At 39.1% G+C, this 144179-nt stretch overlaps 2 protein-coding genes across 2 annotated transcripts; one reads left to right on the top strand and one right to left on the bottom strand.

Moving 5' to 3' along the window:
* The first annotated feature begins 11385 nt into the window (after positions 1-11385).
* Positions 11386-12919, top strand: tnfa (tumor necrosis factor a (TNF superfamily, member 2)). Its single transcript, XM_053335013.1, has 4 exons — positions 11386-11559; positions 11687-11717; positions 12072-12128; positions 12447-12919. The coding sequence occupies exons 1-4, from the start codon at positions 11386-11388 to the stop codon at positions 12917-12919; spliced, it is 735 nt and encodes a 244-aa protein (XP_053190988.1).
* Positions 12920-27270: 14351 nt separating this feature from the next.
* Positions 27271-133052, bottom strand: gabbr1b (gamma-aminobutyric acid (GABA) B receptor, 1b). Its single transcript, XM_053335008.1, has 18 exons — positions 132912-133052; positions 122096-122230; positions 110195-110365; positions 108158-108259; positions 103733-103798; positions 95801-95992; positions 80773-81018; positions 80604-80667; positions 67696-67773; positions 54189-54339; positions 52169-52301; positions 50775-50891; positions 45544-45651; positions 44581-44674; positions 43284-43411; positions 32371-32499; positions 27901-28044; positions 27271-27558 (listed from the first exon to the last, which is right to left on the bottom strand). Exons 1-18 carry the CDS (start codon positions 133035-133037, stop codon positions 27271-27273), a joined length of 2472 nt encoding a protein of 823 aa, XP_053190983.1. The 5' UTR covers positions 133038-133052.
* Between the last annotated feature and the right edge of the window lie 11127 nt (positions 133053-144179).

Below are 144179 nucleotides of genomic sequence, written 5' to 3'. Positions count from 1 at the left end.
GCAAAAACAGTCAGAGTATGTCAGACAACCAGGCAAGAGTGGGAGGGGTCTTCACAGCCAACGCATACTGATAAAATAACTAAGCTCTTATCAACTGCTGATTTATGTCTTTAACTGCCAACTGACGAGTGCCGCAAAAGTAACCTACTAATACAATATTATCCCTGTGTCAGCAATTAAAGTAAAAAAACACAATCAGGGGGTCCACATGTCCACTACAGAGGACACTGACTATAGCAAAGTTTAAAGTGCAGTGCCTATCATTGGCAAACTGCTAATTCACTAGTTACAGGAGCACGACCACAGCCAGGATTTCAGAAATACTGAGTGGGGAAATGTTTCTTTTCTTTCTTTTCTTTTCTTTTTTGGTCTAGTTTAAATACTTCTATATATTACCAAATATATTTATATATAAACAGGCCAAATCTCCCTATACCATCATCTCCACAGTGTCTTCCTGCCTGTGTTGCTGGGCAGGTAGTATACTTTCAGGTAATACAGCCTCCTCACTGAAAACAGCTGCCTGTTGCTAATATGGTGATGGAGTAGAATCTGTGGACCATAAAAAACATGTAATAGAGCACAATGTCATAGGTATGTAACCATTTTCTGCAGGTTTGTCATTACAAGCACCATCTTTCACATTACACATGGTAATTTAAGTCATTGTTACTGTAATTAATTGGTTTGATTAGTTGGTTGATTACAGCTTTAAGATGCACACAGTAACATTCAGTGTTTCATATCTGACACCATAAACTCTTGTATCCTTGTTTAATTGAATGGAATTTTGGCACTACTTTTCAAGGTGGACCCCCCCCCCCCCCCCCCCCCCCCCCCAGCTATCAGCTATATTATTATTTGTATTATTGGAAGCAGCGGTGGTTGTCAGAAGTAGCCTACTTTTACTCGTACTCTTTCTCGTTTGCTTTTACTCATATTACAGTAGCTTGGGTTTTAGTTCCAATTTTCCAGAGGACTATCTTATTTAATTCCAAAATACACTTTTGAAGTTTTTTGATTGGGAATGGACAAATTCTAGTATAAACAACTATTCATGCAAAATGCTTACAGCTGCTGCCCAAAAATTCTATAGCAGACCAAATAAATGACTGTTATACAGCTCCTACATAGCTGTAGAAAATGGTTGCAATAACCTTGACAACAGGGGAACTCATGTAACAGCTCAGTGGTTTACTACTACAGAGGAGTCAACAAACCACAGGTTTCATAGAGATTATATCTACATGGTTTCATATACCTTCTTCAAAACTACAGACTACCCACTGGCATTACTCACATACAGAAAGTTGAGTCATTCAGCTGCTTCCATAATTATGGTGTTCCCCCACCTGGTGTTACCAGGATACAAAATAAATGGCATAATTCATTTCTCATTTTCTGTATGTATTTTCATTTCCTCGTTGAAAAGAGGTCAAGTTAAAGTTGGGGGGGGGGGGGGGGGGGGGGGGGGGGGGGGGGTTTAAGAAGGTGCTTTTCACTTGGTTCATTGAAGTGTAGGCAGACCTGCTCCCAACCCAGCTCAACTACTTTTGACCAACAGGTGTGTGATTTAAAATGTCAGCTTGACTGGAATTAAGGTGGATTTTAATGCCTTAACAATGATATTTTGTGCTTTTAGCTTTCTGCCTGTTTGTGGCTCTCACTGGTGTGGAACAACTTGACTGGCTGATGCTCATGCGTCTGGATGGGATTAAAATCCAGCAACCAGGTTCAACATCTGCTGGAAAGCTTAAAACCAAAATGGTGTGGAGGCTGTTCACATACTTATGGCCACATAGTATAGATAAGTACATAGTTGCTGTGTTTGTATAGGTTATGTAAATACTCAGATGACATAAAGACTGGCTTTTTGATTTTATTTGAAAGTAAATGGCATAGAGACTGAGGAAACAGTGAGAGAGAGAGAGAGGAGCATGACCTGCAGCATATGTAGCATATGTGGTAACCAATTGGCTATGATGGCGCTTCACAGTCGTTAATTACTTGATCTACCAAGAAGGGAAGATTTAGTTTTCCCCATGCTGTCCTCAAATAACCTCCCCTACCTTCACTGAATCATCGATCTGAAACCCACACTACCATTTCCCCTTGGTCTGTCTGACTTTGAATGATTTGCATGAATGATGCACTGTTCCTTGCCCCTAACACTGAGGGTGTGTGTGACAATAAACTACTAAGATTAATAACCAATAAGATGTAATGTAATTGGCCATATTTTTAGCACATATACTTCCTGTATACGAGGAGGGCAACAAAATTGGAAGTGTGTTAGACTGTAGATAAAAAAGTGCCGCTCATGTATAGATAGATAGATTGAAAAAAGAAAAGGCCAGGTTTCAGAAAGGAAGTTAGCCAACGTGTGCAATGCACAATGTCACTACACACAGGAAAACCAAATTCTAAGAAGGTTCAGAGTATGACCTATATGTATGCACATAATTCCCCCCTACAGAGGCCTTTACAACATTGTCTGTATTATTCCCACTGCTACAAAATTACAAGACTATGAAATAAAAGTTAATAGATAGATAGATAGATAGATAGATAGATAGATAGATAGATAGATAGATAGATAGATAGATATATAGATAGATAGATATATAGATAGATAGATATAGTATTATAGTGCAATATCAAAGTTTAAAGTGACTGAATTTAGTCAAGGTTGTTTAACCAGTAAACATTGTGATTATTGAGGTAGAACAGTGAGGTACCGGACAGTGGCACAGAGGGTGGAGATTAAACAGAGATGTCTATCTCTTTTCCTTTTAATGCCAGATTATACAGTTGTACAGCCCTGGGGGTATAGTCTGGATACATGAATTACTCTGTCTGTAAGTTTTGCATGACAGTGAGTGTAGTATTGTATTGGCTAATCATTATGGCAATGGCAATGTAGGCAATGTAGTTTATATATTCTTTTAGAATGAATGCTCAACTGGACACTGAAAGTTTGTATACTTTTATTTTTTAACACTACTTAAACAATAACTAACTTTTAAAACTACTTTAAAACGTGTTTGTTTTATCCAATTAATGTCAAAGATGGGAGAAACAAAAGACAGAGCTCACACAAACCAGTGAAGTACATTGGTCAGTGTAAGATTTTTTACTTGTACTCATTTACACCTCACATTAATTTCATATTCTGTGTGTTGCCGTATTGGCTGGAGGCCAAGCTGGCCCATTGCAATTTGGGGTTAAGTATCTTGCCCAAGGACACATTGACATGTGGACTGGAGGAGCTGGGAATGGTACTGCCACCCTTTTTTGATTAGTGGACAGTCCATGACTAGAGAACTTGGTTAATAACAAGAACCCCTGGGATTCAGATCAGGAAAGCAGCTTATTTCAATCATTTCCCTTTAATTTACTTCATTTATGCCCATTGATCCAAGATGAGTGTACTGAACTGCTGCTTTGTGCAAAGACACAGACAACAGTCTGAACCTTCTCTTACCATGAACAACAGCAACAGAGTCTGACTGTTCCCTATAGATTCAGGCTGTAATATGTAAATGTAAATGTAATTTCATAATGAGGCATGCATCCACACCATAGACCCCTGATCATTCAAATCTGGCTGCCTGTTGTGCCTTATGATATTTCATTGTCCTTAGATTCAGATTTAAGAGGAGCTAAATCAAACTTAGTGAGCCAGTTTCCCTAAAAATATGACATGTTACAATATTACTAATGTAATAAAGTTGTAGTCATGTGAAAACAGCCACAATCTCTCTGCCCTCTCTTAGATGTAGGAGTTTTTGCTCTAACATCTGTCTCAACTTGAGCTGATGATCTACCAGAGACAACCCACACTTCATTCCACTACAACTGTAGGGAAAATATCAAGTCTTTTTGTAGATGAAATAAATTTGTTTCTTGTGTCAGCTTTAGAAATGAGAACAGGAAGATGTAACATGAGGGGGATTTTTCTCAATAAAATTAGATATGAAAAAGTTATAAATGTGTGAAATTGAGACCACAACCACACAATGGACAATTTCTGAGGAAATACATTTTTTCAAATCTTTTCTGCTTTGATGCTGAGGGGGAGTATAACTTAAGTAGGAGGAATACAACCCTCCAATTTTGGAAGAGCAGGTTTAGTCATTCTCACTATATGAGATATCAAGTGATACTTAACAGGATCATAAAAGTGTTTGTAGTCAACGCTGTAATTTCCCTCTTCCCTCTTGTTTTTTCTTGTTTATATTGGTTGCTTTTCTGAACTGCAATGCCTTCATGGTAATCAAATTCATTGTCATGGTGACCATGTGATGATTTCCCCAGAACTGTTGTCAGTACTATATGGGAAATGTCTCTTGTATTCTCTTGTATAGAAGTCCCATGTGAAGCTACCTTGCCCTCAGGTTGAACTATACTCAGAGAATCCAGTTATTGCAGTACAAAATTAGATTAGATTATTTCAGTGAGATGGCAAACTGACTCACTTCATTTTGTTCATTAGATTTTCTTCTTTTGGAAATAACATTAGTGTAATTGAAGGCCTACAGATGCCATAACACAGCTGTCAGCAGACATTTTAGAGGTTTGTGATCAACATTGGCCAACTGAGTTTCTACAATAAATGTGTAACTGCGAGTATACAAAATATTTTGTGCTGCTTTCAGGTAACTCTTAAATAGTATTTGAATTGTATGCTTTTTAATTAGCAAATTGAGCATCTGATGAACTAACTTTCAGTATCTTGTGAACACACCCAATTTGCAGTGTAGAAAACCTACATTATCTAGTAGAGGATAGTGTGAATGGAAAGTGTCCGCATGATAACATGTATCAGCTGTTACAGAGCTCATCCCATGACCTGATTGGGAATTTCAGCAATATTACTACTGCAAATGTTCTGCCAAGGTCACATGGTATGTTTTAGCTGTTAAGACTGCACACAATTTGGACTTCCGGTTGAGCATGTGAGTGAGCAAGACGCAGGTGGAGAGGGCTCCCGGGTGTTGCTACCAAATTTTCATATTTAATACTTTTCACACGTAGTTACACTCCCGTATTATTATTTTTGAGGTTTTATAACATTTTTATTTTTTGCTGGAATGGAGAAGCAACGTCGGAACAGGATTACTACCGCAGCTATGCCTACTACTGCTAAGAACTCTGACCATGCTAACGTGTCTGCTAGTGCCGATGGCGCCTCCCCTGTTAAGCTACCTGTGGACTTGGACAATCTTCGTGCTGCTTTAATGTCTGATCTAACCTCTGCCATTACTGATCAACTTAAACGGGCGATCGACGCGGCTCTTGCACCCATTGCTGCTGCGATTGAGGGATTTACAGCGAGGATTGATTCTCAAGACCGCCGTATTGTTGATTTAGAGCAACACCTCTCCTCTTACAGTGACCGGGTTGTGTCGCTAGAAAGGGCGGTCGAGCATCTTTCCACGGCTAACAAGCAGCTAACGGACAAAATGGAAGACCTAGAATCCCGCTCCCGCCGCTGCAATCTTCGAGTAGTTGGCATACCTGAGGGGGCAGAAGGCGCTGATCCAGTGGCATACATGTCCAATTTTTTCGCAGATGTTCTTGGGGCAGATGTATTCCAATCACCTCCGCTTCTGGACCGTGCTCATCGCATTGGCCCTAAACCATCGAACCCCAACGCCGGAGGGCTAAAGCCGAGGGTCTTTATCGTTCGGTTCCACTATTATCAGGACAAGGAGCGAGCCTGGCGCTGGGGGATTGTCAACAAGAAGCAGCTCACTCATGACGGTCGGAACATTTACATCTTCCCGGACTTCAACGCCAGCGTCGCTAAGAAGAGGGCTGCATTCACCAATATGAGGCGTTGTCTGAAGGAGAAAGGAGTGCAGTTCTCCCTGCGTTTTCCTGCCCAACTTCGCATCGACCATGGCGACGAAAAACTCCACTTCAATTCGCCCATGGATGCACAGAGCTGGTTTGACAGTAAATTTCCTTCAGGGTGAACTAGCCTAAGGTTTGGGCCTTCTAAATATGTGACCAAGTATATTGTTTACTTCAAGTGCACTTATGGTTTAGCCATCGATGTTATTTAGCTTACTTATTAATTGCACTAAGTTGCTGGCAAGCTGGAGCTCATTAGCAGCCATTAGCAGCTAGTAGCTAGCGCCATTACAGATTCATATTTTTTGGTAACGTTAGCCTGCAAGCTAGCTTCTGGAGCTAATTACCCTGTACATGTTTTTGTTTGTTTTTCTTGACTATGGCGTGAGATTTGCGGTTGGGTCATTTATAGGTGTTTTGAAATGCACTTGACAAATTTTACTTGCCCCCAACTAAACTGAGTTTGCAGTGTGTTTAGAGAATGAGAATTCCAAGCTAAATTTATGCTGTGTTCTATGTTTAGCCAATGCGTTACCGACCTGCTTTTCGCAGGGCTGTTTTGATATAATAATTTAGTTAAAATACGGGACTGTGTGTATTTTCACCGGGGAGCCTCTCTGTTCAGAAGAGGAGACTTGTTTGTTTAGATGCATCGGAATCAGTTTACGAGTTTTCCCGCGATCTCTCTCGATTGGGGATGGAGATTTAGGGACTGGGGGAGGGGAGGGAGGGGGGGATACTTGTGTGAGTATGTGACTTTGTGTCATTTTGTGTATGTGTTTATTTCTTTATTTATGTGTTTTGATTTAATTTGGTTAACGTTACAGTTGTTTGATCATATGGTGGTTGCTCTAACATTACCTCTCCTAGCTGAGGTTCTTTGGCTTCTGTTAGGTGTAAGCATATGTGCTGTATTTCCAGCCTACTTCTCATACCCATTTTGCTTTTTTATTTACTCTGATTTAAGGTATGGGTGATCATGTTAAAAATGATCTATCCTTGAGATTCTTGAGCTGGAATGTGAAAGGGATGAATAGGCCTGTGAAGAGATCTAGAGTGTTTTCTCACTTAAAACAATTGAGGGTAGATATAGCTTTTCTTCAGGAGACTCACCTGCGTGTTAAGGACCAACTTAGAGTAAAACCCCCTTGGGCTCAGTTTTATTTTCATTCTAATTTTGACTCCAGGGCCAGAGGTGTTGCCATTTTAATCCACAAAAATGTACAATTTTCTCAAACTAAGGTTATAGTTGATACAAATGGTAGATATTTAATCATAGTGGGCTCTATCAACCACACATCTGTTATTTTGGTGAATGTATATGCCCCTAATTTTGATAATTTGGAATTTGCTAATAACCTTTTAATGCAGATTCCAAACCTAAACACCCATTTATTAATATTTGGTGGAGACTTAAACTGTGTTGTCAACCCTGTGCTGGACCGATCCAGTGCTCGAACCAGTGTTCCATCGGCTATGTCCAAGGCCTTTTGTGAATTCATGTCGCAGCATAAATATAGTGACCCTTGGAGAATTAATAATCCTCTAACAAGGGAATACTCGTTCTTTTCTCATGTCCACCATACATTTTCTCGCATAGACTACTTCTTTGTTGATGGCTCTCTACTCCCAAAGGTTACAAACACAAAGTATTTACCTATTGTTATTTCAGATCATGCTCCCTTGCTTCTTGATATTAACTTGAATTCCCACCATGCGAACCGACCCCCTGGAGACTGAACTCTTTACTTTTATCTGACCCCTCTTTCTGTGAGAGAATTTCTACATCCATTGACACTTTTCTTGCGATAAACAAAACTCCGGACACATCTTACTCTCTACTCTGGGATACCCTCAAAGCTTACCTTAGAGGATACATTATATCACATACGTCACACCAAAATAAAATTAGGAGAGCTAAACAGACAGACCTTTCCAATGCCATTCTTGACATTGATCGTCAGTATGCACTGAACCCATCTCCTGAGCTTTATAAACAGCGCCTTGACCTTCAGGCGGAGTTTGACCTCCTGTCAACAGGGGTATCAGAGAGGTTATTGCTGAAGTCCCGTGGTTCTTACTATGAATATGGCGATAAGGCCAGTCGCCTTCTAGCACATCAGCTAAAGCGCCAGGCAGCAGGGCGCACTATTCCACAGATAAAAAATCTGTCCGGTACAGTAACTATCGACCCTGTTGAGATAAACACTGCTTTTAAGTCTTACTATTCTTCTCTTTACTCTTCTGAGTTCCCACCTGACTCTGATAACATGATCCATTTTCTTAATAACTTGGATATCCCTAATATAGATTCCACTCTAGCTGATCAACTTGATGGCCCTATAACTTTGGATGAGGTTGTGTGTTCTATCATGTCATTGCAATCAGGCAAAGCCCCTGGTCCAGATGGCTTCCCTCCTGAATTCTTTAAGAAATTTCATATTCAGTTGGCCCCGTTACTTCTTTCGGTGTTTAAGGAATCTCTAGAGAAAGGTTCACTCCCCCCCACTCTAAGACAGGCTTCAATTTCTCTTCTGTTAAAGGACGGGAAAGACCCTGATCTATGTGGCTCTTATAGGCCCCTGAGTCTCCTCAATGCTGATGTTAAGGTCTTAGCTAAGCTGCTAGCTACCCGCATTGAAAATGTCCTTCCCTGTATAATATCTGAAGAGCAGACTGGTTTCATAAAAGGCAGACATTCATTTTTCAATATTAGAACCCTGTTTAATATTATCTATTCCAAAGACACGTGTGAACTCCCTGAAGTAGTCATCTCCCTGGATGCTGAAAAGGCGTTTGACAGAGTTGAGTGGGAATACCTTTTCACTGTTCTGAGGAAGTTTGGTTTTGGGGAGACACTAATATCCTGGATACGCCTCCTGTACACCTCGCCCCTCGCCTCTGTCAACACCAATAATACAAGGTCTGAATATTTCAACTTATTTCGTGGTACCCGTCAGGGTTGTCCACTTTCTCCCTTGCTTTTCGCCATTGCTATAGAACCCCTCTCCATAGCTGTCAGGAGGTCAACCTCATTCTTGGGGATAACCCGCAGGGGCGTTGAACACAGGCTTGCGTTGTATGCGGATGATTTACTTTTATACATTACTGATCCTCTTTCTCAACTACCCAACATTCTGTCGTTATTACAAAACTTTGGCTCCTTTTCTGGATATAAGCTCAATCTACAAAAGAGTGAATGTCTCCCCATAAACTCAAAGGCTCTCTTGCTTTCTCTGTCTGATCTACCATTTAGACTGAATACCTGTAGCATCAAGTACTTGGGAGTAACTGTTACTCGTACACTGTCTGCTTTATTAGATGCCAATTTTACCCCCCTACTCAGCTACATAAGGTCTGCTTTTCAGAGATGGTGTAATCTGCCCCTGTCAATGCTCGGCAAAATTAATGCAGTTAAGATGAACATTCTTCCAAAATTTCTATATCTTTTTCAATGTATCCCTCTATTTTTGCCAAAATCATATTTTAAATCTATTGATCAAGCGGTCATTTCCTTCATATGGAGTGGAAAGACTCCTAGGATTAGGAAGTCCCTCTTGCAGCAGTGCTCACTTAGTGGAGGACTGTCTTTGCCAAATTTTATGTATTATTACTGGGCAGCAAATATCCATAAACTTCTGTTTTGGGTACGTAACCCCCAACCCCAGTGGTGCCAACTTGAGTTAATGTCATGTGTGTCATCCTCTCTCCCGGCTCTTCTCTTCTCATCACTTCCGACATCTCCCTCTCGTTACACAGACAACCAAATTGTCTGTAACTCCTTGAAAATTTGGTATCAATTCAGGCGCCATTTTAAGTCATACTCCCCCTCGACTCTTATGCCAATAACCCGCAACCATCTTTTTCCACCTTCTTTTCTAGACGCTGCATTTCAGCTGTGGGAGAGAAATGGTGTACAGACGCTCAATGACTTATACATAGGCGGAGTTTTAGGTAGCTTCACAGACCTATCTGCTTCACATGACTTGCCTAAGGCACATTTATTTAGATACTTTCAAATTAGACACTGTGTCTTAAAAACGTTTCCTAACTTCCCCACTCTACCCTCTAAGCAGCCATGGGAAGACCTCTTTAAACTCCAACCCAATCAGAGGTCACTTGTTTCCCACATTTATCGGGCTCTTCTGTCTTTTAACACAGAGCAGTGCTCAAAAAGTGCTGCTGCCTGGGAGCAGGAGCTGGGTGTGGAATTTGAGGAAGATTTTTGAGATTCTTCACAGCTCTGACTTGATCCCTGACTAACTCTCCCACACAAACTCCTGTCTGTTAATAGGCATGAAACATCCACACTCATTCTTACTCATCTAAGTTGTTACTGCTAGTTATGATTGATCTGTGGAAATGATCTAATCCAATTTTAGTCAGATGTGGAATATAACTCTTGACTTCCGATATAATGTAAATATCTATTTATGTTTAATTTATTATTTAATTTTCATTTACATTTGAGTGTTATGGACTGAAGTGCAAGTTGTCCCTTTTATATTGTAATCATTATTTTCTACAATCACCACATGATAATTATGAGAATTATGGTTGAGGATTTCCATGGTGGCCTTTAAAATGCTCATAAATAAACTTCAGTGTCATTCCCCATCACTTTCTCTCTACATTTTCTGACATCTCTTTACTATCAGCTCTGTAATAAAAGCATTAAATCTCCAAAAAAGAAACTCAAGAACTCCTGCTCATGAAAAAAAAGAAGACCTACAATTTCATGAAAGCTGGACAAACTCTGCTGGTGTTTGGTTGAAAGCTCCTGAAAAGCAACTAAATGTGTTTTATCGTAAGATTGTTTTGTCAGCTATGAAAATGATTTACACCAATACATTGAACCAAGGCCCTGCTTTACCATCTGTCTATTTTACACACAAGGAAAGTGACATAATGTAATGTAGATAGTTGAAGTTACTTTTTACTCCAGGCTATAGTACACAACAGACGTTAATCACAACTTAGTGTGATTACATTTTGGCAATGCTGGTGAATACAGCTTGATGAACAACTGAATGATGTATCTGTAGCTTATGACTTTGCATTTAACCTTGTTTCAATATATTGGCCAGCACGCCACAACATATATAGACACTCATTTGATGTGGATCAGAAATTGAAAATTGTGGACTAGGTGTGTTTTGTAATTTGTTTTGTTTATTGTCTTTAGTTTTTGAGTGTTTAGATATGCAGGTGTAGGGTAGAATGTGAGATATTCATCTTTCACAGTGTGTATTAGAGTGTGAGTGTAGTGTTTGTGTGCGCACATACTGAGGTTTCTACATACACATACATTCCGTCTGTAGGAGTGTGCTGGTTTTGGGTTCTCTCTTCCGCATCAAATCTCCATTCACTCACAATGCTGAGTCACTGGACTTCCCCCCCCCCCGAGGATGGGTTAGGGTTAGGATATTTAAAAGCTGCTTGCAGCAGCAGTAGAGGATAAGAATCACTCTCAATAAGGTTGCTAAGACTGTAATTTAAAGTGACAGAAGGAACTCATTCAGAACAATGAAAGGTGAATACAAGATATCGCTGGATGCTGCTGTTGACACAGAAACCAGGAAACAAACAATGCAGAGTGTTAACCCCTGCTCAAAGCTAACCAGAGTCCTGCTAGCGTTCATATTCTGCCTCACTGCTGTGGCTGCTACTGCTGTCCTCATTCTCAACCAGCACACCAAGGTGGGACATCAGATTTGGAATAGTCTCTGAATTATATAAGGGCCCATATGCATTTCAGAGTGAGTGGCCTTTCTTACCTGAATCCAGCTGTTCTAACAATGTATTTCTCTTTCTCTTCTTGAAACAGGGGTCAAGACAGATAGATGAAGACAATTCTGGTGAGAACTCTTCCCTTAATTCTCTCAAATGTTCAAGACTGTACTTTTTCTATTAATGGCTTTGTACCTAATAGCTGATCATTTGTGCTGAAATGTAATCTTAATATTAATATTTAAAATGCATTAGACCTTAAATCAGTTATTGAACTTAGACCATAGAGCAAGTGAATGAATACTTCAAGTTAACAAAGAAAAGAACATCTCAGTAGATGTACCTGACTGTGCCTCTGCAGCTAATGTCCAACCAACAGATAAAACTTACTCTAGTCTTATTCTGATATTAATTGCACCAGAAGAAGTCACATCAAGAAATGTAGCCCATTTTCTAAATCTCTATCTTCTTTCCTTTTACAGATATTCATCACACACTAAGGCATCTTTCCAAAGTAAGAGCCGCCATTCATCTAGAAGGTAAAGACACAAAATATATCTGCATTGAAGTATATATGACTGAATCAATATGGTTCACATTTAAACTGATGAGAAGCTCACAGTTCTTCAAGGTAGTTGTCCTGGATATTTTAGTAGGGTTAGGGTTTATGGTCCTTGAAGAAGTTCTAGGACTTCCTGTAGAGGTCCTTTTGAGGAAGATCTTTGGGTTCTTGAAGAAGTTCCAGGGATTTTGAAAAAGGTTTCAAGGCTTACTGAAGTAATTCTAGGGGTCGCTTGACTCAATGTGACAGAAATTCAAGATAATCTCCTTTACCATCTCTTTCTACTCTTTAACAGGTGAATACAACCCTGACTACAATGAGAAGACTGCAGTGGAATGGAAAACTCAGGTGGATCAGTCCCACTCTCAAGGAGGGCTGGAACTTGAAAACAATGAGATTGTGATCCCTCAAGATGGCCTTTACTTTGTGTACAGTCAGGCATCTTTCCGGGTCAGTTGTAGCAGCGATGATGCCAACTCACAGTCCATGGTCCATCTGAGCCACTCTGTGAGGCGCTCGTCCCGCTCCTATGGGAATAATGATGCCACAACGCCTTACAAGACCATCCTGCACTCTGTCCGCACTGCCTGCCAAAAGACAGTCAGCAGTGATTCAGATGGAGAGGGGAGCTGGTACTCTGCTGTGTACATGGGAGCTGTGTTCAGCCTGAACGAACAGGACAGGTTAAAGACAGTGACAGAGGAGAAGATCTTGCTCGATCTAGAGGACGAGCCAGGGAAGACATTCTTTGGTGTGTTTGCCTTGTAAACAGAGATGGTAAAAGTACTCACATTATGTACTTAAGTACAAGGACAGATACTTGTGTAAAAAAAGAAGTGGAAGTACTAATTACATTCATTTACTCAAGTAAAAGTAGGAAAGTACAGGCTCTGAAATGTACTTAAGTACAAAAGTAAAAAATGAATTTTTCTGTCAATGATACATAAAAAAAAGTCTAGTTTTGCTGTAGGCCAAATTTATATATATATATATATATATATATAAACATTAAAGCTGTCGGCGTTACTGCGTTAATCATGGTCAGATTAAGGGCCAAGCATTAGGGGGCTCTGACAGGATAGACAAACCAAAGAAGTGGGGGCAGGCCTTAGTGGGCTTCTTTGCCCACTAAGGCAAAGAAAAATAAATACTCAAGTAAAGTACAGATAGATGGTAAATGGTAAATGGACTGTACTTATATAGCGCCTTTCTAGTCTTTACGACCACTCAAAGCACTTTACATTACATGTTATTCACCCATTCACACACATTCATACACTGATGGCAGGAGCTACCACACAGGATGCCAACCTGCTCATCGGCAGCAATATATATATCTAGTAATATCTTTAAATACCTCTCTATACTGTAACATATTAGGTGCTTTCAGGTTCACATCGTTGATACAACCTTGTTTTAAAGGTTACAAGGTTCCATCCAAACCTGATCAGAAACCTCTATAATATAATGTATTTATTACTTACTTACTTTTAGTATTTATTACTTTTAATGTATTGTTTTTTATTATTAATTTATTAATGTAAACATTTTGTATTTATATTAATGTATTTTATAAATTATTTATTATATTATTTATTTTTGTAAACAAATATGTGATTTCTTTTTATAAAGAAAGCCTTCAAAATGGTCTGCGTGCAAGAGTTGTGTTGAAGTATTTAAGACTACAATGTGAAATAAATAATAAATTGATAATATCAAGAATGGAAGAAACTGTCAACTAGTGCTGGTGGGGGAGGGAGGAAGTTGCGGTGTGTAATGAATGCATGTGGTTAACAACTGCATGGTACCAGTGTTCTATGCCCTCTTTTACTGTGTGTTGTGTGTACTATGGTGTCAGTCTGGGGTGGGGGGGGGGGGTTGCGATCGGTGCTGGTCTGGGTGGGGGTGCAATCGGTCTAATAAGCGGCAACTCAGAGCTATAAAGACGCTTTGCTCTCACAAGCGTATGGAGTTTATTCCCTATCTTAATTCAAGAGCATATTAAATGGATTTGAGAGCACTATTTATTGATTTCATGCTCAGATTTTGTGATATTTTCTCTCAAAACTCAAACTCACAGTGTGTCCTCGCACTCGGTTACAACACTGCTCGCACAGATTTCCTGCGCTCAAACTCAAGTTCTTCCTCTCGTGCTCAGGGAACTTGTGCTCGCGGATCTCTGCTCTGCTCTCGGATTTTTTGTGGATCAAAGCTGTCAACCAATAGAAGGCCGGCTAGTATTGACCAATCAGACTGTCCCTGTTTGTTTACGGGTGCGTAAACACTGCATTTATAGTCACTTGTGCAATGCTGACTGATAGACGTCTTCTGCCTCCATTTATCTGTTCACTACAATGTGTTGGATTCATGTTAATGTGTATTTAAAGACATTTCAATTTGTGGAAAAAATTGCGAGGGGGACTATTAAAAAAAAGTCTAATCAACCAAAGACCCCCCTGCAGTACCTCCGTGGACCCCCTAGGGGTCGCAGACCCCCTGTTGAAGACCTCTGATTTAGTTCATTTTCTGTTATCAGCACACATTCATCAAAACTAAAAACAAAATAAACAATGCACTTTGTACTAAATGCATTATCAATATGATCGGTACATTTACAATAGCTAGTGCAGTGCCCGTGCTAAATCTGTTTTTACATGTGTTTTTACTACAAAGTAGCCTGGGCTATTCAAAGTGTTTTCAGTTTCATCCATTGTTTTGAGGGTCTGAAGTGTATTTCACATGTTAGCTGCCTCTGCTGCCTTATAGCCTAACTCTGGTCCTGTCTCTCTGTATGTATGTATGTATGTATACTGTCCACACAATGTATTGTGTTTTTGTGTAATGTATGGAAAATTTAAATAAAATGATGAAGGGGGAAAAAAAGACACATACAGGGCAAAACCTCCTGATTAAATGTTGAATAATATACTGTAACGTTTATGTTTTTAAAGTAATAATATTTGTGGATTACTGGATTTCAATCAACAGATTAAATGTAGGCACTATGCCGTGAGACTTGGTTGTGCAGGCGCACTGCTCCCTCGTGTTACTCAATCAATCAATCAATCTTTATTTGTATAGCGCCAAATCACAACAAAGTTATCTCAAGGCACTTTACTCATACTACACGTATTTAAATTTGTATGATCATACGAAAAGTAGTGCACAATTTTACATAGGATATCATACGAACAGAGGATGAGAACAGCCTGAACATCCACAGCCTGGATGTCAAGGCTCATTAAACCAGCAGGAATGACTTGCTTGTTTAAATCATTAAATTCCTTGATTAATTTCATTTTAATCAGAATAAAAACATAATTTAAAGACTGTGTAAAGTGAATTCAGACATCTTCTAAACACATTAAATAGGTCATCAATGTATTTCTAAAAAGCATTTCAACCATTTAGATTTGAATTGTGGAGCTAGGCTTCACAAACTGTGTTTCAACATTTCTGTGTTCAGGATTTAGTAGGCGGGTCTGAAAATCACCACTGCGTTACCCTGCTGCTGTAGAGGTATAAATACATTTGTCGCTACCTGATGTGAGTCTGACATGCGCAATAGCGTCTCCCATCGTCGGCCATCTTGGACAGCTACTTACGGCAAACCACTTGGACAAACTACTGTTATATGTTTGATAGATGTATTTCAAAGATGTTTCAACAGTTGGATGCAAGTCTGCACAAACTATAGAAACAACAGAAGTTCAACACAAGTTTGTACATCTGTATGTAACAGGGAAAGTATTAATACACAAGTCGTTTTTCGCGCATGAACAGTGTCACTACCCAATCTGAGTCCGACCAAGTGGCCAATGTGAGTCGCGCATGCACAGTGTTCATTAGTTTGTTTAAATGTAAACTTTATTGATGCATCCTGATCTGAGTTAGCGGCTGATGTGACTGAGACTTTTTTCTTTTTACTTAGACTTTATATATATATATATATATATATACACACAGACATATATATATGTCTGTGTTGTCATGACATATGTTGAATGTTGTTTGACTGACAAGTGTCAACACAACACAATCAGCTTTAGCAGTTATTGCTCATTCACTGATACTACTTAGTCATCTAACATTAGCTCTTCAGAATGAAGGCTGTTTGCCTAAATTTAGATTCCTAGCTGCAGTAACTATGGTGTATAGCTTCAATTATGACATTTCCTACCTCCACAATAAAATTACACAAATGTATTTCCAATGATTTCACACACATTTGTGACAACTGCTTTGTATTTACTCATGAAATGAAAGGTGGAATGTTTTAGCACTATTTTCATGCACAACGTCATCAGCATCCTGTGGTCTCATCAACAGTGACAGTAGATAATTATAGGCTCTGTATTACATAACATAGCATGACTTGCCTTTGCTGTCACTCTATGTACATTCATTATCAGTGCCGTTCTTACCCTGCTGAATGTATTGAGGAAGTTTCCAGTGAAGTAGCTCTTGAACAGCTACATAGAGTGGAAGGGAGTAGGGGAACTCCCTGGTAGTCTGGTAATTCCCCTACTTCCTCTTAATGCAGCCTACAAGCTGCAACACGCACCAGCAGTGGAGAGTATTCATCAAAGGTTAGGAATATCCTGGGCTTTTTTTTAAAAACTACATTTTCAAATCAAGAAAAAAAAAAGACAGATTTTTTTTCCCCACAGTGGCCCTAATTCTCTTGGTGAATGCCGGTGCCGGTAAAAATATATTAAATGTTATAAAAAGTGTCAAGTGCCATGCTACTGCATCTATGGCCAATAGCATGGCCATAGATGTTTCTGGATGTGACAATGTAGTAAGCTCCTTTTTAAAATTAGTTTTTGTTTATTTTACAGGGGCCATGTACAACACAACCATTGTGCCACAGTTGGCTGTATTAGCTAATTAACATATGTGGTCCCTGTGAAGGAAAATATTAAAGATAATACAGTACAATACAAAAAATTTAAAACAATACAATTAGTAAATCCTACAAGCGGTATATCACATATAAACAACACAGTCTCATGTTATGTACCTACCAGAACACTGTGCACGGGGCGGAGGGAGGCTACCCTCTCGTCTACCGGGGTAAACTCCAACATACAGGCACCAAGCCGGTGGGCAATAAGTATTGCCACCCCTGCCCGGCACCTCTCACCAGTGGCAACTCCAGAGTGGACGAGAGTCCAACCCCTCTCGAGGAGACTGGTTCCAGAGCCCTTGCTGTGTGTCGAGGTGAGGCCGACTATATCTAGTCGGAACTTCTCAACCTCACGCACCAGCTCAGGCTCCTTCCCCACCAGAGAGGTGACGTTCCACATCCCTAGAAAAACCCCAGGAGCTCAGTTGTCAGGGGCTGTTATGCCCTTGGTAGGGTCTCCCATGGCAGGGTCACCAGCCCCCCCCCCCCCCGCCGGAGCCAGGCCTGGGGGTTAGGCTTGGGGGCGAGCGCCTAGTGGCCTGGCCTTCGCCCATGGGGCCCGGCCGGGCACAGCCCGAAGAAGGGACATGGAACCGCGCTCCCACAGACCCACCACAAGTGAGAGGGGCCAAAGGGGTCGGGTGCAATGTGAGTTGGGCAGCAACCGAAGGTGGGGACCTTGGTGGTCCGACCCTCGGCTGCAGAAGCGAGTTAAAAACACAAAGACATTAAGGAAAACACAACAATATTAACAAAAACAGGAGGAGGAGTGTTAGGGAATTTTCCATCATTAATATGCACTGGGTCAAACTAGGCTGTGCGGTCATCGCAAGGCCTCACCAAATGATAGGGTTTAGACACTGTCTCTTCTTGAGATAGTATAAGCAGTGTGTCTGCTCCTTTTGGGGAAAACAGGAGCCACTCTGATAGGGTTGCTATAGCAGCCGAGGTCAGATATGTGTTTGACTGTTTTCCCTGAATGGGGTTCGAGGCAGCTGGAGTCAGAAGTTTGATATAGTGCTGGATGTAGGACAAAGGTCCTGAGTGAGGTCTAAGCAATGTTTTGTCTATAGACCAGTACACTAAATTCTGTATATTGTAGATGTGTTGGATCTGTCCATATTTGGGCATGGCTCAACCTTGGGCATTATCTGTGTGGTTTAAAGTCTATACCCGGAGGAGAGAAACTTCAGAATTGAAGGAAGCATCAGGGCATGTAATGTGTACTGATCATTCGCTCGTTTCTCCTCCATGGAATAAATAAACCTTTTCAATACAAGACATCCTGGACTCCTGTCTACTCTCTCCATTGATGTATGGGCTGCATAATTAAAATCACTATCAAGGAGGAGGACAAGGTTGAAGAGGCCATGCACGGACCCCTATTTCTGATGATATAAGAGCAACTTTGGTGGACCATGCCTGACTATGAGGGATGCTGGGCAGAGAGTCCACACACATCTAAGCCGCTTCACAGTGGCATCTGTAATAAGAACATTCTGACTGGAAAACAGGTATGTCTTCACCTCTCTACCTTCTACTCTACTCATATGTATTTACAGCACTGTACTACAGTATATCACATTACCACATCACGTGTACAGGGTATTGCAGGGTGCTAATGCTAGTTTTTGTGAAACATACCATGATTACTTATATTGAGATGTTTCAGTACAGTGGATGATACAGTATATACAGTAAAGTACTGTAAGAAAAAGAAGACAACCAATGACAATTTGTGGTTGTATTCCTCTAGAACGACTAGAAGACCTTCAGGGGGAGGACGCCAACGCCTGTTCACACAACAGCAGGAACTTGCCGTTATGGACCTAGTGAGGGCAGACAATGCCATCCGTCTCCACTAGCTACGACAGAAAATACTTGCAGACAGGCAAGTGTTCAACAACATAAATCATGTGAGCATCACCACCATCAGACGCATCTTGGGAAAACACAATATCACCATGAAGCAGGTCTACAGGGTCCCATTTGAGAGGAACAGTGTCAAGGTCAAAGGACTTCGACGTGAATATGTACGGTGTTCTCTGTTGCATCTAGCGTGACACTTGCATGAAACTGTTCTCTCTGCTTGTCCATTGACTTCCTCATGTCAACGGGTAAGTGTAACTGTCCTTTACATTTACAATACAGTATTGGTGAAATCCAGTAGCAGCTGAATATGTACCACATGATCCATTCGGAGAGCTACACAGGTACCTGTGTGATGGGGTGGGGGTTCTGTATGTGTAGCACTGTAGTAATTTGTTTTTTTTGTTACAGAGAATCTTGGCCATGGATGGAGCTGCACAGCCTCATGAATTCATTTTCATTGATGAAGCTGGATTCGACCTGAGCAAAACAAGACGACGGGGTCGTAATGTAATTGGCCAAAGGGCAAATGTGCACGTCCCGGGGCAGCGTGGGGGAAATATCACATTGTCTGCATCATCATGCAAAACTAGGTCCATACAATAGCCAACATATACTCACATTTCCAGATGCTCTCCATAATATAGTTGTACAGAACAGACCAGATCAGCCCAGGTTTGTGGTGGTATGGGATAATGTCAGTTTCCATCAGGCTGCTCTGGTCCAAGCCTGGTTCACCAACCACAATCAATTTGAAGTGGTATACTTGCCCCCTTACTCACCATTTTTAAACCCTATAGAGGAATTCTTTTCGGCTTGGAGATGGCGTGTATATGACCGCCAACCACATGCCCGCATGCCTCTTCTGCAGGCAATGGAAGAGGCCTGCGGCGACATTCAGGTGACAGCAATCCATGGATGGTTTCGACATGCAAGGGGACATTTTCCCCGGTGCCTAGCGGGAGAAGACATTGCTTGCGATGTCGATGAGGTCCTGTGGCCAGACCCCAACAAACGGCGGGATCTATGAGCTCACATATGCACAATTGCCATGATTTTCTGTGTTTACAGTATAGTGTTTTTTTCTATTATTATTATTATTTTTTTTTTTTTGCTTTATCTAAATTCATGTTACTGCAATGTACAATATTGAGTAGGCCTATTTGCTTTTTTTGGTTGTTTGAAAATGTGCCTCCTGAATAAACAGTGAAAATCAACTGCAGTGTTTTATATAAAGTAGACTAGTGTGTTCCCCCTGATCTTAAAGTGTATGCATATGATGCAAGTATGTGTCATTTTGTCATCATAGTTAAATTTTGACAAAGGATTGTTAGGTTTTGATAGCAGAGTTTAGGTTTTGATAGTAGAGTTTCAATTTGACACAGATGTGAATGGTATATTCCCCAGTGTTGTCATGTTTACTTGTGTGTAGAGTTTTGGCACAATGAGCGAAGTTTTGCAAAATGTGTTCAAGCAACAGGCAAAAACTGTAACAAAAACACAACGAGATTAACAAAAACACAACGACAAAAAGGAAAACAACAACATTAACTCCTAACGGGACCTGCTATGACGAGGATCATTGCTGATTGGACAAAAGCACGTCTGCCTTTTTAACAGGTGGGAAAGGCTGCTTGACGCTGTACCTGAGGGCTGTTGCTCTCTCTCTCTCTCTCTCTCTCTCTCTCTCTCTCTCTCCGTGAATGAATGAATAACTTAGAGGGCGTGGCCAGGGAAGGTGTTGAAGACCGACACCAGTGATTTCAAGAGCCTACTCAATCAGAATACCTTTATTCAGATTTTCAGCATATGTAACAGAATATAAGAAACTTAGTTAGGGAATTTTGATGTGGGGCGTATATGGGGCGTAAAGCAGCCTTTCCCACCAATCAATATTCCCATTCACGTGTTCCTTTCTTCACAACGGTGTGCCCTTGTTTGGATGTTAACAGCTTAGATGAAGAAGCTTTAATACTGAGAGGAGCTTTCTGTGCAGACTGCTGGGTCCCAAAGTTTCACAGGGAGAGAGAGAGAGAGAGAGAGAGAGAGAGAGAGAGAGAGAGAGAGAGAGAGAGAGAGAGAGAGAGAGAGAGAGAGAGACAGCAGCAGAGAGCAACAGCCCTCAGGTACAGCGTCAAGCAGCCTTTCCTACCTGTTAAAAAGATAGACGTGCTTTTGTCCAATCAGCAAGGATTCTTGTTGTGTTTTCCTTTTTGCTGTTGTGGTTTTGTTAATGTTGTTGTGCTTTTCTTTTTGTTGTTGTCGTTTGCCCTTCAGGGCCACCGTAGGTGTAGGTGTACTTCCCAGCACTGGAAGAAATGATGAGAACGATTCCAGTGTCCACTGCTGCCCTTTTCTTACTTTGAGCCCCTGCCCCTCTATAATCATGTGCACGTCCCTGGTGTGACGATACACTCAGCTCATGAGACGAGATGAGATATTAACTATATTTTTAAGAACATTTCAATGAGGAAATATATGACTGATCTGGAAATAATGCAGATGCATTTTGAAATGTTTTAACTAATCATCTTGAATGAATCACTTTAGTTCTACTTTCTAAATATATAATATAATATAATATATATAATATAAAGCACTGTAAAAGGTTTCTCCATATAGGTATTTTATAGATGGATAATTTTGGTATTTATAGAAATAACAACCATAAATACAAAAGTTAGATACAATCACAAACACTAAAAGGTAAATTATAAAGAGTAGAAACAATTCTAATATATAAATATAAATTAAATAAAGAATCCAATTATCACAAATTATAACATATTAGCTAAAAAAACACAGAAATAAAAGTAATAAGTAGTAATGTAGTAATGTATCACATAAATACACAAGTAGAATAACATATAAATTGTGTTATAATTTGGTAGTGTGACTCATTTTACTTTTTGCATCATTAGGCTTCCATAGCTGCTCCTCCTACCTCAGGCTCAGTGTAGAGACCTGAGGCCTGTACTATGAAGCTGGACTTTCTCTTAACTTCAGGGTTAACCCTGGGTTTTCCGTCCTACGTAGCTGGTTCACTTCTTACCGGGGTAAATCACCATGGTAACTTATGCTGAACGGCTAACCTGCTCCAGAGCAGGTTATGTTCTGGATAGAAGGTAGAAGCTGTAACAAGGTTAATGATCCACACGTGACTTTATAAAAAGAAGACATGACGTGCAAATGAGCGATAGAAAACCAATCGTCTTTTTTGTTTATAGCTTCGGGATACAACATTCACTTCGACGAGAAATATCGTTATGTTTTAGTCTCGCGAGATCTCGTTACACCCCTATAAATCAATGTATGGCTTGAGATGACGGTAATATTAGTGTTCTCTGAAAAGCAACCAAACCATAGAGCACCACAGTTATTAATGAATATACAACAATGTCATCCAGAGATAGACACAGCACAGCTAATTGTAGATTTCAAAATAAGAGTCACTAAGTGAGCTAACCAACTTCTCACACTGCAAAAGCCAAGATATAATGCACAAATCAACTCCCACACATGTGCTATAGGCCTATAGCAGCATTACATCACAGTGATGCAAAACCAGTTAAGAAAATAGCTTATCAAATAAACTCATCCACAATATTTATATATGTATATATTACATTATCTGATCACCCAGTCACAACAGATACAGTAATACTACTAAATTCACACACAGAATAATGGTTCTGACCATCAGAGGTTCTTCTTTCTTGCCTTTTCAAAGATCAGGTGCTAAAAGTCCAGTTCCTTCACAAACTCAAACTCAAGGCATCAAAGAGAGCGCTCAAAGATTATTCTGTGAAAAACAACAAACTTTATTTTTCATTCTTGCAACTTAAATAATCAGATATTACAGCAAATAGAAATATATTTTGAATACTGTGCCACTTGATATACAGCTTTTATATGCAAAGTAAAACATGATCATTATTTACATCATTATTTACAGTCAGTGTGCATATCCTCGTGTATCAACTTCACTTACAGCGTCACTGCTTTACAGACGATACAATTAAAATACATTATTACAGACAGACACACAGCGGATATTTACACATGGTCACTTTCCACACAATTTTCTAATAGTTTATACATCTGTGTCTCATACTGTAGTTAATAGTCAACTTGAAAGTGCAGGACAACTCAAATGACCCACGTTAACCAGTGGGGCTACCACACACGAAGAAAACATGAGACTAAACTGGAAGATGATGTTAAACCTCGGCTGGATATCACACAAGCATAGATATAGTTGTCCTAAGTTTATGGAAGTCAAAAAGGTGCCTAGGAGTGTGTATTGTACACAAAGAAACAAACAAAAAAATTAGTAGCTGCACACAGTAGAAATAATAGAGACAAACAATACATGGCACTGTGAATGAATCACAGTGAGAGTTATGTACACAAGTTGTGTAACAGTCCCATTGGACATATTGACCTATTTGTTGTGTGGAAAGGTGACATCATCATATTCTAACAACTGTCACTTTGAAAACATTAGTTTCAAAAGAAAATTCAAGCGATGTCCACATAATAAACTCACTATTTAACCAGAGTAAGGCCAGGTGATGTGGTTGAATGCTCAGAGAAAAGCTTGTAAGCAAACCTTAGGCTTTGTCAAATTATTTCATAGGCTCCATTTCTTCAGTTGGAAATAGATCCAATGATGATCTCAGTGTGTTCTGTGGATTATCCAGAGTAACAGGGACACTGCTTCTGGAAGATGTTGCTACAAATTTTATGATTAATGTTATATTCAATTATTATTTTTCAATGCTGTGAGCACAGTAAGCAAGTTAGGCTAGTTCAGACATGTTAGGGTAAGGTTAAGGCAGTCATCGTCAAATAAGAGATGTGGGGTTTTTTTTTTTTTTTTAGATTTGTTGTATGGTAATTAGATTAGTTTAGGAATACGTTCCATATCAGCATAACCCTGATAAAGTGAAGGTCATAAATCACCAAAACTCTTCATAGAAGGCCTCAAGATCGAGGAAACATTTAAGGCCCCCATTATGTTAGCTCATACTGTGACCCTAAGGCCCTGGAGGGTGGCCTGCTTTCACCTGTTGGTAGTCCAGCATTGGTATTACCTCATCCATCCTGTGAAGTACTATAGTGATCAGGTTGGGCTATCAATGCAATCAAAAATAATAATACATTGATATGCTGTATATACTGTAAGTGTCCTATTCAAAATTTGATGGATCCTTTCAAATTACATCTAATCATGTTTCCTTTTATGGCTATAGCCTCATATGATCAGACTATATATCACAAACTAAATATCCACTACTGTTGTAGAGACTGTAAAAAGACAAACTTGTGATTTAAATTGACTAAAGATTGAACCACAATAGATCAACCGGCCACCTTTGTGAAACTCTTAGCCTTGTTAACTATATAGTAGATAATGGAGCCTGGTTCTAATGTATGTACTACATCCAACATTACAATCAGACACAAGATCAATGACATGACAGCCCAACACATGTCACATGTAGAGGGGCTTTATGTTGACACACAATGTTGACACAAACTGACTACACACCTGAGCATATCACTAAAATGTAAAATGAATCATTCAAATAAAGTGGCTTCATTCTTCTTAGCTTTAGTCTAAAAACATATTAAAAGTGTATCAAATGGAAAGAATTTGGAATTAATTAAAATTTTAGGTGAAATGGACAAGAGGTATGCTGTTTTGTAAGAGATGATGTAATATAGTACCTTTTTTAAAATGCCTTATGTCTAATTCTCCAGAAGCCTTACCACCAGTGGCGGTTTTTGCTATGGGCAATGTGGGCAACCGCCCAGGGTGCAATCTACTTGGGGGCGCACAAGCGTCCGTCCTCAAAAAAAAAAAAAAAAAAAAAAATTGCCAGTTTTCTAGACTAATACCGCTCATTTCCACATCAACTTGGTGCAGTGGGCGATGAGGCGCCCCTACTATCACGACAACTTGCTGCTGAGAGTCACGTATACAGGTTGTGTGAGTCAGAAGAAAAGGCAAAGGGCGGCGGGGGGGGGATCAACTTGCGACTGCAGAGGCTGTGAGCAGGTTGTGTGTGAGTCTCACTCTCAGAGGAAAAGCAAGGGTGGGAGGGCACACAACACAAACTGCTGCTTCCGAATAAATAGTAATACATTTATAAAATTAATACAGACTCGTTATAGCTACATGTAAGTTATTGGGTTATGTGAAAATGCAATAAATAAATAAATAAAATGCCCAACAAAAAAAAAAAGAAGTTTTGCATACTATATTTAATTTAATCATCTTATTTTTGTGTGGTGAAGGATTTGTGCAATTTACATTGGTGTTAACATACTACATTTATTTATCTTGATTTCTTTCTCTACTCTTGTTAATTTTTGTATTTAATAACATATGTAATATAGTTCAATATTGTGCATGTGTGTGTGTGTGGAGGCGGGTGGGTTGATGGTCGGTCCGCCCAGGGCGCAAAACTAGCCAGGACCGCCTCTGCTTACCACAGTAGTTTCACTTGAGAAAGCAAAACTGTAGTTACTCAATCCCACAACTTCCTAATACTAATGCCTGAATGTGCCAGAATGATCTATTATAAAATAAAGACAAAAAAATCAGTCAATCAGATGAAACAGAAGAATTGAAATGCTTTTAGCCTCATGTAATGCTCCTTCAGCTCTTGAGTGTGGCATTCATAACACTTACATAAAGTAAAGAGTAAATATCTGACAGATGAGATGAGAGCTCTGTCATCAGCTTTTCTTGGATCAGGAGTTCATCCATAGTGACGGGGGTTTGGCATGAACACACACAACTATGCACAATAACACAGCAGTCTCTTTAAACAGAGACCAATAAAAATGTAAAAAACATCTCCAAACATTTAACAAAAGGAGCTAAAAGTATTTTTTTATGGTATGGATACAACCGATTACTTTACAAGGCTGACATGACTTATCATGAAGCCTGTACTTTTGTCCACAGTACTAGCATAGTACTATCTAAAGACATTAAGAGACATCATGGTAAGGTACAGATATGATAAATGCTTTGTCATAATAACTGCAACTGTGACCACTCACTCGCTCTAGTAAGAGTGATACCTTGTATATAAAGTTTATAGTATCTGCTCTAACACAAGCTGCAAACATTAGCATCCTTACTAGCTTACAACCCACAGTAGTAATCTAACTTTGGCCAAGATCATCACTACATTATTTGGAGGTGTTACAGGTTACTTGAGGAAAAGCTCAATTTCGGACCGACACATTCAATACATGAGAGCTGATCCTGGGTGACACTTTATCAGAGTTTAGGCTAATGGTAACAGCACATACTCTTTTTGGGATTCAGGGAAGTTTACACTCCCCAGCCAAATGTGTCCTCTTCTCCAAACCTTTTTAAATGTATTGTTTGAAAGAATGAGCATTAAAACAAAACTCTATCCTCTGCGTTGCTTCCTCAAGTATGTTTTTTGCATTGTCTGTTCTGAAGTTTTTATTTGTTTTCTGTACCTATTGTAGGTCTAACTACCATGAAAAATAATACCAGTTTACTCCTTTATATCCATCATCTTCTACATAAATCATCAACTGGCAATGATGCTAACCCTCTGCATGTTAACTTTAACCTCAGTGTCATCATATATGTATCCATTAACTGCATATTTCAGAACTTTTTATAGAGACATTTTACAATGAGTCAGCTGAAGACCGCCAGATTTGCTCAACTGCCAGATTTGCTGAGGTTTGCAAGTTAGCTCGCTGTCTGATTTTGCCTGCAAAATCTGACATTTAAACAACAAAAATGGACGTCGCTGACTAGAAAGGTGAAGCCAACTTTGTTTATCTCAGAAATCCACAATTGAAATTAAGGATCCATTAATCTAGTCATAAAAAATGCTATTAAATCTGCCACCATTATTATTTTAATCTGCATATGTACTGTGCTACAATGGAAAGGTTAGCAGATTTAACTATAGTTTAAGGGACTGGGCTTAGTGAATGGTCAATTTTGAGCATTTTGTTTCTCAAACCCTATTTGGCACATTATAAATCACTGGTAGATGACAGATGCAAAATTGTGTAATTAACAAAATGTATGTACATCTTTTATCTCTGGGAGAAAATAAAAGCATTTAGCTTGGAAATAGTGGAAAAGGGGGGAAATGTTGATCCTCACTGAAGAATTTTACATATTAGCCTTTCCACTGGTTGTCCTCAGGTGATCTGTGTGACAACAGATACTGATTTATTACTGAAACACATGTTCATACTTGATTCTCTCTACTTCTATGTAGCTATGGATTTCATGAGAGTCTTCTTCCCTCCTTTGCCCACCTCCACCTCACTTGTAAAGCAGCTGCAGTCGACTGGTGTGGCAGTTATTGCGGCTGATCTTGCTGTCCGGCTGGTAGAGGCTGGATGAGTTGGCAAAGGACGGAGGAACAGGGTGGAGGTCAGAGGTGGGGGCTGGGTACCCTGGAGGAGGGGCCAGGGATCTGGGGTCACTCTGGGGGATGGTGAGTGGGGGAGAGCTGTGGTTCTGATTAGTAATGGTGGATGCTCTTCTCCTTGATCGCAGGGCCTGTCGCTCAGAGAGCTGGTTCCTCAGCTCTGACACACGTTCTTCTTTCTGATGACATAAATAGTAACAAAGACTCAACAATCTCCTCTAGTAAGAACTCCTGGAAGATTGTTTTCTGGTGTGCTTTAACTTAAATGATGCTCACAAGGAGTTATGAGGAGGTGATGAAGGTCCTAGGCAGTTTTCAGCTGACCGCTTTATTTTCATGTACCCAAGTCTTAATCAGTCAGACTCTAAGATTCTGCCTCCACTTAGAACAGTAGAGGTGAAAATAATTTATCTGTGCTGCTTAAATGAAGTGTAACAGTTAATTCTTGACATTTACATTTTAAATGTGAAGGAAAGAAAAGAATGAAGAATAGTGTGAAGAACAAGAAGGGCTTGGCTGACCTCTTGGATGATCTTCTGTAACTCTTTGTTCTCTCTCTCCAGCTGTCTGGATTTCTCCTCATCGTTGTTGTTGGTGGACGAGCCGGTCTTCATGGTCTCCTGCGCGTCTGATTGCCATTCACCTCGTGTGATCAGGCGCCGCATCTGCAAATGATGCACATTACATGTCACATTCACCCATTCACACACTGATGACAGCAGCTGCCATGCAGGGTGCCAACCTGCTCATTAGGGAGTAACGCACACACTGTTGGCAGAGCCATTGGGACATGCAGAAACGAGGAGCTGGGAATGGAACCTCCGTTTTACTGATTGGTAGATGACTGCTCTACCTCCAGAGCTACAGCCGCCCATTTTGTTGCATTTGTTTGTACTTCTGTCAGAAACATATAGTTTATTTATGCTCTTATGTAGAAATGATATGTCATATTGACTCCAGAGTCCTGTACATTGGTGCTGAGTTAGGCACTCCTGATGGGTAGTAGGAATATTCAGCTGATACAACAAATAACCTGTGTTTGGAGATTCCCCTGGGAGAGAAACACAGATGGAGTCTACAGGACAGGCTGTTTTACTATAGTCACTATAACATCATGATGATGCCAGGGCTGATCCCTTCCTAATCTTAAGTAAACTAAAATCTAGAACCACCTGGCTTTATTATCCTCTATTTAACTTTTGGTCTTGGGAGTCTGGGACATCACTAGATACAGTTTTCCAACAGAAAAGGCCACATGTGCCCATTAAACCCACTTAGTTTATTATTACTGTATCTTACCCACACAGTAGTGAAGAGTTGCATTATTAAATTACCATATCAACCAATTTCCTATTCCTAAAATGAAAATAAAAAATAAAAAATGGGCCTTTTAAAATTTTATAATCAATGTTTGTAACAATGTTGTAAAAACCGAACTATAGCTGTTTTCCATTTAATTTTGTCCTGACAATTAAAATGTTGTGTTGTTTCCGTATTAGATTTTCATATCATGACTTAATCCATCAATCAATCTTTATTTATACAGTATAGCGCCAAATCACAACAATAGTCATCTCAAGGCACTTTACTCATAGAGCAGATCTACAACACTCTTTCGTTTAAATTAAAGAGACCTAACATTCCCACATGAGCAGCACTTAGTGACAGTGGCAAGAAAAAACTCCCTTTTAACAGGAAGAAAACTCAGAGTTAAACACTAAATATCCAGTTTACAGTACTAAAAAATGCAAAATTGGGGCAATTTTAAATGATCTTATCAAAAGGTGAACATGAAGCATTTATCAACTAGAGTAGGCTATGGTTAAGACAGGATATTCATGCACCCATGTAGCTGAAGGCTATTTATCTTGATATACAACAGTAAAAAAGCATGTCAGAAAATGGATCTGCTCTATATATTTAATTCAAGACTAAATGCAAGTTAGGAAGGAGATGATGCACACTCAGTTTGAACTCACAGAGCTTTGCCTTTGTGTGTGCACCATGTAAATGGACTGTACTTATTTAGTGTTTTTCTAGTCTTCCAACCACTCAACACACTTTTACATTACAAGTCACATTTACATATTGTTGGTGTAGCCATTGGGAGCAATTTGGAGTTCAGTATCGAAAGGACATTTCGACATCTGATTAGTGGTTAACACACTCTGCGCCCATGAAGCAGACGATCTTTATGGTCTGTAAGGCACACTGAAAGGCACTGAAGGTTATGCCTAATATCCTCACAATGAAAGTTGCACATCAATGCCTTCACTGCTCTCTATGCATGAGCATGTATTTACCACTGTCAAGATGACTAAAGGTGACTGCAGACTGCAAAAAAAGCGTTTGTGTCTAACAGCGTTCAGTGGCTTTGGCTTTTTAGTGCACACTTTGAAAGGGCATGATAGCATTCTTCTCTGCTCTGTATGCCTGTAAACCAGATATTGCACTGTCATCATGGCAGTACATTTCTTAGCCAGCCTCCAAGGTACCTGAAGGATAATAGTTTAGCTGAAGTTAGTTCATAAAAAGTTGAGTTCATATACTATTTGTCAGAATGGGGAAAAATTTAAGAAACTTTTTTTCTGTTGAAAATGGTATATTGTTTGTTTAAGTTGAAACAAGTCAACAGCTCAAATAACTATTTTAAAAGATTGCTAATCTATCAAAAAGGAATGAAAAGAAAATGTTCATAAAGACGTTTATTTCACTGCAGAGTATAGTACAGCACACAGAAAGGGGAATGTAGTGTATTTGTGTTATGGTACATCACTGCCACCTTGTGGACACATACGGATAGTATCCTGTTTAAAATAAAAGTTGAAGAGTGTGGCCCTGAACTCTCACTTCTGCACTCCTTTCTTGTCACCCTAACATAAAACTAGGATACATCATAAGCGATTTACTTATTCTATGGTCAGGGAGTGATATTTTTAATGGTTGGACCTTTCCGTTTTGGATGATATGTCTCATGTGATTAAATCAGCTATTAGCATGGAGCGATTAGGCTACTGTAGGCAACTATTGGGTGTTGAGAGGATCTGTGGTCATGTGAGAACATATATGATACTTAGTTAATTTTTCCAAAACAGCTGCTTGGGTTTTCACTTCTTTCTGGTTGTCTTTCTGGTTTCTGGTTTCTGGCTCTGCTTTCTGGTCTTACAGGTAATCTGGGCCCGTAGACGTCCGGATGACGGATTCCAGTCCCGGACCATCTGGCTCCATTGTTGATTTTCACTGTGCCTCTCTCCTCTATCCTTCCTTTCTCTCCTCTCAACCCCAACCGGTCGAGGCAGATGTCCGCCCACTTCTGAGTCTGGTTCTGCCTGAGGTTTCTTCCTGTTAAAAGGGAGTTTTTTCTTGCCACTGTTGTTCATGTGGGAATGTTGGGTCTCTTTAAAGTTAAAACCTGAAGAGTTCGGTTTAGAACCTGCTCTATGTGTAAAGTGCCTTGAGATAACTTTGTTATGATTTGGCGCTATACAAATAAAGATTGATTGATTGATTGATTGACTTCTTGAAATTCTTCCACCTGAAAAGATCATTACTTGTTAGCAACTTCAATCAGTAACCATATTTTCAACCAAATAATCAATAACAGACTGTACATAGCCAGACATTTTCCACACTTCTGTTATTGTACTGTAAGAGTGGAAAAATCTCTCTTGTAGAATTTCAAGCCAAAACAGAGAGTAGAGTCCTCTAGATGTGCTGTTGTTGGTCATCCACCATTCTGAGGGCCGATGGTTTGATTCTTGTCTTCTTCAGTCCACATGTCCATGTGTCCTTGGGCAAGATACTTAACACTGAATCGCTCGCGGTATGCGCCAACGGTGAATGGATGTGTGTGAATGGTTAGTCCCATCTGATGAGCGCCCTGTGTGGTAGCCCCTCTCATCAGTATATGTAGTGTATGAATGTGTGTGAATGTGACATGTAATGTAAAAGCACTTTGAAAAGTGTTATATAAGTACAGTCTATTTACCATTACCAGTTACCTAAGTACATTATGGAAGGTAAACATTTATACAAGATGGAACTAAGCTAAATATAATTAATAGCTGAGCACTTCACATCTTTCTAAGATGTTTCTCATTTTTTCTAATATCTTTCTTACATTTCATTTTTGTATTAAATGTATTTGTATTTTTTATTTCACTTGTTCAGTCCATTGCACTCCTGCTCTGCCTTCCTCAGCATGTGTTTATCTTATCTATGATTCTTCTGTAATACTGGGTTAAAATAAAGATACTATACCTCACTTAAGCATGACTATAAATACAGCACATTGTCACCTACTATAGATAGCCAAAATGCAGAAGAGTGGAGGCTGTTGTAGTTACAGATTAATAATCATGGTTTGGAATGTTTAATGGTCACATACAAGTGACATTTTGTAGTATTGACATACTTTTGGCAATATAGTGTGTGACCAAGAAATGGACTTTTCTTTAAAAAGTGGAGAGCAGCCAAACTGTCTTCTCTCTTAAAATATGCCTCATTCAGTTCAGTTCAGTTCAGAGCTTTATTGTCCCTCGAGGGGAAATTTGGTTTGCAGTGACAGTAACAAAAAACAACTAACACAACAACCATAAATAGATAAATAAACAGTGACATACAACACAACCAAACTTGATAAGAACAATTTCACTCCGAATAAAAAAAGAAATGTTTTTAGGGGTTGTACAGGTTAACTGTATTGATACCGCGTGGGACAAAAGAAAATTTGAACCTATTTGTTCGTGCTCAAACTAGTCATCAGAAGAATAGATATATACTCCCAGGCTGACAGAACAGAGCAGATTACTGAGGACATTGGCAGATACTGGTGCTGACACAGCAAGGCAGGGAACAATCTACAGGTCATTATGTGATATATTATAGCAGCCTAGATGACTGTGAACGTGATTCATTAAAGCTGACACTTAAACTGCTGCTGCAATCTGCAGGGAGGAGATGGTGAGAGGAGGACAGTAGTCTGCACTTACCTTGGGAATGAACAGAACCACCAGGGTGATGTAGACTGAAAAGACAATGGCCAGGGAGGCAAAGGCAAAGGAGGCGTCCTGCTGGGAGGACAGGATCATTGTGACCGGAGCTGTGATCATACACAGCACCTGAGGAAAAACAGTACAGTGCAGAGAAACTCAAAACAGGTCAAATGAGATTTTAAATGACAGAGTACAAGACTTCATGTAACAAAAGACATGCACCTCTTGGTATACACCTGTTACACCTAGAGGTACTGTATCAGATGTGCAGCCATGTTCAGGGGTGATAGTAAAAAAAAATCCTGAGCCTGAACTTTTTTCCCTGGGAGGAGCCCAAGCCTAAGCCACGGTATATGCCCTGATTAGCGTAATTGTCAAGCGGGATCCGTATTGCTTGTATAGCATACTGAGACTACGGATACTACAGCCATACCAGCAAAGGTCAGTCATTATTGTTGAGGAATGCGACCTCTGATACTTATGTTTGCCTAATTGACCACTGCACTGACATCAGTAGAGTTTGCCCTTATAGCCTATTGTTTACTGTAGAACTGTACGGGTACAACCATGTATTCTGGGTACAGAGCAGTTTCTGAAATTATAAAAAGAAATAAAAGGACTGATTTATCATTGTATACTGCTGTAAATTAAATACAGTGAATAACACTTCACAGTAAATAAAAATACATTTATATCAGTATCAATCATCTAATATTCATAAGTGCTGCTTTAACCCTGAATCATGCAGCAATATACATGTAAACTGGTGTAATATGAAAGTTAGCAGTCATACACACAACAGAGTTAGCTTAAATGATGCTAAATCGCGATCATGCTAACAAGTAAAAACGGACTTTCAAAGAGTGTAAATATACACCAGCAGCTAACAACACAATCAGAAGAGGAAAGTAACATGTACACTCTCATTTCACTTCCCTATGAACACAATTTACATCGTCAGTGACTGTTGCACCGCTGTAAACATGTCGAGTGGAGAACGTGAGGAAAAGAAGAGGAACTGCATAACTGCCTTCATAATAAAACCACCTACTTCAAAATAAAAGCATGCATACATAAATGTCCTTTGATTTGAAGAATTCATAACAATTATAATACTCAAAAGTAACTAGGAATTGATTTGTAGCCTAACCATTGACTAAACAGGGCATGAACAACCAGATATTAATTTTTCTGAAACATGCACCATTTATTTTGAATATTTTTTTAAACAGCTGATTTTTTTTTTTTTTTCCCAAACACGTTGGTACGCCGGAAATCCGGCGTGGCGCCGGAGCGCTATCAGGCCTGCATGTTAAAGCTGGGCAGGATTAAGCCTGATTTTAACACTGAATTGGGCATCCCTGACAGATCTGTTGTCATTTGACCTGCAGTTTGAGGTCACAGAGCCTGATTAGTTCTCTGATTGATCAATGATCTGGCTTTACGATTGGTTGGACTTCTGGCAGACAGATCAAAATGTCTGTATCGTACAGACATCTGTGGCTCCAGATTCTTCATTTTACTTTCCTTTCATAGTAAAACTGCAAAAATGAATGAAGAAATGTAACTTCATGAAAATGAAATGATCTTTGTGATCCTATAATGCTAAGGAGAATAATATTATATAATATATGGTGTTGTATTTATATCATTTTCTTTTGTTCTATTTTATGGAGAAACAACTTCATTATTTATGGTATGATCTAATTTATTATGCTATTTTTACTTATATTTAAAAGGGTCAGCTCACCAAAACTTGATAAAAGAAGTAGATAGATTTGTCCAGTTTTTGAGATATCTGCCTTTACCCCGACAAAATGGAGGTGAGTGGAATTTGTACAAAATGTACTTGTCACTCTGAAAAATCCACAGATCTCACTATCTCACTTTTTGTAAGATATACTTTCTAACAAAATAGTGAGAATGAAAGCTGCAGACAGAAAGGTGTGTGGATTATACAAAGCAACCATGACAAAGATCCATTTCTGTTGTTGACAATTTAAAAAAAAACACTTGCATGGATTGATAAGTGCTCTAACATACCAAACAGAAAACCCGATATTACCAACAAGACTCAAAAACACTACAGCTTAATGCATATGCATTAAGGAGGACATTATCATCAGTTGAATTGAACTCTTTAATAGACGACTGTGTGTTTCTAATAATATGTTAATAATGTTTTTTTTACTACTCACCATATGATATTATTATATTGTGATGTATGACACTGGTTACAATTCTCCTGAACCATAAACGTTTAATAGGAATCAGAAAGAGAATGGGGATGAAATGGCATGAGAGGAGGAGAAAGCACACAACACAGTAAATGGTAAATGTACTGTACTTATATAACACTTTTTTAGTCTTTATGACCACTCAAAGCACTTTTACACTATATGTCACATTCACCCATTCACACATATTCATACACTGATGACAGGAGCTACCACACAGAGTACCAACCTGCTGATCAGAGGGAAGCTAACCATACATACACATACATACACTGTTGGCACAGCAACGGGAGCAATTTGGGGTTAAGTGTCTTGCCCAAGGACAGATGGACATGTGGACTGGAGGAGCCGGGAATCGAACCGCCAACTGCTCTACCTCCTGTCAGTGAGATGACAGAGAAAGAAGATGAATTGGCGGGGTCTGAGATAGAATATGAGAGGGTGGAGGAATGAGGGACAGAGACTGGGCACAACATCAAATAAAACATGAGAGAGGTAGAGGAGAGGTTGGAAATCAATATATATTGATCAACAGTCTGTCATCTCTGTGCAAAAACTGAAAAATCCCATCTAGAGTGGCAAATGGAAGCAGCAGGCCAACACTGGCAGCAGCCATGTTTTCTCTGCTGTGTCATTACTTACACACAGCACACACACACTATCCTACTCTTTGCTCACACACAACTCATCCAATTTATTTCCCCAGCCTCTTTGGAACAAATAGCATTTCTGTGCACTTGGGAGTGGGAGGTGATGTCGAAAGATAGGGGGGGTAAAGGGGGGGGGGGCTCCAACCACTGTCATTCATCTGGAATCAGATGTCAGATAGCTTTAATGCTGTCTGCTGTCCTTATTACCACCTCCATCTAACTTCCAGGGTTTTGTCCATCCTTCATAGCCTGGTCCTCTATATCACTGCCATGTATCAGATTTGTTTAGTAATTCAGATAGACCTTATATTTTGCTCGCAGAAATGAACATTTATATGATCACAGTTGACATCAATTGTAAATGCGTCATGCTAATCAAGCTAGCAGCTACCACTACAGTCAGCTCCACCCTCTCATCCAAATATGGTCACTTCTGGCTCCAAAAATCAAAGACAGTGACAGTCGAATTCAAGATGGCAATGGACAAACTTGTGTCGTTACAACAGTAGTACACAAACCAAATGCTATATCTTTTTTTTCCCCCTCAGTCTATGGTTGAGATTTAATCAGGTCTAGAATCAGTTGAGACTGGTCTATGTCAAATCTAGTGCAAGTTGGGAATGGTCTATTTTATAACATTTGAATATTTTGCTTTCAAATCCAAGTCTTATCCCAAATCCTCATTTCCAGTCCAAGCCTCAAGCGTCAAGTCTTCTGCTTTGGTCAGAACACCCAGAATACAAAAATATACAGTACCAGTCAAAAGTTTGGACACTCTTTCCCATTCACATCAATGAGAAAGTGTGTACAAACTTTTGACAGGTACTGTATATTCTCACTTAGCTCTGGTGGTATCTATCCATGCTGATTATTATGATTTTCCAATATTATGATTATCTATGTGGTTTAAGTTTTATTGTCCAAGTTTTGAGATATCTGTCTGAGATATCTGCCTCCACCACAATAAAATGGATGGGCTGGAAATTTGTCTGTGGTGCTTACTGAATTCGACTCGGGACGTTGTGGATCGGTGGAAGGAACACTTCGAAGACCTCCTCAATCCCATGACATCTGGTAAGGAAGCAGGGCCTGGGGACTCGGTTGTGGGCGCCCCGAGTTCCTCAAGGCCCTGGATGTTGTGGGGCTGTCATGGTTACCACGACTCTGCAGCATCGCGTGGACATCGGGGGCAGTGCTTCTGGATTGGCAGACCAGGGTGGTGGTCCCTCTTTTTAAGAAGGGGGAACGGAGGGTGTGCTCCAACTATAGGGGGATCACACTCCTCAGCCTCCCTGGTAAGGTCTATTTGGGGGTGCTGGAGAGGAGGGTCCGTCGGATAGTCGAACCTCGGATTCAGGAGGAGCAGAGTGGTTTTCGTCCAGGCCGTGGAACTGTGGACCAGCTCTATACCCTCTGCAGGATCCTTGAGGGTGCATGGGAGTTTGCCCAACCAGTCCACATGTGTTTTGTGGCATTTGACCGTGTTCCTCGGGGAGTCCTGAGGGGGGTTCTCCGGGAGTACGGGGTATCGGACCCCCTGATACAGGCCGTCCATTCCCTGTATGACCGGTGTCAGAGCTTGGTCCGCATTGCCGGTAATAAGTGGGACTTGTTTCCAGTGAGGGTTGGACTCCGCCAGGGCTGCCATTTGTCACCGATCTTGTTCATAATCTTTATGGACAGGATTTCTAGGCGCAGCCAGGGCGTTGCGGGGGTCCGGTTTGGTGACCTCAGGATTGGGTCAATGCTTTTTGCAGATGATGTGGCCCTGTTGGCTTCATCAGGCCATGACCTCCAACTCTCACTGGATCAGTTTGCAGCCGAGTGTGAAGCGGCCGGGATGAGAATCAGCACCTCCAAATCCGAGTCCATGGTTCTCAACCGGAAAAGGGTGGAATGCACTCTCCGGGTCAGGGATGAAATCCTGCCCCAAGTGGAGGAGTTCAAGTACCTTGGGGTCACGAGTGAGGGAAGGATGGAGCGATGCAGTGATGCTGACTCTGCACAGATCCGTCGTGGTGAAGAGGGAGCTGAGCTGAAAGGCGAAGTAGGGTGGCTGGGCTCTCCCTTAGAGATAGGGTGAGAAGCTCAGTTATATGGAGGGAGCTCGGAGTAGACCCGCTGCTCCTCCACGTTGAGAGGAGCCAGATGAGAGAGGACCCTACTACCCTACTTCGCCTTTCGGCTCAGCTCCCTCTTGAGGTGTTCAGGGCAAGTCCCACCGGCAGGAGACCCCCGGGGAAGACCCGGGACACGCTGGAGAGACTATGTCTCTCGGCTGGCCTAGGAACGCCTTGGGATCCCCCCGGAAGAGCTGGATGAAGTGGCTGGGGAGAGGGAAGTCTGGGCTTCCCTGCTTAGGCTGCTGCTAGCGAAAGTTCAGACAGGAAGACCACCTTTTTGTTTGCTCACGTCTTAGTTTTATTTCTCATTCTTCAGTCATCCTGATCCTTCTCACAGCTCATACTGATGTCTGAAGCTCTTATTTTCCTTGCTGTTAATTCAGGTGCATCAATTGACACATCAGCTGTTCCCATCACCTGGTCAAGCCTAACCAATAGCACAGTGACACACCTTCATTGTCAGCCTATCATATTGCTGCTGTCTTTTTAAATGTTCTCCCTCTCTGCTCAGGTGCTTTCTTGATGCTGTTGTGTGCAACCCACCAGCTCCCCATCACCACCCAGTCTTCAGATTCCTCAATGCATCACTTCAACTTCATCAGGCTGATCAGTTCAGCCTCAAGATAATTGTTGTGATTTGGGCCGATTGATTGATCGATGTCATCAGCCACCACCACCACCAGTGTCTGGACTCCATGGGGGGATTTATCATGCTGATGCTCATGACTTACGTCCTTCGATTCAAAAATTCTCCCTGCAAAGTCCAAGCGCCAAAGACTTTGACAATACCTAATCATTAATATCATCTGCATAAAAAACATTATTTTACTTCATTCTCTGGTCTCTCCTGATTGAAATGCTTTCTCCTATAAAACAGTGCCTGTGATTTAAGAATTTCCTGTTACAAAAAAAGAAGGAAAAAAAAGCATGGAACCACTTTTTTACTCCAAAACATGTAGCAGATCCCATTAACAGATTGTATAACTGACCAAGGCTTGCAGACAGCAGCGGCTGGATCAAACTCATTTGTTTTACATAGAGTGGGAAATCTGACAAGCCACGTGTTCATGAAAAGCAGGAGAAAAGCAATAAACTTTTTTCCCTGTGCCAATTTGCATTTCACCCACTCGGCTTAGGCTTAAATTGGGTTCAGTGTATAATGGATAATCCTCTGAGATGAATTAAAACACGACGATGGGAATGAAATGCACATATCAGCCATACTGGAGATGTTGCTGATTAAAAAGCCACTGTGTGTGTGTGTGTGTGTGTGTGTGTGTCTAAGCTGGCTCGCTGGAAAGAGACTAGCATTTCAAACCAGCAGCTCATGCCTCACCTCTCTTATTCATTGAAATGCAGAGAGGAATACTTTGTGGTTTTTGGGTGCAGTTCTTCAATACACAATAAAAAACTGAATAATTGACTTTCTTTATTTTGTGACAGAGTGGACAGGCCTGGCTAATTACAGATGAAAATCCTTCAGAAACCTGGTCACAGTCACACCTTGTCTCCTCTGCACTTCTTGTTTTTTTCACTTTAAAGGTTGAATATGTAGAATATTTATTAAAAGCTATATATTTAAAAAAAAAAATAATACACCCACGGGGCATTTTGAGGGGTACAGAATGAAAGTATTGCTTTTCCATAAAAATAAAAAAAATAGTCTGAATTAATATTTTTAACATTTTTTGACGGGTTCGACTGACTTTCTGTCACGTTCTGTTTACGTCGGAATTGCGGGTTGCCAGGGTTGTCTGTTGTTCCGGCGCAGCTACTGTAGGCTGGCACTGGGTGAAATGGAGTTGTAAACAAACACAGCCATGTTGGACTTACTAAAACCAGCGTTTTTTGCTCTCATGTACAACTTTTCATCACAAAACTTCGAAGGTAAGACAGAATATCTGTTAGTCGCTGTAAATAAGTGGTTGTTTACCTTTTATTCTTTGGCTGCTGGTTCACTGAGTTTTTTGTCGTAACTCAATAATAGTGGTACTGTTGAACTCGCCAGGGTCTTAGCTTTCATATGAGATGCTATTTGTTTGTGTACCATGAAGTATCAGAGCGGTAGCAATGGAAATGTGGAGAGTGGATATTTGATCATTAATATTCTTGGTGTTTGAGTTGTGTTTGGTGTGTGTAAAAATGACATATGTGCTTGTAGCGGAGTTTCTCCTATTTAATTTGATGTGCAGTATGACTGTATTGCTACATCATTAGGGCAGTGTTTTATGCCTTTTGCTGCGGAGAGTCTCAGGGTCCCCCAATTGCGGGGGACCTTGGAGTTTAACAGGTTTAACTGCTACTCCCACTTCTGTTACAATGTAACCGTTACAACTAACGTTGGCAACGTTAGTTCCGCTATATGACCATACTATATTTTGCCAGTATATATATCAGTTTGCCCATCTCTATATTCATTATCACCACACCACTGCCTGACAGCTATCTTTGTGCAAACCTCAGTCTCTCCATTTCTCCAGCTGCCTTCAGCCTCACTGTCACTGCTGTGGAAGCTGCTGGTCTGCTCACGCTGATCAGGCTACAGAAACGAGTAATCATTTTGAGTTGAGAGCTAGCTAGCTAATCGATTACACACCACTCAAAGAAAGACTTCCAGTTGAAGACTGGCTAACGTTAAATACTGTTGTAAAATTAATTGGTCGAAATTGGTCGTTACCCTGTATGATTCATCACTTGACATGGCACAGGTTGATTGATTGACATACTTGGCAACGAACCTGGCAACCCGACTGCTGGAATTATTTTTGGTTGTTGCGACTACGATCTCGAGACACTAGATGGCGGTGTTCTGCTCATTCTCCATATTCAACTTTTAAACGTGAAAAATATCCCTTTAAAGTACAACTCAAGACAATCACACAATTAATCATGATTAAATATTTGAATTGATTGACAGCCCTGATAAAAAGCTAAGCTAATGTAACATTATCAAGTAATGTTACTTTCAGTCAGCTATCTTTCCTGTTGCTATCAGAAAGGAAGGAGGAGTGAATTCTAGGATTAATGTTGACAGGCAACCATCTAAATCTTCCTTAAAAAAAACCTACAATCCCACATTTCTCTTCTCAAGCTAAACCCAGACAGTAACAGTATTTTAGGAAACAGGTGAGTGAATGATCAGCTGTTCTGCAGTAGAGAGCAAAGGTAGGAAATACTAATGCTTCTGTTCAAACAGACTCAGTTCTCTGAGGAGAGTCTGTCTGTTCAATTATTGCAGAGCACAGTAACACGGATACTGTGTGAGTCAACAAGCAAACTCTGCCTGTTACACTAATCAACATGTGTAACCATGGTAACTCTACACAGGAAGACACATATTTCAAATGCATGACTAGAATGAGAGTAAAATATGATAACTAAATCCAAATATATAATTCCAAATAAAAATCTGGTGCCAAACTAAACGCTGATTCATTGTAAGAAATTCACTTCTTAAGTTGTAGATGAAGAAAGAAAAAAGTGTCAAGAAAGGGGCATGAGGTTAAGCAGTGCCAGCAAGTCTGCATCAGGGGATCATTTCCTAGGCTGTCACTTCTTTTCATCCCACCGCCTGCCTGCCTTCAACAGTGGGCAACTAAAAGACACAAGCTCATGTGTGAGTATAAAATATACAAGAGTCTAAGTAGATGTATCTGTGGGGAATTTATTCCTAGTGATGAGCACACATCACAGCCGTGTCATTCCTGGTCTCAGTGTCTTCTGGGCATGCTACAAAACCCCAAGCAGCATCTGGTGTCTTCATTAAGGACACACATCCACTGGCCAGCTCTGCCTTTATTTATGCTCATAAATTGGGCTGGAGGTGAGTCTTACCAGCAAGGACAGTGAAAGTGTGTGTGAAATGAAGAAGGAGGAGCGGTCAAAGAAGAAGTCAACATGCCTGTCAACATGCCTGCTGAGAGAAGCTGTGTTGGTGAAGGATTGAAAGTGAAAGACCAAATCTGCCTGACTAACACACAGCATGCAAAGAGACACACTACTGACAAACACATTAGTGCCTGGCTACCAGCTACACACACACACACACACACACACACACACACACACACACACACACACGCACACGCACACACACACACACACACACACTGGAGTGTTCCTAATATTTTGCCCCCCCTCTTGCTAATGGAGTGGACAAAATATTAAAAACACTTATGTACAATACTCCAATGAGCCGTTGTATTGGATTGCATTAGATTATATAGGTATACCTAATGAAGTGGCTAGTTAGAGAATATGTATATGGACAGAGTACTAGTTTGTAAAATAGTAGTAACTTCTTCCCTGGAGTTGTCTGTCCTTTCTCGTCTCACAGGTAATCTGGGCCTGTAGATGTCAGCATGACAGATTCCAGTCCCAGATCTTCTAGCTTCATTTTTGATTTTCATTGTGCTTCTCTCCTCTATCCTTCCTCTCTCTCTTCTCTACTCCAACCGGTCGAGGCAGATGTTCTCCCACTTTGAGCCTGGTTCTGCCTGGGGTTTCTTCCTGTTAAAATTTTTTTCTTGACACTGTTGCCAAGTGCTTGCTGATGTGGGAATGTTGGGTCTCTTTAAAATGAAACCCGAAGAGTTCGGTTTAGAACCTGCTCTATGTGTAAAGTGCCTTGAGATGACTTTTTTGTGATTTGGTGCTATACAAATAAAGATTGATAGTGAATGAATGCTTATTCTTACTGAATACTAGTAATTTTGATGTTTAATGGTTTGTTGGTGTGTGCAAAGTGGCTATATGTCTCCCAAAGCAGTGTTTGAATGATTATCCATTAGCTTCCCTCTATTGCCTGTTGGATTTAAGTTTTTGCTACAGCAATCAGATCTGCTCTGTGAACCTCATATCCTGTAGTCTCCTTTCAGAAAGAGAAATCAGTTCCCAGAAGGATGAAATTCATGATTATGCTCTTTGTCTATGCTTTCATAAGATGGAATATTGTTGTTTCTCTGTGAGTGTAAATAAAGAGTTTGTCTTCATACAGTACAACAGACCAATTTATTTTTAAACTGCAGCCTGCTACAGAACAAGCCAAATTTGCTTCTTATAAAAAAACAACACCATGCCTTGTAGTGCATCTTGTCTCATCAAATGAGCCACCAAACAAACATCCACCAGTAATAGTCCACTGCTAGCATATGTTTGCAGGCTAGATAGCTACAGTTAACTGTAGTACATTGGACAGTTCATGGAAGTAAATGTCATTCAGTGACATTTACTTCCTGTAAATGTCATTTCTGTTAGTGCTTATTTTTTAAATGCCACTGCTAACAAAACACAGTCTATCCTGAGCTTGTAACCTGTACAGATTAGGTTACATTGGGTCTGCTGTCCACTCAAAGGCTTGAAAACTAAAGGACCATAACTGATTGATCATCAAAAATGACTCTTCCTATCAATACATGCAAGCAGCTCTTTGACACAGTGCTTTGAGGTCAATGCCAACATCAGCATGACAAGTTTTGGACAATGTGACATTTTAACCTGATAATGGCATTTGATGACAATTCAGTTCAATTGTTGTAATCCATGTTGTGGATTTTAAGATACTTTGCTGAATAAGATTTAGCCTATTTTTGGTAGCCCATCTTGTTTCCATGTTTTCTACACTGATGTTGACTAGTATCTCTCTCATGACTGTTTAAATACAGTGTTGCCAAAGCTATACAAAGAATAACAGAAATGTTTAAAAAAGAAAAGAAGAGAAAAAAAATAAATAAACAAGAGGAAAAAAAAGAAAAAGAAGAAAATAATACAGTCAAACAATGTGAATACAATTGGGTGGATGGTAAATGAGTCTCTCTCTCTCTCTCTCTCTCTCTCTCTCTCTCTCTCTCTCTCTCTCTCCTCTCTCTCTCCCTCTCACGAGCTGCCATAAAGAAACTCACAGCAACATTATAGATGGCCATGCCCACAGCTCGGTGGTCATTGATCTTCTCTGTGGAGATGGACTTGGTCTCATAGGCCAGGAAGATGCCAAGCAGCAGCAGTAAGCCTTTATAACCATACACCACACCTGCAGAGATGGACAAGATGGCAGCTCATCAGTCATTGCACATGTTTGAACTCTAACCATAGACTCTTTATATTTGAAGGAACAGTGAGTAGGATTTAGTGGCATCTAGTGGTGAGGCAGATTGTAATAAACTGAATACCCCTCCTCTTCCACCTTCCCTTTTTATGGTTGCCAAGAAACACACAAAAAACAAGAAAAGTCCCCTCTAGAGCCAGTGTTTGGTTTCTATATGGCAGTGTAACATAGTGGGCTCCATGGAAGGGGTCCTGTTCCCTAGGTACATATAAAAGGCAAGGTAAGCTAACAAAATACACTTATTAAAATATTAGTATAATATGTATTTCCTGCCAAATCTGTTCAGCTAGGTGCCACTCATTTCTACACTCTTCACCTTTAAATATACCTCTGACCTTTTTCAAATCACACCATATGTATGATTTATTTTTACTAGCTTCCAAGCAGACGCTGGTGTCAGTTCATGTCACGGTGCTTGGACTTTAATAAAGATGCTAGATCATCAGGGAACACTTTGCCACATTTATTCACTACTATGGTTGGCTTTTAAAAAACTGTTTCAAATGTAAGGAGGAGTCATTATTTTAGGGATTCAGGTGCTGTTGTCCCCTTGTTTTGAAGAAGAAAGGAGCAACAAAAACGAAAAAAAAAACATTGAAGGGTATCGTTTAAAAAAATGACTAAACCATTACCAATCCAAGTAGCCTTAAAATGATACTGATACCAACTGAGTACTTCATTAGATACATTACACATGTAGGTCTCTGTCTTTTATCAGTGGAACAGTGTGTAGTATAGACACACTTTAGAGTGTTTATCTTGGCTGATGAACTGCTGAGCACGCTGACTCATATTCACCATGACTTCACCACCATAGACAGGTTGTAGCTACTCTGGCAGTGGGCTAATCTCGTCACATAAATTTCAACAATGCCTGTGTTGATTGGTTGTGAGCAAACCCATACAAATAGTCATATTTTCTAGCTCTGGGTGCAAAAAGGATAGATTGTAGGTATCATGATGTTTCCATACCACTTGGTATCAATGTATTTTTGGTCGGTACCTTAAAGGTATTGCGTATCGATACTCAGCCCTAGTTACTAGTATTGAGACACACAAATATTGATGCATGATTTGGTTGGTATTCCATTTACCTAGCCAAGTGTTCATCTTTTCTGAGCTGCAGTGCTCCAGTAATGGCTGGATCAAAACATCCAGGTCTCCTTTTGGGGCTTCTCTGGTGAATTTCTGCTCGCATACACACAACAAGAACACAAAGTTGAAGAACAGCAACACACAACTCCACATAAAATCAACATATTTACACATATTATGAAGTCTACTTCACTCATTCAATCATTTTCCATATCGCTTATCCTATATTTGCACTCTATTTCAATTTAGCTACAATGGAGTTACTCATGGCAGTCTATTTTACAGAAGGCAATGGCTGCCAATACTAAAATAAAATCATCTGATCAAAATGAAATCTCATTTCCATCTGAGTATAAATAAGACGGACTGCTTAGAGATTGACATTTAGTTTCCTTTACTTGACAACCAGCAGTGTATACATGACTGTTCACATGCAGTGGAACCTCTATAAACCTGCCCCATGACAGATTACATTACACCACACCCCCTTACTTTAAGTTGATATAATACAATATTAGAATTAAATATTTTAAAATTTTGATTGCATTTATATTCACTGCCCAATATTATTTGGCATGTTGGCCAAATTGAAAATGAATAGTGTTTAAATAATTCTTTGATAATGGATTAGTTCATGGAAAGATATTAATTTTTTGTATTGTTTATTTTACCTACCTCATTGTTTTAGTATTTTGATTTATATCCAGTGGTTGTTGTAACAGTAAAATTGGAAAATGACTCTCTCTCTTTCTCTGTCTAAAATTGTATTTTGAAATATTAATTTAGTTGTTAATCAATTGTTAATCCTAACAGTGAAAGCAAAAGGCTTCCATGATTTTCATTTTTCAAACCCAGTTTAACAATATTTGCAGGTTAAACTCATAAATGCTAGACTTTGGCAGGAATTGAAATTATTTTTGCTCAAAACATGTTTTGATGGAAATATGAATGGATGACCATACCTCCACTGTGATATGTAACGGATCCACAATCTGCCAGATCATGAGAGACAGGACATCGATGCCAAGCAGAATGCCAACAGTAGTGTAGAGTTTCCATGGCTCCAGGTGCTGCTGGGAAACAAGGGTGGTGGTTACTATAAAAGTATGACAAAGGGATCAGGAAAAGGCACAAATCCTCTCTTTTGGATTTTGAGAGGGAAGGATTTATGAAGCTATAAATAGACTAGCCCAAGCTGGACGAGAAAACAATGATCCATCACTAACTGAGGCCAATTCAATCTGCCCTCAAAGCACTGGGCCATGACAGGAAAAGAGACAAAGAGGCCATACTGATGAGAGCACACAGCTCCCTGACTGAATATTTTGTGGAAACAGGTCCAACACTATAAAGTGGTTATTGATTGTGTAGCATTATTCCACAAGATCAAACCATTTTGGTTATTCAGCTGAAGTGGTGAAAGGTACAAAGGCAGCAGTGAAATCTGATCCTCCTCTTCTACAAGACAATGCTCTCCATTGATTATCTGCATGATCACAGCTACAGTTATATTAGTTATCCTTATGCTATGCCATATTCTCTCCCTCTGTTCTTTGTCAGTGTGTGTAAAATATCAAGTGTTGAGCATTCAGCTTAATGAAATATCATCTTATCTACTTTAAATAGACCTAATCTGTCCTACTTATTTCTACAGCATCTTATCCATTCTACAAGCATGACTACCATGCTTGTAGAATGGATAAGATGCTGTATGAGATGCAGTGCCATAGCCAGAGGTGTCATAGTGGGGGGAACGGGTGAACAAACTGCAGTGCCTTCAAGGCGTACTAGCTTACTATTCCTTGGAACCACATTGGACAAATCTACAATGCACCATTTTATATCCAATGCTAGCAGTCAATGCCAATGCAGAGTAGTGTGTCCTTTATGTAAATGGAATAAGTGAATTATGTCGTGTCACAGAGCATGTTGTTTTTCACTTGCTTATGGCAGTTCCTCCTTTCACCTTATTCTGCATCATAACAGAACAAAACTACAGTCAAATGAAATGTGTCAACAATGATGACACACACTACATTATCTGTTCTTTGGTTTACATTATCTCTGAAATCAAATCAGTAGTGTACAAAACTGGAACTGACAGTTACATCAGCATGAGAGAGTGTGCTACACACTTTCTCCTGCACATCAGTGAGAGGTGGACTTATACTGATAATGATTCACTTATTTAACGGTGTGCTGTTAAATAAGTGAATCATTGAGAGGGAACAGTGGTCTCCTAGTCCACGTGACTCAGACATCATGTAACTGCAGTGGTGGAAAGTAAAGTACATTTACTGAAGAGGTACTTGTACTTTACTTGAGTATTTCAATTTGATATTGCTTTCTACTTCCACTCCACTACATCTCAGAGGGAAATATTGCACTTTCTATTCCACTAAATTTATTTGACAGCTTTAGTTACTTTTCAAATGAAGATTTGACACAATAGATAATATAACAAGCTATTAAAAAGTTAAGTTGTTAAAGATGAAAGCAGTGGTTTCCAACCTTTTTGGCATTTGATATCATACAAAAAGCAGTGTGCAGTGTAGTGTCTCATGATTTTTCCCTCAAAGTAGAAATAGAAAGTACCTAAGAAAAAAGAAAGTTTGCACATTGTAGCAACTGAAAAATAATAATAATAATGATGTATATGTTTTTATTTTTTGTTGGATCATACAGTTTTGTGTATTATTAGTAATGTGTTTTTGATTGTCTTCTTTACACTCATAGGTTGAGACTTGTATATAGAATGAGATTAACATGTAGCATATGTGACCTGAGCCTTGATCTGTTTAACGATGATGATGACTATGTGTTTTGTTATTAAACCAGTATTTGCAAAGGGAGTCACAGTGTCCAGGCTTTCTTCTTTCATTTGTACTTTGGTTCAGCACCTGGTTTAAGTTTTTGTTCCAGATGTGCACATCTAGCACACACCTCTTTATCTCTCCAAACTTCCTACTGTAGATAGGGTTTGTTTCAATAAATGTTAAAGTGATCCATCTCTCACCCAGGTTAACAATGCACATGGATCTAAAAGAAAATGGGATTCATCAGACCAGGCCACCTTCTTCCATGGTCTCCCCAGCTCAATTCTGATGATCACAGACCCACAGTAGGCGCTTTTGGCAGTGGACAGGGGTCCCATGCATGGGTAAGGTGCCCATGCTGTGATGCACTGTTGTTCTGTCACCTATCACAGCTAGACTGAACTTTTTCAGCTATTTGTGTTATAGTAGTTCTTCTGAGGAATCTGACCAAACAGGCTAGAGTCATCTAGCCATTTCAATTTGGTCCTTGTTGAAGTCGCTCAGATCCTAATACCTGCCCATTTTTTTCTGCTTCCAACACATTAACTTCAAGGGCTGACTGTTCACTTGCTGCCTAATAAATCCTGCTGGACCTGGTAAACAGCCTTGAGGCAGCAAATGTGCAGATGTGTGCAGACAAGACAGCAGCTTCTCTAAAAAATGTTTTTAAATAAAAGCATTTAGGCTAGTGGTTATTAGCACTGTACGGATTAAAAGTTCTTGTTTTTTTCAAAACTAAAGTACAACTACAACTACACGGGGGCACTGCCAGATTACAAGGAGCAGTTAATAATAGAGACCAGAAATGGACAAAGAGACTCAAGTGCATCTTTAAGCATGGATGTGGGTAAAATATTAACAGTTTCATACTGCCTGCCAGGTCACTGAGGTCTTACTGGGATTGTGAGAAAAACTGTCAAGAATTGATTGCTAAAAAATGTAAGTGGTGAGGGAAGAAGTAGAAGAGGGGATAATATCTTAATTACATCACTCATAATACTTATGTACTTTTATGGTAACACTTAAACTACATTGAGCTGTTAGTACTCGGTGATGTCACTGATCTCATGTAGAGGATATGAGGCTGCTATTTTGTCTTTGATGTTATTATCTGTAATCTGGGTGGGGGCAACAAAAATTGCGGGGCTAGAACTAGTGAAAATTGCAAAGTTCTCTAGTGACTGGACTGGAACATGGCCAGGAGGGTCTATAGTGATGACAGATGTGTCGCCATATTTAGATAAGTTGTTTGGATGTTCATGAAAGTTGGTGGGATCATTGCTCTCATAATCATTGTGGACATAATAAGTTGGGTGTGGTAAGTAGGCTCTATAGAACCCCCTACCAACTTTTAGTGTTTTTGATTTCCTAGGGGTCTTTGAAAATTCACACAACTTGATTCATACCTCAAAAGTGGCAAAACTTTAAATCTGATATAGGACTCTGGTTGGATGTGGCAAAATAGCTCAAGAGCGCCCCCCTAGAAAATTTCAAACTAAAAGCCCCCACCTTTAAATTTGATGTGTATGTACAAAATTTGGTATCCAGATCCAGATCTAACATCTCAAGACAAGTCTCTTGAAGCCATACCATAAGTCAAACAAATTAAAGCCATTGACAGGCATTACTTTAGTGAATACTCAAATTTGATATACAACATCTGAAGACCGTTGCAATGCTAATGCTTTTTTAGTATACATGTCAGTTTCCTTCTGATAAATGTATGCCTTCATTAATATTTCACTTGATTGTCTATGGGCAAAAGGAGGCGAAGGCTAAATGACACCAAGTTCATTAAACATGTACACAATTTTAAATATGTCATCTCCAGCACCATGTACTGCATAAAGGAAATTATATTTACTCATTGACACAGTGTCAGATAATTCTGAAAATCCAGAGCTGTGTCTACAGACCTCCAGTAGCAATACCATGGCTGCTGCACCATCCAACCTGCATGAGGCGCTAGTTTATAGCAGCTTGCAGCTTTAATTTAAATTTGAAATCTGGGGGAAAATAAAGAGGTGCTTAAGTCCACAAGCTGGTGCTTGTTTTCAGTTGACTCATTTTGTGGCTGTAACTATTCAACTAAATGTAGCTATTCAAAACAGGAGTGGCTGGGAATCATTTCTTTATATTTACCATACTTATATTTTCAGACACAGTTTTTTCTAAGTCAAGGAAAGTCTGTTTTGCCTCATCTTATTAATGAGTAAGAGATTTTTGCTGCACATTTTCCTTTCTTTACATTGTTTTATTCACTATGATAGATTGTGTGGTTGTGGTGAGCAGAAGGTTTACATTGGAGATGTCTTTATTAGGTATTTGTTAGAGAAAAGCAGTAGATTACTAATCCTTTTTCCGACTTGCTTCTTCACCTTCAACAATCTCTATCTTTGTTGAGCAATTTGCAGGAGTCACAACTAGTCACAGTTCTTGGCGTCTCCATGTGGTTTCTCAGTAGCTGCTGTAGTACTGATGTGATTACATTTTTGAGAGGGTGAAAGCTATGGGGTAGTCTGTGGCACGGCTACAGCAGGCCTCCACCACATAGTATGATCCATATGTTGACATTAAACATACAAAAACATGGTCAGTCAAAGTAATTAAGGATGTCACAAGCATATGCTAGCTCCTCCGCCAGAAACACCTGCATACAACTGATCTGTTGGTCAGGGTTAGTGTACAGTAGCAGATGCAGTAGAAGCACAACACATAATGACAAAGGCATCAGACATGTTCCCAGTCAGAGGACAGTGTGTTGTTTTTTAAATGCTGAAGCTGTGCCCTCCACCCCTCAGAGAGAGGGCTTCAGCAGCTGCATGTGGGTATTAAGTGACTTAAAATTAACTCAGTCAGTTTTGACATAGCCCTCGAAAAATAATCCCTTTTGATAGGCTTTCTCCAACTGAGGATATTCATAAATATTCAGTAATGGACCTTATCTCTGCCAGGAGGATTCTTTATCTTGCCTGGCAGCAGGAGTGTCTGCTGTAAGACGTCCTGCTTCACATGTCCTTTTACATATAGTACACAGGAGAGGCAGAAAGGGAGAAGATGGAGAACTCGAGGAGACCCGCTTCTACTGGGACCAATTGGATGAGTTCACTGGCCAGGCAGCTTGATAAATAGATGCAATGCTCAATGGCAAACAGCAGGAAAACTATGTCTGTATGTGGACCAACTATAGAAGCATGGGAGAGAGTACATTTAAAAGCACAACACTCAATTGAGAAATACATCATCCCTGGCCATGGAGCTCGCCCGTGAAGGAGATGATGATTAAGTAAAGACTAACCCCCCCATAGCTTGGCAAAGGCACCCAGAGTGGACTTAACTTGTCACTGCTGGAAAATGAATCCACAAATTCCATTTACCTTCCTCTTATCCTTCTTTTCATCCTTCTTGGTAAAGACTGTGTGGACCCACCAGATCTTGGTGAACATGCTGCCATAAGCAAGGCTGAAACCCAGACCGAGCAGCCACAGGCGGAACTAGCAGAGAAGAAAAGAAATGAAAGACTCCATAATGAATCTGATTATGTCAAATGAACCAAATCAGCTCCTCAGTCATTAAGCCTTGTTTTAGTTTAATAGTCTGTCAGAAATGACCTTGAAATGTACTTGTACTCTCTGTCTCATATATTCTGTAATACAACAGTGAATCTCCCTTTACTGAGGCGGAAGAAGTATCAGACAACTGGTAACAGGAGGAAAGGTAAGACTTTTAATCAAAGAATAATTCAAGGTGGGGAAGATAATAATCTTTTTAAATATGAGAATGACATTAGCATTTTATTATCCAGTCCACTGAAACTAAAGAGACAAGTGAGACTCCAACCAAAGACTTGAAATTACAGACTTAACTGAGCAGTCTCTCAGCTAACCTGATGCGCCGATGATTTGCTAAAACTGTTACAAAAGGGCAAGTACTTTGATTGGTCTGAACCATTGGTGGTACATAAGCTTAGTTTAGCTTAGCATAAAGACTGGAAGCAGCCTGGCGTTGTTCAAAATAAAAACAAAAACAAATAACCTAAGAACACCTCTAGCTCACAAGGTGTATATTTATTTAATTTGTACACAAACATAACTGGAAATACCAATTTGTGGTTAAACGTGGTGTGCTGGAACTAGAGCAGTGAATGCTGAAGTGGCAGTCATTAGGTGTTTGATGTGTTAACAGCAGGTAAGCCAACAGCTTGACAAATAAAATAGTGTTTCAGCCATTTATATCTTTACAGTCTTCCTTCCTCTAGTTTAAAGAAGTCTAAAGAACCTTTAAAGTCCTTTTACTGGTTTAACAAAGCAAACAAAAACTGTCTTCTTAATGCCCTCTACACATGAGCTCACTAGCAGCAGTCTCTTCATATAGTATGTATCAGTTGCTCTGGAGATTGAAGCTGTGACATGTTTGTTAGTAGACAGGATTACATCACCTACAAACTGTACATTACAACCCACAGACAAGATCACTGGAAATGTTAAGTGCTAAACTGACACTGTGGTAAACATGTTAACTGTTAATAGAGAAATCCACTTACAAAGCAACATGATCACTGTATCTACACATCTTTGTGTATAATTTCAATAATTTCAATCCCATTATAGTAATGGCAAAATAAACTTTGAGACCTTGCGTTAGGATATTTTTGTTAGACCACTATTGAAAATCAAATATAGACATCTGTGACTGTATGAACAATTAATCAAACTGATGTTGAATTTTGGTAGTTTGTATCAATGTATTTGGAGTGATGTTCATAGTGCACCTGGCAGACGACAGGGAACTGCCTCCTGTGGACATGTAGACCATCAATGCCCAGAGGGAAGACAGCAGCTAGAGCCATCATACAACCCACTGCAGTCATGTTGTTAAGGTAGGGCTGAGAGTTCTGAATGTACCTGAAGCAAAAAGTAGAAACACACATTCAGGGAGATATAGATAAACATTTACATAAACAAACACTAACAGCAGACTCATACCACAGTGAAACTAATGGAAAACTGTCTGGAAAAGAGGTCAGTCTTTCATATACATACATATACATATATATATATATATATATATATATATATATATATATATATATGAAGCTCCAAATCACAACAAAAGTCATTTCACTGCACTTTTCACGTAGAGCAGGTCTAGACCGTACTCTTTAATTTAATTAGGAGAAATATAGAAGATAGGATATAGAAAATATAGAGAGGACTTAGTATTTTTAAACAGATGTTCCCGCCCTTACCATTACGTCAAGTTCTTTGATTTTATTTTTAATCTTCCTTGAGACGCGGGTCCGTCATCTGCCTTTTTTTTTTCCGGGACTGAGCAGCGGTGCGCAAAGGATCTCGTGATATGGGAGACCGCGAAGGATAGTAGCGATGTGTCCTCCAAAAAGAGGGAAAAGAAGGCCGCATTTAAACGGTACATTTGAAGGAGGCTTCGTGTGGCATTGTGACGTAAGCGGCCTTCAAATGCGTCCTTCGAAGGACAAGCTATTGTACAGCTTTTAGCACTCACTCTTCAACTGACTCTGACTGCTTTCAGTGCATTCAGTAATGTAACCGTTTTTTAAAAATTCACTTGAAACTGACTTGAGATAAGCTAATCCATCACAGAGAACATCATATTTGCTTATATTATTGTCAAAGTTTTGCTGCAGCAGCTGTAAATGTAAAAAAAGTCAGCATTGTATTTATCATACAGCAACAACTTCCCTTTCATAGTAATAAAAAGTAAAAGTAAAAAAAAGTCTTCAACAGACTGTCATAGTAGAATGAATGGAAAACAATGGCTGCCTGGAGAACAGGTACGACTAATTCATATTGGAGGCAGGATATAAAATGTATAGATAAGATACTGTTTATGAATTTTTGTTTTCAAAGCAACAAGATAGTCACTCAACTGTCTGAAAATATTAATAATTTTATTGCTCACACTTTAACTGACATAGTTTTTACCCTTTAGATGTTGACACTTCAATTGAATTTCAACTGACCAACTACCTTCTGGTCTTATACTCCAACTGCCATTTAACTGCTGTCAGTGTTTATATACCAACTGACACTTTGGTTGCTTTTAGTGGACACACCTGGACTGTCTCCAGCATTTCCACTTCAACTGAAAATGTAACCTTTTCATTAATGACTTACAGCTCAACTAGTAGTCGAGCTGTGGTAATGAGCTCAGTGGTAATGAAACTGCTCTCATTTTGGAGAATTAACCTTCCCCAAAAGACATTTCAGAAGCACACACTATCACAGAAGGATATTAAAGGCTCTGTCTCCCAGTGCACATACAGACAGACATAGAAAGCTCTTCACTGTCATCCTCCTGCTGTCAGTCAAGAATACTAGCTGTCTGTCAGGAATTTCTGCAAAACTAAAGAATGTTCACCTGGTAGGTTGATACTGTCTGTGCATAGGTTGTTTGGTGCTCACAGTCAGTGTACAGTGGGTCTGATTAAAAGTAGAGTTTGTGAGCTAAAAAACCAAAGCAATAAGCTGAAAGCCACTAAAATAATTCCTTAAAGACCGTGTAAGTGAATTCAGACTTTTCTAAACACAGTAAATAGGTCATAAATGTATTTCTAAAAAAAGTGATTAGCATAAGCCTACCCCTGCTGGTGTAGAGGTAGAAATACTTTCAGCACACACTACTACTACTACTACAGTCTACAGTTAGCCAGTTAGCTGAGTTAGCCGCTGAGTTAGCCGCCGAGCTGGCAGCTGAGTTAACAGCAGAAAGCTTGATCTCTACAGACATGTAATAAAGGTGAGCCTTTGTACCTGACATTGCTGTTGTAGATGTTGAAGGTGAGGCAAACAATTCCCAGCAGGATGCCCAACCCAGCAAAGACAGACACTGACACAAAGAGTTTTTGGGACAGGTAGCGAAACTCCTCTATGACCACTGTCTGGTCTGCAGGTGGTCCAGAGCCTGGAAAACACAGAGGTGGATGAAGAGACTGAGTACGATAACTGAGTAAGAGAGTGAAGGAAAACTTGGAAGTTATTCATTCATTTTCTCTTAGCCTCTCTGGAGGGTTTGGGGAGGGGGGTGGCGGGTGTCTTGGTGTCCTTGGGCGAGAGGCGGGGGTACACCTAGGTCAGGTCACCAGTCCATCACAGAGCTAACATAGATTAGACATACAACCATTCACACCTACAGGTGATGTTGGCCAGTGGGAGGAAGCTGGACAGAGAGAACATGCAAACTCCATACAGTAGGGCTGGGGCGGGTTCCAACCCACAATCTGCTTGCTGTGAGGCGACAGTGAGGCTAACCACTGCACCACTTATAAGTTAGTAGAGCAGAAAAGACACATGCATTACCAATGTTGCTCTGACTACTGGGCTAACTATCAGCACATTGTCCAGTCAGGCTTCAGCCCCCAGTGTCCCATTAATGATAGTGGTGAATCATACACAGTCACTGAGTTTGTGGCTCCATTACCAAGGTTCATTTCACATTCAGATCACAATCAGCACTAACGGAGGCAGAGGACCAGCTCAGCACTGAGAAAAGCAACCAACGCTTTTTACTTCTTGGTTCATTTCATACATCAACTTCTACTTTTATGAACCAGTCTTCGATTTTACAAAGCACATGGCTCAGTCAAATTATGAGATCATACAAACCTGAAAAGGGCAGGCTGATGTTTTGCCGTTACGTGTAAAATTAAAGTATACACTGGTCAGCTCAATGTCTATTTACAGATTTATTCATTTTGAAAAAATATTCAAGAACTGTCAGATATTAAAGTACCTGCATGAAAGGCACAAGGCAGCTATTTCTACAATTAAAGAGGATTATGAGTCACTGCTTTAAGCAGAGCAGGATCTTATAAACAAAAGTACAGAAAATACTCCCAAAGACAATGGGTCTCATGCAATATTCTTTCTTTTAAGTTGAAGTTTTTTCTTAAATTTGTTCTTAAGAAAGGTCTAAAGAAAAGTCTACATCAGATTCATGATGTGTTCTTAAACCATAGAATTGTTCACACATTTTCTTAAAATGATGAAACCCATCCTCCTTGTAAATTGAAAATGTGTGGTAGATGATCCTAACAAGTGTACTGTAGGTAAACACCACAACAATTACCATACAAGGGAAAGACATTGCAAGGCAGTGTGAACACAGTAATTTGACAAGAAGTGAAGAATGCCCAAACAAAAGTCTCAAAAGGGTGGAGCACTGGACCCCAGACATAGAAAACCCTCAATAGTTCTGAAGTGAGGTACTACATGAAGTGAACAGAAAATTAGCTGCTATATGTAGAAGTGTCAGTAATGGATACAAAACATAAAAACATGCATGGCATGCTATTACTCATTCAGTGAACACTGTATCTGGAGAAGGGAATGTAGCTGATGAAGTAAACAGATGACTTGATTCATTTTAAATGTAAGGCCAAAGAAACATTGGCAGTCAAGAGAGACACTGACAACTGGAGAGGTTTTTGGAGCTGGACCAGTACAAACAGTAGAGGCCATTACGGAACATTTGGACACAGACCTGGGCCCTGTGTCACTGGTCATCTCTTAGCCAAAATCAGAAGGTAAACTGGGTTTTTAGAATTTATCAAATTTGACCATACATTTGATCTAAAAGCTGTAGCTGCAAAACTTGGAGCATATGACACATTTAACATGTAAACATCAGTGTGTAAAACCTAAAGGCATCATTAGGTCATTTCAGTGTAACTTCTGCTGGTGTTACCACAGGAGACAGAAATAGTGAAGAGTTTACTTTCTGACATAGTTAAACTCATTAGGTGTCTTGGAGAGATGGATACATTTACACCCTTTCAACATTTGGCTGGATGAGTCTCAAACCACCTCCTGAGGAATCAGATTTTCTTGTCTCTAACGCTTCTTGGATGCAAGATATATCTTAGCTACTCTTTTTTTTCTGATATTGCGCAGCAATCTGATCTAAGATCATGCTGTGGCAAAATGTAAAGGATTCTGGGGTGGAAATGGGGTTTATGTATCTTAAACTGCAGCAGCAGTGTTTTCAAGTGAGTAGTGCAGCAGCTTTGCTTAAATACACTGCCATATTGTACAGGTTGCACTGGATACAATATTTCATGCAATGAGAAGAGTAGCAGTGGATTAGAGCCAGTGGTGGACAGTAACAAAGTAAATTTACTTGAGTACTGTACTTAAGTACAGTTTTTGAGTATCTGTACTTTACTTGAGTATTATTTTTGGGAGATACTTTTACTTTCACTCCACTACATTTGAAGGACAAATATTGTACTTTTTACTCCACTACATTTCTATTGATGCTTTCGTTATTCGCTACTGTTGAGCTTACGTCAGCTGATAAATAAACTGTTTCTGCTGATTTGCGTTTGGTTTGTCTTTGTCATATTGCCGTACCTGTACTATATCATGCCATACGAAGAAATGGAGGAAGAAACTGGAGAAACTCCCACCGAGCACCCGTGGCCTTATCTCAAACCCATGTTTGAGATTTTTGTCACAAAAACTGATTTGTTTCAGTTTAAATGTTTGTTGTGCTTACCGCAAACAAATTATATCACGGCCTACAATGTTTTTTATACAATTCATATCAAAGAGTCCAAGGTAGGGGTTAGGTGTGTTGAAATGTAACTGTGTTCTGAGGCTTCTTGACTTTATGTGTTTATTTTTGAGTTATAAACATGTCTGTAGCAAAATCACATCAGTGTATTATATAATGACAATAAAACTACTTTCCTGTATTTTTAAAATACTTTTACTTACTAAGTAATTTTTTAAGCAAATACTTTAGTACTTTTACTTAAGTAATATTTTGACTAAGCTACTTACTTACTTGTATTGGAGTAATATTTGACAAGGAGTATCTGTACTTTTACTCAAGTAGTGAAGTTGTGTACTCTGTCCACCTCTGATTAATCCATCTCTGTGAACTAACATGCAGACTTCACTTTATTCTTAATGAAAAACATTCATGTCACACTCGGCATATATGATGAAAACAACCCGCCCCTCAGTGCACAGTGATCAATTCATCAATTAGCCTGCATGTCACACTATTACAAATATGAAGGCAGTCAGTATATGCAGGAGTTAATTGCACAGTACAAATGCACTCAATATATCAGTATATCCACCAGATAAAATGTTTTTCATAAAATAATCTGATTACAAGAACCGCTCGATCAATTTAAATATTATTAGAAAGAATAAAAGATAAAGCACAATAAATCTCTGACAGCTTCCACCTATAAATTATTTGTTTCAACCACAAAATAGTTTGTCTTATATTTTTCAGACATGTAAACCATGTTTTCTTTCTGGATCAAATACAGGGCACTCATGACCAGATTGTCATTTGGTATTAAATGTGCTTGTGTGTGAACATATAATGCAGAAAATGATGCTAATTTAGACATGGTGTCGTTACGTAGTTTGTCGAACAGCTTCGACTTCATTGTTCACAATAGTGTCAGCTCTGTAGGCAGCATATGAGGGACGGAGCTAACATGACAGATCACGGTAGTGTGGACTGGAGTCTCCACAGTTAGTTGTCAATGACCCTCACTATTGGGCACCCTACAATGTAGGAGTGAAAGGGAGTGTGTTTGGTTAATAATAATAATAATAGTTAATAATTATCCTAAATAATTATTAGTTATTAAGAAATCAAAGAATTATCAATTGTAGTTATTAATAAACAAACAGTTAAATTGATCTCAATCGATCATAAAAATGAGCCAGGTGAAGGAGTAGAGTTTGAGTTCTGATTATTTTCATCAGCCACTTATCATAATAACAGATACAGTGCCTCCAGGAAGTATTCACACCCCTTCACTTCCCCCACATGTTGTTATGTTACAGGTTACAGCCTTATTCCAAAATGGATTCAATTCCTTTTTTTTCTCATCAATGTACACACAATACCCCATAATGAAAAAAGTGAAAAAAGATTTTTAGAAATGTGTGCAAGTTTATTAAAAATAAAAAATTTAAATATTGCATGTATATAAACATTGCAGGAGTCTCACCATGTGCACCTTGACTGAAATGTTTAACATTCAATATTCCCAAATTATTCTAAACTGTTAAATCTCTTTCATCACTCACCACAGTAAAGGATCTTTGCTCTGTCCCTGCATCCTGTTCCTGTCTGTGGCTCACTCTCATGCTCCTAGATGTCAGGAGAGGAGGTGCACTGATCATTATTTAGTGAGCAGTATCTATTCTTTCATGTTTATAATCAGAACAAATGATACTGAATATAAATAGTGAATGTAAATAAACTGACTGTGAAGTACCAGTCCAGGTACGAGCAGCAGGTCAAAGATTACTCCTCAAAAAGTAAAATATTTGTGAGTTTTATGAGCCAGTTTATAAATGAATCAGCCAGGCTTTTATTAGTCAGCTACTGTCCATCAGACACTCAGCTGTAGTTATCTGAAGTGAACTGATTACTACCAGTGATGACTTTACTCTTCTTTATGTCCAAACATCAAACCAAGAGACTATTAGCCAAAATCAGATCAGTCCTCTCTACAGTATCAACTAAATAAAAACTAACCACCTCCTCATCTTTTCACTATTTTAATAACGTTGCAGTAGCACTTCTTAACAGTCAGCTAACTGAACAGTCTGTGTGTAGAGACTTTGTCACAGAAACATAAAGGTGACAAAATACTAATATTTAGTTTCAGTAAGTTAACAATATCCTGAACATGTAGTTACTTGTGACAGTGTTTGACCCACCTCTGTGCATCAACCGAGCGTCAGCAGCACTGTGTGTGTGTGTGTGTGTGTGTGTGTGTGTGTGTGTGTGTGTGTGTGTCGGTCTCAGTGAAAACATTGAGTTTTCTCTCAATAAACAAGTGGAACGGATTCAATAATGAAGCACTGACACAGCGCTCTGAAAACAGCACTGAGTGGGTAGACTGATGTATTGACATGGTAAAAGTGGGGGGGTCTTGGGTCGCTGATTGGGGGGGACCCTCCCACTTCCGGCGCCTATGGTTCCTAGTATTTTGCCCCTCTCATGTAGGCCTGTGGTAATGGAGTCATCATTACCCACTATGACCTCAGTAATAAACATAAAGTAGAATTATCACCTTTTTTGACAATGTTAACAAAAATGTATAAACTTCATAAATGTAGAATATATAGCAGAGCTGTTTTATTGGATTGAATTAGATTACACAGGTGGACCTATTGAAGTGGCCAATATGAGTATGAGAGCATGAGAGAAAAAAGTTTACTGTTTCATATTTTTATTATCGTTTATCGTCAAATCATAAACTATTTTGTTTTTCATCATTTGGAGTCTTTTTTCATGTGGATTATGTTGTTAACTTTGTGAGTTAAATTCTCTCCACCTGTCTGTGTCTGCTGCACGAAGGACTCAGCTCCGCCCCGCTGAATAAAAAAGCCGGTAAACCAGACCAGTGTTGGGTTAAGGTTAGGTCAAAGTCTGTTCCCCTACGAATAATGTACGGGGGAACAGACTTCAGCATAACACCAGCGTGTTATGTAAAACATAGGTGGAAACTTTCAAAGTTATTGGTTGCATTTGAAGGTGGGTGTTTTACACTAAATCACAGTAAAAAAAAAAAAGAAAAGAAAGAAAGATATCATTGCAGCCATGGTCTCGACTGGTCTTGAAAAAAAATCCAGTGTTCGGCTCATCCGAGACCGAGTCAAGGCCAAGTAAAAATGCGGTTGATTCCGAGACAAGACCAATACCTTAAAAATGTGGTCTTGAGACCAAGACTAATCTCGAGTACTACAACACTACTATAGGGAAAAGCAGACAATAAAATAACATTACTAAAAACTAAAATATCAGTATATTTGAAAGAAAACTTATTTCATGATACAGTGCCAATCATACTGTAGAATCAGACACAACAGCATGGAGGAAGGCTTGGATAACATTCAAGATCCCCAGAAAAATCTCCTGCTAACTACATATCCTCATCACAGTGATTTGAAAATCCCTAAATCCTTATCAAAAATGTTGATTTATGGCACATGTTTATGTAAAAACCTATTAGCCAATTGCTATCTGCCTCAAAATTCAGGATTGGCATGGGCTGTAATGACCTCATCAGTTTTGACTAGAAATATGATACTGAATTACTGTAGTGGCAGGAAACGGAAAACAAATGTTGATATAGAATAAATCTTGAACTTATTCAATTAAATGAGGATGACACATACAAAATAAAATGAGCAACTAAAATAAGAGAAAGAGCAATTTTGATGAGATGGTTGAGGAAAAAAATAGGCAATGTACTGTAGGCAGTGTTCTGTAACTCAGCTGACCTCTGTTGAATTTAAAACTCCACCACTGAACTGAGGGAACATTTGGGGATTTGAGTGTGCTACAGGGTGATGTAACCAAATCAGTGCATTTACAACACTGTGTAGCTTCAGCTGTTAACAAGAGTTTTTAAGGTCAATATCGTTTTATTCTGTAGCTCCACTGATGCACCCCCACCCCCCCAACCAATGTTCCCGATCTGTAGAGAGAGAACATAAACACACAATTAATGTGTGTATGTGCAGGAAAATCTTTTTGTGTGGGAGGATTTTACTCAACAGTTTGTAACCCTGCAGTGAAACCTGCCTTAATGAGCTTCCAACCCTCCTACTAGTACTGGAATGCCAACACATTCAATAGAGAATAAAAAATCAATCCTTGAATTTAGACGGCAAATACTAAACAAATCTAAATGAGTAAGTTGCTAGGTGGGACCTCCATGGATTGGACTTGTTTTTTCAGTATGTCTTCGATGCTTGATTGGATTGAAATCTGTGGAAGCATGTGCTTGTGCCAGTTATTAATCAGTTAAGAAAATGCAAAAAATGACAAAATCAGGCAAATACCTTTTCAATTTAAGGTCTGATTGTTCTACTAATGTAGCTCAAATCTATTAAGTGCACACTATGCCACTGGTGGCTGTGTTGGCCTTCAATGCCCTTTCACAGGCCAGCACAAATACTTTCACTTTCCATTAGTGGCGTATTAAATGCGTGTTTAGTCTATGCAGGACAAATGTAGGCTGCACACTTTATAAACATTTAAAATGCTCATTGTCTGGATTCCCATATATTAACAGAATCCTCTCATTGTACAGTTCATGGATTTCTTTTGATGGAAATTAGCCTATTCTATTATTCCTCTAATTTGCATTTGTTGCTCTTTGTTTAACAGTTATGCCCAATAATGAATTCATTAAATAGAATGTGTTGTTGGCATGATAATTCTTTATATTGTAAAGATTGTATGTTCACAGATGCTTTAAGAATAATCATATTGTATTGGGTGTCTGTGCTATTGGAGAAAGCTGCACCCATGCTCCACCCTTCATATCAAAGCAAGTTAGAAGATAACAAATACAAGCAACAATAGTAGGCTAGGCAGCTAGCAAGTAAGATACTTTAAAGTGATCTTATCGATATCTACATTTATCAATCAATACATTTTTATTTATATAGCGCCAAATCACAACAGAGTTATCTCAAGGCACTTTACACATAGAGCAGGTTCTAAACCAAACTCTTCAGGTTTTAACTTGAGACCCAACATTCCCACATGAACAACAGTGGCAAGAAAAAACTCCCTTTTAACAGGAAGAAACGTCAGAACCAGACTCAGAGTGGGAGAACATCTGCCTCGACCGGTTGGAGTAGCATATTTAGATAAAAGAATAGTTAAATAATTGTATTAAACAGAAATATTTGTTTGTTTGTTTTATCCACTGTAAAGCGTCCTTGAGTCTGTGAAAGGCACTATATAAATCACACTTATTATTTATTATTATTAAATATCTAAATTAGAGATAATCAACATGCAAAGCAAAGTGCATTGCCTTACATAACCATGTTGCACAGTGGCTATTCTAACCTGATGTACAACAGTTATTATCTTAAAACGAGACTTGAGACTGAACTCAGACTGGAACTAAAATAATTGAAACTTGACTTGCATAAATTGACTTGTGATGATCTCTGGCCTGCACACAATAAACAATATTACTGTAAAACACAAAGTAACTTGTACTTTTAGTAGTTTATTTATCAAGTACTTCTAATTGAATGGGATTGTCAAATGGCAACTCTTACTTTTATTTGAGTAATTTTACATGCAAGTAATTGTACTTTAACTTTTCAGTATCTACCCACTACTGATGTTCCCTGCTTAACAGTGTTTTTAGAGCATCTGAAGCTTAAGCAGTGACTAAGGACCTCCGGGCGATGATGTGTAAGATCTGACAGTCCTTGCCTGGTTGAATAAGATGTTAATAGCAGCCATGTTACCATTGCAGTAACAAGAGCTTTGTTTGCCTCAGAAAAGTGTTGCTATGGTGCATGCTGGTTTGTATGCAGTTCCTAGTGTCACACGTCAGAGTCTGATGCAGCAGACGACTTTGAGAATCTTACTTCAAAAGATAACTGTTTCCTGTTCATACAGAAGCTATATTTGATTCATGCCATACTCAGAAAAACTGCAGACGGAAGCAATGGCAGAGTAAGAGATCTTTTAAAACAAAAAGATCTTTCATTATCATCAAGCAAAGCAGACGTGGAGGCTTACTGCTGTTTGCATTACAGTAATCTCCACATTAACTAACTACAGTAGGTCAGCTACATCATGCTGTTCACTTATCCAGGGCTGATTCTAGGGTCAGACCTTTAGAGGGGCTCAGCCCCTAATGAGAATTTGACAAACAATGTCCTACAAGTGTTCAGACCTCCTGCTAAGTTACTCATTTCAGGTCTACTATGATGAATAATCATAATGGTTCAGAATAAACAATCACAGATTTCTACAGAAAGGACTTTAAGATAATGAATGAACCCTGAGGGAAACACAATATTAATGACATAAAATAAAACCATTTGAACTTGTAGAATAAGTGTTTGTCCCATTTCTAACAGACAGGCTTGAGCTTCCCTAAAAACTTATCAAACCTCTAAAGTTACATTTGACCATTTGTACTTGATATTATAGACTACATGATGTTACATGTTACATGCTTTTAATGCTGACAAGATCTGTCTGGTTTGGAGATAAATATATCAAATTTTCCTTCAAGACAACACTAACTGATGGACAAACATGTACTGGCAAGGTTGTTTTTTAGGCTGTTACTGTATAATACATGTACCTAATAAATTCAATTCAAATCTGTTAGACAACCATATCTTGTATACAAAGCTGACATGTACTTGTGTACGAGTGGACATTTAGGTGTAATGTGATTTATTCTCAGGGGTCAAGAACTACAGCACATTTCACAGATTTCCCAGAGGATGTTTTTGTGGTGTAGTCATGTATCAGTGTTGTAATTGGATACACTCTCAGACAAATCAAATCATTGGTCTCATACCTGTGAAAAAGTTCAGCCAATGACAATGAAGCATGACAACACCAGATCAACAAATAAAAAAAATGTTTCTTCAAAAAATCATAATGTTGTGTGGATGGATCAGATTTAAACAACATGAACACATATCTGCAGTCAGAGGCAGATGTTGGTGCAAAATGCACTGTGAACTGTGTACAGGACACCAACACACCACACAGATGTGCCAAGCTCATTTCCAGGTCAGAAATAGTCAGAGTGCTGCTTGCATTGGTCAATGTGCTGCCATGAAATAACAGATCTTGGAGTCAGTATGCAAGAATCTTTTTTTAGTCCAGGGGAAAAGAAAAATGTCACAAGAATAAGTACTATCTGGTCTTTAGGTAGTCTGTCTAGAAAACACACTGATCAAATCAATCTTTACCTTGAAACAACATAATGATTACAGTAGGTTATGTCAACCAAAGTGTATGTCACACTTCCATGTTATGTTTCAAGGACACCATGATTTCCTGTTTCCTCCTGCATGTTTTTCCATAAAATGATTCTAACACTGTTTATCATTGTAATGTCATGTCAATAAAGGAAAGAAGCCAGAATTATAACTCAGAAAGGTTAGGCTCTGTGCATATGAGTGGGTGTAAGTGTTTACTGAAGGCAGATAGAGACTATACATGTGCATGTGTGTGTGTGTGTGTGTGTGTGTGTGTGTGTGTGTGTAAGAGAGTGTCCTTTGGGAAAATGTGTTCTCCAACACTAATACCTCTCCCTGCCCTTGATGGTGGAATTGGGACAGTGCGTTACCATGGCAACTGGCACCATAATGGTTACCATGGCAATATGAGAGAGAGAGGCAGTGATGCAGCAGTGGTTGTCAAGGAAACTGAAAGAATGAGGGAGGTGAAGAGGGAAGACTGTGAACAAATACTGAGAAGTGAGACAGGAGGAGGAAAGACATGAGAGAGAAAAAGAAACACAAACAGGCAAGAAATGAACTTTGAGAGGTGGTAGAGAAATGGATTGTATAGAGGGTAAGGGGAAGAGGCGATGTGACCCAGGGCTGTGACTAGTAACCAGTCTACAACCAACTGCTCGTCTCCTTGAGGAAGTCTAATTCTGCCATGTCACTCTTCTTGCTATTTGTGGTGTTTACTGCCAAGAAGAACACTGCTAAGCACCAGCAGCAGGGAGGAAGGAGGACATCTTGCCTAGGGGTGACTGGCTGTCACATAGATGATATTGACTTTTTGTCCACTGCCTGGAAGCATCTGCTGACTTCCACACACAGTCCAGATGGCCCAGACAGTCTCAGTGGAGACAGCATGACCACAGGGTCAAACATCAAAAAGCACAAGAGGTCAACACTTCCTCTAGCCCTCCCTTGGGTCTTGTCATATCAAAGTGAGAGACCACTTGGCTGACCTTGCTGTTAGTTACAGTAGCTTGGTTACAAAAATGCTTTCCTGGCACCCGGCCAGTAACATAACACTGCTTACAGCATTTCCATGACAGCAGAAAAAAACTGACGTCAAACAACTACCAGGGACGTTACAGCTCGGCTCATGTCTTCACAGCTGAGATGTCGGCAGATTAGTTTTCAGAGGATTGGTGGGGACATGTCTTACTGTTATTAAGGGATTAAAGAAAGCAACACTCACTGTAAACCTATGTTAAGAAAGTTTCAAGCCTGTGAAAGCTGACTGACATTGTGTACTGAAGTGAAGAGAAATGAGTGGCTGCACAGAGCACCACTCAATACGCTTTGGAAGATGATTAGCAGTTATTTAAAATTTACATGATTTGAAGGGAGAAAATAAAAGGACTACTGTAAATAGTCATCATGAACAAATCAAGCCCAGTGGAGTAGCTGCACAGTCACTTCTACTCTGCTGTTCCTTTGTTCGGTGGTAAACTACTCTGCATGACATTCCTTGCACATGTTTCACAGTAAATGCTGTCCAGTGGCTAAAAGGGCATAATACCTTTCTTGATAGGCTTTCAATGTAGAACAACTGCAGGAAATCTTCACTGACGCTAATTTAAAAGAACTGCAAAGTACTGTAGTAGTAGCAACTGGAAATATTGAGTGATTGAAAACAGTTTTGTGCTCTCGAAGGAAATGTGAGAGCAGCAGAGTGAAATGGCCTAAATTTATTTGAGACTTGGATATTATTTGATTACAGGTTTTTATATGGAAATTTCATAGCAGAGGTCTCTAGCAGGCGGATCGTGGCCCGGATCTGGATCCAGGTGCATTCCTATCCAGACCCGGACCTGTAACTAATGAAATATTGAGAATTGTTAAAGTTTTTCTGAGCGTTTCTATTTTAACAGGCACAGCTTCTCCAGCTATTATGGTAAAAGTGGCCTTCAGAAACTCACAGACTACTGTGCATAGCCAATCTTCTCATGTGATACTAATCAGCCAATCAAATCAGAGACTCAACTGTCAGTGAGATACACACAGAGGAAAGAGGAGAGACAGACAGGTGGCAGATAAGAGGCAGCATCACAAGGTGTAAATGCAGTTCATATGTGTTGAGATATTTTGTTATTAAGTTATTAGATATGAAATGAAGTTTATGGTTTAAGTTTAAGTTAAGTTTAAAGTAAAAACATATTATTTTCCCCCCCTAAAACTAAGCACTTTATTTAGCCCTTTATTTCGGACAATCAAAAGCTTTCTGTAATGCACTTCATTCTTTATTTATGTATTTATTTATTTGAATCCCACAAGTTCAGTATAAATACTAATAAATGAATTCCATTGTATTTATGTGATAGTCTACAATCTAGCCACTAGACACAGATACTGATGGAACAACAATGCTACGTCAAGCTACTGAAAAACAACACAAACATTATGATGTTCAGGACCTTCACTTGAGGAAATGTACACAAATTGGACCTCAGTGAATTTTAATTAAATATCCCTGTTATATAGTATAACTGTCTTTAATACGAGCCTGTATACATGAAAGTCTTAGTCTCTCTACAGTTGAAGTGAGTAACAGTTTCAGCCACATCTTGAGAAGTTATGGTACATGTGATTTGTAACAAAGGGGTTAAATGGATATTTCATAATCCTGGTAAGGTCCTTACAATAACATCCTTGTTATCAGCTATTGTTTTTACTGTAAACATGTTATTTCTGGAATACAGCCTCCACTCTGTCAGCCAGTCAGTAACCAGTGTGTCACCTTGTTCACTTCTGGAACAGTCACCCTGCTCCTCCCACCTCACTCTGAGCATTAACCAATGCAATCTTCAAACTACAGGAAATCCAATCAGTGGTCTCTGAGACAAGGAAACAAAAAAAAAATCAACTGAAGGTTGATCCTCTGCCACTCTTCTCCTTCTCCTCCTACACTTCAATGACTATTGCATTATTTTTTGTTTTCCACTTCACGTACTTGCACCATCCTCTACAGTTTTAAGAGCATTAGTTAGATCTGCATCTTGTCAGTGTTCAGGGAGGCAGAACTGATATGGATGCTCACACAATTTCATTCCTCAAAGTCAAGGTCATAGGTTCCAATCTCATTACACCACCACCCAGACTGTGTTCCCCTGTTTTGTTTAGACTGTCAACTAGCATCTTGTATTTATTGCACTGCTGTTGTGGATTTGAACTCGTTTTCATGTTTAATTAGTAAATGGAATGAAATCTTTGCTCCCTCACCATGCTTAACCGTACCCCTGTTCACTGTGGAATCACTGGAATATGTGGTGAGCCGTGAAAAGTAAGAGGGAGAGCAGTTAACCTTGTATGTAGAGAGTAGGAGGGAGACAGACAGAGAGAGGGCAATAAAGGAGGAAGGAAAGAGGAATTAGAAGGGGAGGCTGCAGGGTCAAAGAAAACAGGAGATTAGAAGGTAGAAGGAGTGCAACAGACAGTGATAAAGAGAAAAATTAAGGGGCTGTGGAAGATGAATGTTCCTCACCTATCCACTTGTCATTCCCATACCAGGACAGATTGCCTTTAGTGCTGTCGTAGTATCCAATCTTCTTATAACTCCCTCCTGTGAGAGGGAAAGAGAGAGAGGGAGGGGGGGCAGAGAGAAGGTCACACTATCTCTGAAGAATTCTACAGGTAGGGCTGACTATACAACCTCAGTACTTTATTGAAAGATACCAAATACTTACAATTATCAAAACTGGCATAACATGTCTGGTCAGATGTGTAACTATGCTTACTTATTCTTTGTCCAGGCAGCTTTTATTCTTTTTTTAGACTATTTTAGTTCTTACACAATTTAAGGAAAATGTAACATTTGAGAACGTTGGTCTTTTTTGTTAAATATAAAAAAAGGGGGCTTGTTAAAATACGTATTCATAGTTCTCAAAGTAAGTATCCAAAAGTCGAATTTAAGTAGTGAGACAAAAACTTAGCTCATGTCATCATGCCATCAGCACTAGTGTTTCAAACTGTTAAACAATACCCAAACCTGGTGATATACAGTCATGTGAAAAAATTAGGACACCCTATGAAAGCCTGTGAGTTTTTTAACATATTTGGACATATGGATATTTAATATCAATTTTAACAATACTGACACATTCAAGTAATATAACTAAACAATTAAAACTGAAGAAAATACTTTTTAAAACTTTCTGTAAAATGTAATTTTAAAAAAATGCAATTTCTGGTGAGGAATAAATTAGGACACCCCCACATTCATTCCCACTTAAAATGGCTAAAATCACACACAGGTGTATCACATCAAGTGCAAATGATCAGAACATTGTTAATCAGCATTTTGAAGGAGGCTTGCCCTATTTAAACCTCAAACATTTAGTTTGGTGTGCCCCTGACTGTTGAAATGAGAGTGAGCACCATGGTGAGATCGAAAGAACTGTCTGAGGCCTTCAGAAAGAAGATTGTAGCAGCTTATGAGTCTGGTAAGGGATTTAAAAAGATCTCAAAATAATTTGAAATCAGCCATTCCTCTGTCCGGAAAATAATTTACAAGTGGAGGACATTCAAAACAACTGCTAACATGCCCAGGTCTGGCCGTCCAAGCAAGTTCACCTCGAGAGCAGATCGCAAGATGCTTAAAGAAATCACCAACAACCCTAAAATGTCATCACGGGAGTAGGTCCCGTGAGCACACTCTTGCTACTGTTGATGTGAAAGTACATGCCTCTACAATCAGAAAAAGACTACACAAGTTCAATTTTCATGGGAGGTGTGCAAGGAGGAAACCTTTGCTGTCTAAGAAAAACGTGAAGGCCAGACTGAAGTTTGCCAGAGAGAACTTAGACAAAGACCAGGACTTCTGGAATAATGTTCTTTGGACAGATGAGTCTAAAATTGAATTATTTGGACACCAGAACAGATGACAGGTTTGGCGTAAATCAAATACAGCATTCCAGGAAAAGAACCTCATACCAACTGTGAAGCATGGAGGTGGAAGTGTCATGGTTTGGGGATGCTTTGCTGTAGCAAAACGTGGCTGACTCACCATCATAGAATCCACTATGAATTCTACTGTGTATCAGAGGGTGCTTGAGGAACATGTGAGACCATCTGTAAAAAAATTAAAGCTGAAGCGGAACTGGACCCTGCAACATGACAATGACCCAAAACATACCAGTAAATCCACCAAGGACTGGCTGAAAAGTAAGAAATGGAGAGTCCTGGAATGGCCGAGTCAAAGCCCAGATCTTAATCCCATTGAGATGCTGTGGGGTGACTTGAAACGGGCTGGGCATGCAAGAAACCCCTCAAACATCTCATAGCTGAAAGAATTCTGTGTTGAGGAGTGGGGCAAAATTTCCTCAGACCGATGTCAGAGACTGGTAGATGGCTACAAGAAGCGTCTCATTGAAGTTATTTCAGCCAAAGGGGGTAACACTAGCTATTAGGGGGTAGGGTGTCCTAACTTCCGTCCTAACTCCTCCAATTAGAATACATATTTTTGTTATCTTTTGTTTAATGAATAAAACAAGGTTATTTATTGTTGTTTATCCGCAATTGAATAACTTTCTTTTCCAGAGATAAATATCAACGAGATTAGACATTGATATGTGAACATTTCTTAATAAAGAACGGAATGTTTAACAGGGTGTCCTAATTTTTTCACATGACTGTATGTATCATAGAATTCAATACAATATTTAATCAGTCAAATTTGATATAAATGAATCATTCTCTTCCCAACAGTGAGATGAGTAGATGCATATTAATCTCATGTTTAGCCTAGTTTAGCATGAGAACACAAAGCAAGAGGAAACAGCTAGCTTGACTGTCTGAAGTTCAAAAATACAACTAGTAGGACCTCTAAAGGTCACTGATTAACAAGTTATATCTCAGTTTTTTAATCTGTATACAAACAGAAATGTATAAATAATGTTGTGTGTGTGTGTGTGTGTGTGTGTGTGTGTGTGTGTGTGTGTGTGTGTGTGTGTGTGTGTGTGTGTGTGTGTGTGTGTGTGTGTGTGTGTGTGTGTGTGTGTGTGTGTGTGTGTGTGTGTGTGTGTGTGTGTGTGTGTGTGTGTGTGTGTGTGTGTGTGTGTGTGTGTGTGTGTTTGCCAGATACAGTCAGTATGCACACATTTTGGTGTCTATAAAGGCACCAGACCTGACAAACTGATGCCCTGCGTCCTTGTCATTCCGCTTCATGAACCAATACACTTTATGAGATATTTCATTAATGAAATCCAGGCCAGAGAAATCCCCACAAGCCTCTTTTAGGGGAGGAAAAAACCACCCATATGAGAAACAGGCCCGTCATCAGCTGTAGCACATTCCTGTGGCTTGCTGTAATAACACTTTACTATCCCAGTGCAGTGGCACAGAGGCAAAGCCCAGGGGCATCCACCACCACCCACTGGACTACACTCCTAATTGTCAAGTAATAATTAAGCAGTCAACTACAGTGCCCCACTTAGATGCACTTATTATGCTCTACAGCAAAGGCTGAGGCATAAAAACTACTATACTACTACTACTACTTTCTTAGTAAGCCACACATTCAGTAAGTGCTCATTACAGGGTGAACATCACAGGTGCTATATTTCTAACACTAACAAAAAGCCTGCCTTGTATTTCCTCTGGCACCACTCAGGTGGCTGAGTGGCACAGAGCATCAAGTGAATTCAATGTAGAAACAGCTGCTTTTCTATAAATGACATCTCCATTATCTAAAACGAATAAAAATAGTGATTCGAAAATGATTGTTCTCAATTTACCAATACGTAGATGTGTTAATGTGATGCTTAAAGTTGAGATTATTGTCTAGCTAGATGCTAAGGTATTTATACTGGGGCACTTTCTCTATGCATGTGCCATTAGCAGAGATAATATTACTGGATTCAGTGTAAGTATTCTTAGTGGACAGCATCCATTTCATTTTGTATAGCTGTATAGCTAACTTATTTCTATGTAATTGAAGTTGAAGTGAATCAAATGCAGATTGCAGATGTTCACTGGTTGACTGAGGAGTTGAAGTTCCATATAAAACTGTGTCAACTGGGGTTGAGCATAGCTCAGTGGGTAGTGCACCCGCCCCATGTGTATAGAGGCTACAGTCCTCGCTGCAGGCAACCCGGTTCGAATCCCGCACCGAGTGGTCTTATCCTGCATGTCATTCCCCCCTCTCTGTCTCTCTGTACAATAAAGGCAAAAAGCCCAAAAAATCATCTGCATAAAGTTGGAATTTGTAAGATTCAGAAGATGGGACGGTATCATTTATGTGAACTAAGAACAATATTGGACCTAACACCAAACCTTGTGGAACACCTTTTGAAATATTTAGGATATCAGTATTAGGATATCAGACATCATCCATTGTAACATGCTGTAATCTGTTAGAGAGGTGGTTTTCAAACTGTAGACAACTGACAGGATCAAAACCAATACAGGAAAGTCGAAGTACTGAATACTGATCAACAGCATCAAATGCCTTTAACAGGTCTACAAACAGAGCAGCACAAGTCCTTTTGCATTTATGGTGCTATGCATAGACCTAAAAGGGGGTGAGTACAGAGAACAAAGAGAGATCAAATCTGAGCTGATTATTAACCAGTGTTTCCAGTATTTTAGTAAGGCAACATGGTTTGGCAATAAGGCGCTATTTATTTACTTTACATTCATAACCACATTTATGTAGGGGGAAGGACAGATGCTGTTTTCCAGGCTATGTGGATTATTCCAGTTGAGATAGTCAGATTTTCATTCAGTTTAAGAAAATAAGAATTTATCTGCTCCAGTTGATTTTCTTGTATCAATAGTAGGAAAAGCATCAGTAACTTCCTAAGTAAGACCGTGTAAAGTAAGAATAAATATGTGTTCTGAGTTTGACATACCAAAGAAAAGTGTGTTGTTAACCACCCTGCCAAATTTGAATGATTAAAAAAATCACCAAATATATGAAATTAGGCTTCAAAGTTGTGTAAAACTCAGTCTCTTTCTCTGCTACCAAATGCTGTGGGAGTGCCCGCCGAGTCTGCTGAAACCCCGCCCCCTACCAAGTGTCACCTGTCAATCAAAGTCACCACTTCTAACTCAGCTAACTGGCTAACTGTAGACTGTAGTAGTAGTAGTGTGTGCTGAATGCATTTATACCTCTACAGCAGCAGGGACGGGTTTATGCTAATCACTAAATCCTGAACACAGAAATGTTGAAACACAGTTTGTGAAGTCTAGCTCCACAATTCAAATCTAAATGGTTGAAATGCTTTTTACACCTTTTTTAGAAATACATTTATGACCTATTTAATGTGTTTAGAAGAAAATGTTTACACAGTCTTTAAGACTAAAGACAAATATTACCTCGCAGTTCAGCTAAATGGACTGTACTTATATAACACTTTCTAGTAATTATGACCTCTCAAAGCGCTTTTACATTACATCTCATTCACCCATTCACACACATTCATCCACTGATGGCAGGGGCTACCACACAGGGTACCTACCTGCTCATCAGGGGGAAGCTAACCATTCATTCTCATTCACACACCAATCTGACTGGTTACAACAGTACTGACCTGGCAATGTAGTTTTGTGTTTATAATTGTGGTATTTATTCAGTTTGGAAAATCCCACAATCTCTAGAAAGCATTCGCTCCAGTAGGCCGGTTGACTTCACAGGGACTAGAAATTGTTTCTGTTGCTTGGTCATTATAAAGCGTCTTGGTCGTCTGCATCACTGTCGTACCAACGACAGTAAAGCATACCCTCATGTGTAATATTGCTTCATTTAATGAAGCAGCTATTTATAATTTTTATTATCTAATTTTCTATTTTTCAAGTATAATTGTGACTCCTCTTCTGCATTATTTGGTACAAAGGGGTTCTTGAATTTCTTGCCAAACTGGCTTGAACTACAAAAACAATAGAGCCTGTTCAGCATGACTCCAACAGCCCTCCACAGAAGATCTGGGTTCTGACATGAGACTGCAAGAAATACACAGCTGTAACTGATAGCAGTAATGATTCAGTGTTCTCATTAAATCATGTAAGTGAAAAAGTACAGACAACACCAGGATTCTGGAACTGGAACACCTTGAAGTCCAGCCATCATTAGTGGTGTTAGTTACACCTGCGTGTAGTACTTTCACTACTGGTTAGTGGGACACTTGGGAAAAAAAGAGGCTGGGGACAAGGACGTCTGTGTACAGCCTTTACAGGACAACAGCTAACATAATGCTAGACTAATACTGCAGAAAAGAGGACAAATATGATCATACATTAGTTTGACAAATACTGATTTGCCATTCTTGGATTTTATAATTAATCTTGGTCTACACGTGCTACAGGCCAGGTATGGCTCATTAACTAACAGGAAGATTAAAATTTTGTAGAACACACCTGGTTGTTTCAGACACTTATCGAACCTGAGAAAATACAATTCTGAGGAAAATCTGAATCATATTTGACATAACACAGAATACTGCAGCTCTGTTTACTCCAGCAGAAACTCTGTGCCTTATGGCCAAAATACACTGGGCACAGATGCAGCATGGCCACAGCAGAGCACGTCTGTCATAACCTATATAGACTATACTATAGAAGTTGTGCACAGCTGAGTGGGTGTTGCACAGTTCATCTCTATTTTTTATGCAGTGAAGAGAGTTTGGGGAGGTGGTTAGGTAAAGAGAGAATTTTAGGAAAAATAATACAAACATTTTCTTGCATTGAATCAAATGAGCCCATGTAATGTTGAAGGATTGTTAATACCAGAGCACACAGTGCCAGCCACAGCTGCATTGCAATCAGACTGAAATGTGGTTTTGTTCTGTCCTCTACATGGTAGAGGACAGAACTCCATCAAGAGTGTTTCAGAAGTGCAGCATCCTAGAAGAGAGCCACCTCTCTACCTGGAGAGGAAGCCAGGACAGTCATTACAGCAGTGGTGGTCATCGGTAATGTCATATTAAATCGTGTGATTTTCCACTTCTAAGATGAACCTCTCATCATCAATGGTGAAGAAAAATATCCTCTGACTGGTTGACTTCTAGCCCAATTAATAAATTAGCATTTCCTTTTAGCTAGTTTTTAGGAACAAACCACACCACACACAGGGGCAGCTGTGGCCAAAATCAGCTTCTGTTTCTTCTCCATTATTCAACATTTTACTTCTTGTAAATTTCACAAGGAGCAGGATGGGAAACAATCTTAAAAGGAATCTATTTGCAGTCTTGTAAATAGTGACCCTGAAAGATCCCCAGTCTTTGCAAAATCTTAGTCTGTGACTAAAAAGTCCATTCAAAAGTCTTCTAGTGTGTGGTAGGCATTAGTTGAAGATTATATAAAATTTCAGTTGACTAAGATTTTCTTTGGTTAACAACAGCCCTGGTTGGCTTTGTGAACGTTGCGGCCAGTGTCTGTAATCCAGCAAAGAGGGAACATACTTCATTCTGTAATACCACTGCTCAGTCCCTCCAGGAATTCGCGATGTCGCGATCGCAACAATTAACGCAAATTCAACCAATCCACGCGATTATGTGCGGGCCTTGCAATTTTGTCCAATCACCACAACTTTTCCGCAAATTGGAGGAGTGAGGTCGGCAAAAAATACCGTCTGCCGCGACGGTAAACTCAACTAATTCTGTGTGTCTGTATCTGTGTGTCTGTGTTGTGTGCATGTGTCTGTGAGGGAGATCAATATTGTGTGTGTCTCTGTCTGTGTATGTGTATGTGTTGTGTGTGCATGTGTTTGTGAGGGAGATCAATATTGTGTGTGTCTCTGTCTGTGTATGTGTATGTGTTGTGTGTGCATGTGTTTGTGAGGGAGATCAATATTGTGTGTGTCTCTGTCTGCTTTGTTTTGAATCTCCATGGCAACGGGAGAGAGCTGAAGCTTGATAGTGCCGTTTTTCCACAATCTCTTCAGATCAAACCTGACGCCATGTCCTAACACAGTTGGGTGTCACTCCGAATCAACATTATGGTTGTGCTCAATCAATAATAACCTACACGGATGTGTTTCATAGCTTAGTGACGCTAAAGTTAAATTGTGATCAGAAGATTAATTCACCTCTCGATCTGTGAGAGTCATCAGCTATAAATATCATTATATGCTCTGCGCTTCTTCAATTTAAACATATACGTTTTGTTGAAATATCATTGTTACCTACAATATATGATCTATTACTTCAATTTAAACTTTTTTCAAGTGATCAAAGATCAGTTCACTAAAATGTAAGTTCTCAGATAGCAGATATTACAGTTTTGACCATGTTTGGCATGTGTGCACATTTGTGTGTGTTTGTATTTGTGCGCAGGGCGTTCAATAAAGAACGAAAATCAATCTTACAGTGTATTTGTTGTTGTTTGGTATTCAATTAATCTTTCATGAAATTGTATCATAATCTTTACTGTGAATCCAGTGCAAATCCTTGTCCATCTGTGGCTTACAGTGTCACAAATGAGTTCTCATCGGTAGGTTCCATGGCAATACGTTCACTGGCTTTATTTTTTTGCTCCTCGGGTCGGGTCGGGTTCGGGTCATGATCAGCGCATTTTTGCGGGTCGGATGAGGCGGGTTGGATCTCCTGGCGGGTCGGGTTGGGGCGGGTGTTAAAAAAAGCCGACCCGTGCATCACTGGTCTCTGTCTGTGTATGTGTGTCTGTGCTGTGTGTGCATGTGTCTGTGAGAGAGATAAATATTGTCAAATAAAATGTTAAACGGTGTGAAAACTGTCTTCGAAATATGAAGTTGAATGTGTAATGAGATCAGAGATGGTGTGTGTGCAATTTTCACTGTCTCCCGCAATTTAATTGCAACAAAAGTGCTTAAAACATCGCATTTACCGCAATTTTTTAAAATGCTGCCGCAAAATCAGGCATTTTAGGCCGCAACAATCAAAAAAAAATCCCGCGAAATCCTGGAGGGACTGACTGCTCTGTTACAAATGTTTCTGTAGTTCTAACAACTCCAACAGAGTCTCTTGTGTCATGTCAGTTTCAGATGTCGCTTTCTCCCAGTTAGACTGAAGAGTACGGTTTAGACCTGCTCTATGTGTAAAGTCTCTTGAGATGACTTTTGTTGTGATTTGGCGCTATATAAATAAAGATTTATATAAATTCATATAAACTCATATATCAATAATTGAAGCTGATCAATTTAATATTTTTAACTACAACTTTCAGTATTTGGATCAAGCAGCTTGTGTAAAATAAGATGTAGTTTAGTAGTCTATAGTAGTTATCTAAATATGTCAGGAGTTAAAGTTAAAGACTGTGTAAAGTGAAATCAGACATTTTCTTCAAAACACATAAAATAGGTCATAAATTTTGTCACAGCCTGTTCTGCTCTTCTACTGCTGCTGGTAACTTTCCATTCACCACACCCCTGCTCTACTCCTGCTAATCAGCCACACCCACCTCATCAGTTAACTCTGTTCACCTGGGTTAGGGTTAGGGTTAGGGCTCCTCCTCCTCCTCCTCCTCCTCCTCCTCCTCCTCCTCCTCCCCCTGTGTCTTCCCTGGTAAATGCACCAGCCTTCTGTCCCTGACCTTGAGTATTCAGTTACCTTGCGGACTAAAATAAAGATCATTTAAAACTGCTCACTGGTGTTCTGTGCTGCAACTGGGTTTTTTAAAGACCATGTAAAGTGAATTCAAACATTTTCTTCTAAACACATTAAATAGGTCATGAATGTATTTCTAAAAAAGGTGTAAAAAGCATTTCAACCATTTAGATTTGAATTGTGGAGCTAGGCTTCACAAACTGTGTTTCAAGATTCCTGTGTTCAGGATTTAGTGGGCGGGTCTGAAAATCATAAACCCGCCCCTGCTGCTGTAGAGGTACAAATACATTCAGCACACACTACTACTACTACTAATACTACTACTACAGTTAGCCAGTTAGCTGAGCTAGCCGCTGAGTTAGCAGCAGAAAAGCTCTCAGACGTAGTGTCCATGTTTCTGGTAGAGGTGGTGACTTTGACAGGTGAAGCATAATTTCATCTGATTATTTTTTTTTAATCATTCAAATTTGGCAGGGTGGTTAACACACTTTTCTGAGGTATGTCACACTCAGAACACATTTATTCTTACTTTACATGGACATTTAAGTATCTGACAGGACTCAGCATAAATACATTTTGAAGAAGTACTTGGATCAAGATAGAGGCCAAAAACGTTTGATCAGGACATCCCTGCTTGTGAAATATAACATTTTACGGTCGTAGTTCTGTATTGTCAAAAACTCATTAGTTATGTTATTTAATATAAGGCTGCATTGTGCATTCATTATATACTCCAGGTTTGCTTACATGCTGTTATTCACTTCATGGACTGTGTGAGGAAGAGAAGTTTGGCACTTTAAATGCAGTATCACACAACTGTTCAGTGTTGTAAAGAATTACAGAGAGATGATTAGCCTTTTATCCTCTGCCATGCTACCTTCAATATCAACAAATACTCAGTTTTATTCTCCATGTAGCCCCTGGAGCTCTGAGACATATTTATATTTCCCAGGATTTGCTAGTTGGCTACAGTGATACTTGCTATGCTGTTACAGAGCCTGCCTCCACACATACATACTGCAAAACATGACAGTGTCTTGCACTATACTAACTCGTCCATTTCGAAGTCTTACAACAAGTGCTTACTACTACAAACTGTGGACCTCCAGACTACACAGAGCCAATTAATGCTTATGATTAGAAAACGACAAGAGGCTTGAATGAGCATTTTCATTTCCATGTTTTTTTCCACTTAGCATAGACTCAACCAAAGAACTACTCTGGGCCAACATGCTTCTAATTACCATCAAACAAACTGCAGCTCATCACTGACCCTCATCTTTTGGGATGATGGAGGCCAGTATAGAAAAAAAAACAAGGTTAATTTTTAGTCAGTCCCAAGAACACAATCAGCCTCCAATAGTAACAGATCTTGAGAAACACAAAGGATAGACAGACACTCCCACCACTATAGATAACACACTACCATTGCAATGTGATCACTCAGTCAGGTCTATCCTATTTAAAAATTAAAAATTGTGATGCAACTGTTCAACATGAAAACTAGAAAGCATGTATGTTGGTTCAGAGTAATCATTACATTTTTGCAGAGGACACGTTTAAAGAGTGAGTTAACAATAAATCACTTAGGTTAATAAATGTATAGTCACTTCATTATGCGATGGTACTTTAACAAAGATGAAATCAAGTAATACTGCCATGTACGGAGCCCGTAAAGGGACATGGGGAAAAGAAACAAAATTAAACGTGAGCACGAGAAACTTTTCGTGAAATAACATATTTGCATTTTTATTTTGTATTTTGCGCACTGGGTTAAAACACCCCATACTGCATATTCATTATGACAAACATACTAAACAGACAGCACATATTATCTTGTACAGTTTGCTAAAGTATACCATTCTCTTGGCCCATACGCCAAACTTTTTATCTAACTTCTCAGAGTTTTTATCAAATTTAGTCCTTAGTACTGATATTAATTATAGTAGGTGACTTTAACATTCATGTGGATGTTGATAATGATAAATTTAGCACTGCATGTATCTCATTATTAGATTCAATTGGCTTCTCTCAAAATGTGAATGAACCCACTCACTGTTATAACCACACCCTCCACCTTGTTCTGAAATATGGTATTGAAGTTGAACATTTACAGTAATAGTTTTCCCTCATAATCCTTCTTTATCAGACCATTATTTAATAATGTTTGAATTTGTATTGTGTGAGTTTCTTTAACAATAACATTTTAACTATTAGGGACAAAATTAATTACCTCGTGCCCTCAATAAGCACTGATATATCCTCTAACACAGGACACTGTCACTGTTAAACCTTGTATATATATTTAGACTGTTTTTCTCCAGTCGACCTTATAGAAGTAACTTCAATGATAACTTCTTCCAAACCATCAACCTGACTCGATTCCAACTAGGCTGCTTTCCCTCAGTTAGCACTTCCTTATTAGATATGATCAATCTGTCTTTAGTGACAGGATATGAACCACAGTCCTTTAAGGTAGCTGTAATTAAACCACTTCTTAAAAAGCCTGCTCTTGATTCAGAGGTTCTAGCCAACTACAGACCTATATCTAACCTCCCCTTTCTCTCTAAGATCCTTGAGAAAGCAGTCGGCAATCAGCTGTGTAACTTTCTACATAGTAACAGGATTTTCAGTCTGGATTTAGAGCTCGTCATAGCACAGAGACCGCACTAGTAAAAGTGACAAATGACCTTTTAACTTCAGCAGATAATGGACTTCTCTCTGCCTTTGTTCTGTTAGATCTTAGTGCTACCTTCGACAAATCCTGTTACAGAGACTTGAACATTTAATTGGCATCAAATGAACTGCATAACTGGTTTAAGTCCCATTTATCAGATAGATTTCAGTTTGTAAATGTTAATGATAAATCCTCCATGCAAACAAAAGTTAGACACGGTGTTCCTCAGGGTTCAGTGCTTGGACCAATACTATTCTCCTTATATATGCTTCCTTTAGGAAACATTATCCGGAATCACTCAATAAATGTTCATTGTTATGCAGATGATACTCAATTATATCTATCAATAAAGCCAGATGAAAGCAACCAGTTAACCAAACTACAAACATGGATGACCTGCAACTTCCTGTTATTAAACTCTGAAGTTATTAAAAACTGAAGTTATTGTGCTTGGCCCTAAACACCTTAGAAATTCATTATCAAATGACATAACTACTCTGGATGGCATTACTCTGGCCTCCAGCACCACTGTAAGGAACCTAGGAGTTATATTTGATCAGGATCTGTCCTTCAATTCCCACATAAAACACATTTCAAGGACTGCCTTTTTTCATCTGCATCCTGTCTCAATGCTAAAAAACTAGTCCACGACTCTCCAGCTGGTCCAGAACGAAGCTGCACGCGTTCTGACAAAAACTAGTGTCTCTCTCTGTGGGTGTGTGTGTGTAAAATAATAAACAATAATAAGTGATCATGAGACATGAGAGAACCAATCCTCCTATATGGAAGCAAAGTGAAGATCATGAGACTCTCTCTCTCTCTCTCTCTCTCTCTCTCTCTCTCTCTCTTCAATGTGCTTCCCTCTCCTCTCTACCCCAACCGATACCCCAATTCTTTTATCTAAATATGCTACTCCAACCAGTCGAGGCAGATGTTCTCCCACTTTGAGCCTGGTTCTGCCTGAGGTTTCTTCCTGTTAAAAGGGAGTTTTAATCCGCTGTGTGATGGCGGTAGAACCATAAACAATCTTAAATGATAAATACTTCAAACCAAGCTAACAATATATATGAATACATTTATATGGCTATGCATTTACTACAGTGTGATGAAAAGGACATGGTAGCAGGATGTTGTATATAATAAGCTGATTATTAAAATGAATTCTACTTTAAAGGAGGGGCATGTACTGTGGCATACCTTGAAGCTGTTCAATGAGGGTCCAGGCCATGCGAGAACCTTGAGCGTCAAACACAACGTGACCCTACAAGAAAAAGGCAGAATGTCCTTCAGTCAGGCACTCTCAGCCCTTTCTCACTTTTCTGCACCTCACCACCCCCTTCCTTTTCATCAGGATTTTTGTACTCACTGAAACTCCTTCAAAGGAGCTGGTGTTGAGGGCTCGGTAGATCTCGGTTGTGATACCTCGATTGTTGTAGTTGAAATCTTCTAGCCGATGACCAATGGACTTTAGAGGCCCCACAGTCTTGTTGAGGGCCAGAGCAAGAGCCCAAACAGCATCATAGGCCAGCGGGGCTTCCTGGAAACCACCAGTCTCTTCTGGATTTTTACCCCCGAGTTTATTCATCAGCTGGGCTAGAAACTCCTGGGAGGTCTAGAGAGGAAAGTGATGAGAGAAAGTGTTTGGTACATATGGGCAATGCTACAATTGTGTTACATCTATGTTTAGAGTCAAATATCTGCATCAGCTGTTCTTAATCTGTTGATGGCAAACCAAAACTGCTGTATGACAAATGCAGTTTAGTTTTTGATTTACATTTACTCCAGAGGCCGTAGGAAATGTAATAAATAACTAAGCCTTCTTTTGAGCTAGGAATACTTTTTGTTTAGTTTAACTTGTAGCATGATCCTGAGAAGCAAGCCTACTTATACAGTATACTTGCCACTGCAAATAGCTGCTACAAAAATGATTCATGTTTTACATCTGCCAGCACTGCGCTCACAGGAAAACTATGCTTTCTTGCAACTTAGGTTTAAAAAGCTCATGCCATCAGCTGCAAACAAACACCAAGTTAGCTAGATGGTCTAAAACACTGTATTTGGTGCCAAGTAGGCTAAATTGAAGTTGAACCAGGAGGCAGGTCTATAAACTGTGATGGATGTTTACAGACTGGCAGAATGGGTAATAATTTCATGTTTACCGTTCCCATACCAATTAAATTTGGTTTACCAGGGTTTTGGTTTTTTGGTTGTGTTTGTTTTCCAGTTGGAACACAAATTCAATATTATCTGAAAAAATGCTGCACAACATAATTTTAGGTGTACTTTAGTTAGTGGAAAATATTGGGTTCAAATAACTTTTTAAGGTGGATACCTACCTACCTGGTGCAGGAATACACAATGATGCTAAGGCTCAGGTTCAGTCTAAAGGCATGGTCATAGTAGCCTCTCAAATAGAGCTATTTCACCAGGAATTCAGTTGCTTTCAGTGGATAAAGCTAGCCATCTTGACAACGCTGACCTTTGAGAACTGCAGGACGCTATCATAGCTTAGTAGTTTTGTTGCACAATTTACTTTACTAACCTCCTCTGCTGCACAAAAAAGTATTGGTTAGCATACCACTTCAAGAACAGTTGATGGTGCAAATACTGAGTGACTGAGTAAAGCTTTAAGTGCTTCATTTTCCCTCTTCAATAACTCTATTTTATTGAACAAAATTGTTTTCATTAGTGAACAAAATGTCAGAACAAAAAAGGGACATTAGAGAATGTAATATATTTGGGAGGACTCAAAAATCAGGCAGTGAGTTGAAGTCAGGAACACGTTTACTTAGCAACTGCAGGAAACAGACTACACCATAGACATGTATACGTAGACGCTGCATTGACTGTGGAGAGACGTGCCTAAAGCGCCGCCATCTTGGTACAGGGCTAGCAGAGGCAGTAGTGAATGTATATCTATGGAGGTAAGAGGTACTGCACTTTTTCAAAGTAGAATTATTCACTGAAATCTCGAAATCAAACTTTCCAAACGGTTTGATTTGTTAAAAACGTGTCTATCTATCTGTCTGTCTGTCTATCTGTCTGACATTTGTAACAAACAACCCGTGTGAATATATGTTGACAATTGAGCAATTTTATTTTAAATTTTATTACAATTGAGCGATGTATGATCACTTTTTAATAATGCAAACACGTTATTCCTCTATAGACATAAAGCGCTGCAGGAGCGAGTAGCCCTGTACCAAGATGGCCAGAGTGTGGGCACGTATAGCTCCAGTCGGCAGCAGCAGCCAATGCGGCGTCTACGTATATATGACTATGGACTACACCACATGTTGTAAAAGGTTTACAGAGTTTCTGTTAAATTGTTGGCCAACCATAAAGCACCATAACAACAGTGGTTTTCTATTTAAAGCCACAAGGTGGCATCAAAACCAACTTATCACAGAGAGAAAATAGAGTGAAGCTCTGGGAGATATTGTGATTGAATAGTGTTCGCCAGTTACACCAGTTAACCAACAAGCCTTGCGACTTGTTGGTTAACTCACTTTGTCACCAAGCTTTTACAACTAGATATTTTGAAAAGACGCAGATTAATTTTGCTGTAGCACCTTCTGGGATGACCAGGTCTTACGACATTGATGTGAGAGCTGTTACAACACAAGCAGGGATCTAATCACAAGAGAACAACACGAGTGAGTGCCATAAAATGAAGTATGACTCCGACAGGACGTAGGTGCCAACAGGCAATGCATAGAGGCAATGCAGAAGAAGGGTTTTGGGTTTTTTTGTTCAGTCCAGCAATTGCAGAGGTGTTTGTGAAAGAGCTTGGTTACTAATGGGTTGCTCCTCTCTGAGTGTGTTCTTCCCTCTTTCTCTCTTCTTACTCACAGTGATTGTCCAAAACTGTCAAAAAATGCCTGCTAAAATGTAGAAAAGTATATATCTTTACCAAGGTGTGTGCTACATGGGGATTGTCTTATTTTGATTTCCCTCAGAGTTCCAGAAAGGAAACTCTCACTAAAAACAAGCCATAGCAACCATTAGACATTGCACACTGTTAATAATAATCTATTATCACCCATTTATTACCCTGTAGTTAAACTTTTTAAAATACTTTTCTAAGTACTCTTATGGTTAGTCTAGAGTTCCCTCAATCCAACTCTACAGCCTGCCACTGAATGCACTGAGACTGGTACACCTCCCTGCTGTGCTTGTCTGAGACTGGATTCACTGTACTACAGGATTGCTGAACCAAAGCCTTTCACCAAAACTGCAGTGGCTCTCATCTGGTTGTTATCCTGGCAACCCAAAGATTACCAAGTCTGCTTTGCATTGCTCGGAGCTTTCTGGGAAGTTTGCCCATCATCAAGACTTGAAGTAAACAACCTCAGAGTTGATACAAAAGCTATTCAAGAATTTAATTTTCATTAACTGTAGAGTCTTAGTCCCTCGCTGTGTTTTTGACAACATTCATTAATTTAATTAATTCTGTTGGCAAAACCCTTCTTTTTTTCCCCGATTCATTCATTCATCTAATTGTATATATGTACAATTAGTTTCCCTTTCACAATTAGTTTCCCATTCACTACCGTTGGTAGTTCAATAAATATCAAAAATGTTTAGCCAAGTCGTAGTATTTGTCTGTTCTTATTAGAGATGGAGATCACTGTATTGAGAGTTCATGACTTTCAGATGTCAGAACGATTCATATAATTTACTTATTTTTCCTACTAATTCATTAATTATTAAATCAATGGAGACAGTGTCCCTATTATGTTTTTGAGTATTATTAATTTGTATAATTATTATTTATATGCAGACATGAAAACGGGTCATGGGTGAAAAAGGTGAGAAGGATACAACCCCTCTAGGGAGGTCTGGGGGCATGCTCCCCCGGAAGAACATTTTTAATACTTCATATTTGAAAGCATCAATCTGATGCATTTTGAGAGGAAATTCAAGCAGAACTACAAGACACTATGAGTGTATAATAAAGTATCTATACATGGTCACATTATGCTATAGAAGAAATGAGACTGACAACTTTTCCAGGTTTGTGATTTTCAGGGATCCTTTTAGTCCTTACATGTTTTGGGACCAGGCGTCAAGGTAAAAAAACAACCTTATGAGTTGAAAAACTAGTATCACACTACAAATTTAGGGATTATTTTGTAACCATATCCAGTGTAAAATGTAATCAATAACCACAAAAGTGAAATGTTAAATAAATCTTCAAATAATTAATAATTATTTTGTCAATTGTTTTTTTTTAAACAAGCCAGACGAAAGACACAAAATCTCATTCTTGTATGACTATAAATTCATACATTCATTGCAAATGCACAAGCTAACTAGAGGCCGGAGGCTTGTTAACTAACGTTAATGTTACGTTATTTCTCTTGCTGTGTTCAGCAAGCTTTAATTCTTCAAGTGACGTATGTCCTGTAGCTAACGTTAAGGCTATGTTAAAAGAGCTCCTGACTCACGAAATTCAGTCAGGCCAAGAACATCTCACGCGGCAGCTCTCCAAATCGGCTGGCAGAGAAGCTTCCGCCGCTCTGGACTGCACAGTAAAATTCAGAACCCAATCAGGTGCTCTCGCGATCGTGGGAGTTTTTTTTTTTTTTTTCTTCTTCTTCTTTTTTTTTTTCTCTTCCCAATTCAAGGCTCCCGTATACCTCGAAATCACTATCACTTGCCACTTGACAACCCCCCCCCCCCCCCCCCAAAAATATTTTCTCATCGGATCTGCACGATTCACGTAGGTCATCTATTTTGGTTTCAAAACGGCGAATTTCGCTGAAAGGTGAGTGATTTTCATGTATGTATATTATTAAATCTGCTTTTCTGGGTGTAGCTTCTACCTCTTTGTCTACAGCTGTTACATAGTAAACGAACAGCAGCATCAGCAGCTGCAGTCCTGCATCAGTGTCTACACCGGCTTGTTTAAGCCATGGTACTGTGCTGTACTATGAAGGTAAAGGTAAGAGGGCCCTCTCCTGTACACTACGGTTGTGAGCGATAAACCGATGCGACCGGATATTCGGTTCAACAAGTGAGAGATACGGCTGCATCGGTAGCAGCCTCCTCAATCGATACGAATTAGCCATGAATTCCTGGATGAATCGGTTGTAGAGTCATGGATCGGGTATCGCAAGACTTGGAATCGGTTGGTGGCATCACACATGCGCCAGCGTCTCTAAAACAACGCGAGAGCTGAAGCTGCCCATGACACTCCGTAGCCGCCTAGCTGGTATTAGCATGAGTGATAAACAAGTGACAACACGGAAAATGGAGGAGGTGAAGAACGACAGCGTCAGCCTGAGCAATGGAAGTGATCATATTGCACCTTTGTTACCTATTCTAGTGTTCAAAACACTATGCTCAGGCTGAAATGTTGCACTTTGTTGTGACTATTCTCTGCTACTTTTACCTCTGGAGTTCCCATCCAACGACTCAGCCAGACTTTTTTTTGGTCCATGTCTAAAAATAAATACATTTGCCAGTGCCACAATGCTTGGGGATATGTGGTCTTTTACGTATTTGAAAAGAAAATATTGTATTGTCACTTTCATAGAATTGGCTTCTTTATTTTATAAAATATCTACAACAAATATTAACCGTAGAATCAAATCGTATCGTTCTTACACTGTATTGAATCGATTCGTATAGAATCGGTCTGTAATAAAAGGATTTCTGAATCGAATCGTAACATGTGTATCTAGATGCATATTGAATCGTTTATCACAGAGAGATGTGCAACCCTACTGTACACCAATGTCAGGAACCATCAATCTTATGCTCTGTATTAGCTCATAAGTCAATTGTACCCCTGAGAAGCATACACACTTTAATAATCCATGTTTTTGTTCTATCTAGCTGCCTAGTGCTCCCATGAAGCATTTCCATATTTGCAACAAACCTTGTAAAATCTGGTAATGTAATAATTTCCCACTAAATGAAATAATCTTTGTACAGATGATGTAATAAATGATTACAGTAATAGGAGGTTATTACATTATTGGATTAACTTTATTTCTGCAAAACCTAATAATGTTATAATTTCCCAATATTGGAAGAACTTTGGTCAATGCTGTAGTAGCAGGCCGCCAGTTATTTGCTGTTTCTACCTATTATATTAAATTGCCATCAAGTTAATCTAGATGAATGTATTGATGGATCCTTGCTCTGCTCTAAAATCTGACCGCTTCATTGATTGGCTTGATCTTATTTACTTATCCGACTGTTGATCTAAACTTACCAATCGGGCTCATGATTATCAATGTGTAAACCCGCTAGGGTACTTCATTAACTGATGGATTAGCTTTGTGATACTTATCTTCACAGTTATTCAGGTCACTGATGATGCATTAATGCAGAGCATGTGAACAGAGTGGACCGGGTCCACTCCACTCCTCGCTCTTATAAAACATGAGTTTGGCCGTTTTTCCCCAGGCTACGTATTTTTTTATTCCATTTAAAAAATACCACAACCCAACTCAACTAAGACATAAGGGTAATGTTTCGTTTTTAAGCTGACCCAAACAGTGAGACCATACGTTATTCATTTAAAATGTTTCATTTTTAAACCAAGAGGATTAGGGTTAGATGAATCAATAAGCATTGTTAACTCAAATAAATACAAAATGCAAGTCATCCCAGTTTTAAAACAAAAAAATAAACTATTAGGTCAAGCCTATAATGTTCACTTGTAAATAAAACGTAGGCTACTTGCCTTAAATAAATGATATGCCTATTGCTTGTGCCATGCGTAATTGTGCATATGGGTAGTTTTATAAACTTAACGGAGTGAAACTGGCGTGAGAGATAAGGCTCTGCTCCACCTTTTTAAAAAAAGCCACTCGTCACTCAACACAAAATCCTTCCGCTCCCCGCTCCACTCCGCTCATATGCTCAGGTTGAGAGCATGTATTTGATGTTTATTGATTTATTAATGTAATTACTTAAGTACGGTTGTTTTATCTGATTTCAGTCATCATAATATTTAGAAATATATAGTATAGTAAATTATGATATTTCTCTCTCATCAGTATTTTGTAAATGTATCAAACTTTTTAAACTATTTCATTTTTTATTTATTCATGACCATTCATAACTGACTGTGGGATATTTATTCTTCTGCACATACAGTCCATTCCAATCTATGCTTATGTCTTTATTCCTTTCATGTAGGATCCACAAAGTCAGAAATTAAATTGACAATGTGCATTAGTCCACTGAAACTCACTTTCTGAATTTCCTCACATTGCACCAATCACCAATCATGTGAATTCTCCATTCCCAGTCTGACAGCTCTCCTAACAGCCCTGACTGAAGTGAAGACAATTATCACCTTCATTTCAGACAGTCTCAAGGGGAACAGCCTTTGAAAACCTCCTCACTTTTAATTATAAGGAGCTTTGAAGCTTTATGACTAAAGCCCTTTTTACTATTTATATCACTCTGCTAACAATTAAACACCTGAAATATGTGCCTTTCACAGGTGCATCTGAAAAAAACAAAAACTCTGATGATGTCACCTGTGCATTGTGCAGATATCACAGTTTATCTGCACTAATGGCAGAGAAAAACTGTGTGAAACTTAAATAAATGTCACCACAACAGGGCGGGTGGCTAAATTTTAATCTTGAAACCTGGATTATTTCAACTTCAACCTTTTCTATAGTTGAATTACCAAAAGCTAATTGATAGGCAGAGATTGTGAAGCAGGGTTGTATTCTGGCACTGGTTGGTTTCCTGGTCTCTGGGGGAAATGTGAAGTTGCCATGTGTAGTCTGCTGGTTGATACTCAAAGGCAACATGATAAATACAAAAGGCAGAAAGAAAGCAGGAGTGGAAGAGACAGGTGGTGGGGGTCAGCTCATCTTTGATCCTGGTAATTCCAGGCCTGGAGCCATAGTGTTTTGGGAAACTGGGATTCATGACAGCACTTTTTGTCTCTCTAGCTAAGCCTCTGATGAGCACTGTTGGTTTTTGTTCATTCCATTTGACACGTTTTTGTTTACCTATTGCTGAAAGTAAAAATGAAGAATACATTCCAGATCATTTCAGAACCAGTAAGGATAAAAGCTGCAAGGAGATGCTCAGAGGAGGACAGAAAATGTTTGATCATAGTCACACTGGTTCCTGTTGCTGACAGAAGCATCTGGAGAGCATTGAGGGCATGCTATTGGAGACAGGATGTCAACCTACAGTAATGCTACCCTGGAGGCTAGCAGCAGCTCCATGCACACAGCAGATTGCGGGGGCACACTTGTGATGTGCTCTGTCGTGAGGCATTGATCATAAAATATAACTGCGATCATGAAGTTGCCATCAATGATCAATCATCACCGTACAGGTCTTATTCTTTGTGAAAGTTGTGTTCAGCTGTTTTTTTTTCTTAATCCCAGAGAAAGGGCCATAAATGTGACAGAATACGTTTTTTGGGTGTGTGAGCTATTCCTGAGTGACTAAGATAACCTTCACTGGTTACCTGTTAGTTAACTGATTTTAAGACTTAGTACTGTTTTTAAAAGCTTTGCATGGTCAGAATCCTGCTCATTTCTGCAATCTGCTTATTCCCTAGAAGCCTGATCACTCACCTCTGTGGTGGCTATAAGGTAGCATCTTACAGTCAGCAGTACCATGAAATCAATAAATAAATAAATAATAATAATAACAATAATAATAATAATTATAATGATAACAAAATAAAGATTTTTTGTGGAAAAATATGTTGAGGAAACTCCTCCTCAGGAGCTGTAATAATAATAATAATAATATTACATTTAATTTGTATTGCACTGTGTCAATCCATTCAAGCAACAATGGCGAGCAACAGCAAATAGAAAAGAATGCTGGAATTATTTTTCAAGTAATGTTAATGTTTCACAAAAGCGAATGTTATTAATAGTAATGTTACCAAAGACAGCAAGGATAAAAAGAACATAACACATACTAGCATTATCAGCAGTGCCAGAGCACAGTCACTGTAACAGAGAGCTCACTAGTGCTGCCTCTTTAGCTTTAGCTGCTGTTCTCTGTATCATCCTGTCTTTCATCTTCAATAGGCTCTGTGGAGGTGTCACTGCAATCATGCACCTCAACAATTAACTTTTTCTCCATTTTTATCATTTTATCTATGACTAAAACTCAGCTGAGCTTGCTATCTGAATGAAGACAACCTAACGTTCACCTCGCCCTAACTTACTCTAAAATAATAATAATGATAATAATAAAAATTAGGGCTGCAACTAACGATTATTTTAATAATCAATGAAATTGGTCGATTACATTATTTCAAACTGACAATGTAAAAAAGTGCTCAAACAACACGTTGCTGCTTGGAACGTCCCTGAGCTGTTAAAGTAATATGAAATTATAAATAATACTTTAAACAAAACAACTAAATGTTGATGTCTGATAGCTTTAACAAAAAAAACACACTATATGCTATACAAAAAGAGGTATTTTCTGTTGTTCAATCAACCTGAGCTGTTGGAACAATAAATAAAAGATAAATAATAAAGAAAAATGAAAAATTATAATCTATTAACAAGATTTGTTTAAACATTCAGTGGAGGTTCTAGTATATACATAAAATAAAGTTATATTATTTATCACAAATATATAAAATATCAGTAATAAATTAAAGCTGCAAGCAGCGTTGGGCGGGACCTCGCCCCCTTAAGCACATCGGGCCGTGGCGAAGCAGAAAGGTTTCCGTTAGGGGCATTTAGATGTCTTCAGACCTGGGCTTTTATCAGCAATAAGTAGATCACTCACACACATATACACACTCACACACACACACACACTCACACACAAACACACACTCACACACAAACACACACTCACACACATACACACACAAACAAACACACATATATACTGTACACACTCACACATAAACACTCACACTCTCTCTCTCTCTCTCTCTCTCTCTCTCTGTCTCTCTGTCTCTGTCTGTGTGTGTAGACATTTAGACTGAGCAACTGAAATTAACTGCCAACACTTTGATGAGTCAAACAGGAGAGGAACTTATTTCCAGTGAAACCTGTAGATATGTTTGCAGGTCATGCTCTTGTAATTCGTGTTTGATCTAGACTTTGACAGCAATGTCACTGAAATAGCTGACAGACTGCACAGATATCTAAAAACATAATAATACAGTCAATAAACTTGAACTAGAAACAGAAAACTGAGGCACCTTTTCCTCATCAGGTAGCATGAGTCATTAGTGGTTTTCTCCACTGGGTGGCACATTAAGACCAGAAATGAATCAGGATGACTGCATAGCACAAATGAGCCAGCTGCGCGCACACACACACACACAGTCGTTGCCATGGTAGTTCATGACTGGACAGCATGAGGACAGAGCATGCACAGACAGTATGGAGATTTGAATGGGAGAGGAACAAGGTGCACATGTGGGTCCGCAGATCAAGAATTTAAACTTCTTGATCAGACCAAATTACACACATCTATAGATGAGACTTGTGGCTACATTTTGACGTTTGAATGGAGTCTGTAGCTGAAAGTATGCAGGAATAATGTATGTATTTTGAAATGCCTGAAAAATCGTCAAAAATCATATATTTAAAAGGCAAAATGATCACCTATGGTCATGAGCTTTGGGTAGTGACCGAAAGAACAAGATCGCGGGTACAAGCGGCCAAAATGAGCTTCCTCCGTAGGGTGGCTGGGCTCTCCCTTAGAGATAGGGTGAGAAGCTCAGTTATCCGGAGGGAGCTCGGAGTAGACCCGCTGCTGCTCCACGTCGAGAGGAGCCAGATGAGGTGGTTCGGGCATCTAATCAGGATGCCTCCCGGACGCCTCCCTGGTGAGGTGTTCAGGGCCCGTCCCACCGGTAGGAGACCCCGGGGAAGACCCAGGACATGCTGGAGAGACTATGTCTCTCGGCTGGCCTGGGAACGCCTCGGGATCCCCCGGGAAGAGCTGGACCAAGTGGCTGGGGAGAGGGAAGTCTGGGCTTCCCTGCTTAGGCTGCTGCCCCCGCGACCCGACCCCGGATAAGCGGAAGAAGATGGATGGATGGATGGATGGATGGATGGATAAAAGGCAAAATGTGCACTTCCTGTTGTATTTAGGTCAGGGGTGTGATTTGTAGGTCTTGATAAGACAAATAATTGAGTTTTGGTTTGATCTTTCTATGACATTCCTATCAGGCGTTTTTAGTGTTTCTAGGTGGCGCTAGAGAGCTTGACGTTGTTTGTTTTTCCATTTTATCTAATTTTTTGCCAGACCTGATGTGCGTCCCAAATTTGGTGAGTTTTCAAGCAGGTTTAGGGGGTCAAATTAAGGCTCAAAGAGACGGTAGAATAATAATTAAAAATGTTTTTAAAAAAACGACACAAGAACAATAGGGTCCTTGCCACCAGGTAAGGGCAGGACTACTGGAGTCCTCGCCTTCTTGCCTTTTGGCTCGGTCCCTAATGATCCACACGATGACATTATATCACTGACTTTATATGCAAAAGTGATAGAAAGATGTGTGCGTGCACTTTCTAGTTTGATGTTGTGTGAACTGCTCTTACTGTACTCTAGATTTCGGTCGAACCATTTTTTCGGCCTCTGCCATGATACTAGCTCTGCTCAGCTCTGTTTACAGGTGAACTGACAATCAAATTTGTTGCCAACACTTTAAATAATCAATTTTTATCGATTTGTTGTTGCAGCCCTACTGATGATGATAATAATAATAACAACAACAACGACAATTAGCTAACACAACTGCCTTTCACCTAATGGTTACTTCTAAGGTCTTCAGACAAACATCACTTTTGTTTTCCTTGTGTTAGTCCACAAATTGTGAAAGCAGCAACAATCAGTAAAGCAGCTGTGCAGCCAACAGTGGTCTAGAGATGCCCCCCTCTCAGATCGAGCAAAGCCCCAGCTTGCATCCACAGCACTGCAGAACCTGAATCTCTGCTGTCAGGCAGATACTGTGGATGCTGCTCCACCAGAAAGATCATTCTCCACCCTCAGACAGCTGAAACAACCATGGTGCTGCATTTTGCTTACAATAAAGCATGAAATCATTATTAGTCTGATTTTAATGTCTGACTGGTTTCCTCTCCATAGCAACAGTACTGTAGCTCAGGCTCATTTTATGTGTCCACTATCCCAACATGACCATATTAGGATAGACTATGTTCAGTAACACTGAAAAAAACGGTTAGCTGTAGGAAGCTCTCACCCGTACGGTTGGCTGCTGTAGCCCTCACCCGTTTGACTACTGCTGGTTAGTAGGATTCAGACACGCTGTGGGATGTCCAGTAAAAGACAGAGGCAGTTGAAGTTGAATTTGAACTTTATATGGATGCTTCGTCACCATTTACAGCATCCACACACAATCACTCACAGAAGTTTCCACAGTGCATTAATGTGGTTCTGAAATGAAAATAATAAAGTGTAGTGAATATTTAGAAAAATACTTATATGCATAATAATTAGAAAATCACCATATGCATAATAAAATAGAGTCTCATAAGATATAAAAATAAGAACTGAGCATGTGAATAGAAAATATTAACTCCTATACAATATTAAGCAGCTAAGTGACAGGCTCTACGGACCTAATGAATGAACTAATGAGGAAAACCACTCTTAATTGGGCCAACATACAGCAATCACCCAGCCCATTCACACCCATTGCTAGCAGTAGCATCCATTAACAGACTATTGCAGTAGAGCTAACAATTAACACAATTTAAGCTAGCAAAAACGGTAATAAACTTAACAACATCAAATTCTGCATTTTACATGCCCCACAGCTGCAGTCACATTACACACACATGTTCAGAGTTGTCTACTCACAGTTTTCATGCACGCACAACACTTAAGGAAACTTTCAGCACTCCTGATGTCTGTGAGAAGGCTCTCTGTAACTCTGTGATTAGGATGAGAGGAGAGCAGCAGTGGGTGGGGCTTAACAGCTAGGAGTGTAACGTGATTGGTTAACTCTGATTGACGATTGTATTAACAATAGAAAACTTCTTAACTAAAATGATAGCTTATATTGAAATAAACTGGCCTTTTTAACAAACACTGATGAGATCATTTTAAAAGGCAGTTTAGTTTCAGCTCCTAAGCAGAGCCCACATTTAGTACCAGGGACTTGTCCAAAATTGGGTGGAGAACAAAGGTACATGTTATATTACAGTTTCTTTAGTTCCTGCAGTTGGAAAGGGGCTATTCGCCATCCGAGCCATGTGACATGTGGGTTACTCAGTTATAGACACTTCTATTACACAGAAATTGTGGATCTCCCTGTCATGAAGATCTCAGACAGGCTGTGTCCTCTTCAGTCTATCGTTCCATTCATTTTAAATCACTCTTTAACATGAGATAAAATTGAGGGGCGATTTAAAAGAGGACAGCCTGTCTGAAATCCTCATGCCAAAGAGATCCACAACTCTTGTGTAATTGTAATTTGCTGTATTCATTTAACTGTTTTATTGCCTACAATTTTGATTGAACATATTTTATAAACTGTGTGTATCTATGTTATCCCTGCTTATGGAAAAAGCTTTTAAACAGAATGTGTCTAAGACTGAGCTTCTTGTCTTCCCTTTGAGTCCAGCTGTTAATCATAACTTCACTGTACAGATCAGTTTATCTCTGTTATATTCAAGTCTTCTCAGTCCAAGCGCTGGTCATCTAACAACTGGTGGAATGAGCTACCCAGCTCCATATGGTCTGCTGACTCACTTACACCTGACAACTCAGCTTCACTTCAACCCTTCTAACCTTTAAGCACTTTGTTGATTGTTGTGCTACTTCTAATCATTTTATACTGTACTTGAATAATTAAAAAAAACCAAAACAAAAAAACCCTTTTGTCCAGAGCTCTTCCTCAGTGTACCTGTGTGCCTGGACAGTTACTTGAGAATTTGTTTCTTTTTTGTCTGTTTCTTTGTCATTGTTTTCACACAGCAGCATGTGTCTTTCAAATGTGCAAGATAATATGCACTGTTCATTTAATACGTTTGTCATAATGAATATGTAATATGAGGCGTTTTAACCCCAGTGTGCAAAATACAGGGAGGAGAAAATGCAAATATGTTATTTACACATGCATTGTGATTTACTAAACTTGAAGGTCATGTTGCTGACGGTAGCTGCGTCTATAAATAAAACCTTTGAAGGGTAAGTATTAACTGTTTACGCACTTCACACAAATGACTGCTGTTACTGTGGAGAGGAGGAGACAGAGGCACAATGACAGAATACACACAGGATGGATCTTTTGTTAAATGGACTGTACCTATATAACACTTTTCTAGTCTTTATGACCACTCAGAGCTAGGGGTGCGACGATACACTCAGCTCACAAGACGAGACATGATATTGTGTTCACAAGATCGAGACGAGATTTTAACTATATTTTTAAGAAAACTTCAAAGAGGAAAAGACTGTTCTTTTATTTGAAATTCACAAAATGGAAATTGAATTGAAATGTTTTAACTAATCATCTTGAATGAATCACTTTAGTTCTACTTTCTAAATATATAATATAATATAATATATATAATATAAAGCACTGTAAAAGGTTTCTCCATATAGGTATTTTATAGATGGATAATTTTGGTATTTATAGAAATAACAACCATAAATACAAAAGTTAGATACAATCACAAACACTAAAAGGTAAATTATAAAGAGTAGAAACAATTCTAATATATAAATATAAATTAAATAAAGAACAGAAATAAAAGTAAATTGCACAAATCCTGTATCACATAAATACACAAGTAGAACAAAATATAAATTGTGTTATAATTTGGTAGTGTGACTCATTTTACTTTTTGCATCATTAGGCTTCCATAGCTGGACTCCCTGCTCCTCCTACCTCAGGCTCAGTGTAGAGACCTGAGGTCAACCTGCTGCTCCTCATCTCATACTTCTGACTGAGATCTTCTTAGCAGGTAGAAGCTGTAACAAGGTTAATGATCCACACGTGACATTATAAAAAGAAGACATGACGTGCAAATGAGCGATAGAAAACCGATCGTCTTTTTTTTTTTTGGTGCGGCCCTTAATTATAGCTTTGCGAGACAAAACTTTGACTAGAAATATCGTCACGTTTTCGTCTCGCGAGATCTCATAGCACGAGATCTCGTCACACCCCTAGTCAAAGCGCTTTTACACTACATGTCGCCCATTCACACACGTTCATACACTGATGACAGGAGCTACCATACAGTTTGTCTATAGTGATGCAAGAACCACACTCCATTTAATAATATATGATAATATTGAGTAAACACAAATGTGCCTCTTTTAAATAAGTAAACACTTATTTTACTCCTATTTCTGTAACAAAAAGTAAAAACTGCATCAGCCCATTCTTCAAAACTTCCCAGCAGCCTCTGTAGCTGCACCACTGATAACGCCTTTCTTACCAGGTTGGAGGCTCCTCGCACTGTCTCTGGGTTGAGCATGACAATCTCAGTGGTCACATGACCCTCCACAGCCTCTGTCATCTGCTCCACTGTGCAGTTGATAGATGGGTCCTTGATCTTAAACCAGTTGTCTGCATACCAGCCGATAAGGAACCACACATACTTCTTCCCATACAGCTTTTCTTTATATACCTGCAGAGGGACAGTAGGGAGACAGTTACTGTATGGAAGAACATGTTAAAGTGTATGTGGATCAATGACATGACACTACTATTTTTTGTTTCCATGTGGTTTAGTCAAAATTTTCTTTTTAAAAAAAGATTTTTTCTGGCAAAGAAGCCTTATTTGACAGTAGAGAGACAGGAAATTACAGGAGACGAGGTGGATGGGGGGATGTTAAAATGTGAAAATAAAAGTATGAATAACTTGCACACATTCTTTTCTTGTGGACTGAATATAAATTTTCTGCTTTTAATCCTATTGAGAGAATGAATATATTTGAGGATTATGGCAAATATGTCTAAATGGTGTAACCATAAAAATTACACTTACTTAAAAATGCTCCAATTCTTAATAAAACATAATATCAACTAGTTTGGCATGGTCTTACATTATCACTCTTTCATATTAAATATAGGTTAATGGAATACAATTGTTATAAATATTATTATTATTTGGGGAATCATGTCAAGTCACGTGAACCACATGAAATGTCTCAAAGTGTAACCACCATTTAAAAGGCCACTGTGTTAAAATTGTGAAGAAGGCCATATAAGAAGTGATTTTACAGAGAAGGACCCCTGATGATCACAACTGCTCTTAACAATTAATCATAAACTGATGTTTTTTGGACTTAGTCATGTTTGTTCAGTTTATATGTCCCATGGTGTAACCCTAGAAAAACATAGTTAATTCATAAGAATGAATTAAAATGAATATTAACTTTAAGAATTCAATTTCAATTATTGAGCCCAAAAGCCATATGCTTACTCGGGTCTCAAATTTGATTTTAAAATGAAATGTCAAAATCATATACAGTAACTGCTTGAATCATCTGAGTCCTATTAAAAGCCTTTCTGTTAGAGGACCATTTTGTCAAATATATTTTTTTGAAACAGTGCTAAAGAATGGAAAACATACAAACTTTGCCCAAAAACGGGGCATTTTTATTTTTTTCATTTGCAGCTGTCAGGGAGTCGCTATCAATATGCGGGAGAGTTGGGATGTTTGACTTCCATCCATGCAGGTGAAAAACTGACGTCACATGTAGCGCCGGAATGGCAATAGCGCTAAGGGGCCAGTAATTAAAGATTCAGTGGCACCAAAATGAAGCACTGAAATCTGCGTTGCTCTTTCGGTCTGGTTACTACCGTTTACGTCAGCACCGGTGCCATTATGGTAGAGAGTATAGTGATACTCTGTACCATACTGGGTAGCGACCCATCCCTACTCATCAGGGCCTGAAATTCATTTTTTAAAATAGAGGGGAATTCCCCCCTTAAATGCTTTATATAGGGGGGATTTTACTTTGTTGGGGGGACTGTAGGCCGTACCTCATCCTATTCTTACTGCAGATTGTATTTTGTCGCTTTCCTTCAATTTAAGGTATTCTCTGAACTATATTATATAGTAATTAGTTATTTGGTAAATACTTTAGTAGTTTTATTCTCTGAACAGTCACCTGCAACGTCATTATTGTGCAATATAATTAAATCCAATACAATAGCTCTGCTATAAATTCTGCTGTTTTTGAAGTTTATACATTTTCAGTTTTTGTTGACATTGTTAAAAAACGACTTTGATTATTACTGAGGTTGTACTAAGTGGTGGTGGTGTACTTGGGTACATTAAATTGAATGGTGTTCCTAATATTTTGTCCTCTTCATGTATGTTAATACAATGACAAAATATTAGGAACACCATTCAATATAATGTACCATAATACACCACAATCACTTAATAATGAACATAAAGCAGAATTTTCACCTTCTTGTCAAAAAATGTCATTATGATCGGATTGTGTGTGTGTGTGTGTGTGTGTGTGTGTGTGCGTAGATAGTTGAGAAAGACACAGATAATTCTGGGTCACATTTGGGGTTCAGACGTTGATATGACCGGTATCAGAGCAAAATTGAACGATCTCATGCTCTGGAAGGGAGACAACAATTCAGCAGCAGTTTAGTTTGAAGCAGGGTAGAGTAAGTATCAAATAAATCAGAAAGAAATAATCTTATGGGTCTTATGTGTTTATAGCATAACATGTGATCTGCATATGGATGCATTAAAGGATAATTACCGTTTTTTACAACCTGGACCTTATTTCTAGCATAAAATACGATCATTTACTCACCCAGACAACTTTGGTGTCATTTGGAGTCGTTCAGACGAAATTAGCTCCAGTGGAGCGCTGCGTATATCTGTATAATGAGAGTACACGGGGTACCGAAGCACAGCCTCTATATAACACATTATCTGCAACTTCATTAGGAACACGTGAATACAATATACCGTAAATTCCGGACTACAGAGCGCACCTGATTAAAAGCTGCATGCTCTAATTTTAGAAAGAAAATCAATTTTGTACTTGTACAAGCTGCACCGGATTTTAAGCCGCAGGTGTCCCACATTGTAATATGAGATATTAGCGAGGGTTGGTCCGATCGGTGATGGCTGTTAGGCATCGCCGATCGGACCAACCCTGCAATCGCCGACCAACCATCGGCGATTGCACGCACCCCCCCCCCAATTGCGTGCAATCAATCTATGTCCATGGACATTATAATGAATAGGCTATAGGCTTAATATTAGTTTGCATCCAGCGTGCTGCGTGGACTTCATTACATCTATATCTAAGTTTATTGTCTGTGACTGTGGCCCTCATAAAAGTAATATTTTACAAATCTGCATTATATAAACTAACGAAATTCGTTAAAGTAAGTCATTTGGCGACTTCTAAGCCATTAAACTAAGTCTTACTTTTACTGGAGTAATCTACCTCGTTCGCACCAGTCATTGTACATCTTGTATTGGAAAACTTTGAATTAAAACCCACTGAGCAAACTCTCCCGTTCTCTCCTATGAACGAGTCGGACAACAACAACGTGTATCAAACATGAAGCAAAGTGAAAAAATAATAAAGTACGTAACAACAACACCCACGAAAAAAAAAACATGCATTAGCCGCACCGTAGTAAAAGCCGCAGTGTTCAAAGTGTGTGGAAAAAGTAGTGGCTTATAGTCCGGAATTTACGGTAATTCAATCCAATACAACAGCTCTGCTATAAATTCTGCTTTTTTGGAGTTTATACATTTTGACATTGTCAAAAAAGTGCTAATTCTACTTTGTTTATTACTGAGGTTGTACTAAGTGGTGGTGGTGTACCTCCTCATGTATGTTAATGGAGTGGACAAAATATTAGGAACACCATTCAATATAATGCACCCTAATACATCACAATCACTCAATAATGAACAGAATTTTCACCTTCTTGTCAAAAATGTAAAGGCTTCATAAATGTAGAATTTATGGCAGAGCTGCTGTATTGGATTAAATTAGATTGCACAGGTTAAGCCAGTGAGTCTATTTTATATAGTTAATTTATTATCTGAACTATATTTTATAGTAATTACAAGTTATATAGTATCATACAGTTAAGCAGTGATATTCAGCTTCAGTAGCATTAGCGTCATGTTTTTGTTGAATAGCTCACTCTCTCTCTTCAGGACTGTTGAATGAGAAAACATCTGAGTGACTTAAAATTGACGTTTTTGTAACATCAGCTGATAAAACGCGCAGCAGCAGCATTTTACACATTGCGCCGCTAATATCACCTGTTCAGTTGGAGCTGTTCATTTACTCTGAGCCAGTTAGCCTGAAACTTGTTACTATAGTAACGTCACAGTTACCTGTCTGAGGATTAACGTAGTTAATGTTGACATCACATGGCGCTGTTTTCATTAGGTTTTCTGAGCAGGTTCTACCTCAGATGATGTAGATTTATGTTTTAACCAGTGGTCTGTGTTTGTTTCCTTAAACTTAATATCACTGTTAGGGGCCGGTGCAAGATGGCGGACTGAGCGGACGCACTACCGAGAGCTCATACAAAACTTCCTCAACAAGTTAAGTATGGACTTTTGCCCCGCGGAAAAAGTTTTGGGTTACCAGTTGAAAGACCGAACAAAAAGAATAATCAAGTCAAGATGGATAAGAGTGACGTTTTGTTGACGGTTACCGAAGTGGATGGTATGCAAGCTAGCCACATGAAAGCTAACAACAAGGAGGTTGACGCGCTCCTGTTGCATGACTACGCCATGGAAGCTACAAATGCCGGGAACGAAAAGCGACATCTGGACCAGGTTGATGATTCTCCACCTAACACACCGACAAAAGGCTCTCATGTCCGGAAATGGGTAAAACCAAGTCAGGAGTCGTCAGTTGAATCTATACTTACTGCAATAAACACCCTGTGCAGCAGATTTGACAAACAAGAAAAAAAGCTGGAAGATATCAACACTCGATTCGAGAAAATAGTACAATGATTGGCAGCCTGGCCAAGGCATTGGAATTCAATGCAGCAGAACTCAAAGAATGCAAAAGCAAAGTGTCAACTATACTATAGAAAAGAAAGTGGCAGCCATGGAAAAAGAGAACACCAGCCTTAAAGAAAGATCTGGGGAACATGAGAGATACGGCAGAAGGTGGAATTTGAGAGTGAAAGGCTTGAAAGAATGTGTGAATGAAAACACAAGAAATGAGATCATTAAGCTACTCCAGAGAATCGCACCACAGTGGGCTCAAAAGAAGGATGATATAGTGGACACTGTGCACTGGATTGGGAGAAAGGAAGAGAAGAAAACGCGCCAGGTCATCATCCAATTTGTGAAACGTCAGCACCGAGACGAGATATGGAGATTGACGAAGGAGTCGGAAACCTGCAAGGAAATGCGAATTCGCTTCACGGAGGACTTAACAATGGCAGATAAACAGGCGAGAGAAGTGTTATGGCCACGAATCGAAGAAGCGAGGAAAGCTGGAAAGAAGGCATACTCTCGAGGGCCTCACGGATTCATCGACGGGCAACGGATCAAGCAAGTTGTTTGAAAATCTTCATGCAACCCTGAGGATAAGGCTGTGAACTGATGAAGGTGGGGACTTAAACTGTTAGTTATTCAGAGGAACTTCTCGAGTTAAGTGCACATTTAAGGAGGTTCGTTATTTTCTGTGTTCATATCAGAGTGTTTACACTTACACATTAAATATTCACTTAAATATGTCTTTTCTAAACTCAGAGCTTTCTTTTTTATCGTTAAATGCAAGAGGTCTTAAAGACAATGTAAAACGCAAGGCTACTTTCTTATTTTGTAAAGGACTGAACGGACATTGCGTATTTTTGCAAGAGACTCACTCATGTGAAGAGGACACCACATTTTGAAAAAACCAGTGGGGAGACAACTTTTTTTTTCTCACGGCAGCAATCGTTCTGGAGGTGTGGCTATATGTTTTTCTAAGTTTCCGGGGGAGGTCATAACCTTTAAGAGTGATACGAGTGGTCATTGGATAGTTATTAATAGGTAGGTAGTTATTAATTTTGAAGGGTCTTTTGCAATTTTAATCAACATCTATGTTTATAATAACATTGGTCAAAACAAAGTATTATTAGGAAACCTTACAGAAATTATTGAAGATTATAAACAGAATTATTCTTATTTACTTTAGTAGGTGGAGATTTTAATATGGCTCCTGATGAATGGCTCGACAGATGTCCATCTATTTATAATTATAACCATTGTAACACGACTCTACAGGAATTCAAGAATGTTAACTCTTTATTTGATATTTGGAGGGAAAAAAACTCAAATAGGAGACAATTTTCCTGGATGAAGAGATCAAGATCTAGAATTGATCTTTGGCTGGTATCTCCTGATGTAATAAATTGTGTTGCTAATGTTTCAATGTCCGCGGCACCTCTAACAGACCATTGTGTAATTGAACTTACATATTCTAAATACAGAAAAAATGATTGGAAATTTAATGCTGCTTTGTTAAACTCAGAAGACTTTGTTGATGAAATTAAAAACCTGATGGAAGGAAATTAAAGATGATAATTATATTGATACCTATTGTCGGAAATGGGAATCGGATGCCTTTCCATTAAATTTAGCAAAGCTAAGTGCAAACAGCAGAAAGAAAATGAATTTCAACTGGTTCAAGAAATTAATCAATACTGTAGGAAAAACACTTTATCAGAGGAAGACAAAATCCATTTATCGAATTTACAAACCAAACTAGATCAATTATTTACTCAAAGAGCACAAGGTGCTTACATCAGATCCAGAGCAAAATGGATTGAACAAGGAGAAAAAAAATCATCATATTTCTTTAGCCTAGAAAGACGTAGGCAAGAAAGAAATAGTATAAATGTCCTGATGGTCAATAACGTAGAATGCTCTGATAATAAAATAATTGCAGAGGAAATATTTCAATTTTACTCAAAACTTCATCCTTTTCACAAGAAGCATCATTATCATTTCATGAAAACATTAAACAACATATCCCTCAAATTAATTTAGCGTTTAAAGAACTTTGTGAAGGAATTAGAGTAATGCATCCTGCTTTCTCAATTGCTATCCCTGATACTTTAACTAAATCAATTAACTAAACAAACTTCAACTTCATCTGGAGGAATAAACATCACTATATGAGGAAGGAGACTCGGTTAAACCATTAGATGAAGGAGGTTTAAATGTAATTGATTATGAGGCAATGAATGGTATGATAAAACTAAAATGGTTGAAGCAATTTATACAAAATATAAATGGTTTCTGGTTTCACATTCCTTTTAAAATATTTGAAGTTTGTGGGGGTATTGATTTTTTGTTGAGATGTGATTTCTGTTTGTCCAAACTTCCCATTAAGTTATCTAGGTTTCATGAACAGGTAATGTTATATTGGAAAATGATCTATGAACACAATTTCACTCCACATAATTCTGATGGATTCAAATGGCAGGTTTCTCCAATATAATGAATTTAAGGAGAAATTTAACATACAATGTACTAAAAAACAATTCTCTGTGGTAATTAAAGCAATACCGCAAGCCATGGTGAACACAGTGAGAGGCATGCTACCTTATATGGTGTTAACACCACAGCTGCCTTCACTTTACATTAATGACATTAATTTTAAGGAGAAAACATTTACAAATAAAATTATAAGTTTTTGTTCTATCACCTTATCACCGGTTATTTATGTATTGTTTGCTTGGTCATTTTGGCCACATGTTGACAGAATTATTTTGAATTTTGTCTATGTAATGCCGGATTTTGTCAAAAAAAAAATTGAGATTGAAAAAAAAAAAAAAAAGAAATCACTGTTAGCTTGTCTGTGTTATGCTAGCGGGAGGTACAGAGAGCTACAGGTGTGTTCAGGGTCAAAGTCAGACAGTCGGACACAGTGGTTCCGGCCAGTCTTGCATTAAGCACCGCTGCAGACGTTGGTTGAACATTGATAAACATCGCTGTAAATGTGTGCGGGAATTTCCCTCATAAGTGTTGGATTTGCAGGAATCAATTCTTTTTTTTTTAAGACGTTAGTTAAGGCGGCAGGGTTAGGGTTAGCTGTGGGAAACCCTGACCAAAATACAAGTCCACCACCTCCAACTGTGGTCTGATTTATCCTATTGCATTCTGATGTGATGTGTTGTGCATGAGTGCATTTACACCTGCGTTACAGGTGTTTTCCTTACCAGATACAGATGGCATGTTAACACCAGGTGTAATGTGTTTATCATGACATAAAAACCTTAGCTGTGAAACAAAATTGTAACTTTTAACTTCATAACCTTTTTTGTTAAGTTCATACAAGTAGTCGTTTTGATACTTTAAATTGATGTCAGCCAAGTCAGTCACAAAATGGACAGGTGAACAAATTACCTCACAGAAGACCTTCCTGGCTTCCGTCTCATAGAAGAGGCCAACAATAATTCTGGCATCCTGGCGCTTGAAAGTGAAAAAGAAAAGGACAGAGTCACACATGGGCTGAAGATACAAAGCACAAGTTAAAGACCCTGCAGTGTAGCCACACAGCAGTAGACTTCCTCTCTACTGTTTCCATGGTTTTCTCTGCAATTGTCAATTAATCTTGCGCACTAAAACTAGGCTAGCATGCTTGGCTAGGTCATGCTAAAGTGTGCGTGTGCATAACAGGAAAGAAGAGCGTCAGGTTGACACAGGTGGAAGAGGAAGAGGAGGAAGAAAGTTAAGAAGGGAGGCTGAGGGAGGAAGAAAAGGGCTCAGACAGGGATGCAGTCTTCTTCTGCTTTCATTAAACCCTACACGCAGGTATCTGTGGCTGAAACACACTGCAGAACACAAGTCACAATCTCATTTGGTAAAATGTTAGTGCCTGGAATCAAGATATGGTTAGTATAGCTTTGCAAAAAGACTACATGCACAGAAATGTAAAAATGCTGAACTATTTCTTGGCAAACAGCAGTCGTATGCAGTCACTTTGCTGTGCTTCCAGAATTCTTTACATCAGTGAGTTTGTCAGGTTTGGCACCATTGTGCCTTTACAGACCAAAACCTGTGCTCACTGACTGAATGTGACAGTACAGTGTGGGGTGATGGTGGATGGATAAATACTTCTAACACATTAGAGTAAGTCCCACTAAAATCTAACTGTTTCTAATTGATTCCAGTATTTATGCTAAGCTAGGCTACAGACATTGTGGTGTTTAAATTAAGCTATTAAGTATATTCAATAATGGCTATACTAGAGATTAAGATGAAGGGTTAAGGATGAAATATGTTTACTCCACACCTGCTGATTTAAAGTGCACTTACTGATTGAGTATGCTGTATTGTAACCCACAGATGTGAAATGTAAACTAAAAAAGATGTATGAAACATGTGACCAAATTAAGAAAAAAAGCTAAACATAATGGTATATTTTCAGGTTGAAACATTGTCTTTAAAGGAGAAGAACTGAGTTTGTGTGTGAGGAGGGGGCCAGGTGCAGTCGCTGGGAGGCCTTGACTGTATGCCAGGGACTCAGGTGCAAGAGCTTGTATGAAAAACGAAAAAAAACCCCGGATGACCATATTTGGGCATATGACCCGAACATGAACCAAGTCAAATGTGAGGGGTTGGGTACTTTTCCACAGAAGCCACAGACCTCAGCAGTTTGTTGGGTATAAAAAGGGGGCATTGAAATGATCACTTTAACTGTGATGATTGGTCAGGTTGAGCAAACCTGAGTAAAGTCACAGTAAAGTCAGTTCAGTGGATAATTTGATTTTCACCTATGATTATTTTCCATCTTCTTATTTCACAGTGAGGAGAAAAAGTGAATTTCTCAAAATGTCAAACTGTCCCTTTATGAAACAATTTGTTTATCTAATGTCTCTGTAGTGGACATAATGATTGCATGCTTAATATATCGATGGTAATGTAAGCATCTTTACCATATTTGTTTAGTGTAGCTGTCACGTTAAATTCTATTATCCATTGTTGTATTTAATGCACCACAAAACTATGTGTTAGAGGTTCAGATCAGTTTGCTTTTTTCTCTCTGTCTTTGCAGGGCATAAGGAGCATCTGGATAGGCATTTACACAGCCACAAGAACATTATAGATTACTTCATTACTTCATATTTTATAACAAGTATAACACATCACAGGCAACCAGAAACTGCTACTGGGTAAAAACATTGGTGAGAGACAGGTTCAGGTTGCTGCAGGTTCATTCAACACCACAGCTAGCTTAGATGATACATTTAAATTTGTTCAGTTTAGCTGGACACCAGTACCAGTGCAGGGGGGCAGAGAAACAACCCATATCACACATAGCATCAATTGTTAAATAAAAACTTGTATTCAAACAATGGCTGAGTCTAAATATAGTCAGGTCACATTCATTTCTCAGAAAACTAATTCAGTATGAAGTACATTTCCACAACAGATCAGTATCAGTACAACAACAGAGTCATGTCATATTCACTACTCTGTTGCCTTCCTTAATTTATTCCAGTTGCTTTTACTTTCTTATTCTCTCATTTGGTGTTCACCTAGTGTCAGTGAAGTTCACACTTTCTGCAGCTGTTTCATGTAATAAGCCTACCAGGACAATGAGAGATTATGCCCTTATGGCTGCTTGAATTCTTTTAATGTGAAATACCTGTACACTAAGGCTATGTTCACATTAAAGCCCTAATGCTCTATTAAAGCTTTGTCATATCATGAATGAGAAGGCGGCATGTTCATGTCACTGGGCTGTGAAGTGCAAACGCTGAATGATGACAACAGGCAATACGCACAGAGAAGTGAGACGTTAAAAGTAAACACATGAACTCTGATCTGAAAGCAGTTGCATAGCCAGGGATTGGATATGAATCAGATCTACACAAGTAATCCAGAACTGATATATGGTTTGTTCACAATTTTGTGAAAAAATCTGAGCTGAGTCACTTGGAGGCAAAAAAAAAAAAAGGTTCTGGGCCACTTCAGCATGTAATGTGAACATCTATCTATAAATTACAGGAACATCTGTCTGTTATTCGCATATCTCTCGAACCATTCATCTGATTGATTGCAAACGTGACAAGTGTCTTGCTACAAGCACGAGTAAGTGCCAAGTTGACCTTGTTTGGATAAGAAATGTAAAAGATATATATAAATATATGGGTAAAAGAAGCACACATTTGCTATTGCCGCTCTAGCTGCTGGCCACCACAGCACACTGAGCACAGCACAGGACTAGAGTTACCAGGGATTTCCAGGTCTGTCAGAGGCGTGAAACGGCTGCACCACGGTTTAGCTCCGTCCTCTGTCAACTCACACCGAGCAGAGGACGGAGCTTACTCTGAGAGAGAAATCTGTCTTTTAAAATGAAGTTGCACTGTTAATACAGTAATTGCAGCAGTCTAATACAATCCAAATGAATGTCTTTAGTCTACCGTATTTACTGTAGTAGCAGCATAACTAAAAGGCCCGATTTTGTTAACTTCGTTACGTAGCTAGATGGTGTTTTTATCTGTCTGTTTTATTTGTGTTTTGTTGCTGAACTACAATCGGGAGCCTGCATGGAATGTTTTATTTTGAAAGACGGAAGTTTTATTATGGCGATTATTTGTCTGACTTCCTGTCTGGTGCAATCTGCTCTGTTGAGCTTGACGTGATTTTAGAAACGGCTCCATCAAATATAGAAATGCTGCAGATTGATAGCACTGTGGCACAGAGAGTCTCCTGAGACGTGCCGCGGTGCTCCTGGTGGAAATTGGGCTTTAGAGAAGCTAAGGCAAAATCTCATTTACAGCGTCAAGGAGCCGCTATCAATATGTTGGAGAGTTTGGATGTCTGACTTTGCACGAACACTGCACTAGTAGCCTAAATGTCAAACTTCATTGACAGTAACTTGACACTGATCAAAAAGACAGCAGAGGAGAAAGGACTGTATTTTTTGGTAAAACTGAGAGCAACAGGTTGGTGAGTACATCAAACATTTTCCATTGTACTGATGGAATTAGTGCAGTGGAAATGTGCATTATACTGAATTTATCAAGAAAACAGGTAACCATGGAGGAAGTGTTGAATTTGTATTAACAGCAAATAGTATCAACAGAAAATCACTGTGATTTTCAGGCAGAAATAGCCACCATTTTATAGTTTTTATGATAAAATTTCTAGCATTGAAATTGTAGAAAACTAGAAAACTAACTTCCTCCTCCCTTTCCCCCTCCCCTGGTGCAAAAGTTGTTTTTTGTGTTTTTATGTTTTAAAATGTGCTCATATGAGCTCATGTTGCTGGGTTTTTTTTTCCCGTTCCCACACTGTACTCCCACACAGAGCACAGTCTGGGAGCTGCTTTTTTATCCTCCTCTCTCCTCGTTTTTTTTTTTCCTTTTCTCCCCTCTTTATTGTGCTCAGTCATCCGGTTCTGTCTTATTATGTATTGTATGTTGTATATGTATGGACGGGGTGAATGCTGTTATTTCACTGTACTTGTTATAGTGACAAATAAAGCCTATTCTAAATACACTGTTATATGTGGGAGGAGTTTGAGGAGGGCTTCAAGAATACATACACATTCACTCACTGTTGGCACAGCCTTTGGGAGCAATTTGGGGTTCGGTATTTTGCCCAAGGACCGTTTGACGTGGACAGGAGGAGCCAGAATCAAACTGCTATTATACTAATTTAGGGAAAAAAATTGCTTCTGGAAATTCTGAACTACTGTTCCCTAAAATAAAGTATCTAGCAGCTCATTAGCAGCTCTTAATGGTTAACTGGTCAGCCAAGGCTTGACTGATTGCTGTGCAACTGCTTGACATGTGTAAGAAACATGAGAGATTTAAGCACCTTGAGGTTTTTGACAGCCACAGCTGGATCGGTGAGGAAGCTCTGGCGAACGCTGATTTCAATTCCTGCTTCTTTGACTCTCTCCTCAAGATCATCTAGAGTCTGTCAAAAGAACACACACACACACACACGCACGCACGCATGCACGCACACACACACACACACACACACACACACACACACACAATAATGAGGATGTAGAAGACAGGGACAGTAACAAATATAGAAGTGGGAGATTATTATATTATATTATAACAGTTGCAAAAATCATTTTAAGGTAAACAGCAGTAAAGAGCAAAGTCATGAGGCAGAAAATGACTTGGTGGTTTAGATGGATGATGGTGATGATACCAACAAACAGCAGATGACAAGGCAAAGGGATAGAGAAACCAATCACGGGAAAAGTAGCCTTGAAAGAAGATGGTATGGACCGAAACCGAAATTATATAAATACATAAATAATCCTATAATAAAATGCTTAAATTCATGAACAAATATATAATTACTATATAATATATGTAACGAAATGCTTAAATAAATTAAAACATAGATTATATAATTTAACGCTTAATTGTCATCATAAATTAAAAAAAACAAAGTAAATGAGACAGATATATAAATATTACATTTGTGTATTTATTTTATTTTTCTATTTATAATAACATTTATTTATTTATATATACTTTTATTTATCCATAGTGTAACTTGCTACAGTGAAATAAATAAATGTGTCATCCATCAACATCATCCAACAGTCAGGGGCTGAGTTAAAGCCTCTGATTGATGAATGCACAGATTTCAGGCTGTGAATGCAGCTTCATTTCAGTCAGTGTCAGTACCATTCTCATTAGTTCAGGGAATGCGGCAAAGCAGTAGATTCAACTTCAACTACCAATTGCAGTGCAGAGTCCACCCCTTGACTTTCGATGGATGAAGTTGATATGCATTTATTTTGCTGCAGCAAGTTACTATGGATAAATAAAAGTATTAATAATTAGCTTGCCTTTCAACTGGTCTTGTTTACTTTAACCACATGTTCATGTAGACAACTGCATACGTTATGAACATAGTTGTTCATATACTTTCTTATGTACTATCCTCCAGTAACTGTGCGTTACTGGATATTCCACTAGAGGGGCCAACAGAGATATAAGGTTATAAATACAGTAGAACGCTCAGATTTGCATGATGTAAAATCTGCATTAATTAGGTGGCTTTAGCCATCAGTATATACTATATACAAATGTCACAGCAGCTGAGTGTCCGCAGTTTCTTTAAAAAGCCCCATAATTGTGACAAGAGTTAATAAATGAGGTGAAAAAAGAGGAACAGAGCAACAACTGATAACATAACCAAAGAGGACTTGAATGTTCCAGGTGTGGCGGAGACGCTTTACATGACAGCAAGTTCTGTGACATCATGCTCACACAGGCAGATCTGCTAAACTTATAATAAAATATTGGGGATTATTATAACCTTTTCACTTCAGTTTTAACTTTTTAAGTCACATGGATATGTCTTTGCTATGGGCAGATTTTCATTCATTTGTTAACATGTCTTCCCAATTACTTTGTATGTGTGCCAGTAAAATTCCTGTTCTGAGTTGTAGGAAATGAGGTTCATCAGGTCACTAAAAAACCAAAGTATCAATTGTACAAAAAATAAACAAATAAATAAATTTATATATATATATATATATATATATATATATATATATATATATATATATATTTTTTTTTTTTAATGTGGGCGACAATCATTGTCTAGACATGTGAAGTAGATGACACAGCATATTGTTGAGCAAGGTAATGTTTAATGGCTTTACTTTTTTTCTTACTTACTTACTGTAATACTTAGAATGACTAATTAGTTATCAAAAGTATAATACATTTTCCAATAACCAACTGATGTATTATAGGATAATCGTTAAAGCACTGTTTAGCAGACATGGGAATTTCATTTTAGATCAATTCCACAGCATCATGTGGTACATTTATACAGAAGCTTGGTGCTCAGCCAAATATATGTATTACTTACTGATGTAAACACTTCTGTTGTCTGCTGAATGGTGGCAATCTTCGTCCATTTCCACTTCTGGAAGAGCTGCACACGAGTGGGGTTGTGCAGGGTGGCAGACGGATGAGTGCGGAAAAAGGTGGGAAAACGCTGGCGATTGGAAAGAGCCGGAGAGCTGGAGCCATAGGACAACTGAAAGACAGGGATACAGAAAACAATCATCTGGTGTAATGTGATTTCTGATAAGAAGTAATGTACATTTTCAAAGAAGAAAATGGAAGTATTTTATCATCGTTAATGTTACACAGAGTTGTGATCTCTTAAATGTGTTAATATTGGCCCGATAAACCTAAAGCAGCACTAATCACTCAAAAATAATGGATCAAATTACTAAACATAGTAAGGAAATGTGTTTGGTAGATTATTCCTTTGTTGTAAAAATGCTTCTTGGCAATAAATCTTATACCATTGGAAAGCCTGTTTATTTCCCTTTTAAATGGAAGGAACATGCATTAGTGGGATGAGCAGCAGAGCTGAGTATGTGGGTTGTGCCCAGGAAAAATTTGGCAAGTCTTCTCTATCAATGCTGAACAGTTTATTCTGCCATTGACTCTTGTTTGGTTGTTTGGTGGATTTGGATGACTGAAGTCTGAAGAAATGAGACAATATTGCGAAATTTAACAATTGATTAATTTAACAAACAGGAGCCTCAGTAGTGTGTGGAAGAACCATACACAGCAGCAACAGCCTGACAGCTCCTCCTCATGCTGGTCACCTGCCTGCTCACACACTGCTGTGGGATGGCATTACATTCTTCAACCAGCATTTGTCACAAGTCAGCCAACGTGGTTGTGTTGGTCACTCTGGCACGAAGCCCACGCCTAAACTGATCCCACAAATGTTCAATGGGGTTGAGGTCAGGACTGCTGGCAGGCCGTTCCATCCTCTCCACTCCCAAATTGTGGAGGTAGTTTCTGATAAACCCCGCTCTGTGGGGGCAAGCATTGTCAACGTGGAGGACAGAGTTTGGTCCCAGACTGTGGAGATATGGGATTGCCACTGGTTGCAGAATCTCATCTCGACATCTCTCTGCATTGAGATTGCCTCCAGTGATGACAATCCTGGTTGGTCCAGTGAGGGAGATGCTGCCCCACACCATCACACTGCTTCCACTAAAGAAGGCAGAGAAGATTTGACACATTTTTCATGGGCGCAACCTACAGTACATACTTAACTCTGCTGCTCATTCCGCAAACGCATGTTCCTTACAAATGTGGCTCCATTTAAAAGACAAATAAACAGGCTTTCCAACCGTATAAGATTTATTGCCAAGGAGCATTGTTACAACAAAGAAATAATCTACCAAACACAAATGTCCTTACTTTTTGTGCTATGTTTTATTTGTAATCTAAAAGAAATTACTCAAGGTGATCAACACACAGATAATTATTGCCAACTCTGCTGTGGGTTTATTAAAGCTTTCTTACTGAACAGCTGCCCACTGGGTATGAGACTGAAACAAAACAGTAAAGTCAAAGGCTGTAAAACCACAACAGTGAAAGACATTTTGTAAAGCATAGGGGAACTGCAGATACGGTGAGATTTTCACTCTAAGTGACACATTTCACATTACACGTAGTCATTTGATCCATTCTTAACAAAAATATTGACTAGTGCAGCTTTAAGGTTCATCTGTGATTTTCATATTTTGTTAAATTCCAAACCCTGATATATTATAAAGTCCATATAAATTGTGAATTATGGAGTCTGATAGATCCAGCTATACACCCGTTGTTCTGCTCTCAGAATATTTTTTATGATTTAAGGTACTTGAATGACTTGATTTAATGAATGTATTAGATTCGATTTAATGGTAAGAAATTCTGCATAAGAAACACACACTCGATCTGGAATTTTATTTTAAAGGCTACATAACGGTTTATAACGTAACAGTAATGTAGCAACCAGCTGTAAGAAAGACGGCTGGTCACTCTGAATCGTCTTTGTCATACTCACAAAAGCAATGGCTGTAAGTTTGTTAATTTGAAGTAATATATAATATGTAATGATAAATGAATACGTATTGTAATGTGTGATGTTTATTAACTAACTTAAGTCATACAAGAAGTTAAAAGTAATTTGTGAGCTGATAAAGTGAGCGTTGCTTAGCAACAATGTGTCTCAGTTAAGGTAAACGGTTACTGTTACTGTTAAGGTAAACGGCTCATTTGTGCCGTGTCGTTTTTTAGCTATTCTTTAAATATTATTACTGTTTATTAGTTTTCTTTACAGCGTGTCGCTAAGGTTTTGTATTGTTTTTCATTTGCAGTTTCACTCGTGGTATTTCTACTAAATCTAAAGAAATAAAGGGAGCAAGACGCTCCGATCCTGGCTCAAGTGTACCTGAGTTTGGCTGACTGTTAAACTGTGTTAACGTACACAAAGCACACAACACACAGGGAGAACAGTACACCCGTCATAGAGAAGCTGAGGTATGGTGGGTTTATCCACCCTATTTTTAACAGCCCTGTTTGGAACAGAATGTCCCATGCAGTGTGTGTGTTATATTTTATTAACCCTATTACTGTACTTTCATGGTAAAACATGAAATGTATTTTCATTTCCAAGTGACTTGACTATGACTGTGGTTATATATATAAAAATAAAAACAATTAAAAACTGAAATAGAAAATGTAACATTACTTACTGAAAAGGGGTTTACAGAATTTATATGACTCAGTTTAAGATCAAGGGCCTGCAGACTGCCCAAAAAGGAAGAAAAAAACTAGAGACAGAAGAAGCTGCAGAATAAATGAGAATGGAGCTATAATCAGGTCAGACTATCTTTATGTTTGGTTCAATATCCTTCAGACAAATCACTCTAAATCAGATTTGCTCTGTTATTCAACATTTTTATTGATTGCCTGTAGTGTAGGCAGTACATTATGAAGTGGACAATGACAAATACATATGGGTCACAGTCTTACTGTAGCAACTGGAAGAAAAGCTCTTAATAACATAAAAATAGCAGTGCGTATGAAAAATGAAGGAATGTGTCTAGAAACTTTCTTTTCGTGTTAGTGCACTTTACCTGCATCCCCCAAAGAGCAGAATGACATTAATGCAGGGCTTTGCTCAAAGCTCTGTCAGGCTCATGACCTCTGGTGTAATTGATATGTTTGTTGGATACTACATTTTTGTTCAGGTTATCCTAGATAGAATCAAAAGTCATCAATTCAAGAGAGGCAATTGTAAAATGTCTCAATGTCTATTTTCAAAGTGAACTTGCCTTCCAATTTATTTAGCACACAATTTACTGCTGCTTTAAACAGTTGCTGCACCTCCGCGCTGCCATGCTGGATGTAAACAGAGTCGCTCTACGGTCGTCATCAGGGCTTGAAATTAACTTTTTGATCTACTAGCCAAGTGGCTAGTAGATCAAAAAAGTTACTAGCCAACCAGATTTTTTACTAGTCAAAACCAAAACGTTGCTTTACTATTGTATTTGTATTTCATAGGGGTGTGACGATACACTCCGCTCAACAGAAGAGACACGATATTGGGTTCACAAGATCAAGACGAGACGAGATTTTAACTCTATTTTTAAGAAAACTTCAATGAGGAAATAAATGACTGTTCTTTTAGTTGAAATTCACAAAATGGAAATTGAATTGAAATGTTTTAAATAATCATCTTGTAATGAATCACTTCAGTTCTACTTTCTAAATATATAATGATCATATGCAGTATGCAGCACTATAAAAGGTTTCCCCATATAGATATTTTATGGATGGATCATTTTGGTATTTATGGAAATAACAACCATAAATACAAAGGTTAGATACAGTCACAAATACTAAAAAGTAAATTATAAAGAGTAGAAAAAAATTCTAATATATAAATATAAATTAAATAAAGAATCTAACTATCACAAATGATATCATATTGTTAATAAAAAACACAGAAATAAAAGTAAATTGCACAAATCCTGTATCACATAAATACACAAGTAGAACAAAATATAAATTGTGTTATAATTTGTTTGTGTGACTCATTTTACTTTTGGCATCATTAGTCTTCCATACATGCACTAGATTTCTCCGCTGCTCCTACCTCAGGCTCTCAGTGTAGAGACCTGAGGTCAACCTGCTGCTCTCCTCATCTCATACTTCTGTGAGATCTTCTCTACAGGTAGAAGTTGTAACAAGCTTAATGATCCACATGTGACTTTATAAAAACAACACATAACGTGCGAATGAGCGATAAAAAAACGATCGTCTTTTTTTTTTTTTTTTTTTTGGTGCGCCACTTAATTACAGCTGTGCGAGACAATATTCACTTCGACTAGAAATATTGTCGCGTTTTCGTCTCGCGCGAGATCACGCGGCACGATATCTGGTCTCACCCCTACTATTCAGTCTTCTAGCCAAGTGGCGAGACAGCTAAAAATCTGTCTCGCCACTTGAGGAATTTGGGTCGCAAATGGCGAGTGGCGAGTGCTAATTTCGAGCCCTGGTCGTCATCACCTTGAGCCGGCCTTCCCGTTCTGTGATTGGTTCCCTATCTCGTGAAAATTTTGTCTTGGTGGCCATACTTACTTTCTGAGCGAAGTAGAATCTCGCTGGAATGAGAGCATGGGTTTACCCAGGCTAGTAGTCATGGATTATAGGTAAGTAAATGATATGCAAACATGTATGTGCAATAAATATACACAGTGCAGTAACAGATGCAATTTGACCTATGGCTAAGCTATGCCCCCTCAACTCACTCGGACAAACATTCACATCAACATCAACATTCAGTGACAGGAGCTATGGCAGGTGTCGCAGTAGGAGACATTTCACTGGAGGCCATTGATGAGTTTTGGAGACAAAAGATCAGATATCATGTAGAAGTCACCAAAAGGGTCTAAACTACACATTGGAAGGATATATTAATCATTGTATTATTGAGAAAGTTGATAAAAAGCTTCAGTTAAAAGCCAAAATGTAAAGGTCCCAGTGCAAACATGATATACCGCATCTTGTTGCCATCACCAGCTCAGACAACACTGTTGATGTCAAAGTTTAACAAGAGCCCTTTGGACAATGATGTACAAAAACTAGAACAAAATAGGACAATTAACTCCCAGCAAACAAAGTAACATGATGAACAACGCAGCTAGGAGCTAATGTTAGGCTAACTTTAGAGTAGAAATGCACCGATTGCAAAATTCTTGGCCGATACCGTTTACCGGTTTTTAAGGAGGTCTGATCTGCCAAAACCGTTTTTTCTGATACCGATTTTCTATCTAAGAAATAATTATAATCATATATAATAGACACTATATTTGTTTGTCTTGAGTACCCTTCACCCAGACAACACTTTGCTTAAATAACTGCAATTAAAACCACAACTAGTGGTAGGCTATATGCTATTATAACCCCCCTTTTCAAGAATAAAACATCAGAAATAAGAAATAGAGTGAGAGTTTCAACAGTGCCTCCTGAGCAGATTTATTTTCAACACTGACCATAACATTCAGTCCAGTTTACAGGTCAATAACTAACTTACTGTTGGAATTATTGTATGTAAGTTATCCCATATTTACCCTTTCTACAATCATTAGTCTTTATAGTCTACAAGCATGCTGTTTTAAAGTTGTTTTTCAGGACCTATGACCCTGCTCAGGATCTGCTCAGGACGTCTATCTGAAGATCTGTGGCCAATCTGTAACCCTGCTGAGAATGTCTTTGAAGTGTGTGTGTCCACCCGAAGCAGACCAGCGACCGATCAGTGACCTATTTGTGACCGATGTGTGACCCCCACCCTTTAGAGCAAAAATGACTATGTAAATTAGGGAAATCCTGAAGCCAATAAAAAGAAAGGGTTCGGCAAGGTTTGCTCAGAACGGGTTAGAGATAGAAACTGAGCAGATCTCTGGCGTTCTCCTTGCAAGTAGAAACTCTAATCCTGTTGTCTTGTCTTCTTTGTCTTATATTTTAAGTGTTTTAGGTTGCCTGGACCTGACACTTACATTCAAACAACAACATTCAAAAACATCCTAGCAGTTGTCTGGTACAATGTAATTTATTGACTACCCCTCCAGTACCTCTGGGTACCCCTAGTACCCCGGGGAGCGTACCTATGTTCCCCGGGGTCCTATGTTCCCCGATCGCGGCTAACTCGGTTGCTAGCTCAGCGGCTAACTCAGCTGTTAGCTCGGCGGCTAACTCGGCTGCTAATTCGGCTGCTAACTCTGCGGCTAATTCGGCTGCTAGCTCGGCGGCTAACTTGGTTGCTAGCTCGGCGGCTAACTCGGCTGCTAACTCAGCGGCTAACTCAGCTAACTGGCTAACTGTAGACGGGATAATCCCTATGTTCCCCGGTCACATACAAAGCGGGGAACATAGGGATGATCCCGTACCCCGTTGTGAAACTGACCGGGGATTTGGGTCGTCCTGGCACAAAGTGAAATAAATCCAAATCAGTGACATGTTTTCTTCCTGAGTCTTGCTAGTTTTTAGCTGTTTTGCTCTGGGCGCGTTGAGCTGCTACGCACCGCGCATGCGGGTCAGTTTGATCGGCCGAAAACCGGAAATTACGACAGTGACCGGCCAGTCACCGATTGGATATAAAACCGGCTTTTTTAATCGGCGGCCGATTGATCGGTGCATCTCTACTTTAGATATGTAATTTTACTTTAACTGCTGGTTACTTTACTGTAGGTGATGTGAGTGAAATGGACATTTTATCATGTCTAATTATACTTTTTTATTCCTCTCTCTGTGGGTCTGAGATACCGTACTGGAACACAACAGGGAACATTATAGTGTGTTGTGTTGTTTTTAGATTGGTATTCCTTTCTTTTTTCTTTGCTACAGTACGAAGTGGTGCTACGGTTTGTTTGACACTAACCCTAGGAGCCCCACCACCAAACTGCGCCCCTCCCCCAAACAGTTTTGTCACCCACCACCACAGGTACTGTAATATCTTTTTCTGGGCTTATGGTTCTTAGTTTTTCTTTGATTCTGCTTCTAAGCTTGGTCTTTACAGTAATTGGACAAATGTTCTTGAGACAGGGATTCTGTGTGGTGCAGGCTTCATATATAAGTGATTTTAAGATTTAAAGTCTTAGGTAGTGCTACTTCCTGAACACAAACAACATCGGGGCTCTGTGGTCACTTGTCAGAGTTCCTGGTGGTCCATGACTGACAGTCTATTAGACTAATAGAAGAACAGCAGAGCCCCATCAATCAGAAACCCCACCCCTAGAACATTTGTTCAATTACGGTTAAGAGCACAGAACTTCAGAGCAGCAGTCATGTACACTGCGTTGGCAGTAATTAATTTTGTTATATAATTTCCGATTACACAGCTTGTATAAACATTGATTATTTAGCAATTTTTGTATCCTTAATTCCAGTGTGGGGAAAGTTCACTTTCTACATGAACTAGTTCAAAGTTCAGTTCACAAATTTTAAAATTAATTAAAGCTGCAAGCAGCGTTGGGCGGGACCTCGCCCCCTTGCGCACATCGGGCCGTGGCGAAGCGGAAAGGTTTCAGTTAGGGGCATTTAGATGTCTTCAGACCTGGGCTTTTATCAGACACTGCAATAAGTAGATCACTCACACACATATACACACTCACACACACACACAAACTCTCTCTCTCTCTCTCTCTCTCTCTCTCTCTCTCTCTCTCTCTCTCTCTCTCTCTCTCTCTCTCTCTCTCTCTCTCTCTCTCTCTCTCTCTCTCTCTCTCTCTCTGTTTCTCTCTCTCTCTCTGTCTGTGTGTGTAGACATTTAGACTGAGCAACTGAAATTAACTGCCAACACTTTGATGAGTCAAACAGGAGAGGAACTTATTTCCAGTGAAACCTGTAGATATGTTTGCAGGTCATGCTCTTGTAATTCGTGTTTGATCTAGACTTTGACAGCAATGTCACTGAAATAGCTGACAGACTGCACAGATATCTAAAAACATAATAATACAGTCAATAAACTTGAACTAGAAACAGAAAACTGAGGCACCTTTTCCTCATCAGGTAGCATGAGTCATTAGTGGTTTTCTCCACTGGGTGGCACATTAAGACCAGAAATGAATCAGGATGACTGCATAGCACAAATGAGCCAGCTGCGCGCACACACACACAGTCGTTGCCATGGTAGTTCATGACTGGACAGCATGAGGACAGAGCATGCACAGACAGTATGGAGATTTGAATGGGAGAGGAACAAGGTGCACATGTGGGTCCGCAGATCAAGAATTTAAACTTCTTGATCAGACCAAATTACACACATCTATAGATGAGACTTGTGGCTACATTTTGACGTTTGAATGGAGTCTGTAGCTGAAAGTATGCAGGAATAATGTATATATTTTGAAATGCCTGAAAAATCGTCAAAAATCATATATTTAAAGGCAAAATGTGCACTTCCTGTTGGATTTAGGTCAGGGGTGTCAGTGTGTGATTTGTAGGTCTTGATAAGACAAACAATTGAGTTTCTATGACATTCCTATCAGGAGTAGTGGTTGTTTTAGTGTTTCTAGGTGGCGCTGTTTGTTTTTCCATTTTATCGAATTTTTCGCCAGACCTGATGTGCGTTCTAAATTTGGTGAGTTTAGGAGCAGGTTTAGGGGGTCAAATTAAGGCTCAAAGAGGCTGTAGAATAATAATAAACGACACAAAAACAATAGAGTCCTTGCCTCCAGGCAAGGGCAGGAGTCCTCTTGAGTCCTCGCCCTCTTGCCTTTCGGCTCGGTCCCTAACTAGTTCAGTTCATAATTCAAAATTTAGAACGAAGTTCACAGTTGCAAAAATGAACTACTTCATAGTTTTTTTTTAATATTATTTTTTCAAGGTTATTGCCACAGCCCATATAGAACCACAGACATCAATTATGTTATCAGTTTTAACACTGAAACTATGCATCAGATGTCAAAATTGTTTTAAGTAACCATACGAAGATCCTGTCTGTAGGAAGGGACAACAACGTTTGTACTTCATGAGAAAGCTGAATTCTGTGCACAAGAAACTGAAGTCTTTTACTGAATCTGTGCTTACTTTTTCTTTTATCGCCTGGTTTGGTAGCATTTGTGTCAGGGATAAAAACCAAATGAGTCACATTGTGAAGGTAGCAAGTAAGCTTATTAGAACCCTGCAGACTTCTCTGACAGCCATCTTTGAGAAGCAGGTCCTCAATAAAGTTAGGTCTATCCTAGACTGTGTAAGCCACCCCCTCCACTGCAACTTTGAGATTCTCCCCTCTGGCCGGAGATTTAGAGTTCCATTTTACAAATGTAACAGGACCAGAAACTCCTTTGTCCAAGCGATAACCCTGCTAAATTTGCACAATACTGAATCACAGTCTTAAATTCTTTTCTTAGTGGTTTCAATTCAGCCAGACTTGATTGTTGCTTGTGATTTGTCTGTCTTGTTTTCGTTTGTTTTTTTTTACATGTGATTATGTTATGTTTTAGATAGTTTTTAACCTGTGTGCAAGTCAAGTTTCCCTTAAGGGACAATAAAAGCAACTGAACTGAACTGAACTATTAATGGTGGAGGCAGAGTCTGAGGTAGTGCTGCTGCCTTCACTTGTTTTGGCCTCCATGGTTTGCATTTTGATGACGCATGCAGCGGTGCGACTCTGTGGTGGCTGCTGTAGCCAGATTGGGTATTTTTTCCGCTACATATTAAGGCCTGTTTACAGTGTGTTTTAGTCGGGTTTTCTATAGAAATCTGGCTCTTTCTTGAACAAAGTTAAACTGTGAGAGAGTGCCGTTCACAAACGCCATAATGAACGCGTTCACAATAACGTTCATCAGGCAGAAATACGTTCAGTTCATGTTCGCCCAAAATATGAACGAGTTCATGAACGATCGTTCATTGAACGTGTTCAAGCACAACACTGCATAATTCTACCAAAGACCTGCAGACATCTTTTTATTTAAAAATTTAAAAATGCAGATGTAACCCTAACTGTACAGATATAGACTGGCATACATAAATTGAAAGGAATTATTTGGCTTGAGAGCATATTTGGGGCAGTATGAAATACCTCTGATGTGCTGTAAGATTATTAATAATATTAGGCATTCAGTAGGCCTCTAACAATATTTAATGTGCTGTATATTTTTGTGTCCCAGAGAAGAAAAATTGCAGCAATACATTTACCTGAGGGCAACTGACATAGGTATACATTTTCATGAACATAGGACATTGCATATAGGTATCATGATATAGGATCATGATCTCTACCTGTGTGCACTATGTGGTGCTAGAAAAACCTTCACTAATTATAGGTTATGTTACTGTATGTCACGTGTAAACCACAACATGTAAACTTCAATTAAAATGAATGATTGTCACATAGGGCAGACTTCCTGTTATCACTAAGTGGTGCTATGATTCAATTTGGACATCTACATGTCAACAGAAAGACACACTGACATGTATTGTCCTTGTATATTAATACATAATTAAACACTGGAGAACAATTTCTAGTTGGGTGGAGCTGATGAAATCCAAGTGAAATGCATGACATGCATGTCAAATTTCAGGAATGTCAGAGCAACTTTATTCTGAACTAAGCTTGCCACTCATTAGAGGGCGCTATGGAGTCTGCTAAACACACATAAACTTAATTCCTGTACGTTATTGCAATTTTCATGGGTTCAAATGTGTAAGCAAAGTTTCCAAGCATCTCAAAAATAACTTCCTGTTTCATGGTGAATAATGTGTCACCATAGCGATAGCTTTTCATGAAAACCCATAACCTTTACTGTTTAGCATCATCAACATTTTACAACTTAGTTGACCAAAGTGGATCTGGATAACCTGCTTGGAGTAGTTTGTAGAATTATATGGCCTATAACTTCCTCTTGCCAGTAGGTAGCTCTATGACTAGGATTTAATCTTGGCCTGTAAATGTCTTCAGACCAGGATCAAACATGTAAAATTTGGTAAAGATCTGAAAGTTTGGGGTTGAGCCACATCTGTAAATGGCAAATGGCACTGCTCAAAAATTGCACAGTAAATTCAAAACTTCCATCCTTGTTACATCTGCCTACCAATGTACATTCACCTACTTCAAATATAAAGGGGCTTTCAATTAAAAATTCAGTATTAACCTAACATACGCACAGTGGTGAGAACAAAATCAGCTCGTGCACACGTGTCATGAATCTGTCAGTGATTTTGTCACGTATTTTGGGGGGGGGGGGTTAGAACATTCCTGTGCACATATTAGTGAATGAGGCCCAATGTGTTTTGGTAAGAAACACTAAAGCAAACATTAACTACTACCTTTACATTTAATTGAGGATACTTCAAGATACATTTTTTGAATACTGCATGTCACCTTTTTCCTATTTGACTCCACATTTATAATAAACTGAAAGGACCTAAAAAGAAAAAGCTGAAAAGCTGGGCTTCCTCCTGGCTGTGGTGGTGAATGGTACCCCCTTAATTCCTGATGTAGTGAAGTGAAACAGACTGCCATGCATGAATGATTTTATGAATCAGTATTCTATGTTCACTCTCTTATGGTGGCAAGCCCTGTTTAGTTTTTTCTAATATAGTTTTTTGGCTCTATATGTTTGATGTTAAAGAGTGCCTTCCTTTAATGTTCTCTTCTAACTCACCCAGAGATTAGCTGTCATCTACACTGTATAGGCAACCTTGTCTTTTTCCCTGTGTACCAGGGTTTCTGTACAAACAAGCTCATCTTTGTCTTTTAGCCATGGTGGCTCACTGCTCATAGTAACTACTACTACTAAATATAAATATGCACTATGTACCACATTCTTCCCAAGGACGATCTTGCAGGCGATGGCTAGATTATGATTCACTATTGGTGTAGCGATAATCATAAGCATTAGTGAAATATGACGACCTTCTGTTGAAGATCCACAAACTGAAAGTATAAGGTGGTCCTTACCACTATGAGGTTCCACATACGAGCAGCCTCGGCCACCAGGGTGGACACGGAGCTGCACCCCGGCATCAGAACTATCTTAATTGGCTCCGTGTACAGAAGGTCATATAGCAGTTTGGTGGCTTCCCCTGGATCACACTGTGGACATGGACAGTGAGGCAGTCAGTAAAAGAAACACTTGCAACTATACTAACACAGTATACATTTATTATGTGCATTATTTGCAATATGTAAGGTGACCATAGATTTCAAAATAAGACATTTTTTAAGATCTCTATCTTGAAGAGAATGATTAAATATAATCCAACTAAACATCAGATTTCACAATACTAAGAAATACTAAGAAAAACATTTCCAAGAATGGTTAGGAAGATGAAGTGTGATTGTTAGTATAACAGTATAGTATTGTATGTATATGTATTTTGTTTTGTTGTGCTCTTCTCAATAATAGCAAGTGATGTACCCATCCCACCATGACATTTTCAGTCAATACAAAAGCTGCAGTAGTTGTTGCTTGGAGCTGTTAAATTAATTTATATGGTCAGCTTTTTAAAGTCTGTGTTAGAATCCTGATGTGTCAGTATATACATGGGAGTGGGTCTTGTTCATTGAGTACTGCTCATGAGGCGATTCCCTGCAACATGACTGTAATGAATGGAAGACAATACCCACAGCCCTTCTTCTGTGCAAAACAAAACAAAAACAAAATGTCCTCTTTGTGTTTCCCAATGAAGTGGGTTTTTTTGGTGTTTAGTGATATCTCAGAGTCGATTTCTAGACCTCCTGAATTTGCTCTTGCCACTATGCCTAATGAGACATGAAATATGGTTCGGTCTGTGTTTATATGGTGTGTTCTGAAAGAAACACAGCAACAAGCAAATGTGCTCCACTGACTTCCTAGGCAAATTGTGGCCAGTACTGTCAAAATGAACAGATAGACACTAGACTCAATAGAAGACAGGCTGCATGAAAACGTCTCAAGAACGATGGTCGTATCATCACTAGCTGAGCTGATGAAAGTTGACGGTGAGTAAGTAAGTTTAAATAAATGGCAAGGAACCAGGGGCCAGCTGTTGTTTTAGAGGGGTCAGTTACAGTAGTTTAACTCAGACAATAAATGCTTATTTTAGCAGTAGAATGGTTCAGAATACGTACATGTCAAACACCATCTTAACAAATACATTACAAAGTAAGACAATGTGTAATTTTACCAGCAAGGTTAAAAATTTTGTATTTGTATTATTATTGCTCTATTGTGATAACAGACGTACGCTCACATCAAAAAGAGACAATTAATACTTCATATATATTTTCTTATTATAGTGGTATATTATAGTACAGATATATACAGTTCAACAAAGCATATACTCTGGTACAGTAGAGATCAACTTTGAATACTAAACTGATTAAAACAAAACATTCACAGATCTAAAAGTTTATGTTTGCATCATGAAGTATGAATGCATGTATCAAATACAGCTTCAGTGTCCAAACTACCTATGGCACAGTATACACAGTATGATCTATTCACTGCATTCTTGTTAAGGGGATAAATACCAACAGACACAGACAAACATTTAATGATCAGAAAAGAAACTAAAGAGAAAGAGAGGGTGTATCTGACTCAAGTTATCTGACTCAAGTTATCTGCCGTCTTCTTTATTGTATTGAGATGATTTACTGTAAAAAATTTGGATACCATTTTTTTTAATTTAAAAGAGGAATGTGTCTTATACATTGGTGTATCCTATACACCAGTAAAATACAGAGAGAAGTTGGATCTGGATATCATTATAGGTCTGTAAAGGTCCATCCACACTAAGGGCAATAACTATAATAACAATGTGCGTTCCAGCTGTGTCGGCAACTAATGAAAATAGACTGTTGATGATCTGTTACTACTGTATGTTGTACAGAAAAAGTTCACAGTCTGGTTCACTAGTTGCTGTAATGTTTCAGTATTTACAGGTCAAACTGATGTTGAAATGAAATGTGCAACGGTTCACAGATGACCAGCTTTTGCACACTGGCAGGCAGAACCGATCTGAAGCCTCAAAGATTCACTAACTTGGTTGTTTTTCCAATGAATGGAACAGAGGATGATGCTTTGTTTGACTCTGGGACTGAGTTCAGCTACTCGGGTGCAAAACTCGGGTGCAGTTTTTGGGACTGGAGTAAGCACACAGCTACACACTGTATCAATTATGTAAAGTTACCGTGTTCTTTTAAAATGTTTCATTGAAACTCATTACCTAATCTGAACCAGGTCTGAGTTAACATACAGGTCCAGTTCAGTTAAGCAAATCATTACCAGACCATTAACCACTAACCTGACACACTTATTCAGGTGGAATATGTGTGTTTTGATGTTTTGATGGGTGACACACAGAAAGGTCCGCCGGCCAGGACTCGAACGGGGTCCTATAAACCGTTTTTTACGGGTATGTCATACTTAAAAACTCACTGTTAGCTAACCAGTGTGATATCAGAAGCAACACTGACAAATAAGCTTGAATGAGTAATAAGCATTAACTAAGAGTTAATAAACATACAAGTGTGTAGGGAAAAGGAACACATGATGGAATATATAGCATACTAGAAGAAGTAGGTAAAAACAGTATATATTAAATACACTGCAGTGCTAGGCAGTTCCTTGCACACTCGAGTGCACATGCTACATATAACAATACACAGAGCAGAGCAGAGCCACAGCCGGGGGGCAAGGTGAGGCACGTTCCAAGGTCACCTCAACCCCAGTCTTGACAGGCTTGTCTGGTTAGGCATTTATCTGTGTGGTTGCTGGGAAAAACATTTACCCACCTGACAAGCCACATTATCTTGATACACATGTTACAAATGGTGCTCCTTGCTTTCCATTTACAACTTATAGTCAATGAAAAATCAATAAGCTATTTAAATGATAATGGTAAAGATGTGAAAGTGAGCCATGTTTGGAATGATTTGGGAATTTGACTGTAGGTCTTTTTTATTTTGGGGGGGGGGGGGGGGGGGGGGGTCAATTTGTCATGTCATTATCACATTTCAGTGTGTCATATTACTCCACATGGATCACTCAACTCTGTATAACTCTTGATTATGGCTATTAATAATCTGATTATATTTTCAATTAGCTGATTAGTTGTTTGGTCCATAAAATATCAGACAATGATGAAAAATATTGATTAGTGTTTCCCAAAGCCCAAGGTGACGCCTTCAATTATTCAGATATTACGCTAACATATAGGTAATGTTAATAAGAGTGGAGCACCACACACCATTTTATTATTCTCATACACACAGGAGACTGAGAGATGCTTTCAAATTAATTAATGCAGTTTTGGCTGCTGACCATTTATCTAACCTACCAGTTATGTTTCATATAGTCATTAGCGTTTAAAGTGATTGATTAAAAAGTGGAAATAAAAAACAGTATGCAGTTGCATTGTCCTTGAAAACCTGTGAAGGCCAACTTTTTTCCACACAAACAATTGATCATAAATCGATAAGGGAATCAGTAAAGAATTGGATTAATAAGCAGAATCAATAATGGCATTGATATTAATAAAATGTTATCAATTCCCATTCCTACTGAGGGCATATGTTATTACATCAAACTGTAAATAATGCAGAGTTGAGAGACAAGTGACAAAATCAACACAGCTGCAAAGTTATTTTAAGTTGATTTACAGAAATAACACCAACCATTGTTATTAAAAAAGATTATGTCAACTGTTTCTTTTAGTCGTGTTTATCAGATCAGTTTGAGTTTGTACATTAATAATAAATCCCTCATGCAAACAAAAGTTAGACATGGAGTTCCACAAGGTTCAGGGCTTGGACCAATGCTATTTACCTTATATATATTTCTTCTTAGTAATACTATTTGGAAACACTCCATAAATGTTCATTGTTATGCAGATGATGGTAACTTATATGTATCAATGAAGCCAGATGTACCTACTCAGTTAACTAAACTACAAGCATGACCTGAGGACATAAACCTCTGGGTCACCTTCAATTCTCTGCTACTAAACTCAGACAAAAAAATATTATTGTGCTTGACCCTAAACACCTTAGAAACATATTATCTAATGATATAACTACTCTGGATGGCATTACTTTGGCCTCCAGCACCACGGATGCAACATTACAAAAATCAGACACATCCTGTCTAAAAAGATGCAGACAAACTAGTCCACACATTTGTTACTTCTAGGCTGGATTATTAAAATTCCTTATCAGGCCCTAACAAATCTCTAAAGACTCTCTTACTGGCTCAGAATGCAGATTCATGTTTACTAAGAAAAACTAGGGATATTTTTCTCATTTCCCTTCTCCTCACCTACAAAAGCTCTTAATCAGAGCTCACAGTACTAACAGCACATAGAGCTAATAGTACAACTGTTAATATCATTGTTATTTGTATTAGTGTTTTTATTATGCTTCTCTGTGTTTCTCTCTCCCTTTCCTTTCTTTCTCAACCCAACTGGACAAGACAAATGGCCGCCCATGTAGAGCCCGGTGCTTCTGTTAAAAGGTTTTTTTCTTGCATTGCTGGCACTGCAGGCTAGCAAAATGAAAAATGGCACCACGTTTGTGCAAAAATCCTGTGGCTAAAATGAGGCTGCAAATGCTGCTAGATAGTTACATTGACAAAGCCCCTTTAGACCAGACTAGGGAACTGAAATTTTCAAGATGGCGCTGCCCAGATTAGAAACTATTGGCTTCCGAGCAGCAGTCCACAAACCAATGGGTGGCGTCACGGATGTTACGTCCATTTCTTTTATACAGTCTATGGTAAAAAGCAGCCACTTTCTCTTCTCCCAAACATTGTGGGCACGCCTGCCGAGTCCGCTGAAACCCCGCCCCCTACCAAGTGTTACCTGTCAATCAAAGCCACTACCTCTACCCGAAACATGGACACTAGGTCTGAGAGCTTTCTGCTGCTAACTCAGCGGTTAGCTCGGCAGCTAACTCAGCTAACTGGCTAACTGTACACCGTAGTAGTAGTAGTGTGTGCTGAATGTATTTATACCTCTACAGCAGCAGGGGCGGGTTTATGTTAACGCAGCAGTGATTTTCAGACCCGCCCACTAAATCCTGAACACAGAAATGTTGAAACACAGTTTGTGAAGCCTAGCTCCACAATTCAAATCTAAATGGTTGAAATGCTTTTTACACCTTTTTTAGAAATACATTTATGACCTATTTAATGTGTTTAGAAGGAAAAGTCTGAATTCACTTTACATGGTCTTTAAAAATGTGAGGAAAGCATTGCTACAATGCTTGGCTGAATGATTAGGGTCACAGACCATTTCAGTTCAAATCCTAAACATTCATCATGGGTCTCACTTACTTTCCTGTCGCAGTGCTGGCCAATGTCAATACTCAGACAAGAAGTAAACTTGGACCCAAGCTATTACCTAGCAACCAGCCCCTAAAACAGTCACATCTATCTATGAGGATAAAATCCATTCCTCTGGAGTTACAGGAAGCTGCTGAGGCATGTGTTGGATTTCCTCTCCTTACCTAATGACACTGAGTCAACAGGCTGGGTAACAAGCAGCTTTGAGAAATCTGCCCTCCACAGTCCTGAATCAAATAAATTGGTTTGTAAAGCAGGCTGGCAGTAATCTGGAGCTACATTCCTCGCAGCTGACTCATTGATTAACCCTGGCACTCAGGGGAAATCACAAACACAGTCAAATGAGATACTGCAGCTTCTATATGTGCTCGCCACCCCATCCTCATTCCACTATGAACCTTTGGGACCTCTCCTCTACTTTCAACACCACAGTGATTGGACAGACATTTAATCATGTTTTCACCAGATCTCAGGAAAAAGCTTGAGATTTTCTGCTTTGTTCACCACCTGATGACGCAGGCTTTTCTGCCTCTCAGGCATAGCAGCCTGTGGTGCTGGATTGTGGTCAGCGGGAGATCCATCAGAGCATGTTCAGTGGGATATGCAGCTGGCCTGGCACAGAGGCAGACTGGTGTAGAGCTCTCTGATCGATGAGTGCTCCAGCCAGCACTTCTTACATTTGGCCAACTGTGCTCAATATGGCTTTCTCACACGGACAAACTAAAATCATCCAGCCATCCATCTGCTCCTGTTTGTGCAACGATAGTAGGTGCATGATCTCGCCTTTGTCTCAGAGCCAAATCTGTTTGTTTGAACTACAGTTGTCTTGGTTACTGTTGTCATGCCAACCTCTACACCCCCCTTCACTCCAGCCTTTTAAAGTGGGGATTCAATGCAATGCAGAGCAGCTCGAACCAATCAGAGTGATGCTTTTTTAAAAACACCAGCCTGTGCATTTAACTGTCTATATACTATGTGTGTGTTGGTATGCAGTGTGTAGAGAGGCTCAAGTGGGAATGATACAGAAATTATAATCTGGGAAAGGGCAACACAAGAACCTAAAACGACATCTTAGCAATTCAACAATGAATGACAATAATAAGGAACATCTGTGCTCACAGAGCTTAAATAGATCTCACACACGTTTTGAGAGAAATCAGTCAGGTCGTCTGAGCATGAATAGATAAAGAAAAACTGAAAATGTGTTTGCTGAGAAGTTCTTTGCTAAGCCTAAAATTGTATCTCATAAGTAACAGGTGAAGAGTAACAACCATAAAAACTGAAGAGTCAAAGATAAAAATAAATAAATACCATATATAATCCCTGAAATGCATGATTATTTTTCATCACTTTGGGCTCTAATGAGAAGCCCAACATGCAATCAACTGGGCAGGGTGGAAGCAGTTGTCATGGCTAAAAGAAGAAGCCAAATTAATATCAACTCTTGAAGAAAAAAAGGTTTGCAACTCACTAAATGACTATTTAAAACAGTACTCCAGAAGAATTTCATTTGAGAACATATGGCAGTTAAAGCCCATACACTGTATACATGCTAACTGTGTCCCTGTTGGTTAGATTCAGTCTGTGACAGCTGCTCCACTTTATTTGTTGTACAGTATGTTGTCATGACTCATATCTCATGTCACTATGAAAGCTCAAATATCAGAGTACTGATTACAGGGCTTCTGTAAGGGTACCAAATAAACCTCTGACTCAACTCACCATTTGTTTAATGATTCAGATAGATCTGGTGGGCTCACTGGCTAAATATCCATCCACATGTAGCGCAAATTTTAACAAATCTTTATCAAAATACTAGCAAAAGAAAGATCTAATGAATATCAGGAGTTTGCTCATCAAGATAAACAGTTGGTGGTGCTAAGAATTGCAAGTGCCATTAAACCATTACAGAAAAAGAGGCATGTCAAGATTATGTATTTTATATATATATATAATATATATAATAATGGAAAACATACTGGAAATATGGCATTTATGTTTCAGCTTCAGTAATACGTAAGTCACATGCTTCAGGTATGTCATTATTTATTCAGTAAGTCTTCTATTGTCACATTTTGCTTCACTGATACACCAATCAATTTTTCTGAGTTATTACCAACCCAAACTGGTAACAACTATGTGTTCTTTAGTTGAGTTTATAGGTAATAGTGGAGGTTTCTTTTAGTGTTTCATCTGTAGTTTCTCTGTATTTGCTCATTGGGAATTAGTAATATACTACAATTCACCATGTATTTACTGGATTAATACTTAGTAATTGGTCAACTATACAGCTATGGGTTATCAATAAATTAATCTTGCTGTAGTAGTCAGGAGGAGATATTGTAGAAAAAACTAATTATTACATTTTCTACTAAACATCTTACTATCTTTCTTAGACTTTCAGCTGTAGTGTCCCTGTATTTACCTACTTATTTACAAGAGATAATGACCTATTAATATATATTGGGGGCCTCAATATCCTGGTGCTTTATTCAACCAAAGCACATGACTTCCCTTTTGTCTGCTCAAAGATAAAGGTCCAGGGCCTAGCAGGAAGAATCACAGCCTGATGTGGGTTAACGGTGCCCCGTATCCGCTTCCTGTTCTTGTGTGACGAGACTGTGGAGTCTGTCAACCTGGACCCCTCATGCTCCTGAACACCCCCCTCTCTCACACACACCCTTCTCTCCCTGTGCCCACACGCACATAGACACACACGCACCCCTCTTCTCTCCTACACACACACACACACACACACACACACACACACACACACACACACACACACACACACACACACACACACAAATACCTGTTTATTTATACAGTCATAAACATCTGTTGTTGTTTGTCTATTAGTTATAATGGTTGTACAATTGATAACCTTTCATTGATTAACTTGTGAAATGCAGCAAAGAACCTCCGATTGGGATTGGAAGTGGGTCGGCTGGGTATATGGCATTCACTCTAACCACTCGACCACCTGCACACCCTAAGAGAAGCATTTTTGTGGTCATTGTGCATTTCTCTCAATGTTATTGTGATACATGGCTGATCAAAATAGTTTCAAACCTTCACCTTATCTACTTTATGACTGATTGAGGCTAATCAGACAGTTTGGTTATTTATAAAGCACAGCATTAGTTCATGCAGGACATGGAAGTCATACTCCCCAGCTGTAATCAGCTGACAGTCTCTGACTGAATCAGCATACCTTATCAGTCACACACAAATCACAGCCATTCTCACAGCAAGGCAGTCTATTTAAATAATACTCTAGATAGAATAAGACTGTAGGTACACTGGTCTACACCAACACTCACACTGCTGCTGGAAAAGCTTGCCTCCATCACCCCAGCCTCCACCTTTCTGGTTCAGGGTCCCATCATGGCCCACTCTGCAGGGTAGTTTTGCATCGAGCTCCTTGTTTTTAGCTCAGCATGGCTGATCCAGAGAGCATCTTAGAGTGGAGCCTTCAACACCAAGTGAAACTGTATTTCCATTTGTTGCAATAAATGGTTTAATCTATGACGAGAGTGTTCCTGACTGAACCGGTTTTCCCGGTGGTGCCCCATATTAATCATTAGAAGTGATTATTCTTTAATTTCTTGTAAATAATTAATAATTATTTAGGATAATTATTAGTAATTAATAATAACCAAAGGCAATCCTCTCTACTTTCACATGTATGGTTGCCTTGTAGCAAGGCTATCACATACATTATAGTAGTCCTTCCTTAGTGGAGCTACTTCTTACATGTTGGTGTTCAGCAGTGACTTCATTAGTTCTTGTGATTATTACTTCTCTACATTTTTAGTGTTCTCTTAGTGAGACCATTGTTACCAGTTACAACAAATGGTGCTCCTGTGATTAGACTATCTCCCCTCCCCTAAATAATGGCTACCCCATTATTATAGGTCCCACATATACTATAATTTACCATATATTTAGTGGGGATATACTTAGTAATTAGGGGACTTTAAAAGAAGAGTTACAATTTTATGGCAACACAAAATGCTAAATTTTGGATTAAGTGTTACTTGTAACATCAAGTGTTTCATAGGCCCAGTATACATGGTTTAAACAGAGTAATACTGTTCTCTTTCTAGGCAGTAGTCACTATTCCTCCAAAACATAGCATTTTCAAAGCATTTGAAAAGGTGCTAAAAGTTGTTCAGTTCTCTCTCTAAGTCCACAATCATCTGTGTTTGCATGTATAAAAACACATTGAGATAGAAGGTCTATGGCAGCCTGCTTTTATTTTTCACAGAAAAAGGATGAAGCAACCCACTGTCACATAACTTGGTCAAACAGGCAGAAACTGAAATGACGATCACAAGTTTACTTTTTTCTCACTGATCTTGACCTCCATACTTTTCTTTTTCTAATTATATTTCCTCGACCAAATCATTTCCTGCTCTTTTTTTCTGCAGAGATCATATTTAAATGTAAAACACTGTGTTGCATTCATACGGTTTGGAGTTCTGCCGGAGTGAAAGGTAACAAATAGAAACAGAAGAGCAACAGTTAAGAAGGTGAGCAGACAGAGAGCCATTAGCAGAGAGGGTGCTACTGTTTGAATGTGAGCTGGTTTTATAGCTTCTGTTCTTATGCAAACACACAACGATGCAGGTGTTACACCACTATACAGTAGGTAGAACATTTTGCTTGGGCTGCAACCCATTTTATGACCTGAATGCCGCATTTTAAAACATAAAATACACAGAGGAGAGATTACTACCAATTATCTTAATGACGCCTGACATGAGGTGAAAATTTAATTACTGAGTGGCAATATAAATAAAACAACCACAGTGACACAATCTGTTGTATGGACTCCAGATATAAATAATGAAAAGTTAATTAAGAGGTGTAATTTATGCTTTCACCTCATTAAAAGTTTAAGACAACCATTTCTAGAACAGCCTTACGTTCTCACCAGCACTTTCCACATTTTATAAAAGGTTTATCAGTTGTTACTGATGGTTAATAAATTATAATTATAAATCATAAATCACTAATTCTTTACAGATTATTTATCATTAATAAGAACACATGATGGTTACCAAGTTGTGGATAATTCAATTATGTTTATCAGTTTTATTGGATAACAATGCAATTATAAATCCATCCATATAAATCCATGAATAAATCCTCATGTTTTTCACTTTGTAATAAGCCAGTAAGTCTGTAGTTGCTAAAACACAATTTCTAAGGAATAAGTGCCTCACCAGAGAGACTTAATTAAGTCTTACTTTATTCGTAATTTTGGTATAACCTGTTTGTTAATGTGCTTTCCATCCATACAGACATAGTTACTGTGACAGTAGTTTAGAAAACACTGGAAATGGTGATACATAATCAACAGGAAACCTCCAAATCAACTCTGATTCTGATCCACTGACTGAGCCTCTACTGTGAATGAAATAACTGTGTAGTATCCGAGTTACTCACCATACTGTCATAGTGTATCAGCTCCAGCTCGTAGTCTGGAAGTATGTCAGTCCTCTTATTCACCAGGTCCAGGGCCATCTGAGCAGCGGGGAGGCAGGCTTGGCCCCCAGGCCAGCCACCACTCATGGGGAAGAGGGCGCCAATGTAGAGCTTCTTCTTGCCTAGAGCCGGGCAGGAGCAGGATAGGAGGACAGTGAGGGTAAGGGTCACAAAGTAGCTGAGGAGTGGAGCCATGGCTGGTGGGTGCTGGAGCCTCAGAGGTACTCAATGAAGTCAGTTATTCTCCAGTACTGTTGAGCTATGAGTCTGCAGGGTGGACTGTGTGGGTCAAGAGGGATGTATTCCCATGAGGGGCACCAGTAGAGTTTTCGTCAGAGATGGGAGCACATGTACAATCTAGCAGCTGACAAACAATGACAATACATACAATACTCTTACTCTGTTACTATGGATTCCCACTCCTCTTCAACTAATTCAGCATTATGGAAATCATTGTTATCTAGTATACCATGTTTTGAAGAGAACTTTATAAACCCTGATCGTCCTCTAACTTCTGCTGCATCCTCAAGCAACTCGTTGAACGCAATCATTAAACTACAGGGGTGAAGTCTGAAGATGAACAGAGACGGTTGATTAACATGAAGGCAGCCTGGAGCTGAGTGAACTGGGATGTGAAGAGGAGATTAAGGTCCCTGCGCTGTCCAAGGTACTGAAACTAAACTCGCGTAGCCTGTTTCACGCAGATAACAACGCGTCCTTTACCTCTGTACGAAATCTGAACATAAATCCACACTCAGCTGACGAGGAAACACACGAAGAGCGTTATTTTGTCCGGATCCTCTCTCGTCATATATCTGCCCTTCCTCGTCTATCCGCCTACATACTCACGGCTCTCTTGTCAAAACGCTCATTACAAAAGCACACATCGAAAAGAACCGCAATAATCCAGTGACGTGATGGAGAAAAATAAAAGGTCGACTTGAAAGAAAGGTCGATCTAAAGATGAAAAAGTGTCCTTGGTGTTGCAGGAATGCGGTGAGCCCTCAGGGGGAGAAAGCAGTGAGCAGTGAGCAGCTCTGTGCGAAAGACTGAGGCTGACTGCAGCAGCGGCACCGTGTGAGAGAGGAGAGGGGGGGGGGGGGGGTGTTCAGTCTCTCCGTTTCACAAACCACTTTGAATTTGCAATCCCTTAACACAGCCCGCTCATTTATCTTTCATCCTCCCGCCTTCCCCTGCGGCCGCTCCTCCACAACAACCCCCCTCCTCCCTCTGTCTTTTTATCCTCCGCCACACCGCCAGTCTTCAGGACATGTTCATTACCCATCACAGTAAAACTTCATTCTTTCCACCCGCACTTCAGCTTGCAAAAGCTTCTCACTCATATATCCTTCATTCATCCACGTTTCATATTAATCACAACTACAATTTAGGGCCGTTTGTATTCTCCTAAGAATGAAAAAGGGTCATTATTTGGGCGCTATAGAATTTTCCAACAAAAACACACCAACTCATCTTATCACCAGAGCTCAGAGTAGAAATAAACGGTGGGCCCCTTGGTTCCCACTCAAATCCTTATCTTTAAATAATCTCCTCAATGTTACTGAACATAGAAACACAGGCGTCTACTGGATAATGTAACAATACCAAGCTTTATATTCTGATCAGCAGGTATTTACACTTCATTTCTTAGAAGTCATGTATTATTGATTTTGGCGCCAAGAATACGCGTTCTACGAGTTCTACAATACCCATGAGCCTTAAAAGTGAACAGATTTAGTTTGTAGATTGTAAAATCAATATTGAAATATTTAACTTTTGCTCACCTTAAGTGGATTTTAAGCTCAGTGATTGGCTTTTTCTTGCTAAAATGCACCTTAGGAATCTTAGTTGGATTTGCCTCTACAGTCACATACAGTACTTTGAACTGTTCTTAATAACGAACCAGATATTTCTAACAGGTGTTCATATTTTGTAGTGGTGGTTTAACCTCATGTTTCATGTTGATGTAATCAAATCTTCCTCTAACGGTTAAAAAATATAATTGAGAGAAAATAAAATTCACGAGTTTGCTTTAAGTACAGCATGGCAGCTTCATTATATATCTACCTGAACCCCAAAAACCAAACACTACTGTTAGTCTGGAATATGTGCATTAGGAACAACGTACTGTATAATGTAAACATAATAAGATTAAATGAAATATGGTTAAACCCAGATTTGACATTGCCCCCGAAAAAACCCCACAAGCCAATTGCTTGTACAGAGTGAACTTGGGGCCTTTGGGGTCCCTGCAGATCTGGGGTCCTGGACCAAGTTGGATTTAGTTGGTAATCCAGCCTTGTTCATCTACTCACTCCAACCAGCCTACAGACCTTAATATCAATACAGTGTTGGCCTAAAAAATTGTCTGCACAAGAATAAAATCATAATTATAATGTAAGGTCCACTCACTAGCTTTTTCCAGACCTTTCAACTGCATCCCACTGCACTGCACTGTTCAATTCAATTATTGCTCCGAAGGTCATGTTCAAAAACTGTTGTATTTAAAAAAAAAATCATATATAGGTTATTTTTTATATACTCTTATCATTTCCATCAGCCTTACAGTATTTAATATAGTTAATCATATTATGATGTATATTGTGAATCTAATATGTATGCTGATGGATTATATTTCTCAAATGTAAAGATGACAAAACAGATTGATGTATTATTATGCTACAAATCACTGCTTTTTGTTTATTTCTATTTATTCATCTCCTTCAGCTCCGGTTGTGTTCTTCATGAACCCTTACATTCTTTATTTAACCAACCACTTTTTTAGAAATGTTACTGAGCCATAATGAATTATGCTTTTCCTCTCCACCACATCCTCCTACATTTACACATTTCTTCATCACTGTCTCTTTATGAGAAGGGTGATGCCTTCCATTATATATATCTGTGTATGTGTGTGTGTGTGTGTGTGTGTGTGTGTGTGTTTGCTGAGTGTATTTTTAATAATGTATCAACATAGTAAAGGCTGACACTGATCCTTCCCTCTTCATTCTCATTATTTGCCTCATTCTTTTTTTCCCATTTTCAGCAGCCACAGACCCTCGGCTGTTCCTTCCTTCAGCCTGGCGTTGTAACGTGATGTCTATCTCTCTCTGCTCCATCCCACTCCTGTTTCCAGACACAGTTCTCTACCTGACCGGCTCTCATTTTCTCGGGTGGGTTGATATGTATCTCTCTATGCCTCCTCCTATCTGTATCGCCATCTCTCTGGGATTATCCATGCTCCAGCTCATTTCTATCACCAAACTGTGTTGTCATTCACTGTTACTTCAGACCAGACAGCTATGCACACACAACTTGTCAAACCAGTTTCTATGGACATGACACTGAGGGGCTCCTGAGCTGTGGGCTCCTACGTTCCCAACCCATTTAGCCCAGAGCACCTGAAACTAACCATTTCAATGCTGGAATACAACATGGCCCCAGGTTTGTTGTATGTGAGTTTGTGATAATTTGATTTAATATTATTACATGTTGATGGATATGGACCATTTTTTAAATTTAGATTTTGACAGAACAGGTCCCCTTGTAAGACATGATTTCTAAATATATTCTGCAAGAAACATAAGGCTGTCATTTTTTCCTCTCTTGGAATTACATTCATGTTGATAGTGTGTGATATATGTCAAATGTAAAAGTTCAGTGCCAAAGTAGAAAGCAACAAAGCAGAAAGTGAGGGTGTGGAGGCTGAAGTCTTGGATGATAATGTATCTGATTTTGTGTGAGACTGCCATATTCGCTGCTTGTCTTATAAATGGAAGTGATTCTTTGAAACTGTAACCACAACCTTCTCCAAACCTTAACCATGGTTAACTTGTCTAAGCTTTACCATATCTTAAGCATCATTTATTTGAGCAGTGGTACAGTTGAGATGACAGGTTGGGTGGATGGTATAACCTAGTGTTGTAGTCAAGACCGCACCAACCGAGACCAAGACATTACCGAGACCAGAGAGTACCAAGACCGAGACAAGACCAAGACATTTGGAGGTTGAGACTGAGACAAGACCAAGACCATATAGGAAAATCATAACAAAACATCAAAATGTGAGTTTTCTTTTTATTTAAGTTTGCTTTTAAATAAATGCCACAACAAAAACAATCTTTCCTTATGAGTTCACACAGCCGCATTCCTCCTGTCGTCTCAGGTAGCAGGTAGCAGCTGCAGATGGGGGAAATCTTTACACTACCAATGATTTGAAGTTATAAGCTGTTTTTGAGAGGGTCCTTTTTCACCCTTATCAGTAAGGCATGGACAAAAAGCGGTGGTCTTGACCAGTCTCGTTAAAAAAACCAGAGTCCACTCAGTCTGAGACCAAGACAAGACCGAGTAAAAATGCCCTCAATTCCGAGACAAGACCAAGAATCTCAAAAAATGGTCTTGAGACCAGTCTCGAGACCAAGACCGATCTCCAGTACTACAACACTAGTATAACCCCTCAGTGGACATTTGTGGACTCTGAACCAGGAGGCCACTGTTAGTTTCCTGTTGCCAACTGTCAGTGTCACATTTCCAACCATGGTACGACAATAACCACACGCTTAAGGTTAGCAGATGATTGTAGTTACAATTCATAAAAAATAGTCCTCACTCAATGGTTGGAAATGTGACGCTCATGAAGGTAGCCCAACTTTAAGAAAGTAGTAACTTTACCCCACACCGCATTTAGGGATGGGTATCTAGGACTGGTTCCAGTGTAGAACTAGTTCCAAATTGTCCAATCCATCAGAATTGTATGTCTCTGTGCTTATCGAGTCCTCTTATCGATGTTCAGGAATGGAAAGGCGGAACTCATCTGTGAGGGCAGAGCAGCCTCCAGACTGTCTATATGGCCACAAGTTATACTCAGCTTGCAGTTTTCTTCAAAAACTGATTGAATGACTTAATAATTCCCTTTGTGAGACGAACATGAAGTTTACTTTGAACTTTCTACACCCTCACTCAGAGGCTAACATTAGCAGAGCGCTGTAGCTAACTCCAGCAGCTGACCAACACACACTGCCACATTAAACTACTTAAAGCAACTCTGAGCTGAAGAAAAGAACTGGGTGATCAGTTTGTCTCACCTCAATAACCCTGCAGACACTCAGTATGTTGGACAGTGATGTCTGTCCCAGAGCTAACGATGCAGCAGAGAGGCTGCTCTCCACTGCTGGATATATAATCTTAATAACATTAACATTAATAACAGCAGAGAGTCTGCCTCCCCCTCATTTCATTATTCTCATACAGACAGGAGACTGTAAGATGCTTTCAAATTAATTAATGCAGTTCATTTTTGGCTGCGGAATTATCTTACCTACCAGTTATGTGTCATATATTCATAAGTATGTTAAGTTATTGATAAACAGTGAAGATAATAAAACACTTGAGTTGTCGCTGAAAACCTGTGTAGGCCAACTTTTTTCCCCACAAAGAATTGATCAGGAATTCATAAGTGAATTGACTGAGAATCGGATCAATAAGCAGAATCAATAATGACATTGATAACTAAAATCTTATCAATTCCCATCCCTCTGTAATCTAGAAAAAGTGACAATTTTAACCTAAATCATTATCGTTTTTGTAAATGACATGGAAAGCATAGAAAATACTTTTTTTTTAAATTTTTTTGATTTTCTATGATTCTTTTCTTATTGTCAACAAATCTCTGAATGTACAATGTAGTAAAAAGTCAGAAGATTGTGATATGGAGCATGCAACCTAGTGAAGCACTGTAAACAGAACCACATTATATGTTGTGCCTTACACACAACTACTCTCTAGAGATTGAAAATAAAATGTGATTACTGTTTATAATCTTTGGAGCCACTTCAAAGCAAACTGTTGTACTCAAACACATTGTGGTAAAGGAACATGTCACCCAGTGAAGCAGTGTAGCTCACTGATGTGTTTTTAACGACAAAGGTCTATACCACAGAAGAATATGCAGTTCATTGTTGGTTTTACTCTTCACATGAGATTAATTGGCAATAAGAAACATAGAATACTGCCAGCCTTATTCTTTAACCAAAGTGCTTTTGTTGCCTGATCCTAATTACATATACAACACACACAATAAAAATCTGATCTCTGGTGTCATGTTCCTGTGTTACATCCATCCAGACCAACTCCATAAGACTCCTGCACTACCAGAGCATATCACCTCCTTAAATCGAAATTATAATGGAAATGACAATCCATTTAGGTGTCCTTGAAAATATATTTTGCAAAATTATATTAATTCAGTTTCAAGGAGACAGGGTTGCAAGACATAAAAATGCAGAGGCTATCTTAGGGCACTTAAACGTATTAGTTAGGGCCCAAGCACTACCAGTGCGAAGGCCCTATTGTATCTGTAGAAATTATTATTAGGGCCCAAGCACTACAGTGCGAAGGCCCTATTGTAATCGTCAAGATTATTAGGGCCCAAGCACTATACAGTGCGAAGGCCCTATTGTATCTGTAGAGATTATTATTATCGTTCCTATAAAGTAAACGCATTTTTGACAGCCAAAACGTGCCTGAAAAGTCACCAAAATGTGCAGTCATGTCCGACCTGGCGAAAAATTTGATATTTTAAGGATCATGAAAATGGCCGAGAAAAAATGGCTCAATAGCGCCCCCTAGAAAACTTAAAAAAGCGAGCCCCACCACTGAGATTGTCCTAGATAAACGAAATTCGGTACACATATGTATCGTGTAACGACACACTAAAAAGTCTCTTGGACCTATGCCCTCACTCCTACAGGAAGTCGGCCATTTTGTATCGAATCTGCGTTTTTGGCATCATTTTGGTGTTTTCCACGCCTCGTACTTTAACGAACTCGTCCTAGGGATTTAATCCGACCGACTTCAAATTCACTCAGAAACATCTTGAGACATTGGAGATGAAAAGTTATCAAAAACTTTCTGATTAGGGATCCGGTTTGGCCGTGGCGGCGCCGACAATTTCCTTCACCATTCGATCCTTCGCCATGAAATTTCAAACCCTCATAACTTGACTCCACATGGTCTGAGCTTTTCCAAATTTCAGATGCTTGTTCAGCGTCCTGGTCTGAACACATGTACAGTCTCATATTTAGTGACAGTCATAGCGCCACCTACTGGCAACAGGAAGTCACTTGCTTCATTCTTTCACTGATTACTCCCATAATCTTAAGTATTTATACCTGAAATTAACTCAGCTGAGACATAAGACCTTGGTGATGCTACATTCTGCAACTCATGACCCATCATCAAATACCGTTGCCATGACAACACATTCAACGCCATGATAATACGATTACAGTTTTTAGGGGCAAAGGATGCGTCCACAGTAATGAAACTCAACACACACGTCTGGAGTGGGGTCATTTAACATCCTATATACTTCAATGGGATGGGCGTGACTAAACGGCTCAAAAGCGCCCCCTTGAATATTTCAAAATTGAACCTCAGCCTTCCCCATTGACATAGAAGAATGAAATTCGGTAGGTTTATGTATCATCTCCAGACGCACAAAAACGCCATTTGGACCCATACCCTAAGTCCAACAGGAAGTCGGCCATCTTGGGAAAAATGCTATATTTTGGTGAATTTTTTGGTCATTTCCAGGCATCATATTTGAACAAACTAGTCCTACAGATTTCATCCCATCCACTTCAAATTCGCTCAGAGTCATCTTGAGACATTGGAGATGAAAAGTTATCAAAAGCTTTTTTATGACTTCTTCCTGTTGGGCGTGGCTGTGCAAACAAGTTCGATGCTTCGCCATAAAGCAGGAAGTCCTTATAACTCCTACAGACATTGTCCCACCTACACCAAATTCATCACGCATGTAGAGGGTCCCGCCCTGAACACATCTATGCATCAATATTGCTTCATATACACAGCGCCACCTACTGGACACAGGAAGTCAGCCTCATATGACAAACATTATCCGATTTATATGAAATTTACAGGATGTGTTCTCCACATCACACACTGCAACATGACATATAATTGGTGGGTGATCTCTAGCGCCACCTAGTGGACACATGCGATATGACTTAGCCCCATCACACAACGTTCAATACGAGCCCCGGTGCCAAGACGTCTACGTGCCCGCTGTGTCTGCCGTGTGACTGCAGCACGCACCGACATGCGCGTACGGGGCGGTGCGTGGGGGGGCTTGGGCCCGATCATCGCTGCTTGCAGCTTTAATTTAAATTGTGATTGTGTGGTGAGTATAATCAAATTAATTTGAAATTAATCAAATTACAACAAAGTCAATGCTACACTGACAACATGCAGACCTGGGGGCCCAGAACAGTTGCTCACTTTGTCTAGGTGGTAGTACAGTCTTATTAATCAATATGTTTAGTATGAGGGTTTATTTGATGGTATTGACTGTTTTACTGATTACGGTAAAATTAACAAATAATGATCTCTTGCATGAATCTTCCTGCCCTGAAAATGGATTTCTAATGGCATCTTGAACAACGTTTAGGTTAAAAATAAAGAGAGAAGACCTGATTTTATAAAGTAGAACACAGGATCGAACAGAAAGCTGCTGTTGTGGCTCATCTTCTTTTCCTCTCTCTGTTATTCTATTCTTTGTTTTGCTTCTTCCTCTGTCTTCTTCTTGCTCGTACTATTTCTTCTGTCCCTCCTCTCTGACTAACTTTCACATTTCTATATTTGCCCAGGCACTAAAACCCTGCGGGGTAGCTTCCAAACAATATCACATGCGACATGTTGCCATTACTTACACTGCTGCTGTGTTCCACATTCTTTCCAGTGCAAATACACAAAGCTGTGTTCTAATCTATGTAACATGCACAGTGTGTGCACACAGCAGCAGTCAACACAGCCTCACAAGTCAAGCTCAAGTTCATCATAGACCAAGTCAAGACCAGGTCCAGTGAAGACAAAAACCAGAACAATACCGAGTTCAGAATAGGATGGGATTAAGCCATGAGGGGGGCTAATACTACAATATTTCTTTGTCTTGTATATATATGTATATCCTGTCAGCTCAATGTAAAGAGTTAAACTTTTTTTTTTATTGGAATACATTATATCATATTATATGACATAATATTCTAGTAATATTCAATCAATCAATCTTTATTTATATAGCGCCAAATCACAACAAAAGTCATCTCAAGGCACTTTACACATAGACCAGGTCTAGATCGTACTACTTTAATATATTTATTATTGTATTGAGTTATTGGTTTCTCTTCAACTTGACAGTAGTTGCCTTCAAATCTTAACCATAAAGTTGGCAGATCAGAAAATGCTATTGTTAACAATTTATTACAGTCCTATTGGAACATTTTGGAGGACTATGTTTTAATTTAAGGCCCTATATATGGTAAATTAGTTTGATTTAAAGCAGTAAGTTATGTTATATAACCATTATACTGGTCATTTCAGAGGTCACTAACAAGAGGGACAGCAGATTGGAAAAAACATCATATTGGTCATTTTTGAAGGACGGGATGTTTGTCATGTATAAGATCTGTTTATGTGCCCAATGTGGTAATATCCCTATTTCTGTAACTTACATGTCCCCATATATTCAGGCCCTTGTCTACCCTCCTTCCCCATTAGTCAAGCATACTAATTCATTTCTGCTCCAACCTAACAGAATTTCTGATTTGAATAAGGTTAATTTAATAAAATCGCAATGCAAACTAGACTGGCTCTCATTGTTTGTATTTCATGCACAGAGGAACAATCTCTTGCTGCTGTCTGTCAAACTGAGTCCCGTCAGGGTTGGCTGCATGAAACCACATTGGCATGCAGCTTTCAGCAGTGCTCCAGAGACAAATGTCAGACACTGTGATGACAGGTCAGAAATCAAAATTAAAGTTGCTGGGAGAACAGTTCTGACAGCAAGAGCATGGTGCTGCAACATACTGGTCAGTAGCCCAAGGTTTCACCAGTCAGTAGTAGGGTGTTTACCGGTCAGTAGCTGAGCTGCAAAACACCCTGCTACTGACCAGTGAAACCTCAGCTAATGACTAGCATTAGCTGAGGTTTCACTGGTCAGTAGCAGGGTGTTTACCGGTCAGTAGCTGAGATTTCACTAGTCATTAGCTGTGGTTTCACTGGTCAGTAACTGAGGTTTCACTGCTCAGTAACTGGGGTGCAGCTATGATTTCACTCTCAGTAGCTGAGTATTCACTGATCCATTGGTTTTAACTGACAACAATAAAATAGAACCCCATGTGTCACTGAGGTAGCACATCTGTCTGTTCATACCCTTCTCAGGTCATCAGTAATGTTAGCAGGAACTGCAAAGCAGAAGGAAATGGGCTTAACAAATTGGAAATAATGGTTGAAAACATATCCTGGGTAGCTTGGTTTACCACCACACTTACACCAAACAGTAGCTGAGTTAATGTAGATCCATAGGCAGGTCAAACCTTTTTTATTAGCTAAGTTTATCAGGTCATACGTTTACAGTGGTGGGCATCTCTGAAACACCTCTGGTTGCTGATTAAAAATACCAAAAGAATGTCTCTTAAACTTGTATCCAACAGTGAGTTTAACGTACAACGTCTGGGGCTCTCTTCATCTGACTGGCTTTGCCAGTCGCCTTGATTTGCATCAACAAATGAGAACACTTTGCTTTTGGCATCTTTGCAACAACTGCCATCAAAATGTTCAGTGATTTGTGCTCTATTTTTATTGCTTTGTTGAAGTCCTGTGGATCAACTCATATCCTGATGTTTTTTGGTTTTAGTATCGTCACAATGCTGCTGACCCATTCTGTGGGTTCTGACACCTCGGCTTTTCATCCATTTTTGATCCTTCTCTATGTCTTTTTTCAGGGCCACATTGACCTTTCTGATGGATGAATCACTGGTGAAACTTCTGTTTACAGAAATACACTATGAACTCCATGAACACAGCCCAGTCCTGTGAATACATCCTCATATTTACTCACAATAACTCTCTGTTTTTTCTTCTACTCCATACATCCTCTTAACCACCCCTAGTTCAACACTAGACACTACTGCAATGGCATCTTGCTTTATTACTTGAGAGTCCAGATCATACTCTTTGTCCTTGTATTGGCATTTAATGGTCTTTTGACTTTGTGACTTATCTTTTTGGCAAAAAAGCAGTAACTTATAGCATGCTTTGGGCAGTTTCTTTTCATCCAGTTTCAATGCTTCCAATTCCCTCTTGGGTATGACATTACAGCCAACATCTATATCTATCAACACCATGGGTGTCTGATTGTTTAATTTCAAT

The sequence above is a fragment of the Scomber japonicus genome, chromosome 15 (genome assembly GCF_027409825.1).
Source record: "Scomber japonicus isolate fScoJap1 chromosome 15, fScoJap1.pri, whole genome shotgun sequence".
Lineage (NCBI taxonomy): Eukaryota > Metazoa > Chordata > Actinopteri > Scombriformes > Scombridae > Scomber > Scomber japonicus.
Note: the sequence above shows the minus strand (reverse complement) of the source record. Positions and strands in the feature narration are given on the sequence as shown.

Excerpts from the sequence above, each read along its gene's own strand:
- gabbr1b (XM_053335008.1), bottom strand. The coding sequence starts at position 133,037 with ATGAGTGGTGGCTGGCCTGGGGGCCAAGCCTGCCTCCCCGCTGCTCAG. Across the intron at positions 52,302-54,188 it reads ATCTACAACAGCAATGTCAG|GTACATTCAGAACTCTCAGC; the intron begins GTACAAAGGCTC and ends TTTTTGCTTCAG. Across the intron at positions 43,412-44,580 it reads AAAGATGAACACTTGGCTAG|GTGTGGTGTATGGTTATAAA; the intron begins GTAAATGGAATA and ends CCATCTCTGCAG.
- tnfa (XM_053335013.1), top strand. The coding sequence starts at position 11,386 with ATGAAAGGTGAATACAAGATATCGCTGGATGCTGCTGTTGACACAGAA. Across the intron at positions 11,560-11,686 it reads TTCTCAACCAGCACACCAAG|GGGTCAAGACAGATAGATGA; the intron begins GTGGGACATCAG and ends TTCTTGAAACAG. Across the intron at positions 11,718-12,071 it reads GATAGATGAAGACAATTCTG|ATATTCATCACACACTAAGG; the intron begins GTGAGAACTCTT and ends TTCCTTTTACAG.